The following is a 133,487-nucleotide window of genomic DNA, read 5'->3' on the forward strand; positions in this document are numbered from 1 at the left end:
AAGCAAACACAAAGTGATATAAGTAAGTGCTAAGAGACAAGTAACCACAAGTAGAGAGTTAGGGTTAGGGATAACCGCAACTCCGGGAGACGAAGATGTATGCCGATGTTCACTTCCTTATAGGGAAGCAACATCACCGTTAGAGAGGTGGATGTTACCACGAAGGCACACCAACGCCACGAAGGCTCACCCTATTCTCCCTTTGAGAAAACACCACGGAGGCGTTTCTCAACCACTAGTGGTAGACCTTGGGGTGGTCTCCAAACCCTCACAAACTTTTCCGGGGGTAATCACAAAGGTCGATTCCTCTCCGAAAGACTCCTGCCGCCAAGGAGTCTCCAACCTCCAAGAGTAACAAGAACGATGGGGAAAAGCTCAAGACTTGCTCAAATCACGAATTCCTTTGGTGCAAAGAAGGAGAAGGAGTGGATCTATCACTTGATCGGAGAACTTATCTCAAATGCTCTCAAATCCCTTGGGGGTCTAAGATTTGGTGTGGAGGAGTGAGAGAGAGAGAGAGAGTGAAATGTGTTCTAGGGTTTGTTCAAAGTGAGTGGTCAGCCCTCTCCCATGGGGAAGAAGGGCTATATATAGTGTGAGAAAAAATATGGTCGTTGCAGTGTAAGTAAATAAGCAGGCCGGACATCCGGGCAAGGGGCCGGACATCTGGCCTGGCAAGCTACAAGGAACAGAGTTGAAACAGAACAGACAACAGAGGGGCTGGACATCTGGGGGCCAAGCCCGGACATCCAGCGCAACAGGAAGGCCCGGACATCCGGCAGACAGCCGGACATCCGGCGTGATTATGAACTAGTAACAGAACCTCAGCTGTTCCATGGTTAGCATAGGCCAGACATTCGGCGTATCAGGAAGTCCCGGACATCCGCGGAGAGCCCGGACATCCGGCGTGGAACAAGAAACCTTCTGGATATGAAGGAGGGCAAGCCCAGACATCCCGCGCAAGAGCCAGATATCCGGGGAGCAGCCCGGACATCCGGCATGAGGCCCAGACATCTGGCACTCCCAGAGGCAGAATAAACCAAAGAGGTGTGATAGATCAAATGAGACAAGTAGAAGAGATATCATGGCAAGAGCAAGTCTTTCACCGACCCTATTTATCCCCTCTTAATAATGCGGGATCCTATACTCAAGAAAACAAATGTGAAATCAATTTTTATGCTCCATCCTTGAGTAAAATCACTTGTAAGCTCTTGATCCACACACATCGATGAACCGGGAACTAATACCTGAGATTTACTTGACAACCATTGTTAGTCCCCTACATGTATATTGTCATCAACATCAAAACATGATGTAAGGGCATGATTGCTCTTTCAATCTCCCCCTTTTTGTTTGTGGATGACAACCATACATGTAGTATGATAGATGCAATAAATAATCTTAGCATTGACAATCATGAGAGCAAAAGTACAGAATAAGTTTATGATTCTATTTGCTTTTAGCTCCCCCTCAATGTGTGCATGGAATGACTATGTTAAGAGGTACAATACAATCTCCATAAGGTAGCATATGTAGCTAGATATAAATGTGAGAGACATGCACATATGAAACCACAATAAAGACTTAAAAACATTTCATAACCACAAGATAGTCCAAGATAATATCATAGTCTCACATGATCAAGTACCGAACTAGGTAGCAACATAACAAGTTCGAATAGTAGTTAACACGAATAGACAACATAACATAGCATGACCTAAGATTACTGCAGGGATACTACTTCTCCCCCTTTGATGGCAACAAGTAAAAAGGGACGAAGAACTAAACGGACTCAATCACTCCTAGCGGATGTCATCATCATCATCAAAGAACTCGGGGTACTCGACACGAGATGGAAAGCCGAAGGTGGACGAGGATGGAGCCGCGGAAAGAGGATCATCATCGCTGACGGGACTCGCATGGTCACGGAGGCGTTGTTTGAGCTGATTCTTGGAGATGACAAGGCGCTTCTGAACATCATGATTCTGCTGACAGCTGAAAGTGATTGCCTTCATGATAGCAGACTGAGCCTTGCCCAAGAATGATGCAAGACGGCCACGAGGAGCGGTCGAGGAAGATGGAGCAGAGGAACCAGTTGGCGGATTCCCACTAGCAGACCTCCTAGACTGAGTAGGAGCAGCAGTCTGGGCACTAGCCACCACACGCATGTGAGGAGGAGGCGTCCAAATAGAGTGCACAACAGTCTTAACCACCTCAAAGGGAGCAGTGTGATCAATCAGTGCCTGAATAAATGGAGCATGAGGAAACTGGCGCGACTGTATGAAGCTGCAAAGACGAATCATGCCAAATGAAATGGGCTGAGTCCAAGGGCAGAGTGGGTTCGTCAAGCATTCGAACCATCAAGTCAATACAGTAGTTGCGAGCCCTTGAGCGATCTCCCTTCTTAGGATAGAGGGTGCGAAGCACACACTAATAAAGGATGAAGTAAGGAGCACGGAAGATGGATACCTCATTGAGAGGATATCCACGTTCCTCTTCAGTGAGCAGAGAGGTAGGCTTCACCAGAGGCAAGCAAGCATCAATCCCTTTGGGCTTATACTCTGGATCCATACTGTGAATGCAATGTCCAACTCCAGAGAGGCCCAAAATCTGAACAAACCGATCATAGGTGATACTCAGTGTAGTGTCATCGGTCATCCATGTGAGAGTGTTGTCCGGACCAAAGAAACAGGTGGCATAGAACTGAAGAATGGCAGCTTCATTCCAATCACACCTGAAGGTCATAGCAGGACCTAGGGTCATATCATCAATGATCTTGACCGGATTGTTAGGAAACATGGCCGGATGGTCGCGTAGGAATTGGAGATCCACGTATTTGTGAGGAGCAAGACCTCGACCATGAACAAAACTAGAGTAGAGATCCTGCTGCATACGAGTCTGGAACCGAGGATCCTCGGCATCAGCCACCATCTCATATTGATTGACATCCCGACAAAACACAAGATATTGACCTGCCCCCACAGTAGTGAAGTCGTGAGTGGGGCGATCCCCGCTGTCAGGAAGCTCCATGGAGATGTGACGGCCATGGACAACGGGCCCACGAACTTGAGGCACCGGCGCCCTCCTAGTACCAGGCTTGGACTGTCCAACGGAATGTCTTGGTGCACTGACATCCTCTTCCTCCCCAACATAGTCTGCATCATCTGGATCCGAGGCCGACGGACTAGTGGATGGTGCCCGCTTCTTCTTCTTGGTGGTGGTCTTCTTCTTCTTAGGCCGAGCATGCTCATCGGAGTCGGCTGAGCCTTGCTGGCGAACAACCCGGGAAGAAGGCTCGGGCCGATTGGGACCGCAGTTCTTGGTTCACGCCATGAGGAACTCCGGCGGTCACTCCCACAAGACACCGGTCCCTCCCAAGGGATTCACACCACAACCCAAGAAATGGATTGGATAGAATCATAGATCGGGAGGAGGAGAAGATGTGAGCAGGAGATCGGGGCCGGAGCTCGGAGGAGAGGGCCGGGGCAGCACCGGAGTGACGGCCCGGCGGCGGTGGCTATGAGGCAGGATGTGGAGAGGAAGGAAAGAAGTGAGGAACTGCCCCCACATCCCACGCCCCTCCCCAGTTATTTGTGGCTGCGGGCGACGGGCCGGACATCCGGGGCAAGGCCCGGATATCCGGCGAGCGGAAGTCAGAGAACAGAAGAAGCAGCGCCAATGGGCCGGACATCCGGGTACAAGCCCGGATATCCGGCGTGAGGAAGTCAGGCAGCATGGGTTCAGGGCCCGGATGTCCGGCCACTAGAAGTGGTTGATGATCGTTTTGAGTGGCCCAGGGCCCGGATGTCCGGCGGGGGAGCCGGATGTCCGGCCACTGGACAGAACAGCAGGGCAAGGGAGAGATGTGAAGGGGGGCAACAAGTATAATTTGATATAGACTCCGCCAAGGAGTTTTTAGAGATTAATAGGGGTGAAAACCTGAGAAATCTAAGGCCATACTAAGATGTACTAACAACCAAAATTTATTAAGCAAAGAGAGGTCCATACAAGCATTGTACAAGCGGTGACTGAGGTCACCATGTTTGAGCATATGGAACATAGTACCGCAAAGATGTAGGCTTTGAGCACATGGTCACAACTCCATCATGTTAAAGTACCCTAGTTCGAAAACTAAGATAACTTTGAGAGTGTTTGTTCTATTTATGCATTATGTAAGGTGAGAGTACTCATGAATTGAATGTCTCCCCCTAAATATATGCCTACATCAAGACAAGACATTAAGTTTATGCATGAATGGGTACTAGATTTCACATAATGTTGTCAAGCTCCAAGATACCAAGTTCACGCCCAAGTTGACAAAACCTTGCTTCGTCCAATGGCTTGGTGAAAATATCTGCAAGTTGCTTATCTGTGCCAACATGAGCAATGTCAATATCACCCTTCTCCACATGATCTCGCAAGAAGTGATACCTAATATCAATATGCTTGGTGCGGGTATGATCTTTGGGATTCTCGGCAATATTGATGGCACTTTCATTATCACATAGAAGAGGCACATGTCTATAGGTGATACCGTAATCCTTCAAAGTTTGCCTCATCCATAGTAATTGAGTTGCACAACTGGCGCTTGCAATGTATTCAGCTTCTGCGGTAGAGAGGGCAATGCAATTTTGTTTCTTTGAGGACCAACTTACCAAGGAGCGTCCAAGAAACCGACATGCACCGGAGGTGGACTTACGATCCACTTTATCTCTGGCCCAATCCGCATCCGAGTACCCAATGAGATCAAACTTAGCATCCTTGGGGTACCATAGACCCAACTTTGGGGTGTGAACAAGGTATCTAAGAATATGCTTAACCGCCTTATGATGACTTTCCCTAGGGAAAGCTTGAAATCTAGCACACATGCATACACTAAACATGATGTCTGGTCTAGATGCACAAAGATAAAGCAATGAACCAATCATAGAGCGGTAAATAGATGGGTCGAACGGAATACCATTTGTGTCTTCAGTGAGCGCAATTATGGTTGGCATAGGTGTCTTACATGGACTAGCACCAGACATGCCAAACTTCTCTAGGATATCCTTGAGGTATTTTTCTTGGGACAAGAAAATTCCTTCTTGAAATTGTTGAATTTGAAATCCGAGGAAGAACTTCAAATCCGCATTGAGTGACATTTCAAAATTCTTGGTCATGAACGCCGCAAACTTCTTGCACAAATGAATGTTAGGAGAACCAAAAATGATATCATCTACATAGATTTGGCATAAGATCAAGTCACCCTTGTCCCTCTTAGAAAAAAGAGTGGGATCGATCACCCCTCTCACAAAACCATCATCGAGTAAAAACTTCTTAAGATGATCATACCAAGCACGAGGTGCTTGTTTGAGGCCATACAAAGCCTTATGAAGTTTATACACATAGTCTTTGTGATCGGGATCAACAAACCCAGGTGGTTGTGATACATATACTTCTTCTTGTAGAGGACCGTTAAGGAAAGCACTCTTCACATCCATTTGATGTAATGTAAAGAGATAATATCATCGGTAGTCATAGAACTTGCGCTTGATGTTTAGTTTGGTGCTAAAACTTCAAAAATACGGATTTGTGGTTATTCAACTTGCATTCTCGTGCAAATACGGTGCTTCCTCTTGTACCCAACCATATGGAATGCCCACATGACGTGCCAGGCTGGCGAAGGTCCACCTGTCAGTGGCTGGGGTGCAGAAGACGTTGGGTGACCCTTGCACAATTTTTTGCTGAAAACATCCTCGCAATTTATTTAACTACGCACAAAAGACATCAAATGTAACGGAAAAAGGGCTTAGGCAGGTGGGGTTTGAACCCACGACCTGCTAATTAAACACTCAAACGTACATCCATCCCATCAGTGCAAGTTGACGCTGAAATATACAACGAAAATTTGTTTATTTATTTACACTGAAGTTTGTCCAGGCCTACTCAGATAAATAGGCCCACATGTCTACCAGGGTAATTTAGGGGTAGGACACAAGTCAGTGAGATACTAACATTGGGTTAGCCTAATCAACACAGTTCCTACCTGTCAGTGGGTTAACCATCGGGCGTATGGATAATTTTGCAGAAAAAAAGGGTGCAAATAGATTGGACCTCCCAACCTCAGGAATGGAACAGCAGGAGCTAACCACTACACCATGTACTATCTCTGTAAAGAGAAACACTGAATTTTATATTTTGACCACGACAACTACTGGTATTCAGTTTTTTTTTCCGGACCAAATTTCTGTTAACCAGTCGGTCACCTAAAATTTTGGTGGTCCCCTGAAAATTTGTGATCGCCCATTTTTTTCAATTTAAACGATAGAAACTATGTCAAATATAATATCTTTCGTCCGCATACAATATCAGAACGACGCAGTTAGCTTAGTGGTAGGGTCTACGGTTCTATTCCGGTATTGTGAAATACTCCCTCCGTTCCAAAATACTTGTCGTGGTTTGTACTAAAACCACGACAAGTATTTTGAAACAGAGGGAGTATATATTTGTAGGTTGTTCATGCTCATTTAGAAGAAAAAAATGTTCTTGGTGCTGCAACAATGAATTGAACTTGCAATCTTCTATAAGAGAGTAGTCGAGCGGACCACTGTAATAGGAAGCACTTACTTAAATTGTTTGTTAAAATAAATATATTTAGACATTAAAAATATTTGAATTCAAAATTTGTTTCAAAATTTTGGGCGAAAAAACTGGAATTGCCGAGATATTTTGAAACCCGAATTTTCCGGTCCCTTCGATAAGAAAAAGGGAACTGAAAAATCTTGCTCCTGGAAAAGTTTCATACATTATGGGTTGAACATTATACATTTTGACGCGGTCATTTGGAATTTCATTTGGAAAAAATTTGGCAAAAAAGGTGAGATTTTTCGAAAAATGGTTTTCTGCCGAACCCGGGAAAAAAGGAATCTAGAAAAACCTACGTCAAATATATAACCAAGTGTATCTCTCTATAGGCATGAATGTGTAGTTGGTGCAGTGGTTGGCTAGCGCATGCGTGTATATGAGGTTAGGAGTTTGAATCCTTGCGCACTCTTTTTATTCTCATTTCCCCGGCCGCTTCATGCTGACAAGTGGAACCCACACATGTTATTCAGCAACTTTTTCTTAATTAAATATAAAATGAGCAGTGCTTCTGCAGAAAAAAACACGTGTTGCCCGATCTGTTCCGGTCACTGACAATGGGTCACAGCCATGCGGGCATGCCCAAGCGCGAGATTCATCTGAATACGAGCGAAGTGACCGTATTTGCACTAGAACGCAAGTTGAATGACCATAAATCCGTATTTTCAAAGATTTAGCACCAAACTGAACATCGAGCGCAAATTCAATGACTCGCGGTGATATTACCTCTAATGTAAAACCATTGAAGCAGCATAAGCAAGTAAGATGCAAATGGATTCAAGACGGGCAACGGGGGCAAAATTCTCACCAAAGTCCAAACCTTCAACTTGTGAGTACCCTTGTGCCGCTAACCTTGCCTTGTTGCGGATGATTACACCATTCTCATCTTGCTTGTTCTTGAAAATCCAATTTGTTCCAATGACGTTGTGTTTCGTAGTTGGCCCCTTGACTAATGACCACACTTGGTTGCGCTCAAAGCTGTTCAACTCTTCTTGCATAGCAACGAGCCAATCATTGTCCATTAATGCCTCTTGTACCTTGAGAGGCTCAACATTAGACACAAACGAGAAGTGAGCATAAAAGTTGGTCAATTGTTTACGAGTGACTCTACCTTACGATATGCCGGTGAGAATTTTGTCAACATCAACACGATCGGCCACTCAAGGCATGATGGAGGTTAAGGTTTCGCGAGGTTCAATTTCATGTCCGTCATCCACGTCCTCAACATATGGATCATTAATGTGTGGTGGAAGATCTTCTTCTTCATCTTGCATTTGTTGAGGTTCATTGTCCATGATTGCACTTTCTTGTTCTTTCCCTTGAGGATGATCTTGTTCTTGATGATTATCATGGAGAGGAACTTGATCATCGTCTTGTACTTGGACTACGGGGATTGGTTGAGTAATAGGAGCTTGTGGTGGTACGGGCGCTGAAGTAGTTTGATGATGTGTGAAGCTTCCATCTTCTTCTTCATCATCATGAGGTTCTTGTTCCATTGGAAGAAGTGCACCAACGCCCATGGTCAAGATATCTTGAGAAGAATCTTCTTCACCTACATCACTTAGATCAACTTTCTCCCCATGGGAGCCATTAAATTCATCAAACACCACGTCACAAGTTTCTACAACACATCCATTGGATTTTTTGTAGACTCTATAGGCGTGAGAGTTTGATCCATATCCAACAAATATGCCCTCAATGGTTTTAGATTGAAATTTTCCTAACCGCTCTCTTTTGTTGAGGATGAAGCATTTGCACCCAAATACACGAAAGTACTTGACATTTGGCTTGTTCTCGGTTAGGAGCTCATATGGAGTCTTTTCCAATATAGTGCGGAGGAAGAGCCGGTTTGATGCATGGCATGCGGTGTTGACAGCTTCGGCCCAAAAACTATGTGGTGACTTGTATTCATCCAACATGGACCTTGCCATCTCCACAAGTGTGCGGTTCTTCCTTTCTGCCACACCATTTTGTTGGGGAGTGTATGGAGCTGAATATTGATGCTCGATCCCTTCATCACTAAGAAATTCTTCCAAGGTGTAGTTCTTGAACTCAGAGCCATTATCACTTCTTATTGCTAAGATTTCTTTGTCAAACTTGCGTTGAGCTTCTTGGCATCCTTTGACTTGAGGAAGAAGACCCATGTATATCTTGAGTAATCGTCAACAATGACAAGCCCATACTTTTTCCCACCAAGACTATCCCATGAAGGAGGCCCAAAAAGATCCACATGAAGGAGCTCCAAGGGTCTTGAAGTAGACACAATATTCTTGGGTGGGTGCTTTGATTGATGTTGCTTCCCGGCTATGCATGCACTACACACACGATCTTTCTCAAAAGAGACATTTGTTAGTCCAAGGATGTGATTACCCTTTAAGAGATCTTGAAGATTTCTCATGCCGACATGGGCTAGCCGGCGATGCCATAGCCACCCCTTGTCGGCCTTGGCCATTAGAAAAGTTTCATGGAATGTGTTCTCTTTCGAGAAACCAACCGTGTAAAGGTTGCCATCCAACTCTCCAACAAAAGCCACTTCGAGAGTATCTCTCTTAAAGACTTTCACATCCGTTAGTCCAAATAGTGTATCATAACCAACAGAAGCCAATTGGCGAACAGAAAGCAAATGATATTTAAGGGATTGGACAAGCATGCCATTTGCAAGAGACATGTCATTTGTGATAGCCACCTTACCCAACCCGAGTACCTGTCCTTTTGATCCTCCACCAAACATAATGCTCATAAATGGTTGAATAGCTTCCATGAAATCGTAGAGCAATTTGCTATCTCCGGTCATATGATTGGTACATCCACTATCAATCACCCATTTTACTCCACCAGAGAAGGCAACCTACACACAATTATTACTTGGTTAGAGGCACCCATTTTGCAATGGGACCTCTCAAGTTAGTCACAAGGGTCTTAGGGACCCAAATAGCATAAAACCGAAATGCATTTCGAGGACCAACAAACTTTGCATAAACTTCTCCATCCTTAGTCTTACGAAGTACATAGGATGGAGGCATGAACTCTTTTGGCTTGTTGAGAGTGGGCATGCCCCTTGTGGCCTTCCCACTAACAACCTTACCTTTCTCCTTGTGCCCTTATCGTACAAAAGTTTCTTTTAGAGGGGTGGTGCACTTTTGAGAGGACGTCTTCTTCTTGCTTGTGCTTGGGTCAAACCTAAGTCCCTCTTTGGCAAACACTTCATTGTGTTGGCTCAACACCTCATTAAGGTTCTTTTGCCCTTGAGCACATGTCATGAGCCCTTTCTCAATTTGAGCCTTGAGAAAATGATTCTCCTCAAGAATAGATGCTAGATCACTACTAGAGTTAGTAGTACAAGCATCAACATTGATAATAGGAGAAGAGTAAGCCTTGGCTAGAGTTTGAAGATAAGTAAGCTTGAGTGTCTCAAAACTCTTTTTAAGAAGGGTGAGCTCTTCTTCCTTAGTCTTGAGGGACACGGATAGGAGCTCACAATCCTTAGAGACAGAAGCATTAGACTTCTCAAGCTTACTTTTATCATTCATCAACTCTTCGCAAGAGTCAATAGCCTTTTTCAAGGAGGCAAGATCTTTAGTATGAACATCAATGTTTGCACCATTTTTAAGCATAGTTCATCATTTCGTGCTTCCTCATATTGGACTTTCCGCTCAAGGATTTCATATTTTTCCTTTTCCTCGGTTACGAGGGTTTCGAGTTCCTTAATGAAAATGGTGTGCTTACTCACCATCTCCATAAGCATACGAAACATAGTGAGCTTCTTTCCTTTAAGGGATCACATGAACTTATTTAGTTTAGCAAGCATAGGATCATTTATATCATCATCCTCATAACTATCCTCCGCATCAAGATACTCATCACTAGGAGTAGGAGGAGTGAAAAGAGGAGGGTTTGATCGTGGGGTTACCTTGACCTTGTCAGGAGAGTGTTGGTCCTCTCCATCTTCTACCACGGCCTTTGCCGTGAGGCGCTTGTGAGCGTTGCCCTAGTAGTCCTTCATGTAGTTGTAGGTGACAACATCACCACTCTTGTTGACTAGCCTCAATGTGTTTTGAGAATCTTGAGCAACTCCGGCAACACCACTAACATCATCCGGATCGGATTCTTCTTGAGCAACCATTGCTTTCCCATCTCTATTCTTGAGCTTGGAGTTCAAAGGATTTGGCAACTTCTTCTTGGGAAAGGTCTTGGGAAACCTTGGTTTATCCTCTCTCTTCTCATAAGGGCACTCATTGGAGAAGTGGTTGGTTTCTTCACAGTTGTAGCATTTTCTTACTTTCTTCTTTTGAAATCTTCCCTTGAATTTTCCCGCGCTAAACTTCTTGACAAAGAGAGCCATGTCTTCATATGAAGGGCCCTCATCGGATTCAACCTCATCACCATCTTCATCATCATCTTCTTCTTCTTCTTCTTCTTCACTTTGCTCATATTCACATACATGCTTGGCCTTCAATGCAAGATTGATCTTTGATGTTGGAGTACCATGCATGGCAAGATGTTTTGTAGCATTTGCCTTCGACTCTTCAAATAGTTGGAAAGTGGATATGATGTCATCTGTAGTCATTTCCTTGAAGGCATGGTGTTGTCTTATGTCCCACACCATTTGATGGTGATATGGGGAAAGAGCATGAAGCAACTTGTCCACAAGGAACCGCTTAGTCATGTTGAATCCATCTTGTGTCTTGTCACACTCACATGACTCAATGTCAGCGGTGAGAGTCATGAGACGCTCAAGGAGTTGATTGGGAGTTTCACCTTTCTCCATACAAAAGTTTTGCAATTTCCCCTTGGCAATTTCATATTGAGCACTCCGGAGGGTGGAGGTACCGGTCTTGGATCTTATAATACTTTCCCATAGTTCCTTGGCACTTGTGATGTGTATGAAAGGTCTCCTTTTCTTTTCAACCATACCTCTCCTTATACACATGGTTGCAGTGTCATTGAGATTCTTGTCATAAATTTCTCTTGGTGTAGGATTCTTTGGATCAACCACATGGTAACCATACTCCAAGATCTCCAGCATCTCATCATTTCCATATCAAAGATGATCCCGCATAGCAACTCTCCACAAGGCAAAATCGGAAGTGGCATCAAGTAAAGGAGGTTTGCCTTGAGGGTTATATTTCGGTTTCTCAACTTGGGGTCTTGCATAAAGCCAAGGAACACTGGAGTGTTCATTGCTAGGAGGTTGTTGACCAAGTGACGGAGTAGGCACAGTTGGCCTCAAAGCCGCACCACCCGAAAGTGGTGCAAGCACCGTGGGCAACGTGGCTATTCTCATTTGGACCAAGGCCTCAAGAGAAGCATCATGCTCCTCTTTTTGCTTAGCAAGGGCCCGTTCCAAATCCTCAGAAGTAAAGGACTTGACTTCTAACGAAGCGTCGCCTTTATCCTTCAGATCCGCAACACAGGGAGTCCCATCGGGGTTCATCTCGCTCTAGGGCGGTTAAGCCACAAGAATAGAGCATGAGGCTCTGATATCAATTGAAAGGACCGAGATGGACCTAGAGGGGGGTGAATAGGTACAACTATAAATTTTAATTGTTACTTAGCAATTTTTAGGAAATAATGCGGAATATGAAAGTGAGCCTAACAATTGCAAGTGAAGTACTAAGTGCTAAGCAAGAACACAAGTAGTAAGCAAGCAAACACAAAGTGATATAAGTAAGTGCTAAGAGACAAGTAACCACAAGCAGAGAGTTAGGGTTAGGGATAACCGCAACTCCGGGAGACGAGGATGTATGCTGATGTTCACTTCCTTGGAGGGAAGCAACGTCACCGTTAGAGAGGTGGATGTTACCACGAAGGCACACCAACGCCACGAAGGATCACCCTATTCTCCCTTTGAGACAACACCATGGAGGCGTTTCTCAATCACTAGTGGTAGACCTAGGGGTGGTCTCCAAACCCTCACAAACTTTTCGGGGGGTAATCACAAAGGTCGATTCCTCTCCAAAAGACTCCTGCCGCCTAGGAGTCTCCAACCTCCAAAAGGAACAAGAACGATGGGGAAAAGCTCAAGACTTGCTCAAATCACGAATTCCTTTGGTGCAAAGAAGGATAAGGAGTGGATCTATCACTTGATCAGAGAACTTCTCTCAAATGCTCTCAAATCCCTTGGGGATATAAGATTTGGTGTGGAGGAGTGAGAGAGAGAGTGAAATGTGTTCTAGGGTTTGTTCAAAGTGAGTGGTCAGCCCTCTCCCGTGGGGAAGAAGGGCTATATATAGTGTGAGAACAAATATGGCCGTTGCAGTGTAAGTAAATGAGCAGGTCGGACATCCGGGCAAGGGGCCGGACATCCGGCCTGGCAAGCTACAAGGAACAGAGTTGAAACAGAACAGACAACAGAGGGGCCGGACATCCGGGGGCCAAGCCCGGACATCCGGCGCAACAGGAAGGCCCGGACATCCGGCAGACAGCCGGACATCCGGCGCGATTATGAACTAGTAACAGAACCTCAGTTGTTCCACGGTTAGCAGAGGCCGGACATCCGAGAGAGGGCCCGGACATCCGGGAGAGGGCCCGGACATCCGGCGTATCAAGAAGTCCCGGACATCCGGGGAGAGCCCAGACATCCGGCGTGGAACCAGAAACCTTCTGGATATGAAGGAGGGTAAGCCCGGACATCCGGCGCAAGAGCCGGATATTCGAGGAGCAGCCCGGACATCTGGCATGAGGCCCGGACATCCGGCACTCCCAGAGGCAGAATAAACCAAAGAGGTGTGATAGATCAAACGAGTCAAGTAGAAGAGATGTCATGGCAAGAGCAAGTCTTTTACTGACCCTAGCGATCCCCTCTTAATAGTGCGGGATCCTATACTCAAGAAAACAAATGTGAAATCAATTTTTATGCTCCATCCTTGAGTAAAATCACTTGTAAGCTCTTGATCCACACACATCGATGAACCGGGAACTAATACCTGAGATTTACTTGACAACCATTGTTAGTCCCCTACATATATATTGTCATCAACATCAAAACATGATGTAAGGGCATGATTGCTCTTTCACTCATTTGATGATGAACTAGTCAGCTGGGAGACCATCTGAGGCGGGTCTGCAACAAGTGAAGTAATGGGTCTCTTGAAACTGTCACGGGGAATCCAGTTTTGATGCCATATGTTGGTGGTTTCACCATTCCCAATTCTCCTGGTAACTCCCTACGTTAAGATGTCCCACCATCAAGTATCGCCCTCCATATCTGGGAAGGATGCGTCCCCAGCTCCGCCTCTAGCAATGTACTGCTTGGATAGTAAACAACTTTCAGAATTTTGCCAATCAAGGACCTTTCCTCTATCAACAGCCTCCATGCCTGGCGAGCAAGAAGAGCTAAGTTGAAAATTTCCATGTCATGAAAACCAAGGCCTCCAAGATGTTTTGGCTGGGTCACGATATCCCATGCTACCCAGGTTGGTTTCCTCCTTCCCTGCTTACTGCCCCACCAGAACTACCGAATGATGGAAGTTATGCTCTCGCAAAGTCCCCTTGGCAATCTGAAACATGACATAGAGAAAACCGGAATTGCTTGGGCAACCAATTTAATCAAAACCTCTTTACCTGCTGCAGATAAAAGCTTTTCCATCCATCCTTTTATTTGCTCCCAAACACGGTCTCTCAAGTATTTGAAAATGCCATTCTTCGAGTGACCCACATCCGTAGTCATGCCTAGATACCTTTCACTCAATGATTCGTTGTGGACTTGCAAGGTATTCTTGACCGCCTCTCTCAGTGTCTCGGGACAACCCTTGCTGAAGAATATGGATGACTTGTCGTGATTTATCCTTTGCCCAGATGCACCACAATAAGTATCAAGTAGGTGTGACACCACTCCAGATCCCTCTACGCTCGCCTTGAAAAGCAACGGGTTGTCATCTGCAAACAGAAGGTGGTTAACAGCGAGCGTCGTCGGAGCCACCTTGATGCCTACAAACGATGACGAAGAACTGGATTTGAGGAGGCATGAAAGGCCCTCTGCTGCAATCAAGAATAAGTAGGGGCAGATTGGGTCTCCCTGCCGAATACCTCTCGTTGTCTGAAAGATTCAAGTTTCTCACCATTGAAAAGCACCGAGAAACTTACCAATGAAACCATACTCATCACAGTGTTTATCCATTGACCTGCAAAACCAAGCTTTGCCATGATGGCTCTCAAGTATCACCACTCCAACCTGTCATAGGCCTTCATCATGTCGATATTTAATGCACAAAAGGAATTATCTTTTGACCTAGATCTCTTCATGAAATGTAGACACTCATAGGCACATATGATGTTGTCAGTTATCAACCTTCCTGGAACGAAGGCTGACTGTTCCTCCGAGATTATGTCAGGTAAAATAATTTTCAATTTGTTTGCTATCACCTTTGAGGCTATCTTGTATAAAACATTGCAAAGACTTATTGGCCGGAACTGGGATAATACCGTTGGGCTTGTTACCTTGGGGATTAATACCAAAACCGTGTCATTGATGCACTCCGGGCTTTCTTCTCCTCGTACTATCCTCAAAACAATATTCGTGACTTCGTCTCTGCATATGTCCCAATGGCGCTGATAAAAATGAGCTGGAAAACCGTCAGGGCCCGGCGCTTTTGTAGGGAACATCTCGAACAAGTCATTTTTCACTTCGTCCTTAGTGTATGGAGTCCACAAAGCTGTGTTCATTTCGTCAGTTACCTTCTGAGGTACATGCTGTAAAACAGCCCCCATGTCCTGTACCCCCTCGGATGAGTATAAGGTTTGATAAAAATCATTGGCCATAGCCTTCAACTCCGCAGGGTCAGCTATCACCGCGCCAAGGGAATTCTGTAGAGCCTTTATCATGTTTTCTTCCTCCGTATAGTAGCTCGTAGATGGAAAAATCTGGTGTTCCTGTCACCGGCCGACAACCATTCAACTCTGGCCCGTTGGTGCCACATGATTTCCTCTCGGTGGTCCATCTCAATCAACCTTTCATTGACTTTTAGTTCCACATGGGTTGGCCCTGTCCTCGCTGGATCACTCCTGAGCTCTTCTAGCAAACTCTTCAGATGCTTTATTTCTTTCCGAACACTGCCAAAGGTATCCCTGCTCCATCTATTCAATCCCTTAGATAGGTTGTCCAATTTTTGTTGCATCTCTTTCTACAGATAAACACAGTTGTCCAGAGCACCAGCCGGTTGTGAGCTGGTGTTTGAACCCTTAATGCGATTCCCACATCAATTCGTATTTGAAAGGTCGTTGCATAAGCACCTCATCCGCACCTCCAAAATCAATTAACAAGGGTGAGTGGTTTGAAGTAGACCCTGTAAGGTGTGAAACAGATGCCGAAGGGAACTTGGCCATCCATGCAGCATAACTAATGCTCTGTCTAGTCTGCATCTTGTGTAGCTTCCCCCTGAAACTTTCTTCTCAAAAATCCAAAAATTAACCTTGAAGCCCAAGTCTAGCAACATGCAAATATGTGTGGTGTCTCGAAAAGCCTGTATTTGGGCGTTACTACGTTGCCCCACCCCCTCATGTTCTTCCAGACATAACACTTACTTGAAATCGCCCATGCACAGCCATGGGAGAGTACTCAAAGTGCTGATGTTCTTCAACACTGTCCAAGTATGATGCCTCAAGTGCGTCTGTGCCTCACCATAAACACATGTTAACCTCCATTTATCATTGTTACTTTCCTCCACCGAAACATCAAGATGATAACAAGAGTAACCAAGAATCTCTACTTTTATTGAATTATTCCAAAAAAGACCGATACCACCACTTCGACCTTGACTACTAACAACATATGAATTATCAAAACCCTAAGTACCTGCCAATGCTTCTACCCTAGACCCATCTATCTGTGTTTCAACTATGCATAGTAGGGTAGGGAAAAATTTCTTCGCGAAGTCGCGAAGCTCTCGAACTGTCGCGGCTTTGCCAGCACCGCGACAGTTCCAGCAGAAGGCACTCATTGGCCTCTGCGGCGCCCATCGTTCGGGCCTGCCAACTTTAGATCTCCTTTCGCTTGCACGCTGTTTTTTGCCGGGATGTTCTTCTCTGCTTCCACTATCACCTTCGCCCTTTTTGGGTCCTGTTTGCCGCTCGGGCTAGGAGGAACCTCAGGAGAAGGTAGTGCCAATTGACTAGTCCGTTCGGTGTTAACTGAATCTGCCACTGGTAGCCCAAGATCTTCTCCATGCCTCAGATCATCCTCATAGCCATCATGGCGCGAGCTTTCTGGCGCTTCCCTTCCGCGGCCTCCGCCACGTCCTCTTCTACGTCCCCCTCTTCGGCCGCGCCCGTTCCCAGGTCCACACCCGGTCCGCATTGTCCAAGATGCTCGCAGGTCCTTGAAGATCAATGCTGACGGTGGATGAATTCATGTACCGTGTTCCTTGAAAAGGTGACCCAGCATACCACATACCGCACACCAATCAGGGAGCTTCTCATACTTGACCCGATAGATGTGGCGCTTTCCATCACGTATCATTGATACTTCTGTCGGTGTCAATACCGGCCGATCTCGGGTAGGGGGTCCCGAACTGTGCATCTGAGGATCAAAGGTAACAGGAAGCGGGGGACACGATGTTTACCCAGGTTCGGGCCCTCTTAATGGAGGTAATACCCTACTTTCTGCTTGATTGACTTTGATGAGTATAGGGGTTACAAGAGTTGATCTACCTCGAGATCATAATGGCTGAACCCTAGATGTCTAGCCTGTATGATTGTGATTGCCTCTACGGACTAAACCCTCCAGTTTATATAGACACCAGAGGGGCCTAGGGTTGTACAGAGTCGGTTTACAAAGAAAGGAATCTTCACATCTGAACGCCAAGCTTGCCATCCACGCAAAGGAGAGTCCCAACCGGACACGGGAGATGGCCTTCTTTCTTGTATCTTCACGACCCATCAGTCCCGCCCATGTCACATAGCCCGGACGCCCGGAGACCCCCTAATCCAGGACTCCCTCAGTAGCCCCTGAACCAGGCTTCAGTGACGATGTGTCCGGCGCGTAAATTGTCTTCGGCATTGCAAGGCGGGTTCCTCCTCCGAATACCCCAAAGCAGTTGAACAGAAGAACTGTATCCGGCTCTGTATAATAGTTACAACCCTGAACCACAAGGGCAAAATACTTAAACAAAATAAGCCATGTCTACTGACAGCTCTTTTTGGCGAGACGCTACGCCCAGCCTTATTATTATTTTGAACCGTTTTTTAGCCTCCCGCTTCGCGTTTCGAGGCGCGGTCTTCATTGACACGTCTTGTCAAAGCAGAGATCGTGTCCCCTTATTGCGGGATTCTCATCAATACGGGTTTGGGTAATCCAACTGTGCCATTCGCATGGCCCCTTGGGAACAGGAAAGTTTTAAGGCCTGTGGGGGGGTGCTTGACATTCACCGCCTTTATAAGAGGATAAGGATCCATCTTTTTACCCCCACGCCTTTCTCCTTCCTCAGCCCTTCCATCCTCGAGCTCCAGCGCTCAAGTCCCAATCTTTCCCATCGCCACCAAATACTCCAGCCATGTCCGGATTCGGCTCGCAAGGCAAGTGGATGGCCTCCTCCATGACGGAGAAGGACATCAAGGAACTCCGGGAGGCGAGGTACTTGACGGCGGAAATCAGACACAGACTCCCTGCCAAAGAGCAAGTTATCCCCACTCAAGAGCCCGGTGAGAGGGTTGTGTTCCTCCCTCACTTTCTCCGCGTACTAGGGTTTCCCCTACATCCCTTTGTCCGAGGTCTCATGTTCTATTACGGGCTAGATTTTCACGATCTGGCCCCGAACCCCTTCCTCCACATCTCGGCGTTTATCGTCGTGTGTGAGGCATTCTTCCGCATCCCTCCACACTTCGGCCTGTGGCTTGAGATTTTCAATGTGAAGCCGAAGGTGGTCGACGGGCAACACGCGGATTGTGGCGGTTCCATGGTGAGCAAGCTTCCCAAAGTTATCTGGCCCAAAGAGCCCTTTGCGGAGACCATCAAGATATGGCAGTAGGAGTGGTTTCATATCACTGAACCCCGCGGCACCAAGTGGGCGGCTGCCCCTGCATTTAGATCCGGACCCCTGCTGCAGCTTGCGTCATGGACCAACAAGGGTCTGTACTAGGGATCATCCGACGAGGTGCTGATGCTGAAAAAGCGCATCAAAAGTATCATAGAGAAGGACACCAGCCTCACTGATGTGATCCAGGTGATGCTCATCCGCCGGTCCCTTCCCTGCCAACGACGGCCTCTCCGCATGTGGGAGTTCAATCCGGAAGGGCCACGGACCCTGAAGCAATTCTTCGGCACGACGCATGGAAAGATCTGGAAGCTACTTTTCAAGACTCAAAAGTCGTGGCCCAGGACGTCCGAGGACATCGGCCTCGGCTGCAATCATCCAGCCTCCCCAGTAAGTGCTTTATTTCTGAACATAACATACTTCATTAATCAAAAGAGGGGGGCACTAAGAATTCCATCCTGTAAAACAGGGCTGGACAAAGAAGGCGGAGCGGATCAGATGTCCAGCTCCATTGCCCGAAAACCCAGCAGATCCTCTTCTAATCAGGATGCTGGTCCCGGCGCCCTATCAGGCGCCTGAGAAAAAGGTCAAGAAGAAGAACAAGGAAGCCAAAGATGGTCTCCGCCGCAAAGGTACTTCGAACGCGATGTTTGGAGATACCAAAACTCACTCCTCCAAGGAGGATGAAGTCGAAGAGGAGGAGGAGGCCGACAGCAACCTTTCTCCGAAGGGGAAGAAGAAGAAAAGGGCGGCCTCGGAAGATCCAGAGGTGGAGGCGCCCAAAAGGGGAAAAATATCCCTCTCAGACGGCTTGGATTCGGTCGTCGAGGCCATCCCCGAGTGGCGCCCCAGGCCGAAGCCCCTTGCCAAATCGTAAGTATCCGAAGATGCCGTACATAAGTCCAGTCTTGATGATTATGGTATTAACGTTTTGTATGGTGTAGTCCGGCCCGCGATCTTCCCCAACAATCATCGGAGGGGAACTCTTTGGATCTGAGGACGATGGAGAGTGAATCACATTCACGAGCCTCCCCGCCTATCGCCACGGACGACACCGAGGTGTTGTCCCGAAGGGCCTCTCCGGGGCACGGGGTGGTACGGGAAGCCACCAAAATGGCACCAGAGGGTAACACCTCGGCTGCCGAAAACACGGGGGGAACAATCCCCTCAAAGGCTGACGGCGGGGGCCTAGACCAGTCTGGCCCCCAGCCAAACACTATTCCGAAAACCCAAGTGGCTCCGGAGTCGAATAAGCGACCCCCCTCAAGGGAGGGGGGAGTGCCAACTCCCGCGGCAACCTCCACTAATCCGGAGGTGCCGAACACATTGATGGAGGCACTACAACGTGCTTCCATCGTGGAGGAGCACCGCACCCTAATGGATGTGGTGATTGAAAAGGTTCAGTCCGCCAAGAGCGGGCTGAACGAGGCCTTCACTAGCCTGGTAACAGGCTTCGAGGTATGCAATGTAATATTCCTGACCGCTTTTCATATGAAAAAGATGCCTGTGTATAGATAGTAGCCCCTGAGACTCTGATCGTCCCTTTTTTTGAAAAAGGGGCGGACAGAGGATCAATAATTTTCGCAGGAGATAACATACTTTGATATGTTGAAATGTAGGCTTCACTATTAGGGGTGACCGCCCAGGCCGCCGAAGTATGCGAACTTAAACGTAAGTTGGGGATGGCCGATGAGGATCTCGTCTGCATCAAGAGATTTGATGAGGCGCAAGGTATGTTTTAGAACATTCCGTTCATGCCTATATTAATATGCAGATCTTGAGTCAAAGCTCATGCGCTGCTATGTGTATGATTGCAGGCAGCGCGGCTGCGGTTGAGGCCCTTAGGGGCGAACTTACCCAGGCCAAGGAGCAGGCAAGGGTGAACAAGGTGGCCGATGATAAAGCGGCCGAGGACTTGAAGTCCAAGCAGGTTGTCCGCTGCCAATACGAGGAGCAGGTAACCGAAGTGGAGCAGACGCTCAAGGACGCCGCTGACAAGTGCAAGTCCCTAGAGAAGAAGAGTAAAGCCCAGGCGACCGATCTTGCCAAGGCCCTTAAAGAGGCCGAGGAGGCGCGGGCCGAATGCCAAGCGGCGCGTGAGGAGATTAAGCAGGTCAGACAAATAGCGGCTGGTAAGCCCTTTCTCTTACAGAGTAAATTCGGCAATCAGACGTATGTTTTACTCACGCGACTGTGGAGTGCTCCAGACGCCTTTGCGGATCTTCCGAAGAGCGCCGCCGACGCCGCACAGTTCTTCCGGGCCCAGGAGGGGCACGCGACGGAGAAGCTATTCTGGTCCCAGTTCGTGGCGCGGGAGCGCCCCGCGCAACTGAATGACCAGATGGCGCAGTGGGCCGAGCTGCATAGGATGTCCGGATTAGCCATGAGGGACGTCATAGTCCGGCTGTGGCCAACTGAACCCGTTCCGAGCAGCTATTTTGGCCTAGTGCAGCAACTTGTTCATGCACTGCCCCGTATTGACGCGGTCAAGCGGTCGTCATGTATAGAAGGTGCGCGGGTGGCCTTTGCCCGTGTCAAGATGCACTGGGCCAAAATGAAGGCCACCATCATGGCCGTTGAAGGTCCGCCTGGAGGCAAGGACCACCGTACGCCGGAGCGCTATTTTGAAGACGTCCTGGAGGTGCCCGCTTGATAGAGGGCCAGTGCTCAAAGGCCATCATGTTCGAGTGAATGTGTCCGAATTGCCCGGATGTTTGTATAACCCAAAGCTTTGTAATATATTTATGTTGTTTGTCTTTAAAGTGTTTTTCCTCCTGTGCGACCGTTTGTATCCCTGAGAGTTTGCCAGTCGTCAGCTTCAGCCCCCACGTAGATACTACGGGGGTGTTCGGAATAGCACATGACCACACGTTAACCCAACGTCTTGGTCCATAAAGGAGGTGTCAGTGCAGTGAACCAGGCACTCGGACTATATGGCTTTACCACTCTCACTTAGCCATAGGAGTTTGACAATGGGGTTGTAAGGTAGCCCCTGGTGCGTATGCGGCTATCCGAACTTGGGTGCCTTATGCGTGTGACTGGAAGATAACCAGTCCTTCGTGTAATGCGGAAGAAATCGCTAGAGATTTAGTAAGTCGCCGAATTGCTGATCAGCTCTCGCCACATCATGACAGTCAGTTTTCGGCTTTCTCTACTGAGGTGACTGACCGGATGAACCAGAAGCACAATCGCAGTAGTTCTCCCTTTACTACCTTAGCCGAACATGCGGAACGTAAGGTGGTAATCACAGGAGCCGGACAACCCAACTATTGACCAAAGACATGATTCAGAGCCGATGCATATAATGCCATATTCGGGACGCCGAAGTACGCTATAAAGGTGTTCGGACATTTTATTTTCGAAAATGTATGCGGCTGAATAAAGCCCATGGCGATTTAAGTCGTACCAAAGTATACACGCCAATCTGATGTAAAGGGGGAAAACAGATTAAGAAATAAGCCGATACCGAACAAGGTTGGGCGAAACTGTTTCCATTATAGTCTGATTGATACGTCAAAACATAGTTTTACAGAGGATGCGATAAGCATCTGGGCTATTTTACATGCCGGGCACAAAGGAAAGTTGTATATAGGTCCTAAGAAGGAAAGATGATCTTGAAGATCCTTTGGACACTCTGCCGCACGTCTGCGCCGCTTTGCACCTTGGTGTATGATCCTTTGAGAGGATCAACAATTGAGTTTTCATAAGGGGCCTAGACAGGGGTCCTTGTTATCACTAGAAGGCGATGTGGGTTGTAAAGAACCTAAAAAAGAAAAACAAGAAGAAAAAGATGGAAGAATATAAAGGTTAGGATAGGGTTGAGTTGTGCCATGGACCGTGTTTTCCGTATGCCTCCGTCCTTGCCCATGGTATCTTTAGTGCGTAGTTATGTACGTGCGGTACGTATGCCGCCTTCCAGCTGGGGTTTTGACGGAGGCCGGCTTGCTAATCTAGCTCTGGACGAGACGGACTGTCGTTCTGTGGGGCAGACCGGACTCGTTTGATAGTGTCCGGGGGCTTGACTGTTGGAGTAGTATTCGGCTTGATAAGGCCGCCCTTTGCTTCGGCTGCGAGAGCCGCGGTATGCTCCTCGATACGGAGGGAGCGCTCCATGTTTCCATTAACTGTAATAACGTCGCGAGGTCCAGGCATTTTGACCTTTAAGTAAGCGTGGTGCGGGAGCGCATTGAAGCGGGCGAAGGCGGTTCTCCCCAACAATGTGTGATAGCCACTGCGGAAAGGGGCGATATCAAAGATCAGGTCTTCGCTACGGAAATTATCCGGCGAACTGAAGACCAACTCCAGCTTTATGGACCCTGTGCAACAGGCCTCTACGCCGGGTATTACTCCTTTAAAGGTAGTTTTCATGGGCTTGATTCTTGATGAATCGATACCCATCTTGCGGACGGTGTCCTGATAAAGCAGATTAAGGCTGCTACCGCCGTCCATGAGGACGTGCATGAGATGGAATCCGTCGATAATTGGGTCGAGGACCAATGCTGCCGAACCTCCATGACGGATACTGGGTGGATGGTCTCTGCGATCGAAAGTGATCGGACAGGCTGACCATGGGTTGAATTTTGGGGCGACTGGCTCTATTGCATAGACGTCCCTAAGTGCACGCTTGCGCTCCCTTTTGGGGATATGTGTAGCATATGTCATATTCACCGTTTTTATCTCGGGGGTAAATTTCTTCTGTCCCCTTGTGTTCGGTGGGCGAGGCGCTTCATCATCGTCCTCGCTGGGTGGCCCCTTCCCCTTATGTTCAGTGTTTAGCTTGCCGGCCTGTTTAAAGACCCAACAATTCCTGTTGGTATGATTGGCAGGCTTGTTAGGGGTGCCATGAATCTGGCAAGGCCGATCGAGTATTCTGTCCAAACTAGATGGATCATCCTTGTTTCCTTTGAATGGCTTCTTCTGCTGACCGGGTTTAGAGCCACTGAATCCGGCGTTGACCGTTGTGTCTTCGGTATCTTCTTTATTGCTTCGACGCTTGTGTTTGTTGCGTCATGGCTTGCCATTGCCATCCCTGGCTTCGGAGGTGCCACGGTCGGTGGTGCTATTGCTTCTACGAGCTAGCCAGCTATCTTCTCCCACGCAAAAGCGGGTCATAAGTGCGGTAAGGGCTGCCATGGACTTCGACTTTTCTTGGCCGAGGTGTCGGGCGAGCCACTCATCTCGGACGCTGTGTTTAAAGGCCGCGAGGGCTTCGGCGTCCGGACAATCCACAATTTGGTTCTTTTTAATTAAGAACATGGTCCAGAGTTTCCGGGCTGATTCTCCGGGTTGCTGGACTATGTGTCTAAGGTCATCGGCGTCTGGAGGCCGAACATAGGTTCCTTGGAAGTTGTCTCTAAAGGCATCCTCCAAGTCTTCCCAGCTGCCAATAGAGTTTTCTGGGAGGATGTTTAACCAGTGTCGTGCTGGTCCCTTTAATTTTAGCGGGAGGTATTTGATGGCATGGAGATCATCACCACGGGCCATGTGGATATGGAGAAGAAAATCTTTGATCCATACTGCAGGATCTGTCGTACCATCGCATGATTCAATGTTCACGGGTTTAAACCCTTCTGGGAACTGGTGCTCCATCACCTCATTAGTGAAGCATAAGGGGTGTGCGGCGCCTCTGTATCGGGCGATGTCGCGGCGCAGTTTGGATGAAGTATGCGGTTTTCGGCCCGGGTGAGGTTGTGTCTGTCGCGCCAGGCCTGATGGCCATCCTCTCGCATTGGAGCACGCCCCCTTGATCCATAGATTGATCTTGTCTGACCGGCTCTATTGTCCAGGTCATTGCGTAGGTCATATGTATAGCCCGGGGCCGCGACCTCCTTGCCTCAACGGCGGGGTGGCACGGGCTGGTGTTCGGCGTAAGTAGCCGGTCTGTCCCGTCCACGTGGTGGTCGGTTAGGTTCGCCAGTGGGTTTATACTTTGGCGGCATTGGCTCAAAGGCCTCGCCGTTAAATTATGGTAGCAGCTTGCGCTTCGGGTAGCTCTTGGTTGGGCGTTCGAGGCCATATTCCTCGGCTGCCAGGACTTTAGTCCATCTATCATTGAGCGTATCCTGTTCGGCTTGGAGTTGCTGCTACTTCTTTTTTAGGCTTTTCGCAGTGGCGATTAGCCGGCGCTGAAAGCGCTCTTGTTCGAGGGGTTCCTCTGGCACGATGAAGTCTTCGTCGCCGAGGCTCACATCCTCTTCGGAGATCGGTAGGTAGTTACTATCCTCCGAGTCCTCGTTCTCGACCGGATCGTCGGGGTTAACTTGACCATCCTCCCAATCATCCTGTTTGGATGTTGGCTCGACAAGGGCTTAGGGGTCTTCGGCATTCTCCAGAGTGTTATTGTCTCCGGTGCCGGTATTGTTGTCTTTTTCGCGACGCGATTTTGAGCGGCGCCGCTGATGTCGACGCTTTGGAGGTGCTTCAGCAGGCTTGTCCTCAACCGGATCCTTCTTGCCGTCGTCGTCGTCCTCTTTGGGTGTGTCCACCATATACACGTCATATGTGGAGGTGGCCGTCCAACGTCCGGTAAACGGCGGGTCTGTTGGGGTAGTAATTTCAAAAAAATCCTACGCACACGCAAGATCATGGTGATGCATAGCAACGAGAGGGGAGAGTGTCGTCTACGTACCCTCGTAGACCGTAAGCAGAAGCGTTATAACAACGCGGTTGATGTAGTCGTACGTCTTCACGGTCGACCGATCCTCAGCACCGAACGTACGGCACCTCCGCGTTTAGTACACGTTCAGCTCGATGACGTCCCGCGAACTCACGATCCAGTAGAGCTTCCGGGAAGAGCTTCGTCAACACGACGGCGTGGTGACGGTGTTGATGAAGCTACCGACGCAAGGCTTCACCTAAGCACCGCTACGATATGACCGAGGTGGATTATGGTGGAGGGGGCACCGCACACGGCTAAAAGATCAATGATCAATTGTTGTGTCACCAAGGGGTGCCTCCCTCCCCGTATATAAAGGAGTGGAGGAGGGGGAGGGGCCGGCCCCCTATGGCGCGCCCCATGAGGAGTCCTACTCCCACCGGGAGTAGGACTACCCCCTTCCAAGTAGGAGTAGGAGAGGAGAGGGAAGGGAGAGAGGAAGAGAAGGAAAGGGGGGCGCTGCCCCCCCCCCTCCTTGTTCAATTCGGACTAGAGGGGGAGGGGGCGCGCGGCTGCCCTGGCCGCCCCTCCTCTTCTCCCACTAGGGCCCAATAGGACCAATAAACTCCCCGGGGGGTTCCGGTAACCCCCCGGTACTCCGGTATATGTCCGACACCTCCCGAAACACTTCCGGTGTCCGAACATAGTCGTCCAATATATCGATCTTTACGTCTCGACCATTTCGAGACTCCTCGTCATGTCCGTGATCATATCCAGGACTCCGAACTACCTTCGGTACATCAAAACACAAAAACTCATAATACCGATCATCACAGAACTTTAAGCGTGCGGACCCTACGGGTTCGAGAACTATGTAGACATGACCGAGACATGTCTCCGGTCAATAACCAATAGCGGAACCTGGATGCTCATATTGGTTCCTACATATTCTACGAAGATCTTTATCGGTCCAACCGCATAACAACATACGTTGTTCCCTTTGTCATCGGTATGTTACTTGCCCGAGATTCGATCGTCGGTATCTCAATACCTAGCTCAATCTCGTTACCGGCAAGTCTCTTTACTCATTTCGTAATGCATCATCCCGCAACTAACTCATTAGTCACATTGCTTGCAAGGCTTATTGTGATGTGCATTACCGAGAGGGCCCAGAGATACCTCTCCGACAATCGGAGTGACAAATCCTAATCTCGATCTATGCCAACTCAACAAACACCATCGGAGACACTTGTAGAGCACCTTTATAATCACCCAGTTACGTTGTGACATTTGGTAGCACACAAAGTGTTCTTCCGGTATTTGGGAGTTGCATAATCTCATAGTCACAGGAACATGTATAAGTCATGGAGAAAGCAATAGCAGTAAACTAAACGATCAAGTGCTAAGCTAACGGAATGGGTCAAATCAATCACATCATTCTCCTAATTATGTGATCCCGTTAATCAAATGACAACTCATGTCCATGGCTAGGAAACTTAACCATCTTTGATTAACGAGCTAGTCAAGTAGAGGCATACTAGTGACACTATGTTTGTCTATGTATTCACACATGTATTATGTTTCCGGTTAATACAATTCTAGCATGAATAATAAACATTTATCATGATATGAGGAAATAAATAATAACTTTATTATTGCTTCTAAGGCATATTTCCTTCAGTCTCCCACTTGCACTAGAGCCAATAATCTAGAGTACACAGTAATGATTCTAACACCCATGGAGTCTTGGTGTTGATCATGGTTTGCTCATGGAAGAGGCTTAGTCAACGGGTCTGCAACATTCAGATCCGTATGTATCTTGCAAATCTCTATGTCTCCCACCTGGACTTGATCCCGGATGGAATTGAAGCGTCTCTTGATGTGCTTGGTTCTCTTGTGAAATCTAGATTCCTTTGCCAAGGCAATTGCACCAGTATTGTCACAAAAGATTTTCATTGGACCCGATGCACTAGGTATGACACCTAGATTGGATATGAACTCCTTCATCCAGACTCCTTCATTTGCTGCTTCCGAAGCAGCTATGTACTCTGCTTCACATGTAGATCCCGCCACGACGCTTTGTTTAGAACTGCACCAACTGACAGCTCCACCGTTCAATATAAACACGTATCCGGTTTGCGATTTAGAATCGTCCGGATCAGTGTCAAAGCTTGCATCGACGTAACCATTTACGACGAGCTCTTTGTCACCTCCATAAACGAGAAACATATCCTTAGTCCTCTTTAGGTACTTCGGGATGTTCTTGACCGCTGTCCAGTGATCCATTCCTGGATTACTTTGGTACCTCCCTGCTAAACTAATAGCAAGGCACACATCAGGTCTGGTACACAGCATTGCATACATGATAGAGCCTATGGCTGAAGCATAGGGAACACTTTTCATTTTCTCTCTATCTTCTGCAGTGATCGGGCATTGAGTCTGACTCAACTTCACACCTTGTAACACAGGCAAGAACCCTTTCTTTGCTTGACCCATTTTGAAATTTTTCAAAACTTTGTCAAGGTATGTGCTCTGTGAAAGTCCAATTAAGCGTCTTGATCTATCTCTATAGATCTTGATGCCCAATATATAAGCAGCTTCACCGAGGTCTTTCATTGAAAAACTCTTATTCAAGTATCCTTTTATGCTATCCAGAAATTCTATATCATTTCCAATCAACAGTATGTCATCCACATATAATATTAGAAATGCTACAGAGCTCCCACTCACTTTCTTGTAAATACAGGCTTCTCCAAAAGTCTGTATAAAACCATATGTTTTGATCACACTATCAAAACGTTTATTCCAACTCCGAGAGGCTTGCACCAGTCCATAAATGGATCGCTGGAGCTTGCACACTTTGTTAGCTCCCTTTGGATCGACAAAACCTTCTGGTTGCATCATATAGAACTCTTCTTCCAGAAATCCATTCAGGAATGCAGTTTTGACATCCATTTGCCAAATTTCATAATCATAAAATCGTACGAGCACATCCTCTGTCACCCCCACCGCGCTTACGGCTCTATACCCCAACCCAACTTGCTCTGGCCCTGGGTCCTCCCGCATCCGCAGCAATTGCTAACATGATTCGGACAGACTTAAGCATCGCTACAGGTGAGAAAGTCTCATCGTAGTCAACTCCTTGAACTTGTCGAAAACCTTTCGCAACAAGTCGAGCTTTGTAGACAGTAACATTACCGTCAGCGTCAGTCTTCTTCTTCAAGATCCATTTATTCTCTATGGCTTGCCGATCATCGGGCAAGTCAACCAAAGTCCACACTTTGTTCTCATACATGGATCCCATCTCAGATTTCATGGCCTCAAGCCATTTTGCGGAATCTGGGCTCACCATCGCTTCTTCATAGTTCGTAGGTTCGCCTTGGTCAAGTAACATGACCTCCAGAATAGGATTACCGTACCACTCTGGTGCAGATCTTACTCTGCTTGACCTACGAGGTTCGGTAGTAACTTGATCTGAAGTTTCATGATCAACATCATTAGCTTCCTCACTAATTGGTGTAGGTGTCACATAAACCGGTTTCTGTGATGAAATACTTTCCAATAAGGGAGCAGGTACAGTTACCCCATCAAGTTCTACTTTCCTCCCACTCACTTCTTTCGAGAGAAACTCCTTCTCTAGAAAGGATCCATTTTTAGCAACAAATGTCTTGCCTTCGGATCTGTGATAGAAGGTGTACCCAACAGTTTCCTTTGGGTATCCTATGAAGACACATTTCTCCGGTTTGGGTTCGAGCTTATCAGGTTGAATCTTTTTCACATAAGCATCGCAGCCCCAAACTTTAAGAAACGATAACTTTGGTTTCTTGCCAAACCATAGTTCATAAGGCGTCGTCTCAACGGATTTCGATGGTGCCCTATTTAACGTGAATGCAGCCGTCTCTAAAGCATAACCCCAAAACGATAGCGGTAAATCAGTAAGAGACATCATAGATCGCACCATATCTAGTAAAGTACGATTACGACGTTCAGACACACCATTACGCTGTGGTGTTCCGGGTGGCGTGAGTTTTGAAACTATTTCGCATTGTTTTAAATGTAAACCAAACTCGTAACTCAAATATTCTCCTCCATGATCAGATCGTAGAAACTTTATTTTCTTGTTACGATGATTTTCCACTTCACTCTGAAATTCTTTGAACTTTTCAAATGTTTCAGACTTATGTTTCATTAAATAGATATACCCATATCTGCTCAAATCGTCTGTGAAGGTGAGAAAATAACGATACCCGCCGCGAGCTTCAATATTCATCGGACCACATACATTAGTATGTATGATTTCCAATTAATCTGTTGCTCGCTCCATTGTTCCGGAGAACGGCGTTTTAGTCATCTTGCCCATGAGGCATGGTTTGCAAGTACCAAGTGATTCATAATCAAGTGATTCCAGAAGTCCATCAGTATGGAGTTTCTTCATGCGCTTTACACCAATATGACCTAAACGGCAGTGCCACAAATAAGTTGCACTATCATTATCAACTCTGCATCTTTTGGCTTCAACATTATGAATATGTGTATTACTACTATCGAGATTCAATACAAATAGACCACTCTTCAAGGGTGCATGACCATAAAAGATATTACTCATATAAATAGAACAACCATTATTCTCAGATTTAAATGAATAACCGTCTCGCATCAAACAAGATCCAGATATAATGTTCATGCTTAACGCTGGCACCAAATAACAATTATTCAGGTCTAAAACTAATCCCGAAGGTAGATGTAGAGGTAGCGTGCCGACGGCGATCACATCGACTTTGGAACCATTTCCCACGCGCATCGTCACCTCGTCCTTAGCCAGTCTTCGCTTAATCCGTAGTCCCTGTTTCGAGTTGCAAATATTAGCAACAGAACCAGTATCAAATACCCAGGTGCTACTGCGAGCTCTAGTAAGGTACACATCAATAACATGTATATCACATATACCTTTGTTCACCTTGCCATCCTTCTTATCCGCCAAATACTTGGGGCAGTTCCGCTTCCAGTGACCAGTCCTTTGCAGTAGAAGCACTCAGTCTCAGGCTTAGGTCCAGACTTGGGTTTCTTCTCTTGAGCAGCAACTTGTTTGCTGTTCTTCTTGAAGTTCCCCTTCTTCTTCCCTTTACCCTTTTTCTTGAAACTAGTGGTCTTGTTGACCATCAACACTTGATGCTCCTTTTTGATTTCTACCTCCGCAGCCTTTAGCATTGCGAAGAGCTCGGGAATCGTCTTATCCATCCCTTGCATATTATAGTTCATCACGAAGCTCTTGTAGCTTGGTGGCAGTGATTGAAGAATTCTGTCAATGACACTATCATCCGGAAGATTAACTCCCAGTTGAATCAAGTGATTGTTATACCCAGACATTTTGAGTATATGTTCACTGACAGAACTATTCTCCTACATCTTGCAGCTATAGAACTTATTGGAGGCTTCGTATCTCTCAATCCGGGCATTTGCTTGAAATATTAACTTCAACTCCTGGAACATCTCATATGCTCCATGATGTTCAAAACGTTGTTGAAGTCCCGGTTCTAAGCCGTAAAGCATGGCACACTGAACTATCGAGTAGTCATCAGCTTTGCTCTGCCAGGCGTTCTTAACGTCGTCAGTTGCATCTGCAGCAGGCCTGGCACCCAGCGGTGCTTCTAGGACTTAATTCTTCTGTGCAGCAATGAGGATAATCCTCAAGTTATGGACCCAGTCCGTGTAATTTCTACCATCATCTTTCAACTTTGCTTTCTCAAGGAACGCATTAAAATTCAACAGAACAACAGCACGGGCCATCTATCTACAATAACATAGACAAGCAAAATACTATCAGGTACTAAGTTCATGATAAATTTAAGTTCAGTTAATCATATTACTTAAGAACTCCCACTTAGATAGACATCCCTCTAATCATCTAAGTGATCACGTGATCCATATCAACTAAACCATAACCGATCATCACGTGAGATGGAGTAGTTTTCAATGGTGAACATCACTATGTTGATCATATCTACTATATGATTCACGCTTGACCTTTCGGTCTCAGTGTTCTGAGGCCATATCTGCATATGCTAGGCTCGTCAAGTTTAACCCGAGTATTCTGCGTGTGCAAAACTGTCTTGCACCCGTTGTAGATGAACGTTGAGCTTATCACACCCGATCATCACGTGGTGTCTCGGCACGACAAACTTTGGCAACGGTGCATACTCAGGGAGAACACTTTTACCTTGAAATTTAGTGAGAGATCATCTTATAATGCTACCATCAAACAAAGCAGAATAAGATGCATAAAGGATAAACATCACATGCAATCAATATAAGTGATATGATATGGCCATCATCATCTTGTGCCTTTGATCTCCATCTCCAAAGCACCGTCATGATCACCATCGTCACCGGCGCGACACCTTGATCTCCATCAAAGCATCGTTCTCGTCTCGCCAATTATTGCTTCTACGACTATTGCTACCGCTTAGTGATAAAGTAAAGCAATTACAGGGCGATTGCATTGCATACTATAAAGCGACAACCATATGGCTCCTGCCAGTTGCCGATAACTCTGTTCCAAAACATGATCATCTCATACAATAAATATAGAATCATGCCTTGACCATATCACATCACAACATGCCCTGCAAAAACAAGTTAGACGTCCTCTACTTTGTTGTTGCAAGTTTTACGTGGCTGCTACGGGCTGAGCAAGAACCGTTCTTACCTACGCATCAAAACCACAACGATAGTTCGTCAAGTTAGTGTTATTTTAACCTTCTGAAGGACCGTGCGTAGTCACACTCGGTTCAACTAAACTTGGAGAAACTAACACCCGCCAGCCACCTGTGTGCGAAGCACGTTGGTAGAACCAGTCTCGCGTAAGCGTACGCGTAATGTCGGTCTGGGCCGCTTCATCCAACAATACCGCCGAACCAAAGTATGACATGCTGGTAAGCAGTATGACTTGTATCGCCCACAACTCACTTGTGTTCTACTCGTGCATATAACATCTACGCATAAACCTGGCTCGGATGCCACTGTTGGGGAACGTAGTAATTTCAAAAAAATTCCTACGCAGACGCAAGATCATGGTGATGCATAGCAACGAGAGGGGAGAGTGTCGTCTACGTACCCTCGTAGACCGTAAGCGGAAGCGTTATAACAACGCGGTTGATGTAGTCGTACGTCTTCACGGTCGACCGATCCTCAGCACCGAACGTACGGCACCTCCGCGTTCAGTACACGTTCAGCTCGATGACGTCCCGCGAACTCACGATCTAGTAGAGCTTCCGGGAAGAGCTTCGTCAACACGACGGCGTGGTGACGGTGTTGATGAAGCTACCGACGCAGGGCTTCACCTAAGCACCGCTACGATATGACCGAGGTGGATTATGGTGGAGGGGGCACCGCACACGGCTAAAAGATCAATGATCAATTGTTGTGTCACCAAGGGGTGCCTCCCTCCCCGTATATAAAGGAGTGGAGGAGGGGGAGGGGCCGGCCCCCTATGGCGCGCCCCATGAGGAGTCCTACTCCCACCGGGAGTAGGACTCCCCCCTTCCAAGTAGGAGTAGGAGAGGAGAGGGAAGGGAGAGAGGAAGAGAAGGAAAGGGGGGCGCTGCCCCCCCCCCTCCTTGTTCAATTCGGACTAGAGGGGGAGGGGGCGCGCGGCTGCCCTGGCCGCCCCTCCTCTTCTCCCACTAGGGCCCAATAGGACCAATAAACTCCCCGGGGGGTTCCGGTAACCCCCCGGTACTCCGGTATATGTCCGACACCTCCCGAAACACTTCCGGTGTCCGAACATAGTCGTCAAATATATCGATCTTTACGTCTCGACCATTTCGAGACTCCTCGTCATGTCCATGATCATATCCGGGACTCCGAACTACCTTCGGTACATCAAAACACAAAAACTCATAATACCGATCATCACAGAACTTTAAGCGTGCGGACCCTACGGGTTCGAGAACTATGTAGACATGACCGAGACATGTCTCCGGTCAATAACCAATAGCGAAACCTGGATGCTCATATTGGTTCCTACATATTCTACGAAGATCTTTATCGGTCAAACCGCATAACAACATACGTTGTTCCCTTTGTCATCGGTATGTTACTTGCCCGAGATTCGATCGTCGGTATCTCAATACCTAGCTCAATCTCGTTACCGGCAAGTCTCTTTACTCATTCTGTAATGCATCATCCTGCAACTAACTCATTAGTCACATTTCTTGCAAGGCTTATTGTGATGTGCATTACCGAGAGGGCCCAGAGATACCTCTCCGACAATCGGAGTGACAAATCCTAATCTCGATCTATGCCAACTCAACAAACACCATCGGAGACACCTGTAGAGCACCTTTATAATCACCCAGTTACATTGTGACGTTTGGTAGCACACAAAGTGTTCTTCCGGTATTCGGGAGTTGCATAATCTCATAGTCATAGGAACATGTATAAGTCATGGAGAAAGCAATAGCAGTAAACTAAACGATCAAATGCTAAGCTAACGGAATGGGTCAAGTCAATCACATCATTCTCCTAATGATGTGATCCCGTTAATCAAATGACAACTCATGTCCATGGCTAGGAAACTTAACCATCTTTGATTAACGGGCTAGTCAAGTAGAGGCATACTAGTGATACTATGTTTGTCTATGTATTATGTATTATGTCTTCGGTTAATACAATTCTAGCATGAATAATAAACATTTATCATGATATGAGGAAATAAATAATAACTTTATTATTGCCTCTAGGGCATATTTCCTTCAGGGTCTTGGCCGTGTTTGTCTCCAGCATCGTCGTCCATGCCGTCGATGTCTTCCGAGGTGTAGTCCAGCATGTCGGTTAAATCTTCGACAGTGGCTATGAAGTGGGTGGTGGGTGGGACGTAAAATTCCCCGCTCTCAGCCCCTAGTCCGGGCTGGGCGTAGTTCTGAAGTGATTACTCTGAAATGGCGAGGGATCGCATTAAGTCCAGAGCCTCGTTTAAGAGCGAGGTTTGGACGTGGAGGCGAGAGTCCGCAGGGCTGGCCAGAGTGAGAGCTTCCTGGCTATGCCTTTTTGACGCGGACCTCGAGAGTTCGGATATGGAGTCCGGTGGCGAGTCCCGCCTTTTAATGATAGGGGGAACCTGGACTGTTTCCAAGTTCGCCGTGGACACGATCGTCTCCGGATCCTCGATAATGCGGTTTGTAGCGGAGAGTTCGGTGGGCTCCAGACTCCCATCTTCGGACCTGGTAGTTTGCTCTGGATCTAGGGCCAGAGCCGTGGTCGGGGCCGTAAACCCTTCAAAGATCAAGTCTCCTCGGATATCAGCGACATAGTTTAGGTTCCCGAAACTGATCTGATGACCAGGGGCGTAGCTATCGATCTTCTCAAGGTGGCCAATCGAGTTGGCATGCAGTGAGAAGCCGTCGAATACAAAATTTGGCCGGGGGGGAGTCTCCCCCGACACAGCATCATTGTAGATGATCGATCGAGCCATCAAACCTTCTGTTGGCAGCATAGGGGAACTCTCAATGAAAGCACCAATGTTGGTGTCAAAACCGGCCGATCCAGGGTAGGGGTCCCGAACTGTGCGTCTGAGGATCGAAGGTAACAGGAGGCGGGGGACACGATGTTTACCCAGGTTCGGGCCCTCTTAATGGAGATAATACCCTACTTCCAGCTTGATTGACTTTGATGAGTATAGGGGTTACAAGAGTTGATCTACCTCGAGATCGTAATGGCTAAACCCTAGATGTCTAGCATGTATGATTGTGATTGCCTCTACGGACTAAACCCTCCAGTTTATATAGACACCGGAGGGGCCTAGGGTTGTACAGAGTCGGTTTAGAGAGAAAGGAATCTTCACATCCGAACGCCAAGCTTGCCATCCACGCAAAGGAGAGTCCCAACCGGACACGGGGGATGGCCTTCTATCTTGTATCTTCACAGCCCATCAGTCCGGCCCATGTCACATAGCCTGGACGCCCGGAGACCCCCTAATCCAGGACTCCCTCAACTGCATTCTTCAAAGGCTTCAAAACGTTGATTCGTATCCAGACACGATAAAAATTTCCTGTGAAATCCTGCGATGGTGGTTCAGCAAAGAGAACCTCTCCAATCTTTGTCGCAAGAGCCGACACTAGATGTGCAAACAGGTCTGGAACGTCATGGATTTGAGCCCAGATTTCAATAGTGTCAAGCTGGACTATGGAGGGTTTTACAAGTCCATCATACGGCTTTATGATCACCGCATCACCCCTAAAGTGCCAAGTGCCGTCCTGGGTGACTCTCTCCCAATCTCCTAAGCAAGAGAATTGGGCGGTGTAAAGGTTGTCCTCCAATGGCTTGAATTTTACTTCCTGGGCAAGATCCCATGTCGCCCGCATGTTCTTGAAGAACCAAAATGGACTATATGTTTTGCTTGAGTGAACCCTAATCAGGGCAACCCATCGTGCGGCCTCCAGCAGAACCTCTTTCTCATCAAAAACAACGTCGTCCAGGTCATCCTCCGTCAGTCCCAGCTCTTGCATCAGCTTTTCCACGTCCTCGGCCTCCGCTTGATCCGCCATCGCACACCCCGAAGCCTTGTTGGATGACATCCTGAACCCTAGTCCGATGAAACCGATCAGACCCTCCTGATGAAACCCTAACCCTCCCCCGTCCCAACCTCTCCAGTGCGGGCGCACGGGCCAGGGAAGGCGCTACGGAGGTAGGGGAAAACGATCTCGACGGTGCCGGGAGAAAACAAAACCCTAACGAGTGGGAAGTCTGGTGAACTGAGTTAGGCGCATCTGTCTCTGTTCATCCTCAGACGATCTACATGGGCCGGCCTATTAGGCCTATTTTCTTTCTTCCGCAACGGGCGCTACGCGTGGTTTTATTTGGGACAAACGTAGCTAGTTTTTTTTCTTTGTTTTTCTGTTGGATTTTCGTTCAGTTTTCCTACTGTTTTATTATTTCGTTTTCGAATTTTTTACTTTTCGTTCTTAATTTTATTTATTACTTTTTTATTTTTTAAATGCATTATTTCTCATGAAATTTCTCAAATTTGCAATCATCTTTAAATTTTGAATCTAATTCAAATACATGAAATTTTTATATTTCCTTTTTAAAATCATGATTTTTTTTCTTTGAAATTCAATGGATTTTTTTGAAATTGGTAAACTCTTTTTCCCAAATTCATGAAAAATATCAAATCTATGAGTTTTTTTTAAATTCGTGAAAAAATTAAATTCCCGAACATTTTTTCAATTCGTGAACACTTCTTTGAATATGTGGACATTTTTTTAGTCCCCAATTTTTTTGTATTTCCTGTATATTTTCAAATTCGTTAATATTTTAAATTTCTCAAACATTTTTGAAAACATTGATTTAAAAAATTACTAATAAAATTAAAACCGACGATTTTCTACGTGGACAACAAACCAGCCCTTGCAAATAACAAGCAAGAAAAATAAGTGAGTGGGCGAGCGGCCGAGCAAGCCTGGCGAAGGAGAGATCTGGAAGATCAGTGGGTCGTCCCGATCCAGCGGCGCGTGAGCGCTGGTTCTTCAATAGCCGCTATGGGTCTGTTTGGATTCCAGCCAACAGCCGCCATGCCAAAACATTGGATGTGGATGATGACCAAATATTTGGCACGACCAGGCTGCATGGGCATCTCCAGTTCATTTTGTTGCCAACTCTTGGTCTTGACCAGGGCGTGGGCGGTTGGATGCTGTGCCAAAGTTTTGGCTGGCCCACGATTTGGTAGGGCTGGCTAGGGCAGCATCCAAACAGCTCCTATATGCGCCAATTCGAAGGTCTCGTTGCGAGACAAAAGGACCGCCTGACTCATGTAGATTTTTGCATCTTCACTCTTTTGCATCATGGCTGATGTTGTAGAATTTTTCTCGCAATGAAAGATGTTTTCGCTGCAGCATTGCTGTTTTTGTCGTCGTTGTTGCATAAAATCGTCTCAGCAGCAACAACCTCTATCCCACGTGGCGCTTGTCATCTCTCCTCTTCCTCCGTCGCGTCGCCTCTGGGATTGCAACCGCCATGTGACGGTGCATGACAAGCACGGCCCGTCCTTTATTTTGAACACAGTACAGACATAAGCGCTCATATATACGTGCATACACTCACCCCTATGAACACACGCACGCACACCCTACCCCTATGAGCACCTCCGAGAGACTGAGCTGGCATATCATTTTGAGATTTTAAGAGATCACCGTAGGCGCCTACGGTGATCTCTTAAAACGTCTCCTCCCACTAAACACGCATCACCGAAAATCCTGAAATAAATCCAAGATAAATAAGAGCACCAGAACTTGAATCCTGGTGGGCTGGGGATATCATTGTCCACCTAACCGTCCAACCATATGTTGGTTCGCAGCACGCCCCGTCCTTGCATCTCCATGTTGGTGCCCTGGTCTTGCAATGCAGCTTGCTGTGTGTTATGCGCAAAGGTCGTCTCACCCAATTCACAACATAGTGGGGTGTCGTTCTTGAGCATGGGATCTGAGGTGGGTGTCAATTGGGGGGGGGGGGGGGGGGGGGGTCGAGACAAGTACGAGGAAGAAGATTCCAGATCCGTCCAGGGAAGGAGAGGAGGAAAAACTGACGTGCAAGGGCCCACAACACATGTTGCACGCACATTTCCAAAAAATAATTTACTTAATATTTTTAAAGTGTTCATCATTCATTTAAAATATATTTACGTAGTGTAAAAATTTTGTTCGCGCTAATTTCTAGAATGTTCTTATGGTTCAAAAACAATTTTGAAATTTTAAAAATGTTCATGTGTTTTTTAAATAGTCCTCTCATTTATTTTTTTAAATAGTACAATATAAAAAATGACACATAATTTCAAAAACTCTTTATTGCCAAAAAATGTATGTGACATTTAAAGAAAATATTTATGTGTTTCAAAAAATGTTTATCACATTTTAAAATTGTTATGAAATATAAACAAATGTGCGTATAATTTTATAAAAATGTTTCATATCATCAAAATATTCACACTCTACATATGTTCATGACATTTTTAAATATTTATACAATGTCAAAAAAAATTGCGTAATTAAAAAAATGGTAAGCCTGTATACGAAAATGTTCAGCATGTATTTGAAGAAAAAGCCCACATGTATTTGAAAAATGAAGAAAAGGGGAAAACAGAAATTAGAAAAAAAAATCAAAAAATCATTAAAAACTGATATAAAACACATCGAAACAAAGAAAATAAAAAAGCTGATGGAAACTTCTAATACCGGATCCATAAAAACTTCCCAAAACTGCTTAGAGAAGTTTCCAAGAATACATAAATGGGCTGGTCCGCTTGCCCACACGCCAAAGGCCGGGCGCGCTTCTGTGTCGCAAAGAGCGAGCTCTATTGCCTGTTCCCCACATTAGGAAAGGAAAGGATGGTTGCAGCTAGGGTTATATTTAGATCAACTAAGGATTCTACGGCATAGGCGACGACAAGTTTTTCAGAGAACGACCAACCTTTATCCAGTAATGTTTAAAGGAATACACATATAGCAAGGGGGGTTACACAGCGAGATATGTCGACATGAAGCTAGAGAAGTCGCAGCCCTGGCCGACCTGTGTACCTCAGCATCCACATCTCAAGGGCAAAAGTGGAGAGGGCCCTTATTATTAAGTCAAGAATAACCAATAGATGTGGCATAGCTAACCATTTACAACAAGGATACATTAAAATGTTGTCAGAATTTCTTTCTGTTGCTACCTACATAGAACCAACTGTTATATTATTATTATTACACTTGATCAGCTATAAGTTAACAGCTTGGTACAAACAATGTTAGGCAGCTGCAGACAGGGCTGGACTAATCACATCTCGATGTCCTCCAAATCTGGCAGAGGGAAACGAAGTATAGCTGCTATTCCTGTCAACTGCGCCAATTCTGTTCAAACATATCAGGAGAGAAAAATGCAATCTCAGAATGCAGGAAATGTGCAGAAAATTGATTTGTAATAAAGAAATTCCTTATTGCTTCAACTTTTTTGCCATAGCATCAACTATAACTGTATTTAGTTAATTTTAAATTCTCCTTGCACATTTCCAACAGTGTGACACTTTATTGCATCTCAATATTTTTCTTTGATTGTAGTGTGAAATGAGCAATTATGAACAAGGTGTGCGAGTTCAAAATAGTGGCAGTATACTCACGGTCGCCGGAGACATGCATCGAAGAAAATATGTGCACTGTACCACCATATTTCTTGACTGACTCAACCAAGTTCACATACTTTCTCCTGCTAGCGATGTCCGTGTTCCTACAAGGGCAAGCAGAAGGAGAATAAATAAACAGCAAGACTGTACAGGCAAATTGCAACTCATGAACTTCTGCTTCAATTTTCAGGTCATATTAGATGCATAGGAAGCGCATGTACATACAGATATTCGGCTTGAAGCCACTCATCAAATATGGGAACCTCCCTTGCTAATGCCCAGACTAACAAAAGTGAATTATTGATATGCCCAGACTAACAAAATGAACTATTGAAAGGGCAGCCTGCTATTTTTTCTTGCAGAAAATTTTCGATTCCATTCCTATGTGTAAATAGCCTAATATGGATTCACAATCAATAGCATCTTCAAAATCAAGAGTAGTGATCAGCAACCAGCTCATGTTGCAAACGTATTTCAGCTGAACAAAGCAGGCTACATAGAGCAATAACTTGACCTAAGTTTCTGCTCGTGACCTTTCAAAAATAAAGTTTGTAGTACTCACTAGTTAGAACACATAGTAGTAGTCGCTACAATAATTCTCTTGGTATCAAGTGCTCGTTCATGCCATGATGAACAGTAAGGAGTGGAAATTAATATATACCGAACCAATATTTCAGAATTTGCAAAACGCAAGTATTTCATTAACCTAATGTTTCCTGGTGAGCCACACCATTCGTCCATAGCAGGTAGGCAAGCAAGCTTAACTAACCTACCACAATGGCCACATTGCACAGTTTTGTTGCATCGAGACTTCTTTGTCAAGTTTTTTGTGGCTGTAGTTTTCCACTTGTTCTAATACCAAACCAACCACATTTTTCAAACAGAACATATGCACAAGAAATAACAGTATAATCAATTCCATAAACATGACTTATACCGAAACAAAGTATCTGTCATCAGAAGAGTTTGTATTGCAAGACGTTCATGTGCGACCTCAACGTGCTTAGGTCCATAACACGCTCGGGCTGAGTCCTGCAATTAAGCAGCAAACATTTAAGTCTAATCAGATATACTTGAACTAAGCAGAATCAATGGCTGGAAGTCATAAACACATAAAATCAGTACTGTAACTGTTCTTCTGATACAAGTGTGTATGTATATGTATACATGGTCAACATCTAAGCAATAGCAACATATTAGATAAGTTAAATAGTACTCCCTCCGTTCCTAAATATAAGTCTTTTTGGAGATTCACATACGGATGTATATAGACATTTTAGAATGTAGATTCACTCATTTTGCTCCGTATGTAGTCCGCATTGGAATCTCTAAAAAGACTTATATTTAGGAACGGAGGGAGTACTGAACATGTCAAAAGCCATCAGTTACAAGTTTGCTTGTTCAAGAGGCTTACATTAGTAAGCATAGCGAAGAATTCCTTCAAAGCTTGCACCTGCAAATTACAATAGAAATACAAGAAAAGATCTGAGCAGCTGCACTTATAATCTGTTTTGAAAGTGTCTGGCATGTGTAGCTAATCAAGATATGGAATTTTTTCAGAGGAATCATACATGTAAGTTACAGGATATATTGACAACAGGGAGTTCTAAATCAGACTTACCTCCTGTGCCGCTTTTGTATCTTTTATCAGTGACATCACACCTGGGGTGTCCAAAACTTCCTTCAAACTATGCCTATACCAAATAACCAATAATCAACAGCAACATTAGGATCAAAGAAAACAGAGAGCAAAGAGAAAATAGAGGACCAGGAAATACATAAACCAACCACTCATTTAGCAAATATATAGCTCAGTAGAGAATTAGAGTATTCCAGAATGACCATACAACTGGTCACAGGCAAATGAACCACTTGTATCAGCCGGATAGACATGTTAGTAGTACCACATCAAGCAAGTTTCCAACAGATTATTCAGAATTTTAGAAGCAGAACCTAAATCTCCAAGTATTACCCTGTTCTAGCTTAAATAAAAGGGGAAAGATAGACGGCCAAAACAGGTCGAGGAGTACACAGAATCAATTGAATGAGAAAATATAGAACTCACTTGTAGCCTGAAGGTGCATGTGCAAGAATAATGCGTGATTTGTTCTCAATTATTACTCTCAAGTCTCGCCGTGCAGCTTCAAGATGCATGTAATCACGAAACTGATCCTGTAATTAAGATAAAAAGAGAAGAAAAAAGAATAGGAATTGATATTATTTTCATGATGAAGATATGGAGGGTTTAACTTATGCAAGTAGCAATAGATGAACCAAAATGGAAGTAGACAGCAGCACATGTTTCAAGTTGGAAACAAGTGTAGATGGCAAAAGCAACATGCAATGATGCAATTGACTATATTGCCAGGTGCAGCCAAAACCATGATAATTTGACCATACTACACTGATACATAAATTTTAAACTGTATGTACTCAGAAAACTCCCTACTTACCCATTAAAACAGGACAACGAGTGACGGTAAACTATACGTGGACGGTGGATGTTAGTACAGTACTTACACACTCAAGTTGGTAACAAAATTAGGGAATGGAAACATCAGGCTTTGGGTAGTCCCTCGAGACATGGAATATAGCTGCAGAACATATTGTTTATAAGGCGTCCCGTCTTGCATGCTTAAGCGGCGCTTCGGAGCCAAGGTGCCCTGGCAGCGCCTTACAACTATGCCCGCTTTAGGTGCTAAGGCATCAGGGTGGTTGGTGCTTGCCTGAGGTCGCGTTACCACCTTATAAACAATGAATCAGTGCTGACATATGATACGACCAGAGCAACATATAAGCCCGAGACCTTTTTCGTGAAGCATGGTTTATTTTACTATTTGATAGGTTATTAACATTAACTGACTGGTTTCTATTTTGCCTATCAAGATCGACTCAGAAATTGATTTAACATCACATGACAGATATATTTATCGTTCTTCAAAAAACATTGTTTAAGATGTTTTCACAGGCTGGTGACCCTTATAAAGAAAGTATTATAATAATATATATTTTTCCTCTAGGTATGTGATTACCTTAGTAAAACCTGGGCTTGCAATTACAACACACTGGACCACTTCGAAATCAATGTGCTTCAGCAAGGCCTGCAGACAAGCAATGTAATGTGTTGCAAAAAAAAATCATTTATAAACATTCTCATTTCTTGTGAACTTTGAACAGATTATTATGTGCTTACCTGCAAAACATGCTCAAAGAACTTCTTGAGAGCCTGCATAGGAAAAAAAAGGCTGCCAACTCAGTAGCAAATAGATAAGACAAAGGAAATCCACATTATCTTATAGGATAGTTAACGTACCGACTCGTAACCAGCAATGGCAGGTCCATGTTTCCTAGGAATCGAGGTTTCAACACGTGACCTTGTTGCTGTTATGCTGTTTAAAACAGTCATGGCTAGTAAGTTGAATGAAAAGGCAGAAACAACTAAAGCCAATCAAGGACTAGGGAAGCAATAGTAAGAACATGCCAGAATCTATATGACCACTGGATGTTCATATTTAGGGGAGACCATAGACAAATCTGTTGTTCCTGTGTAACTGCACAGGGTGTGTGAATATTGAATGAAAATACTCATGAAACTTCAGTTTGGTGTTAGCACTATCTGACATTCTAGTTCAAAATCGGTACCATCACAAGATTATTCTTTTCCATTACATATTTAATAGTTATGGATTCTTGTCCAACATCGTCTGAGATGGTTTCAACTCTAGCCTACCCCAACCTTGTTTGGAACTGAGGCTTTGTTGTTGTTGTTGGATTTGTCCCTGGAAATACCCACCCCCCCCCCCCCCCCCCCACCACCACCACACACACACTCACAAAATGAAAAATCAACTTTTAAGGTAATGGTCGCTTGGATAATAGAACCTCATCAAAAGGGTGCAAAGGTCAATGTAACTTCATGAGGTATGCTTATCATGAGAGAATCAGACAAGCTTAGTGTAAGGTTATTCTATGAAATAATCATATTTAGCATGACTTGCATGGGATCTAATTATTTAAAGCAATTCAAGAAGAGAAAACAATGAAATATTATGTTCAGCGAGTGAAAAATGTTTTTGGGTACCTTCTCCCAATAAGGAATAAGTGAGCAAGTCCTTCTTGCATGAGAATAACTGCTAGATCAGCACTTGCAGTAGGATCTGAAGAGGTTTAGGTGCACACAATTAAAATACTGTCTTTTTTCTTTTGTGAAGCAGTAGCAGTGAAGCAGATAATGATAAAGGCTGTAATATCTGTCGAAGATAAATCACATACCACATGCTTGTTGGATGGTATCAAGTGCTAACCAATCCCAATATTCCTACACAAGTAGAAAGAGTACCATTTAGATTTTCAGAGCCATATCCAAAATTAAAACTGATTCCAAGTTTAAGCCAAGGGTACTTATCATCAATTGTAAACCAATATGGTAGTCCACAGAGTAAACAGATACAATAGCTTAAAATAATTTTTGGGCATACCTTTCGTAGAACAAAAGGTCTCTTCAGCTCAAGTTCTAAAGTATGAAACTGGCCAATCTTCACGTGATCATTCTCAGTAATATTTTTGCCACGGACGCGCAAAACGTTCCCCTCCTTGTCATAATCTACAGACTATGCCAAAGATAAAGAATCGTGTCATTATCAAATTAGAAAAGCATGTAATTTGTTTTTTATAGCATTGGAAAGAACAATAAACAAAACAAAGAAAAGCGATGTATAAGGTGTTAATTCCTAGGCATGGTGCCTTATTACCTCTGCTCAATGTATTTTCGAGTTCTCAAGTGATGATGCTTCATTAGGTGCTCATTATACAACTCTTTTTTTTTGCAAGGAAAGCGCTACATTATTATTCTAACGCAGTGGCAGCAACATGCATATAAGACCTACACAATTGCATCCCTTCTCTAATTTTCAGGTCACGTATCACTTGAGCCTTTCCAGTACATATCCGACAGATATGATCTAGAATCAGTAATAACTCTAAGCTTTTGCAGCCAGTATGCTAATCCCCTACCGCTTTCCATCTGTGATGTCATAAAGTACGCGGTCATAACGACGATGATGCCTGATGTTGGAAGCCAAAATGGTTACAGCTAGAACCATTAAACAAAGCCACTCGATGCAAATAGACAAATGGTATCACCTCAACTACAATTTCCAACTTTAGCTTCACGCGCTCCGCATCACGTCCTCCAGAAGCAGAATCTCTCAGAACTTTCCTGAAAACGAACAGAAGAAGGCGATCAATTTCGAGGGAGATTCCATGGTATACTGGGTAACTGGAAGGCCCTTGAACAAAGGCTTGAACTTATCACAACTATACTACAATGAAGGAGAAAATCACTTATCACACGAATGGTCTACAATCCCCCAGAACCACAGCCAAGAGCTGAGAAATACCCATCATAGCCAGCTCGACCTTATTTTTCTTTCTTCACCTGGCAAACCATGCCTCCCATGCAGGAACCTACCCTAACTCTGCTTGCACTTGCAATGGTCGACCGAGATCCATAAGAGTACTTCAAAACTAGCAATCAGAAAGTGCTAAACCGGGGAGAGCAAATTACATATGGCGGCTGCAGCATCCACCAGAGGACTCGGTTACTAACCACTAGCATAGAGCACATGAGCTGAACCAAAAAGTAAAACAAGAACCATGATGCAAAAGGAGAACTCACCGGACAGTGACGGCCTGGAGGCTGTCCCCGACGGCGATGAGATTGTACGCGTGCCACAGGTCGTCCTCCTCCTCCGGCAGCAGCTGCGCAACCACATGAACGAGCTAGTCAGCAGCCGCACCCACAGAATCCAACCGGGGGCCAGCCCGGGCCGCTCCTCAAACAGAGCGCGCCGCGAGGGATGGGGCGGGGGAGGGGAGAGGGGGAGGAAGAGGGGACCTTGGCGGAGCCGGGCCCGTTTCGGGCGAGATTGCGGTGGACGAGCTTCATCGCGGCAGCCGCCGGAATCCGAGCCGCAAGGATTTTCGCTAGGCTTGCTGTCGGGGACGGCGGCGAGTGGAGGAGAGGGGATTCGCGGCGGCGAGGGTAATTAACCTGCTCTCTTTTTTTCCGCCTCGGTTTACCTTTCCGGGGAATCCTCGTGATTCCGTGTGCTACACCGCTTGGGCCTTGGGCGGCACGAGGGAAGATACGGCCCGGCCCGTGACTGTAAGGCCTGCCTACACGACGCAGCCCAACAAGCCGAGAGAACAGCACAGACCCCCTCTCTCTCCCCCTGGTCGCCGTGTCGCTCGCATCTCCGCACGCACCGCCGTCGCCGCCCGTGCTCCCTTCTCCCCCCTCCCCCCCGCCGACGGCTATCTGTTACTCCGGTCATCTCGCCCCGCCGAGGAAGGAAGGGCATGGCTCTGCGAGCGGCCGCCGCGAGGCTGGCGTCCTCCAGCCTCCGCCGCCGCCACGGCCACCTCCTGCCGGCGGCCGCCAGCGCCAGCCACACGGCCTTCCTCCACTCCCACGCCACCAGCTTCGGTACGCCCCCCGCCCCCCTTCCTCGTCGCCCGCTCTCTCGTGGCCTGCTTGCTGCTCACGGTCTCGTTCCGCGTCAGGATTCAAGCAGGTGCGCGAGGACGAGAAGAGCAAGCTGGTCGGCAACGTGTTCAGCAGCGTCGCCTCCAGCTACGACGTCATGAACGACCTCATGAGCGCTGGGCTGCACCGGCTCTGGAAGGACAGGTTGGTTAGTGGAGCTCAGTCCATTACCCCCTATGGGGATTCGTTGTTCTTACCGGATTCCTCTGACTTCTTTTCCAGGCTGATCTCAAAGCTGAATCCTTTTCCTGGGATGAAGCACCTCGACGTGGCCGGTGGGACAGGTAAAATAATACTCCTAGTTAATAGGGGTGTCCTTCTAGCACTATACCCTCATTCAGAATATAAGATGGGAATCATCAGATTGACGCAATTAGGACAACATAGACAGTCAAAAACGAATTTAGTGGAATCAGATGTCTTGGTACGGTGGCTCTCCCAAATGGCAGGTTCTGGGATGGCTTACCTTACACAAACTTCATACTGATTACTCAGCATTGTTCCCATGTCCATCCTTTCCCTAACATAAGGGTTATGCATTTCCTGTTGCTAATGGTACCTCTATGTTAGTCTGTGAGAGACTCCTCGTTTGTTCTCTGTTGTAATTTCTGTACTAATGTTGATCGTTAACAACAATAAATATTTAAATTTCTGTTCTGCCTCCATGTGGAAATGCAAGATTTATTGTCCATATTTCCTCTCCAAATTGGCAAATAGAGGAGCACATATATTATCTACGAAGTGATGCATTTAAGTAAGGACCTCTTCTTTGTTCTAAAAATTATGTGATGCTCAGCTTATCATAGCCTTGTTCTAGATTGATTGTACAGTGTACACCTTGTCTTCCTGTTGCTACTGTATCTTTTTATTTATGAATGACTTCCTTTTGACATGTTATGCTGCTAAGGAGTTTCTGCACCAATATATTGCCAATTCTCTTGAACACTCGTTATGAAATGTGAAATAATGTACCTGGCATTTCTTCTATGCCAACACCAGGGGATGTTGCGTTCCGTGTAGTCGAAAGAATTAAGAGTGTGAGCCACAGAGCTACGCAGGGTACTCTTACTGATATGGAAGAAGACACTCACATTTATGTTTGTGACATTAATCCAAATATGCTAGAAGTTGGAAAGAAGCGCGCTGCTGAAAAAGGTTGTGGTTCATGAAACTCATTTCACCATGCCACCTTAATTTCAAATGTTGTTCTGTTGTCCGACAGTTTATTCTTATTTCAGGCTACAATGAAGAGCAGTGCCTTAGTTGGGTACAGGGAGATGCAGAAGCTCTTTCTTTTGAGGATGGGTCTATGGATGGCTATACTATTGCATTCGGGATCAGAAATGTTACACACATTGAGAAAGCTCTATCGGAAGCTTACAGGTGGGCCACGCAAGAATCCTGAACCAACTAACAAATCTTACCCCAGTCTCATTTTTAATCTCCTGAAGTTTCTACTATGCTGGAAATTAGATGCATCCATCTGTTCACATATTTGTATTTGATTTTGATTTTTCAAACTTATAAACGGTTGGCAAGTTTTGATTGAATGTTGTTTTCGAGGAGATTTCTCGCTGTAGGATTTGCTGCGTGTCTTATGAAATCCGACTAGTTTCTGTTCTTTGCATCTAATCAGTTTCAGATGGATTTGTGTGTTTCAGAGTTCTAAAGAAAGGAGGAAGGTTCCTATGCTTGGAGTTGAGTCATGTAGATGTTCCAGTTTTTAAAGACATGTAAGTTTTCTTTGGTCAAGCAAGTATGCCAGCATTAATGTCTTGAACATTCTGTTATTAAAATTAAACAAGCAGATGCCGCTCCTACAATTAATTGTCAGCAACTGCACTGTTCGTTTTCAGCATTTGCACTAGGCACTGCAACAAAGTTATAATCTATTAGCAACCAATGTGGCTATGTGTTAAACATCGGCTGAACTTGCCCTAAGTAGGCTCATGTTTCTTGTTGTCGTTTATTTTGTACAAATAGAAATGACCCTTTTTTGTTTATTGCTTCAATGATAGTGTTGTCTCATCCTTCCCAAAAGAATATCTTCCCAGTGCTTTTGTGGAAAGTAATGTTAATGTTGTGTTCTACTGTTTCGATTATTTCTCTCTGAACTTTTGGAAGTTCACTATCCATTTTTTCCTCCAGTTACGACATCTATTCATTTTCTGTGATTCCGGCTGTGGGAGAGCTAGTTGCTGGTGATAGGCAGTCGTACCAATACTTGGTCGAGAGCATTCGTCGGTTTCCAAAACAGGTGAAGATCGGCATTTCTAAAGCATTTCCTGTTACTGAGCTGATTGGTTTCTTCGAAACTTCTTGCTTTTTAGTGATTTCTACCATATGTCAAACCTCTAGAATATCTAGGAGTAATTAGTACCTTGTAAAACAGTATTGACATTGACTGTTCCTGTCACAGCAAAAGATATAAAGCTGAAGGATGCAAGATTACAACACTTTCCAAGCATTTCATGTGTCTGTATATGTTCCGCATGTCTGCTGATCAAACTACTTTTACTTTCCAGGAAAAGTTTGCTCAGATGATCCAGGAAGCTGGATTTGAGGCGGTCGAATATGAAAATCTGGTGGGCGGTGTAGTTGCCATTCACTCTGGAGTGAAACTGTAGTGTATGTCAAATAGCAGCACGGCCGACAGACGCTTCCGTGGGCGATGGTGGATCTGAATCAGGCATTTGGGGCTAACAATTTACCATTTTCTTTGTTTAAAAAAATCATGTAACTATTATTCCTGTTTATGTAATTCAAAATAAGGACAGACAATGATCTGGAGAAAGGTCTTGTTTTTTTTCACAATTTGGTCTCTACTATATATATATAGTTTGTGCAAGCAATCCCTGTTTCTTCAGTTTGTGCTATACCTTGCATCTCCATATCTTTGAACTTGCTTTCGAGTAAATTTGTCATGTGGAGGAGAGCAAAGATCACACAACACCAAAATGTAGGGAGGAAATCACTGCTAAAAATCCTGACACATAAATATGTACGGAAATAGAAAAAAAAGATAAGATGTGTCTTTCCATTGATCTCAGATACCCCAGAAAACAAAATACGGAGTAGCTTTGATTCAATCATACATAGCTTGGAGCATTTCAAAAAAAGAATCTCATCTACTATAATTGATTTCTCCCTGTTGGTGTTACCATCAGCACCATGGCCATTGAGCATCCCTCCAGACGCACCACCTCGCCCCGATGCTCCCTCCGCCATCTTTGTAATCCTGATGGTTTGAGTTTTCTGCTGTTTCATAGGTTGTTGCTGTGCCGCTTCTTCCAATGCTCTCTCTCAGTTTCTGATGCAGGAAGCTGCAGGAGGAACGGATCTCAAGGTCGCGCTTCAGAGCTTCGGACCTGTAGCTCCCGCTCAGGTACCTCGGATGGTCTAGGAATCTCACATTCTTCAACCAAAGCCTGAAGGCCTGAAGAGGAGCAGAGGAACACCAACAAAGATTACATGAGCTTGCTTAACCTCAAAAGGCGTAAACTATGTCCAGTAACAATCGACTGACTAAAGCATTTTAAAGAGATAAATCAAAGCTATGCTGAATAGACAATTCATTCTAACCCTACTTAAGATCAAGGGCCACAAATGCATGTATGCAAGCAAAATGCACTGTGAAACATAGAGAAAAATGTTAGTTCAGGATATGAAACAAGCTATCTCCTAATTTTAGTGACAGCCAGAACTATCTAGATTTATGATGCTCCAAGCAACAACAAGCATACTCTTCAAGGGTGCATCTGCCAAGTTACTTGGACCATCTTGGTGTAGAGTAGTACAGCCGTTACAAATTTACAACTACCAGTTATTTGATCATAGTTCTAGCTCAAGTATTAAAGACATCCTGTGCCCTGCAACTTCAAAATCTGAGACAAAAGATATGAAAAACCATGTTTGCTTCAACCTCCTTTTCAAATTAAGGAGCTCCCCGCCCCCAATTTAATCTCGCAATGAAACTGATAACACAGTCAGGATGTTTACCTGAACTTTTGTAACAATATAGCAATTCCCAACATCAGCTATTTCTTGAGCAATGCTTACTTGCTTAGTACGATTTCCAGAAGAAAAGTCTTCTGAACTTTTAACAGCTCATGTAACTGAATTCTGTGTTTGAAGTGTGCGCATCATGTCAATTTTGTGATTTTAAGTTCACTCATCCTGTCGTAAAGGACAACTAATAATGGATTGCACGCAGATGACCGTTGAAAAATAATGCCAACATGGTCTTCCGCAATGAGCCAAGTCACTGACTGCGCTGTCACAGCTTCTCTCTGACAAGATAGATGAATGGAAAGTGTCTGGTCTGAAGGGGGGCAAACTGTTGCTACAGCCCTAATGTTTCGGTTTTCTCCCCTAAATCAACCCCGGCGCCAACGTCCTGAGCTAAGACGTGTTTTGATGGAACCACCATAGTTTCCCCACCTCTAGTTTAGTCTGCTAGTTCATGTATAGCTTTTCTTCTTTATACTTTCCATTTGTACCATGTACTAACCTTGTGTACTTTTCCCCTCAGTTAACGGGAATGAAAAGCAGCACTGCTGCATTTCATAAAAAAAACATAATTTTTAAACAAAAATACAATCATAGAGATCATAAAAATAGTATATTCCACAGTTTACCCCTTGAGTTGTGAAGTCTTTTAGCCCATTTAAAAAATCTTGCCACAATTTACCCTTGGTTGTGTCCATGTGATGGCATTTACCCTACTTTATTATTTTCTCCAAATTGACAAGGTGGACCCATATGTCAGGATGATGTCGCAGCTAACTTGGTGGACAACTCAGACCTGTATTCATTAAAGACAATATTTGACACGGCGCAGGGGCAGCACAATGCGGCCAGCTGCACCTATTTGACAAAATTTGACACCATTTCATAAAATTTGATGAGACTTAACATAATCGTTACATCTCCAACGAATACCTATCCTAAGGTCCCACCTTGTCAAGTTTGTGTGAATAACTAAACGGGTTAAAGCTGTCAAAAGGTCTGAAGTAACGGATAAAATGCAGCAAGATTATGTAAATGGGATAACAGCTGTCACAAAGTCTCAACTATGGGGTGAAAATTGGAATATACTCTTAAAAACTTCGATGCTTTTTCCAATATTTTTAATGCCAGAGATGTCGTAGATCAAAAGAAAACTCTTAACTAATCTCTACTATCTACACATATCAGTCCAGTTGGTCAACCAAGAAAGATAATTCAAGAATCAAATGATCAACATAGGAAAGAAAAGTAACCAGCAAGTTGATCTTAAAATATCTGAAGGACTGTCTATGAGGATATCGTTATATATGAGAATGTAACCATAAACATAAGCATGGTACCAGAACAGGAGCATTGAACATAGGAAAGTTACCTCCCAGTATATCCCTGCGGCAACCTTATGAGGCATCAGCCAGAAGAATGTTGCTAGCTTAACCGAGTCATTTGTGTGGCCAACTAACTTGGCATCCAAAGCTGCAGTAAAATAGTTCCCAAGTGTAGGATGCTGAACCGCAATAGCAACGTACAGATTATTGCCTGGGGCATCAGCACGAATACTCCAATTGCCAAGCATATCCTAGAGGTCATGCAACAAAAAGGAAAGCCACTAAGAGTATGTAATGGACTAATGGTGGTGGATCGGATATAACAAGTCCAAATTACGAGAAATTAGACCAAGTAGACAATTTGCATAGTAAAGACCATTAGGTGTGAGCCATCAGAAAAATATTATGCAATGAGCACCGTATGCAACAGGATCAGAACACTTCCATATTCTATAAGATAATATACTGAATCTTGGCCAAGGCCATACCATGAAGGGGCTGACATGTAAAGGCTTTGCAACGAGATCAGAACCCGGTTGGAAGGTAAACATCACCTTCTCCCCCCAGGGAGTATTTGTGACCTGAAACCAATAGTAAAATATTAGACAGTCAACAATGTAATGACCCTTGCAAAAAAGAAAAAAAGAAAAAAACAATGTAATGAACTATTAACTACTGGAGTAGTAGAAACCAATCAACGTGGAATCCAACACAGAGGAGGGCAGAGGCCTCACTTCAGCAATGCACATCTTGAGGTGTTCATCTTGTTCTTGCGCCGCTGCGTCATAGCAGTAGTAGACGCTGAGTGGGTTCTGTTCGTACCCCACGCTCTTGGGTACCGTCAGGAGACGCCTTCATCAAACGAAGAACTGGCTCACCTCGGTGCAAATAATGAGGAAAATTTACACACACACACACACACAAGAAATCCATTGCAACACAAATATGTTTTGCAGACAACAAGCAATCTGATTTTGCAATAGATTACTGCAAGAAGTGGTGTGAGTACGAAACTTGTCAGGGAGTTGAAAAATGGGGCTTACACGGGTCCGGAGGTGGAGGCGATGCGGCGGGCGTCGGCGGCGGAGAGGTAGCCGGAGAGGGGGAGGAGGTCGAGGTCCACGAGGGCGTAGCGCACGGCGTACTCGAAGGCGTGCCCCGCCGGCCGCCGGCGCGAGTGCCGGACGCGGCCCTCGTAGAGCCGCGTGGCGCCGGCGCCGCCACCACCTCGAGCGGAACGGCGAGCGAAGGGGAGGCGGAGGAGGAGCAGCAGGGAGAGCAGGGTGGAGGTGAGGAGGGTGGTGGCCAGGGACGCCAGCAGGTAGAGCGCCTCCATTGGCGGGTGCGGCGCTGCTGCTTCGATCTCCGCAACTTGTTTTTGACAAGGGAAAAATTCAGGATTTATCAGCAGCAGCAGCAGCAGCTGAAAACCATGTCTGAAATTGGTTCAGTTGCCTGTTTTCAATGTCAGGTTTCAGTTGGTGGATTGATGCTGGCCACAAGACAAGAGGGCATTTTGGGTTGGGTTCTTGTGCTGTTGTGGACTAGCGTTTGCGGTGGACAGTGCCTACACGTAGGTAGATGGGGATTTATATTTTTCGTCCAATCATCTGGCACAAATGGAGACTGAATACAGGTTTGTTTGACCAAGGCCAGAATACAAATGTAGTAGCACTCATATTTATAAGTAGTATCCATCTGTTTGAAATTCAGCAGCCAGTCGGATCAGTGTAAGATAAGAAGTGAAATGCAACAGTTAAGTTTAGTTCAGTACCCAGAAACATCTATACTACTTACAACAACAGTACAGTACAGTTTCGAACTGTTTCTTCACTGATACATCATCATTTGCAGATTATATATACAAGATGACAGCAGGAAAGAGTCCACTAATAGTAACAACATACACGAATATGAAACAAGGCTTTTTTGCAGACTACGAGAGCTTTCATTCTGGAGGCAGAGTTTTAAGCATGTAAAATCTGACTGCTCGAAGGCGTGAGATCGCTGAACGCCCTGGGAACCTCCACATCCTGCCAACGAACCAAGTAGTCACAAGAACCGCCGCCGCCGTTGCCAGCCGATTGCTTCTTGACATGGCCGATCACCACATGGAGGCCACGGCCCACGACGACGATCTTGCTCTCCAGGCAGCTCACGGACAGAGGCTTCATGATCCGCTCAGGCATGGGAGGCCCGTCGACAGGATCCCAGGAATCCGTCTCCGGATCGTAGACCTTCACCTTCATCCTCTCGTACTCTGAGATGACGAACAGGCGTCCGTCGATGACCACGCTCTGCCCCGTCCACCCCTCGCGCATCCCGGCCGGCATCGCCTCCCAGCGGTCGGCCTTGGGATCGTACACCTGCCCTCTCGGCGAGGAGAAGAAGGGCCACGCGCAGCCTTCGGTGACGTAGAGCCTGCCGCCGATGACGGCGGAGTCCGAGGAGGCCATGTTGGCGCCCATGCTGGCGACCGGCTGCCAGACGCCGTTCACCGGATCAAGAACCTCCGCCGAGTCCAGCTCGAACTGGTCCGTGCTGTATCCCCCGGCGACGTACACGCGGCCGTCGATGACGCCGCCGGCGAAGAAGGAGCGCGCCGAGAGCATCCGGGCCATGACGGTCCAGCGGTTCTTGTAAACGTCGTACCTGAGCACGAGGTGCAGCGGACAGTCCATGTCGGAGACCAGCCCGCCGCAGACGAGCAGGGCGCCGTCGCCGGGGACGGCGATGCAGCCGAAGCCGCGGGGGCAGGCCCGGTCCCGGCAGGGCATGCCGGGGATGGCGTGCCAGGCCAGGCGGTCGAGGTCCAGCACCTTCCACTGTATCTTGCCCGTGCAGCGGTGGAAGGCGAGCGTGAAGAGCCAGGGCGAGCGGAGGCCCATGGCCCTGCGGTGCGTGAAGAAGCGCGCCTTGTCGGCCAGGAGGTGGCGCCAGCGGCGGCACACCAGCCTGCAGGCGCCGTGGGCCTCCACTGGCAGCCGGAGCAGGCAGTTGAGCGCCGCGTCGTCCGGGAGGCCCGGGATGAGGGGCGTCTCCCATGGAGGTTGAGATTGCTCCGGCTGGGAGGACGGTGATGAGGTGGTGCCGGCGGTGAGCCGGAACTTGGGCGTCAGCTTCATGTGCGAATCGCCCAGCTTCTGGACTGGAGAGTGGTGGGACGAGACTCGAACCCGGCGCATGCCCGTCTGCAATCTTGGTTCTGATTGCACAAGGAAAAATCCCCAAAAATTTTGCGCCCTGCTGCCAACCTGATGCGGACAAAGGAAATCAATCCGTCGCTTGAGAATTCATTCGTTCTAGTAGAGGAACTGATTGCCACTCAAAAGAACAACTGATACAATTCGCAGTCAGTCTCAGCTAAATACAGTACACACCAAGAAAGAAGAAACCAGTACCTAAGTTGCAATTCTTGGAAGAACATGTGAATCACGAAGATACTTCCACGAGAAACACAAGGAAAATAAGGCACTAACCTGAATTGCTTGCTGATACAACAGAACCGATGATGCCTGCTACAAGGAGGAGAGGAGAGCCTTCTCTTCTCCTGCCTCTCTTTCGTTCCTGCTGCCTGCCTGTGCCTGGTGGTGTGGTGTGTCTGGTTCAAGGAGGAGACGTCTGCTTGCTTGCTTGCTTGCTTGCTTTCTAGCCGATACCCATCTTGCTTGCAAAAATCTCCTTTCAGCCACAGAACAGAACAGAGGCACCGTCGAACCCAAACAAAAACAGAGGGTCGGGTCAGCAAAGCGGCTGAGCTGAACCTTTCCCCGTCTTCTCTTGTGCACTTTCAACACCTTGTTCGGCGACCGGGTCCCACCATCTGCTGCACCTACCTCCTCTTTCTTTTTCTTTGTAATAAGTACAGTATATGCTTCACATTGTAGTTGAGCAAAGAAATACGTAAGGCCTAACCGTATTTTGTTTTATTATTGTGTATGTGTTTTCTCCCTGTATCTGTATGCATGTTCGATGATGCAATTCTCTTTGTTTTGCTCCAGTGACAGTGAGGGGCTCCAGCTGAAAACCCGAGCTGGTGCCGGCCACAGGTGTCCATCATACATATCGTGTACAGTGGTAGACAGATATTGCACCTAGAATCTTTGGGGTGTTAGGTGAGGTGTTTTTCCTTGAGTGTTAGGTGAGGAGGGGGGTTGGTGAGCCACACGAATCAATCGTTATCCAACCAACCAACTGACACCGCTTTGATTGGAGGAACGACCAAGTGAAATGGAGCTGTTCCATCCTGTAATTAGCCGTTTGGAATTAGATGGGACATCAAACGGTGTCTTTCATCACAGATGAGACTAAAATAAATATGGCTCGAATAACCTAGTGCATACACTATGACAAAGAATTTCATTACCTTTACTCAAAGAAAAAAGAGTATCATTACCTTGGGACAGTTAGAGTTACTGCCGCCGTTTACCGGGGCACAAATTACAGCTAGTCAACAAGGAGCCAGGGTTTTGAACTCGAGGCTTTAGAGAAAATACATCCTACAATCGGGTGTAACTAGCCCCGCCCTGACATCCCTTCGATCGTACTCATGGATGGGTTTTGATTAAGTGTGTGGCTGAGGCTTAGTCGTCTGAGACTTAACCATGTCTCAGTCGGCTAACGTCACGTGTGTTCCCCTGTGCTGGGTTGTATTAACCGTCGTGGGCTTTAGTCGTGGTCTCTGATGTCTTTGTTTTTGGTCTTTTAGTTGGTTGGGCTTGACTGTTTTGGCTGGGCTTATCCCTGATTGTACCTTTCAGCACTTTTCCCTTTTTATTTGATAAAAATGATACGGGTTTGCTAAGTCTGAAGAGGCTAGCTGTTAAGTTGACATAACCAAAATGGGCGTCCTGTTTTGCTAACTAGGAGTCTAGGAGGAGTCTGATGTTGCATTGTGTTAACTGAACAGTATTCAGATGTTACTGGCTAGCTACAAGGAGTGCACAAAAGTCTGAAGAGAAAACTAACTAGGACAGGTCAAAGAAAACGGAATAAAACCTTTTCATGTGAGTATGAACCAGCTCATTGAACATCCACGAAAAAAAATTGTTGAACTAAAAACTTGTGGCGTTAAAAATGGCTGAAAAAGTTACTCAAAAGAATTTCTTGGTCACATTCTCTTGGCAACTTGAAAAAAGGTACAACACAAAAGGCTCTGTGTATGCACACCCTGTTTAAAAATTTCAGGCATAAACAATGTATATTCACTACAAAAAATGTTTTATCCCTAAATGTTATAACCTCCTATAAAGCAGTTGCCGAACAGTTCTCCTATATTCGCAAAAAACAAATTATGCTGTAGCCATAAAAGAAGGTTTTCAACAAAAATGATGTCAGAGAACTGACCACCACTGTGCAAACTGCGGCAAATTTGACAATTTTGACCTCTGGACGAAATCAATTCACAGAATGAACTGTCCGTGAAACTATTTCACGCCGATGACCTTTTTGTGTAGCGCCCGCCACGCAGGCGCCACACCCTACGGTGCAGCGCCTAGCTCTGGGGCGTTGCACGCCAGTCCACCGTGGCAGCCCCTGGGCCCGCACCCAGCAGTGCAGCGCCTCCGAGCTACGCGCCACACATGTAACGTGCAGCGCCTCCGTGCTAGGCGCTACACATTTAAAGTGCAGCGCCTAGCGCGTAGGCGCTGCACTGTGACTTATCCAGCCACTTGGCTGCCCCCCCCCCCCCACTCTCCCCGCACCACACACTCCAACCCGAGCTTTGGCCCCTCTCCCACTCTCTCCCCCTCTCAAATCCTCTCCCAAATCTTGCAAATTTGAAGAATTTGTCCGTGGATTTCGAAGTCAAACCCTCCCTCAAGGTAATCTTCTCCGATCCCCTTGTTTTGATCCAAGTAATGTTATCAAATTGCTCATTTGTTGCTAGTTTGGGGAAACCCTAGTTTTGTTTGGATCTAGAGATTTGCATGGAGATGTGAGATGTTTGTTTGCCAATTTCCTATGATTAGGCTCTGTTAGTATGTTAGGGTTATTCTTATGGGTGTTCTTATGTTGGTGCTAGGGTTAGGTTTAGGGCTAGGGTTAGGGTTAGGGTTGTTGTTTGATGGAAGCAATGTTAGTACTCATGGAAGCAATGTTACCTTGTGTTCTTTGAATGCTTATAGGGATGGGAAGAACATGTGTGTTTGTTCATCATGGGGACAAACACGCCTTCTTGAAAGGCAATATTGAACCGGACCCGGATGAGCTTGACATGGTGTTTGATAGTAGCCCTAGCTATGCGGAGCTCTTGCAACAAGTGAGGAAAGATTTGAATTGGATGGACCCTAGTGATATCGTTGAGTTGGAGGGAAGGCATAATGTTGGTTTTGGAATGCACATCCGTTGGAAGACAATGTGTGTCAACTCGGAGCAATGTTGGGTTGCATACAAGGAGACGGTGGCCGAATCACTAGACAAGGCTCTTGAATTATTTGCAACGAAGAAGGTTGATTCAAGTTTGCATTTGGACTTGAATCGGAACCCCTCCCCTTTGGTTGCTAGTAGCCCCCCACCCTTGAAGCGAGATGAAATTGTTGAACCTCTTTTGACCCAAGAAGTGAGGCCAACATTGAGCCCGTTTACAAACAACCAAGATGAAGCTTTGCAAGAGGACAATGATGAGTATGCGGACGATGACAATGAAGTTGATCTCCATGACAACAATGTGGGTGATCTCGACAAATATCATTTGCAAGAGACAATGGACCATTCCATCCCTTTTTCCCGTGCATATGCATCGGACTCGGATGACGATGGTCCCGATGAACAAGTTGATGCGGAGGGGTTCACGGTGAAGGAGGCCGAAGCTTTCGAGAAGGTATTCGGTCGGGATCATCGGACTACATTGTTCAAGGATGTTAGTCTCGCGGATGAAGTCGTGGTAGATGGTGGCCAATGTGTATCTCTTGGGGTTAGGCCAAGCTCTCACCGTGATTTGGGAGACGACAAGAACCGGATTGCTAAAGGGTCTAACTTCGAAACCCTGTTGGAATTGAAGATGTGGCTCGACAACTACTTGGTTACGCATTATCGTCCACACAAGGTGGTGAACTGATAATCCCCAAGTGGAGGGAATCATCGTAGCAATTTCCAAAGGTGGAAGTGATAAGTATGGAGTGTCGAACCCACAAGGAGCTAAAGGTAAGATCAATATTCTCTCAAGCCCTATCTGCCACTGATACGACTCTACGTGCACCGAACGTTTGCTTCCAACTAGAAACGAGAAATAAAACTACGTTGTAGGTATGAAGAGGATAACTTTGCATGATATCGGAGAGCTAAAATATAAAAGTAGGTGATGTTATCATAAAGTTAGAATATATTACTAAATATTATAAATAGCGAGTGTGGAATAATGGTGGATCGGTGTGCGGAATTGTCCTAGGCAACCGTTGACAAGACCGGTGATCACTATTGCAGTTTCATATGAGGGAGAGGCATAAGCTAACATACTTTCTCTACTTGGATCATATGCACTTATGATTGGAACTCTAGCAAGCATCCGCAACTACTAAAGATCATTAAGGTAAAACTCAACCATAGCATTAAAGCATCAAGTCCTCTTTATTCCCATACGCAACAACCCCCTTACTCGGGTTTGTGTTTCAGTCACTCACCAACCCACTATAAGCGAATCATGAATGTATTGCAACACCCTACAGCGGGAACCCCTCACGCTTGCGCGACACGGAGGGCACCATAGTACAGCATCAAAGTAAAACATACAACTCATACCAATCTAGATCATCAATCAACCCAAAGACAAAAGATATCTACTCAAAACATCATAGGATGGCAACACATCATTGGATCATAATATGTGGCATAAAGCACCATGTTCAAGTAGGGATTACAGCGGGGTGCGGGAGAGTGGACCGCGTAAAAGAGATGAGGATGGTGATGTTGATGAAGACGATCACCGCAGCGATGATTCCCCTCTCAATGGCACTCCGCTGCCACCAAGAGAGAGGAGGAGAAGTTCTCCCCCTTGTGCTTCCTCCTCCATGGCCTCCCCCTAGATGGGGAAAGGTTCTCCCTCTGATCCTTGGCCTTAATGGCGATGATGGCCTCTCCGGGATACTCCTCCATGGCCACCGGTGATGATGACCCCCTCCGGCAGGGTGCCGGAGAGGGCCTAGATTGATTTCTCGTGGCTACAGAGGCTTCTGGCGGCGGAACTCCCGATCTAGGTTAATTTTTTGAGGTTTCTGTATTTATAGGAATTTTTGGCGTCTGTCTCACGTCAAGGAGGTGCCCGAGCTGTCCACGAGGCAGGCCCACGCGCCCAGGGGGTGGGCGCGCCCCCCACCCTCGTGGGCAGCTCGGGACTCTTCTGGCCCAACTCCGATGCTCTGTGGTCTTCTTTTGGTCCATAAAAAATCATCAAAAATTTGCACGTAAATTGGACTCCGTTTGGTATTCCTTTTTTGCAAAACTTAAAAGCAAGGAGAAAACAGAAACTGGCACTGGGCTCTAGGTTAATAGGTTAGTCCCAAAAATCATATAAAATAGCACATAAATGCATATAAAACATCTAAGATGGATAATATAATAGCATGAATACTTCATAAAATATAGATACGTTGGAGACGTATCATGAACTCGGACGTCAATGTGCGCTACTCGGATCTAGGCAACAAAGAGGTCGGCAACTAGGACTTACAAGAGGCCGTGGTGGTGGTAGAGCTCGTGGTGGTGGTCTAGGCCGTGGTGGTGGTAGAGCTCGTGGTGGCCGTGGTGATGGTTTTGGCCGTGGTGATGGTCTAGGCATTGGTGGTGGTCTTGGCCTTGGTGGTGGACTTGGTCGTGGTGATGGACAAGGGCAAGTTCGTTATAGAGCAATGTTTGGATACCTCGATGGACCATTTTCGTATGTTCCTCACTAACTATAATGTTTCATATGTTCTTGTGTTTCATATGTTCTTGTTTTAGATGTGCTTCCATTTGTTCTTATTGTCCTTACTAACCATTATGTTTCACTCATTGTAGGTATGGCGGCTTCCCAACCCAACAAACCAACAATGAAGGAGGATGGCGAAGATGAGATGGCGGGATGGTGGGAGAAGGCTGTGAAGAAGCTTAGAGAGGAGGATGCAGCCAAGCTAAAGAAGAAGGAAGAGGAGCTTGAGAAGAAGAGGAAGGAAATAGAGAGAGCGTCAAATGCGATGCGCGCTAGGGAGCAAGCGTTGGTGAGGAAATGTGAGGAGGCACAGAAGAAGCGTCAAAAGGATTTTGAAGAAAGAACCATGAAGCTTTGGGCAATTGCAGCTGAAAAAAAGGGAGAATCAGATATTCATGGAGAGGGTGGTTAAGGAGGCTCACCTCATAAGGAAAAGGGAGGAGGAAGATGAAGAAGAGAGGAAGAATAAGAAGGGAAAGGAGCCTTGCTCTACGCAATAGAGCTATGTCATCCTCTAAACAATGCTCTTCGATTTGGTTGTGAACTACTATGTGTCATGAACTACTATGTCTCCTCCTCGATTTGGTTGTGAACTACTATGTGTCCTGTGAACTACTATGTCTCCTCCTCGATTTGGTTGTAAGAACTTCTATGTGTCATGAACTACTATGTCTCCTCCTCGATTTGGTTGTAAGAACTACTATGTGTCGTGAAGTACTATGTGTTAAGAACTACTATGTGTCGTGAAGTACTTTGTGCATATGTTGTCTTCACAGTTGTTTGCTTGCTATGTATCAATCCTACTTCACATCATCGTACTATGTCTGCATATGCTAAAAAATTCACTAAGTCCAAGTGCAACGCCTAGCTCGTGGGCGTTACACTGTACAGTGTGGCGCCTGCAAGCTAGGCGCCACATCAACACTTAGCGAAATTTTGGACAAAGCTGGAGCAACAGAGAGCAACAAAAGGCAAGGCAAGTTACAGACTTGTGTGGCACCTAGCCTGCAGGCACCACACTATACAGTGCAGCGCCTAGCTCGTGGGTGTTGCACTGTACAGTGTGGCGCCTCCAAGCTGGGCGTTGCATAAGTCTGTAACTATCCAGAGAGCAACAGAAGCTTTCCAAGTTACAGACTTGTGCGGCGCCTAGCTTGGAGGCGCCACACCGTACAATGCAACGCCCAAGAGCTAGGCGTTGCACTGTACAGTGTGGCGCCTGCAAGCTAGGCAAGTTACAGACATGTGTGGCGCCTAGCTTGCAGGCGCCACACTGTACAGTGCAACGCCCGCGAGCTAGGCGCTGCACTATGAGCTAAGACATACAATCAATTCAAGTTCAACATTTCCTAGAGTGACCATCACGACAAGTTCAACATTACTAAGAGCTTCAAGTTCAACATTACCACCAACATAGAGTGACCATCACGACAAGTTCAACATAGAGTGACCATCACGACAAGTTCAACATTACCACCAACATAGAGTTCAACATAGAGCTACCACCAACATAGAGCTACCATTACAAATAAAGGACGATGACTAGTTCCTTGAGCGCTTTTTGGCTGCTCCCCCCTCCTGTTGGCTATCTTCTTCGCCTTCCTAGGAAGAGCAACCCGCTCCGGCTCCGGTTCCTCCACGTCATCCACATCGTCAGCCACATAGTCATCCAAAGCGCCATCCGCGAGGTGCCGACTGTCCTTTTGCCTCTTTGGGTGAAGTCTTCAGGAGTGTATTTGTTGATTCCCTTCCTAGGCTTTAACTCGTATGCAGACCGAAATTGGTAGGTCCCCAAGGTCATATCATCAGCAACCTATTACAAAAACAAAAGATATGGAAAGACCGTGTGTGAGGATATAGTTAGCAATGCATCAACAATTGGATATATGCTCATGACATACCTCTTGGGTGACCACACCCACATCCTCATCCTCCAAAGGATCACCATGGCCCTGGCCCGAAGTGGGATCTGATGGTGTCGCCGACCTAGACCGTTCTGGTGATACATACTCGGGGTCACGACAACCGAAAAGGTTTGATAGCCACCTTAACTTTTGGCCCTGGCGCTGCAACATGTACAAGTGAATGAGAAATCGAACGTAGCAACACTTTGAAGGAGATGTGAACCTTAATGAATGCTCGAAGTGCACCTTCCCTATCGCTTTTGCCAGCCGGGGTTGTTTCCAGAATAGTCTCGATCTCATCAGCTGCTTTCTTGATCTGGGCACACTATGAACAGAAACGGTATCAAAGTGTTAGGCAAGCGAAGATGTGAATAGTGCGAATGGAAAAGCAAAAAGGGCAAATACCACAAAGTTCATCATTGGAGCTGAAGGGATCACTGAGTTGCCTTTCCTGAGTAATGCGTTGTACTGGTGCTGGGCTACCTCATCAAAAACGGTGGGTTCTTCCAAAATCTCCTCAGCATACGCCAGCTTGCATACCTTCACACGGGTACTTGCAAGAAACCATGTGAGATAGTTGTTGAACACGATCGGGCAGTGCTCACGAAGCTGGGCTCGTTTTCTAGCCCTAGCTTGCTCCACACAAAGCACGAACTGTACGACATACTTCCTGTGATGCTTGGCCCAATCCTTGATCTTCCGCTGCTTTTTCCTATCCAACCTGCAAGTTAGAAACAGAATATTAGCACCATCGAAACCGCCGACAAGCCGCTAAGTGCTCAAGGTTAATTATATCTTATGCGTGTAGCAACTTGTCCGTGTCCTCCTACTCCGGCGGGTGTGGCTAGAACAAACTAAACTGGCGGAACACCCGATGTGGCAGGTGAAGCTCAACCGCCCAGTTGCATATTAGTGGGCACCGCATATGCCAGAGATCCCTATCCCTAGTGCACATCGGATTCAGCCTGAACTCTATAGGGTTAACAAAACTCTCTCCTTTTTCATACGACTCCCATTCCACCTGCAAAATGGGATAGAATGCAAAATTGATATCGAGTTACGATAGAAGCATGATAATCACTTATGCAACGTCGATTCACCCGCTCAGGCGTGATCGCGTCCAGCTCGCTCTTGTACAACTTGTACATGTCCGAGGGGTCATCCGTCGTCTCATTTAACACATCCCACTTGTGAACCCAAGTGGGGAGCCGTAGTCGGTCGTCTTTGTCGTCCCAATCCTCGTACTTCATGGTCTTCGGTCATCCAACCGGCAAACGCTCCCAGCCCCATATGGAAAGTGCGAGCAGACAACCACCAATACCTCCAGATTGCCTACAATAGGCTTCGTCCAACTGCACATAAAAGAGAACATGGTTGAATTAACAACAAGAGCGCATTGATAATGTATCAATGAAGTGAAAAGGAAACAACTTCATACCTGTCGATACAAGTAAGCCAGTGTCGCCGAACCCCAACTCCATTTGCTATCGAAGACGGTCAACGCCTTCAGCCACATCCATGGAGCATTCTTGCCTATGCCATCAGCAAATGTAGTCCTGGATATCACGTACCACATGTAGACACGAGCATATGTCTTGACCATGTCCTCATTAGCATCCTCAGGGCAAGTACCAAAGTGCAATGTAATCCACGTGAAAGGAGCACCGGCTGCGACTCTTTTCTTCTTCTTGTCTTCTACTTCTGGTTCCCGAGGCTCCGGAGGAACCATACCGATAAGGGCATGCATCTGCGCGCGCCACCCATTAGAATTGGTGTTCATACATAAAGGGTTCCCATCGATTGGAAGACCGGTGATCATAGCAATATCCTGAAGCGTCGCGGTCATCTCCCCGGTCCGAAGATGGAAAGTGTGTGTCTCCGGCCTCCAATGATCAATAAGCGCGGTGAGTGCTGCAGCATTGTTGGGTGGCGTCGACCGGCTGACCAACTGAATGAAAGGGAGAAGTCATGTCTCCCTTACATACGGTGTGTACCGCTCATCATAGCGCATCCACCCAAGGGTGACCCCGTGAGACCGAAGCTTCAGAGGTGCAAGCTCCTACAAATAAACAAACAAACAAATCATTACATATGGGGCATTTGTGTTTGAAATAAACACGAAATTCATAACACCGGCAACTTTCATTATTACCCGCTGCTCCACCGACATAGCGTACGACCGGTGTTGTTTGTCCCAGTGATCATCGAGAAGCCAAACCATCCTAACAATTTGAAAAAAAAACTTTCTTGTCAACACTATTATCTTTTGAATACAAATAAACTAAAGTACGGCTACTAGATGCAAAATTCAAAGCATATGTATCCAGAGCATTCTTGTCAATACAAATATAATTTCAACACAAATAAACTAAACTAGGCCTACTTCATGCAAGATTTAATACAAATCTCTTTTCCATATAAAATAACATGTCAACCTATGTATCGAAACCATATATTTTCAATAAAATATACTAAACTAGGGTTGCTAAATTAGGTACATGCAAGTTTATAATACATGCAACATTCAAATCAAATCAAATCAAACAATGGTTCCTCAAAATCTTCAAAATGGCATACATTATATGGATAGAAAGAAGGGGGTCGGAGGAGGGTACCTTCTAGGATGGATTGGTGAAGGAATTCACGGATCAAATCGTCAGATCTGATGGATTTGGGAGAGGGGATTGAGAGGGGGAGTGGAGAGGGCCGCCGCCGCGGCTTCTTCTGTTCTGTTCTGTAACTGCTGCAATGGGGTGGGTGGGGAGGAGAGGGCCGCCGCGGCTGGATCTAAGTCACAGTGCAGCGCCCGACGGCTGGGCGCTGCACATTACATGTGTGGCGCCTAGCTTAGAGGCACTGCACTGCTGGGTGCGGGGCCCAGGGCTGCCACGGTGGACTGGCGTGCAACACCCCTGAGCTAGGCGTTGCACCGTAGGGTGTGGCGCCTGCGTGGCGGGCGCTACACAAAAAGGTCAGAGACGTGAAATAGTTTCACGGGCAGTTCATTCTATGAATTGATTTCATCCCAAGGTTAAAATTGTCAAATTTGCCGCAAACTGCTACTGAAGTAGTTTACACAAGAGTTACTGGTAAAATCCAAAAGTTACAGGCAAGGAAGAGCAGTTTTTTATAGTACCAGTGATCACAGTCAGGAAAAAGGATACATGAGGATGAGGGGGGTGAGTAGGGTACTGAAGAACCGTGCACTTCTACTCGTCTCTTTAAAAGTTATTGCAGGCTTTACCACCCTGTACCATGTGTGTATCAGTGTACGCACAAGTACAAGTCTGAGGCTGAGCCATTTGCTCCTTTTAGTAGGTGGTAGGTACAATATAGAAAGTCTACACCCTCAATTGGGTTGTGAGTGATGAACCTCTCCTCTGGTGCACACCTCCCTAGCAATCAGCTCATAAAGCAAAGGGAAACAACCCACTGCTCACTGCTGGTTTGATCTCCAACAATCTCAGCAAGTACAGGGGGGTGATACATCAAAACATAATACCCCAGGCGTTTGCCTTGCCAAATTGCTGCTACTACTCTAACCTGAAAAGTGAAAACATTTAGAGCAGAGAAAGGGTTTACAGAAAACATCAGAGCAACGCTCCCGCCCAGTGATTGTCCCGTCTTACTGAACACAAGTCAGACTTTCCAGTACTATGTAGGATGACCCTCTCCTAAGTGCTAACAAGCAGGGACTGGCCTGGACATTCGCAGAACAACAACAACAACAAAAATCTATCCCTAATAATAACACACGGATTGACTTTGTCGGCTTCACCGTCACAATACGCTTCTTTCCGTAATTTTACGCTTTCAGTTTAAATTTAAAACATATTCGAGGTGGTACTAAATTTCCCGTAATTTTCGTCCGTCCGTCTAGCAAAATTTCCGTATGCAGGTTTTTTTAGGGTCAAGCATAGCTTGTATATTACTGGTGCCCGGGCAAATCACCCAAAGCACATGCAGCCACATTGGCTGGAACATCCGACTCCCACTCCACAGAGTGGTTTACATCACATAAACGGCCAAGCTTGGCAAGCTCATCGGCTACAGAGTTTACATGTCTCTTACAGAACATAATTTCATGGTGTGAAAACCACAGCTTGAGTTGAAGCTTTGTATCTTCGATGATTGCTGAGTATGCCGAGGAATCTACCTTCCCCAAGTCCATGGCTTCCGCTAGCAATTGGCAGTCCGTCTCGAAGATCACTCGTAGCATACCCATGTCCGCAGCAAAGGAGACGGCATCGGCCATTGCATGAACCTCGGCCGCAAAGGCATCAGCAACGAATTCCTTTCTGCCAGCTCTTGCGCCCAGGATCGTGCCGGCCGCATCTCTCGCCACCACACCCCATCCAGCATGTGTCTCGTCTGGCATGTGCGACCCGTCGATGTTGAGTTTGATCTTGTCATTCGGTGGGGGTATCCACACGCAGATTTCTCTGGAGCAGCCCCTGCTTGTGCATAGACCTGGTAATATTCCAAGGCGCTGCTCCTCGTTCTCCTCGCCACGTCCGCGGACGTCTCCGGCATCTCTCCTTCCCTCACCTTATTCCGGTTGCTCCACCACAGTCACCAGAAGGTAAGAATTAGGATGCGCTTTTTCTCATCTAACCCCCATAGAAAATCCAACATCACATGCACAGACGTGATACGTTCCAGCTCCATTCTTTCCTTCTCCAGCGAAAGGTCCCTCCAGACTTCCTTGACTGCCTTGCATTTGACGAACAAGTGCGCCCCTGTCCTCCTCCCACTTCCACAAAATAAGCACGTTTTATCCTCAACTTGCACACCTCTTCTCACAAGGTTAGTTCGTAAAGCCAGAGACTCATGCTTTATGCGTCATGCAAACATCTGGATATTCCTTGGGCAGGGTAGCTTCCACAACCTCTTCCATGAATCATCATGACAGTTGTCGAGGTTCCCAGGTAGGCCCGTGCTACTGCCCGCATTGCCATCACGCTCGTTCTTCTCCAACTGAACATGCAGTTTGTATGCACTCTTGATTGTGTGATTTCCTTTTGCTTCGAATTGCCAGGCAATAAAATCATCAACTCCTTCGCGAAGAGGGATTTGCAGGATAGAGGCTGCATCAACTGGCCAAAAGGTATCTCGGACGAGTTGCTCATCCCAACTCCCCGTTATTGGGCTAATGAGGTCAGAAACAAACTCAAGCAGGCTGGCCCCCCTCGGAGTTAAAACCTTTTGTGACCACGGCCTAGGAAGCCACAGATCAGACCAGAACCGCACCTGTGTGCCCTCCCCAATACGCCAAATGTACCCCTCCTTAAACAGATCCAACCCATGAAGGAGACTTCTCCATGAATAAGAGATCCCATCCTTTGCCACGGCATCTAGAACATGAGTGTTTGGAAAAAATATCGGGCCTTCAGGATTTGAGCGCAAAGGGACTCCGGGTTTTGGATCAAACGCCAAATCTGCTGGGAGAGCATAGCCCTCCTTGAGCTTAATTCTTGGCAGAAACTGCGCAAGTCCCCCTTGAGCTTTTGACCGTGTCAATTTTTCCCAGCTGATCCAGTGAAGCGTGTTTTCCTTCTCTTGCTGGCTCCACCAATACTTTCCCATAAGCGAGCTTAATTCTTGGCAGAATGACTTAGTCAGATAGAAGCACGACATAGCAAAGGTTGGGATGGCCTGCGCAACTGCTTTCACCAGGGTCTCCTTCCCTACTTTCGCTATGAGCCGCTCCTGCCATCCATAAACCTTCCCTGCCATTGAGCCTTTGACATAAGCGAAGGCTTTCTTCTTTGATTTACCCACATGGACCGGGAGGCCAAGATACTTTTCATTCCAATTCTCGCTCTGAATGTGTATGGTCTGTTTCACCAATTCTCGTGTCTCCGCTAGCGTGTTCGGACTGAACATTACAGCCGATTTCTCTGTGTTGATGCATTGTCCCGAGCATTGCTCATACAGGTCAAGAACTCCTCGCAGCGCTGCCACTTCCTCACTGCTCGCCTTAAGTAACAACATGGAGTCGTCTGCAAAGAGAAGATGAGACACAGCCAGTGCATTGGAACAAATTTTCACCCCACTTATGAGGCCCCTCCTTGGGGCGTCGTGAAGAAGTGCCGAGAGCCCCTCCGCACAAATGACAAAGAGATATGGTGATATAGGGTCGCCTGTCTCAAGCCACATGAAGGGCTGAATTGTTGTGATAATGCACCGTTTACGTTGATCTGATATTTAACCGAGGAGACGCACTTCATAATGAGATCCACCCAGCACTGTTTGAATCCCAATTTACCCAACATAGCTTCCAAGAAACTCCACTCAACTCGATCATAGGCCTTACTCATATCAGCCTTAACTGCAGCAAAGTCCTCCTTTCCTTTCTTCCGTCCCAATAGGAAGTGTGAGAGCTCATACGCAATGAGAACGTTATCCGTAATCAGCCTACCCGGCACAAATGCACTTTGGTTATCTGATATTATATCGGGTAGAATGATCTTCAAGCGGTTGGCTATGACTTTAGAGACGAGCTTGTAAATCACATTGCACAAGCTGATTGGGCGGAGATCCTTGATTCTGGACGGGGTCCTAACCTTGGGGATTAGCACGACTATGGTCTCATTCCAGCCCTCTGGGATAGGGCCGCCATTTAGGACTGCCAGGACCTCATCCACCACTCTATCCCCCATAAAGAGCCAATGCTTTTTATATAGGATGGATGGCATCCCATCCGGACCCGGCGCCTTCAAGTCTCCAATGTGATCGAGAGCGGCTTTCACCTCCTCCCGGGTGAACTCTGCATCCAGGACAGCATGCATGGGTGTGGTGATGCGTGGCTCAACCTTGTCAATGAGTTCATGCAGTCGGTTTCCCGTACGAGAAGTGAAGAGATCCTGAAAGTAAGAGCAAATATAGTTAGTTAACTCCTCTCCCTCCTTCACCACCGACCCATCCTCCTTCTTCAGCTCCTTCACTCTATTCATCTTCCTTCTAGCCGAGGCAAAGGCCATGAAATAACGAGTGTTTCTGTTCCCATCCTTCAACCATGACACTCGGGAGCGTTGTTTTTCTTTCGTGTTCTTCTTCTCTTCAAGATCATTAACCACACATCTCAGTCTCGCCTCTTCTGCAATTTTCTCTTCTGACACCGGGCACCGCATGCATCTCTCCAGATCCTTACGAGCTTTCTTCAATCTTCCTTCGATCTCCCCCACGACTTCTTTCTGCCAAGAGACCATCGAGCCCGCACTAGTACAAAACAGGGCTTTCGTCACAGGGCAATATTCACATTAGTCCCGGTTCAGTCACGAACCGGGACTAATGTGAGCATTGGTCCCGGTTCGTGCGGCTAAGGCATTAGTCCCGGTTCACCTGGGCCCTTTAGTCCCGGTTGGTGCCACGAACCGGGACTAAAGGGTGTGATGCCCATTAGTACCGGTTGGTGGCACCAACCGGGACTAAAGGTCTACTAAAGGTTAGACCTTTAGTCCCGGTTGGTGCCACCAACCGGTACTAATGGGCTTTGAGGCATTAGTACCGGTTCATGGCACGAACCGGTACTAAAGGGCCCATTTTCAAACTCTACCCCCCCCCCCCCCCGACCGCCTTTTCAGTTTTAGAAAAAACAAAAGAAAATGATGGAAATGTCAAAAAAATAAAATAAAATAAGTTTCCCATGTGATATGTGGTCTAGTTGTTGGGAAAATTAACAAATATGAATTTCGACTTTATTTGCAAAATCTCTCTGGAATTTCTTAAAATGGGCATAACTTTTGCATACGAACTCGGATGAAAAAGTTTTTTATATGAAAAATCATCTACTCGAAAAGTTACATCCGAATTTAACCGGGGGAACCCCGTTAAACATTTTCAAAATCCTCAAAAACCTAACAGAAAAAAAGTTACGGGACTTTTAAGATCTGGAGGGGCAAAAAAATTCAAAAAATTTCAAATTGTGGTCAAACTGTGGTCAAACAATGGTCAAACTAATTATTCTAGAATATTAGTGTTACTAAATAATTATTTCAGTTTTTTTGAATTTTGGTCAAATCTGGTCAAACAGTGGTCAAACAATGGTCAAACTAATTATTCCAGAAATATTAGTGTTACTAAATAATTATTGTTTTTTAAAACAATAGTTTCAAACTCAAACAGTGAAATGTGTCACTTCATGCTCAAGCTAAATTCCTGAGGGTTAATAGAATTGACATCTTACTATTGTCAGGAAAACAACAAGTGCAGACTTGGAAATGAGGGAGAATAGAACCCGGAAGTTAAGCGTGCTCAGGCTGGAGTAGTGAGAGGATGGGTGACCGTCCGGGAAGTTAGATGATTTGGGATGATGAGGGGTGATTAGAGATTAGAGGATAAATTGAGCAGTGATGAGGGGTGGAGATTGGTAACAAGGTGGAGCTCCACGTGGCCGCGGCCTTTAGTCCCGGTTCATGTAAGAACCGGGACTAAAGGGGGGAGGCATTAGTAACGACCCTTTAGTCCCGGTTCAAAAACCGGGACTAAAGGCCCTTACCAACTGGGACAAAAGCCTCCTTTTCTACTAGTGTCGCGACGTTTTTCATAGCAGCGCTAACCCCACCTTGACCTCCATACAACCCCGCCTCCCATGCCTCCCCTATCACTTCCGAACAACCTTCCTCTTGCAACCACCACGCTTCAAACTGGAAGGTTCTCCCTTCATTCCGAACCCCAGGTCTAGCACCAGAAGTTTGAATGATGACTGGCCGATGATCTGAATGCCTTGGGTATCCGTTTATGACGGAGAAATCAGGGGACACCTCGCACCAGTATGCATTCGCCGTAGCTCTGTCCAACCTTTCCCGAATATAAGTGTTGAGATCCCTGCTATGGTTCCGCCACGTGAACTTATCTCCAATGTAACCAATGTCCGTCAGCTCACAAGAGTCAAGGGCCTCCCTAAAATCGTCCATACACCTTTGGGTTCTGGCCGCTCCTCCTTCCTTCTCATCACACGACAGAATCTCGTTGAAATCTCCTACACACAGCCACAGCCTTCCCCGTTGGTGATGTTGCCCTAGCAGCTTCAACGCCCTCCACGTCTCTTTCTTCCTCCCCGCCTCGGACTCCCCGTATACTCCAGTTAGTCTCCACACCATACCCCCCTCCTCCGTTACATCAACATCCACATGCCTTCTCCCATACGAACGCAGCGTGACATCCACACCCCTCCTCCAGAACAGAGCCACCCCCCGGCTTCTACCTTCAGGATTCCACGCGTTCATTTGCGTTAGCCCTAGCAGCCACCGAAATCTATCCAACTCCTAATTCACTGACAATTTTGTCTCCGCAAGGAACAGTATGTCGGGCTCCTCTCTCCTCCCCAACTCGAGGAGGCTACGAACTGCCGGGCCGTTCCCGAGCCCCCGGCAGTTCCAGCTTATGATTTTCATTGCTCTCGGCAGGGCTGCTGCTGCAGCCCGGCCGATATAGTGTTTGCTCCGTCTGGTGCTACCACGCTACTTTCAGCCTCCTTCATCTCTGTCTCCATAACCCTCCCCTTTTTACCACCATCCAGCTCCTCCTCTTCGGGCCTCCCCCTCTTCTCCCCCAACACCTTCTCCCCACGCACATTAACATCGCCACCCTTATCCGTCCGGCGAACCTTCTTATAGGTTTTCTGCTTATGCCCACTTGCCTCCTTTGCATGCTCCTTGGCTTCCCCGTACTACGTGCAGGGTCCACGACCATCCTTTCCTCATCAGCCGAAGCAACGTGCACCTCTTTTTCCTTCACCACAAGCACGCCTCCTTTCTGCTTCTCCGTCTGTGCCTCCCTCTACTCCAAGATCAACTTGTGCTGCGATCCAGTATTGTCCCGTCTCGAGCCCTTCTTGGAAGAGCTGTTAACTTCCTCCCCCGTTTCGACCTTCCGGCCAGCTCCAGCACTGTCCCGAGAATCATCCTTACGTCATGACAAGCTATCACTTCCACTACCACTCCTACCATTTGACCTATTGAACCCCAAGCTCTTGCTCCCACTTCCCCGCCTACCACCCTTCCCCCATCCTTCACTGTCCTGATTATTCCTCTTGTAGCCCATATCAGCTTTAAGCCACCGACCGAACTGGGCCTTCTCTCCTTTCTTGAGCTTAGTGGCACAGTCCTTTTCACAATGTCCAATTATACCACACGTATAACAGAAGTCCGGGAGGAACTCGTATTCAAAACGGCACCAACCACTCCCTGCCTCCTCTCCTTCACCTGCCCCGTCCACCCGCTCCTCCTCCTCCAATGTGAATCCTCTCATTAGCGGCTTGTCTATCCTCATTCTTACTTTCACCCTCAAATACTTCCCTATGGCAGAACCATCTGCATTGGTGTCGGCGTCCACATATTGTCCAATGATATCACCAATCTCCTCGGCTGCCTCCGCTGTCATCATCCCGAGAGGCAGGTTGAATACTCGCACCCAGATCGGGACACTGTTAAACACATAGTCCTCCATCCTTCTACTGGGAACAAAATCCTCCACAACCACCAAATCCTTGTCAAACATCCAGGGACCATCATCTAATGCTTTCCTCTTCCCGGATTCCTGGAAGAACGTGAACACGAACTTGTTGTCTCCCGCTTCTTTGCAATCGATACCCTTGATGGGGCACCACACACAACCCAGCGAAAGGCAGATCACATCGGGATGCGCGAGCCGCTCCGACAAAATCTTCCCCACCGCATGCATCCCCACACTCTTCCCCTTCTCCTTCGCCGAGATCTTGATCTTGACCCCTTCTTCTCCTCCTCCGACAGCCCCAAACCCTTCATCATCCCTGCGACCCCCTCCATCTCCCCCGCCTCCACCGCCGCCGCCTAGGTCAGTGTTTTACGACTACGTGCCCTAGGAACACGCAGAAGGCTTATGGTGGATGGGACTAGGGCACTCATAGGTGTGGAATCGATCGCAAGACCGGAAGAACGACGGGAATACGCAGACTGGATCGCTAGATCGGGTCGGAAAAACCCTAACCCAGTCGCCCCCACGATCGTCGGATGAAGAAACGGAAACCGCCACCTATAGGGGCGGACTCTGCCTTTTTTTTAGAATCTCACAAAGCTTTATTACTGAATCAGAATATTCATAGGTACAAAGAGAAGGTCGCCGGGCTGGCCTAGCCAGGTGTGACGGCCAAACCCTAAAGATAAAGCATGCTTTGCGAGATTATGGGCCTCCGTGTTGGAGGTCCTATACTCATGATTAAACGAACATGAAATGAAGGTAGTTGCTCTGGCCTTGATCTCTTGGACAATGGCACCAAAGTCTGCTGAGCTTCCTTGCATGATCGCATCTACCACCACCTTACAATCCGAGGCCACCAGTATTTGGTTGATGTAGAGATCATCTGAAAGTGCCAGTGCCTCCCGTACAGCTAGTGCTTCTAGCACCTGGGGGTTGCGGAGTCCCCTGAGAACGAGGGCCGAAGCTCCCATGAACAAACCCCTCGCATCCCTGCAAACCACACCGACCGCGCCAAACATGCCCGAGCGGGACACGGCAGCGTCCACATTGAGCTTGAAGTGGTCTGTGGGTGGCGGAATCCACCTACGTGGTCGTGGTACTGCTGTCCCCTGGGTGTTCTCCTTCTTCTTCAAGAACTCTATGTCTGACAAGTAAGGTTTGATGAAGTTGTCAGTGGCAAATGGAGTCTGAAAGATCTCCTCATGTATAGCTTTCCGCCGTGCACTCCAGATAACCCACAAAGTAACGATCATCAACGAAAATTGCTCCGTTGGAAGAGACTCATTCATAGCAAAGAGCCATAGCCTTGCGTCTGGTTCCGATGTTGCCAACATGTGCTCGACCAGCTCGGCCTCTGACAGTGCCCACACGCACCGAGACACATTACAATCCAGCAAGGAATGTCACCAGCTGTCCTGCCCTCCACAGAGTGGGCAAGCACTCGTAGTGGCCATGTGATGATGGCTTAGAACATCGCCCGTGGGGAGCGAGTGTTGCGCCAATCGCCAAGTGAGGGGCGGACTCTGCCTACTCTGTCTTGCATGCTGACGCGTTGCCACTTGGGCTTCAGCCCATCCGTCAGTCCTCTCCTCTGCATCTTGGCCCACAAATCTTGTAAAAATAATTGCACCGGTTAAGATCGAACTCCGAACCTTATGACCTGCCGGTGTTTGTGCAAAAAGGAGAAGATTCTGGTTATAGATAGTCCCACGTCGCCTTCTTGTACTCCATCTCACCAGTTTAAATATGTTTATGAGTTGAAGACAACAAGCGGCGTTGAAAGAGTTGGTCAAAGAAGGAATCCATGGGAGAAAGACCCTAAATGTTGGCCTAATTAAACATGACGCAGAGTCGAGTCCGGTGCAGGAGATGCCATGCCGCCCGGGGTGGCGACATTGTTGGGTGGAGGGAGGAGCTGCTGCTCCCTGTTCAAGAGAAAGGGTGAGGAAAGAGACCAGACCGGGGGCAGAAGAAGGGCGGGAGGAGCTGGCTCACCGCGGCGGCGGGGTCGTGCTGCTGCTGCAGATCGGCGAGGCCACTCGTGGTCGGTCGAGCTCCTGCAAGGATGGCCGCATCAGGGGAGGCAGAAGAGGAGGGAGATACATCTGCTGACTGGTCATGGCTTCTAGGAGCAAGGGCTGCTCCTCTGCTGACTCTAATCCAGCTCCCACGCAACTTGTGAGGAAGGCTACGCTGGGCGTCGGCCGCCTCGCACTACACACGCGTCTACTGATTGGGGGTCCCACACGACCGCCTAGGCCTCTCCCCAACTTATCTCTACTGGTCCAGTAGTTTCTTATTCACACGCGATCTCTCCTCTCATGCACCCCTGTTTTAAATCACCGATGCCGGATAAAAAAACGAGATAAAAAACGAGGTTGTTATTAGATCATCCACGAGAGCAAACCAGTTCACGGAAGGCAATGCATTGGGTGTTATTGCCCTTCTGAAATTGTATTACATACATGCTGGATGTCAAAACGTTCAGTATAAACTGTACTTTGCTTGCATACTGAAACTAATTATCATGCTGCAATAATTAAAATATAGAATCCCAAGTCCCAGCAAATTAACATGCCAGTGGTTGGCGGAGTGGGCGAGCCGGCTGCAGCGACGAGCGCGTGGTTGGCGGAGTGGGCGGCTACAGGGAGAGCGATCAGACGGTTACCGACTCGTTTTACTTTTTTTTTCCTCCCTACAACCACATGGCTCCTAAGGTTGGCCATAGAGATACCATGACGGTGTCAACTGTAACTAAAATGTGATTACAGATTGTGCATAGTAATATATTTGTATCGCCTTTGGCATTAATATGCACTAGTTTATTGAATTACTTTTTTATCCTGTTGCATCGCATCGCACGGGCCATTTTCCTAGTACAGTAAAAAAGAACACGTAGATGTCCGCTGATTTGGGCGTCAGTTAACAGGAGGTCTGTTGAGCACTTGAGCTCTTCCGCACAAAATAATCAAAATTCAGAGGGGCGTCAGTTGCAAAATCACAGCGCATGAGTTTGGTGGAACCACACACGCAATAGCAATTTCGGGAGGGAACGTCAGTTTGCCTCATACCAAGTCGTTTCGAGCATGAGCGCTGATCCACGTTTTAGCAAAGAATCTGGGTTTCTGTAGCGGTGTAGGTGACTTACCAGCTCCGCAGGACGCGAAGAAGCTGGAGCCGTGCCGCCCTCGCCGTGGATCTCGACGCCGACGACTTGCGTCGCAGTCGCCCTCGAGCTTCCCGCGCGCCCCCGTGATTCGGATTCTCCTACTCTCTTCCTCTCCCTCTCTGTTTCAAAACAGTGGCATCTGGCACGCCTGGTTGGGGGAGAACGCTAGAAGGGATAGAAAATGGGGCCGCATTCCAGTGATAGGAATAAAAACAAATATGAAAAATCCAAAGTTAAAAAGAAGGAAAGGGGTAAATGGTAACAACAAGTAATTCAAAAGTGAAACGGTTCTTTGTGCCTGAACTGACCATAAGGCCAGCACCGAGTTTGGACGACGGTCGTTGGTGTATTTGCCGGCAAACGGGCGACGGGTAGATCCGAACGGCTAGAGGCGGAGTCAATACCTGCATGCGGCCTGGGGGCGTTGTCGGGGCTGTGGGGACCGGTACCCAGCCAGTCCATGGCACGGCGCGGTCTCCGGCGGCCAGGGTGAGCTCAAATCCGGCCGTTGAATGAGATGAAATCTGGCGGCCGAGGTTGGACAAGTCGGGGCATCGAGGAAAGGGGACCGCGACAAGGTGAGGGGGCGCGCTCGCGGCCGTGCTGGACAACACACGGTCGAGAAAAATGGCGGCGGCTAGGGATGAGAGGGGAGTGGCATGGGGGGTGCAGCTGGAGGGATGGATGGAATAGAAAAAGGGCCGCATGTGTCCTCAACAGTCGGGCCATGGGAGGACATGGGCACACGCCAGCGCAGTCCGTGCGTGTCCGTTCGGCCACAAACACGGCCCAAAGTTGGCAAAGCGAACTGAAAACAGACAATTGTCTGTTTGCTCCCGTGTGTTGGGTGTCCGTTTCTGTCCGCTTATCCCCAAACAGACACAGGCGGACCATTTGGGATCGTGCGTTCGAGTTGGCCTAAGTGTTCAATAAAAAGATAAAAGGAAAAAAAATCAAATTAGGATGTTGTTTTCAACTTAAAAATAAATTTAGAAAAATGAGAGAAGTGAGAATTACTATTATTAACTATACTGACATGTCAAAATTTAATGTATATGAAAAATGTATAAATGATTTTTATGTATTTCCCTAAGCGGATCTCATCTTTACAAGGTTACTTTTAAAAAAATGTTGCCTTTTATGTATATAAAAGAAAATGGAAGACATCCTTGTTTCCGTCCTCCGCAACCGCAGTACACGAACATAGCACGCATAAATCTCACAGCCCCTTGCAGTACCCCTTGCAGTTGTGTGTGTATGCGCGCGTTGGCGAGTGCTGTTGGAGTCGGGCACTAAGCAATGTTTGATATACAACCTCAAAAAGTTTCATCTTCTAATTCAACTTACATTAATAGAAACAAAAAAGACAAAATCGAATGTGAATAGTGTCAAAGTAGTGTAGTTGGAGTTGACCGGTTCTCGACACATTTGGTCGATTGTTTGCATAGGGCAACGGAGGTCACGTGTGCCGTTCGTTCAGAGGGCTTAAGTTTGAGTAATACAAATAGTATCCCACAAAAAAAGTTTTGACTGGTTTCTTGCGGGAATGTTTGGATGGTAGCCCTAGGTTGCGAAGCCAAATAATTGGCGTTGCTGGAGTGATTGAGCATTGCTTGGGTTGGAGCCCATCATTTGGCATTCACAGGATTTTCAATTCAATTTGACAAGATAGCGAGATGTGGGTGGCGAAAACTTTGTCATTTTTAATGGCATGACTTGTTTGTCTTAGCATATTGACTATGGTGTACTGCAAAAGGAGCCCCTGCCTGATTCTAGTCTCCGCTTACATGGTTAATGTTGTACCAACATTTATACTTCTATTTCTATTGTAATATACATACAGTTAACTAGTACGTAGTTTTGAGAAAAGACAAATGAAAGATTCTTGAGCTATGCTAGCCCGATGGGGGAAAGGCACGAAACGCGGCGTGCCATACATGCCAGGCGCCATGGAGATTGGTTGAGGCATGGTGATGGCGTGCGTATGTACAGTACAACAATACCATAGTAAAACCCAGCCAAAAGTACAACCTAGTAGCAGGAACCGAACAAATTTTGTAAGTACTCCTACAAGTGAACAGTTTCTAAAGTGCTAGCTAGCCAATGGAAGTACATGTACAACAACAAACAATGGTCGGTGTGTGGCGGTGTGGCCTACGATACGAGCTAGGAGCCGAGCCTCTTTTGGACGACGCCCTGGACGCAGCCGACGAATGCGAAGGTCCCGACGGCGAAGCAGGCGACGCTGAATGCCTGGAGCGCGACCCACGTCGGCGTCCATGCCCGGACACGGCGCTGCACGCAGTACATCTCGACGGGGAGGTAGATGATGAGCGGCCAGAAGATGAGCGCGCCGAGCAGGCCCAGCACCTCGTTGAAGTAGGGGAACACCACGGCCAGCGCCGTGGTGCTGGCCACGTACGCCGTCCGGAAGCAGACCCGCTGCAGGTTCAGCCCGTAGCGCGGCAGGCCCGGCACGAGCCTCACTGCGTAGGTCCGGCACACGAAGGCGCTGTCCGGGCACCTCGCCGCCAGCCAGCGGTCCCAGACGGTGAAGATCTGCTGGCTGAAGAACTGGTAGCCGCCGAGGATGTGGAGCACGATGCAGGCGTTGGCGAAGTCGACGAGCCAGTAGGGCTCGTAGAAGCCGAAGCCGGTGAGCAGGTTCCCCGGCGCGGCGTCGCCGAAGGCCGCGTAGCCGAAGCAGCCCACGCAGAGGTAGAAGAAGGTGGTGGCGAGCATCGCGATCACGTTCCCCTTCCTCAGCGTCTCCCCCTCCGGCGGCGACGACCGCAGCGTGTCCTGTATCTCCAGCAGCACGATGGAGTACGGGTACGCGAACGCGATGTCGCCGATGGCCTGGGACACCCGCCACACCTTCTGCATCGGGGTGTGCATCGGCACGCCGGCGACGCTCCCTCGGACCACGCCGTCGCCTGAGCAGCAGAGTTTGAGTTTCAGTGTCAGATTCAGACTTGAGAGCATAAAAAACAGGTTATTAACTGAATTATTCTGTCTGATGTACTGTATATACCTATGGTCTTGGAGAGGCCGAGGCCGAGGCCAATGGTGGAGTAGGTGAAGGACATGACGGCCGCGACGACGGAGAGCCACGCCATGCTGTGGAAGTTGGGGATGAAGGAGAGCACCAGCTGCGCGACGCCGAAGAGCAGCATGAAGAGGTGCTGCTCGCGGTCGTCCGAGGTGCAGCGGGCGGCGCCGCGCCCGTGGTCGTGGTAGCAGTTGGCCTTCTTGATCGCGCTGCCGGCCACCGCGATCGATTCCATCAGCAACGACGAGGAAGGAAGGAAAGAAGGAACAAATCGATCGAGCTCTGGTTTGTGCAGTGTTTACCCGAGGCAGGTGGCGGTGGTGATGGTGTAGGCGACGCCGATCCCGTAGAGGTAGAGGTACTGGAGGGAGCCGCAGACGTAGGCGTGCTTCCTGCCGAGGAGCGCCCGGACGGCGCCCATGTAGGTGTAGTTCCGCCGCGTCTTGTCCCCCTCGGACGACGGCAAGTCCGAGCCACCGGGGGCGGCGGGGGCGGGGGACCGGTAGCAGTGGGAGAGCAGGACGGCGGAGACGTAGGTGACGGCGGCGAAGCAGACCATGGCGACGGGGCCGGCCACCCAGCCGAGCTGCGCGACGCTCCAGGAGAGCGCCAGCACGCCGGCCCCGATGACGCCGGTGATGATGTGCGCCACGCACGTCCACAGGTTCCCCGTGCGGGCGACGCGGCCGTCGTCGTCGAGCACGGGCGCGGCGTCGAGGTCGAGGGGCTGGCCGCCGCGGTGCGACGACGGCGCCATTGCTGTTGACGGCGTCGATCCGGGGGACTCGGGAGTCCACACAGGGGAGTCGAGAGAGTTGACCAATCTGACGAGATGCGTGGTGATATACTCCAAACTAGCCGGTGTACGTACGTGGCGTCACCTGATTGGTCCGTGGTTCAGAGTTGAAAATACCGGCGGGATAGAGCCGCGTCCTTCCTGCTCAGAGTCTTTGGACCTCTCCAACGGCCGGTCATTTTCTTCTCCCGTCTTCTTGTGGAAGATGCGGCAAAGCCCAACAACCGCACAACAGCCTGTACCAAATGGCCGATATATATACCAAGGACGATCATATGCACGTCACATCTTAGAGATTTCTGGGATCATCGGATAAAATTTGCCAGATTTATAGGGGAGATGATGAGAGATGGGGCGTGTCCTGGTGTACTAAATATCCACGGTCATATTTGTCAAAAAAAAAACACGGTCATTTTATCGGATTTGCAGCTGAATGAAATTTACAATGCATGGTGCTTATATTTTTTTATGACATATAACTGTTAGCGTCCCAGGCCCAGCTCCCAACCTCGGGCATATGTTCGGACGTTTCCGGTGCGCATCGGACACACCACTACAAGCAAAGAGCCCACTACATCCCAGAAGACTAGCCTGAAAGGAGTGTGGCACTCCTCCTTATAAGGTGGTCCTAGCCCCCTCCAATATCCGAGGTGGGACTAAAGTCACTGGCAACGCCCAATGGCCAGCGTCTCTGACAATAACACATATACTGTTAATTAATTTTTGAAAAATAAGGACGGCGTGTAAAAGAGAACAGAGAGAATAATGAATATCCATGGTCTTTGGAGTTTCTGCAGGTCCTCATCGGTGTTGTTTTCTCCGGGGCGGCCGGCGGCGTATCCTAATCTGCATCGATGATTTCCCGTCTGTTGCTTCTATTCCACAAGCTCTTGTGTTTCAAAAAGTTTGCTCCCTTGAGGCTGAGGCATGGAGGTGGCATCGAGTTATGCTCACGAGTCACAAGGCGTCGCCGGTGGATGCACGAGTCTGTATAAGTGTGCTTGTAAAGACCTGCATTGTTTGTTTGTTTTTTGCGGGGGAAAGACCTGCGATAGTTAATGTATGGCCTTGGGCCCTTTCGTAGAAAGAATATCCGTGGTCGTACCGGTTGACATATCTATAGTTCTGCCCGCAAAAAAGACGAAATATCTATAGTTCAAATGCAAAGGGCGCATATCTCGTAACAAACCCCTGCAAACTATGCTATCCGTCCATGAAAGCTACGGTTTCACAGGAATCTCATATAGATGTTTTGGTACATTTTCAAACCTTTTTTCAAGAAAAAACAACAAGATTTTAAACAAGTGTGTGTTTCCGGTTAACAAAATCGGAGCGCCTAAATTTATTTACTTTTTGCGAGCGTTTTTATCTCTTTATCAGAAAAATTTAAGCAGTCCAAGCATATTTTTGATAAACTTTTATGTTGCTCCAGTCCAGAGTCAAAGACAGACGTACAGGCTCACTGCAGTAGCTCGGAGTTGACTGTGACTGAATACTGAGCATGGGAGAAGAAAAATGATCTGGATGGATAGCTGGTGCTGCATTATTATTGCCACTTGATGATGAGTACCGAGTGGGTGGGTGATCTGGACAAGCTCGATCTGGGGAGAAGCTTTGTCTCGTCCGTCTCAAAGCCGGCTTGGTTTACGCGCAAAACGCCACGCCCGTGTCTTCTCGCTCGACAGACAGGGGTGGTCGTTTTCTCTTTCTTTACAGAAGAGAAGATCAGGGGAGCCCAACCACCAGTGCACACTGCACAGGCTGTAGCGATCCTACACTTGTTCGATGGCGTGCACGTCGCATTCACGTCACGCCAAGCCAAACCTAACCAACTTGACAGATACTTCTGGTTTATTCGATTTATAGTGTTCGGTTCGGTATTTCCATTGCCAGTTGTTTGGTGTTCAGGTGTATCATCAGTTTTCATCCTACATAAACCCAACTGAGTATATACACTCCAATTGACCTCATTTTTCTCTAACTTCCCTACATTGTTTTCCCCTCAAGAAAATCTCCTACTTTGTTGGCCCATGTAGGCATCCACACGTGTCGGCATGTAATCCATCGATCACCGCAGGAGCGCCATGTTCATGTGTGAATAGCCCAAACACAGCCCCGCCACGGTTGATTCACTAGCAGCCTCATAGCCTCCTAGCTGTGCCGCGGCCCGCTTCAGCCACCCACCTCCCGCCGATGGCCACTCCGGTTACGGCAGCCACATCCTCTCCGCGCTGAACACCACGTCGCCTTCTCTGGAAGTTGGCTCATCTGGTCATGCTGAGGCTGTTGGTGTGTTTCTACTTTTCTAAGGTACAACAATGCACCTATGTTCCAGAGAACCAGGTGGTGATCAAGGCCTTGAAATCTCACCGAAACCAAAACAACCCTAGAAGCCAGAATTACATCTTGACATTAAGGTGCCTTTGAAATGCAACCACGATGTTCAGAGAAGCCTCAGGTATGGCAGATATTTGCAAAAGTATCACATAAAATAAATTTAATATAAGAGATGCTTTATTCATGATAATTAGAGGAAGGTAAATTACATGTGTAACATGATACATCACTTTTCTTGGAAGGACGAGGTAGAGCAGTGGTAGACATCGTGTACACTAGAAATAAAACCGCATTTTGAAGTCAACATGCATGGTAGGATCCTACAGGCTGATGGCGGTTACAGAATCATTACTTGAAATATGCTGCTAATTTCTTCACCGCAATATGCAGTTATGACTTATTTTGCCTGCTCACTTCAAGGTTTAGATACTTGTTTTCTTCTCTGCCAGGACATCATCCCTGTATTAACAAAACAAACAAAACACACATTACGACCTCAATTTGAAAAAGGATTCACAGCATGCAGTTTAGACAGATAAAGGAGGATGTCATTCTCACCGTAGGAGTTCCCTCAACTGTTCAATGTGGATACCAAGTTCTTTCTGCTTACATATTAGTGTCTCTAGGGTCTGAACGTGCAAAGAAAATATCACTCAGCTGATGCTTAGGCTGCAATTTCCTAATTATTAAGTGTCTTTTCTCACCTCCTTGGTCTGAGCAGCACAGTCTTCAAGCTCTTGTATCTTCCCTGAGATCTGTTCATTGGCTTGTTTCTGATGAATATTTTCACTCATCTGATTAGCAACCTGTTCCATGCAGATTTACAACAATTAGTAACTGGAGAATTCTCATTTCATGGGGAGTAGTTAGGCTATGAGGCAAAACCACTCATTCGGAAGACATACAAGTAATATCTGCTAATCTGAACTCCCAAAGTGCAACTGTACGACTGGTTCACAGTAAAACCATAGCAGAAACCTTTTGAGATTTTTTTTTTACTTTCTGTGCTATGTGCTATCAGATGCGCCGTTCCAGTTTTTAAATGGAAATATACAAGGACAGAAGCATAATTTCAGTAACAGTATCAAGACCTGATTATCCTCTAACAACAACATGCCAAGAGTACGTTTCCTACCACATGTGGAGTCTACATGTCTTGCTGAAGGCTCCTGCAAAGGAAGTGTCAGAAATCCATAACGCATTCTTTGCAAGAGAAAGGAGGGAGAAAACGAGAGAAGAAAGAAGTATGTTTCTTCTATTCTGATGTGACACTTGGTGATGAAATTGAGGTGGGAGGGCAAAAGGAAGATGAAATGAGTAGATACAATGAAGGTGTGACACTTCTATTTTTCTCCAATAGATATTTCTTTTGATGGGAAAGGTCCCTATGTTATGTAGTAATAATATTTCTGAAAATCAGCCACTGAAGAAGAAAGGAAACCTCAATGGAGAGATGAGGAGGGGCCAATCCAGGAAAGGAAGCTCACAGGTATGAGATTGTGTTTCTTTTTATTATGCAGAATGCCCGTGTGTTGCTATGAAACTAATTTAAAAAAAATCATGTATAGATTCATGGCCACACAAAAATGACTTGGAATTTAAAGAACAGGGCAACTTAGAAAAAGTAAGACTAAAAATAACCATACGGCATACTCCCAAGAGTATTATGCAAATCCAAGATGGTAGAAATTGTCGAGACTCGAGAGATTGCCCAACCAGTTATGAAGTTACTTTGCTGGAGGTGAGGAGGTGGCATGGAAGAATGTCCATCGCCGCCACCAACTCAAATATTTATGGGAGTGATATACTAAAATAGGGCAGTAGATATACTAAATCAAGATTAAAACTTGAACAACCATGAAGTATCTAGTCCATAACACTTGAAATTGAGAAGTATAATACCAACACATGAATGGCCACTGACCAAACAACACTATTTTAGCCTCCTACTGGGCAATCCAAGGATAGATTTCACTCAGCCAAAGCTAAAGTTGCAAACAACAATACTAACAAAATAGCCTGCTTGCAGTTATAGAGTCATCTTATTGAAAGATTTCCCACTTCTCCAAAAAACTTCCTAGTTACAAATATACTCCCAACAATTAGTTCAGCTCCCCAGCAACTTTTGAACAAACTTTAAAAGAAGCATCATACCTCACCTTAGAAGCACGGATAATTCCAGCATCAGTCCAAGGTCCTTTATCTTGGAGCAAGCACCCTCCAGTTGCAGAACAAGAACATGTTCCACCCAAAAATTCAGGTAAATTGCTGCAGGAAAGAGCAAACGGTCATTCTCCTAACAATGTAAAAGTAGCTTATAACTTGATGCACTTTACCTTGGCTCAACAGCTTCTAGTACGGTGCTGAGGTAATTGGTCCCCAAAACCTTACAAGTAGCATTTGAGTAAGCACAGTATTCAGTGATTCAATCTTTTGTCCAAGAACAATAATTGGCACGGAAAGAAAACATGCGCTACCTGAATCTTTTTTAAAGTTCTTGCCTCCATAAATGCTTTTAGTACTCTCCACAATGCTCTAAATCCAGAACCAGCGTTGATTATGTAAAGTTGATGTAATGTCTGTATCATAAATCAAGGCCATATGAATATATTGTTGAAACTATTTTCTGCTGAGATTGGAAGCAAGAAATCTAGAACTAGTTTTGTTTCCGAACAATAGGATATTAGCCATAACTGGCTTTTTTTTTATGAAGTTCCATAATTTCCCAGCAAAAGAAATTCCTAGGTGCTAATAAATGATAGCAGAACTTAATGGAAAATAAAATAAAATAGAAAGTCATTCCTAACACACTCTCAAGGTATTTTATTAACCATCTGCGACATAAAATAAATAAATAAAGATAAATAAAAATCTAGACTATCGGATTAGACAATAATTTAAGTAGCACGCTGTGTCGGCGTTATAGCTCCGCTATAGTGTTTGGAGGGGCCTCACGCAAAACGCATCGTGTACAACTTAGCGTTATTTAGCACGCCATAGAGTCAATCTAGCTCTAAACGTTCAATGCTATAGCCTGCTATTTAAAACTATGGATTAAACATAGCAGGGATGAAGCTATCTATGTCTGAAATACTCTTTAGAAAACTGCACCTTTACGCTCATGATGGTATGGGTTGCCTAAATTTGAATTTCCTACATTTCATACAATGGCAAATAGTCTAGCTCTTATTTATTTTTACTCTATTGTTATCAGATAAGTTCCATATTGTCTCCAAACGGGAAACGCATGAAAAGGAAGTAAATAGGAGCTCGGGCCTGATGGTACGATTGAAAAGTACAAGGCTAGGCTTGTGGCAAGGGTTATACCGAGAAAGAAGGTGAATATTTCTTTGGCACTTACTCACCATTCGAGTGTTACTCTCGTTGGGGGCCTCGCATGGTCTTCTCGCCCATCAAATGGACGTCAGTAAGGAAGGAAAGGTGTGCAAGTTATTGAAACCTTTGTATGGCCCGATACAAGCGCCTAAGCAATGGCATAAGTTTGACAAAACTTAACATCTGTCGGCTTTGTTGTTAATGAAGCTGACAAGTGTGTATACTATTGCCATGGTGGCGGAGGAGTTATGTCATACTGATATTTGGAACCAACCTCAAAGTCATTGAGGAGGTTAAGGCTTTTCTATCTCATAACTTTGAGATGAAAGATCTTGGTGTGCTGATGTTATCTTGAACTTCAAGCTATTGAGAGATAATGAGGGTGGGATTACACTTCTGTAATTCCACTATGTTGAGAACATTCTGAGTCACTTTGGTTATTCAGATTACAAATCTTCTCCAACACCATCTGGTCCTAGTGTGCAAATTCGAAAGTTCGAAGGCACAACTATAGATCAGTTGGGATACTCAAGTGATTGGTTCACTTATGCACCTAGCTTGCGCTACGAGGCCTGACATCGCGTTTGCTGTGAGCAAACTAAGCCGGTTTGTTTCCAATCCAAAAGATGTATATTTGTGTGTTGTTGAAAGAGTGATGTGCTATCTAAAAGGTACTATGAGTAATGGAATACACTATACTGGATACCCGATGGTACTCGAAGGGTATAGTGACGTGAATCTGATTTCTAATACCAATGAGATGAAGGCCACAAGTGGATATGTGTTTACAGTTGGTGGCGCTATGGAACGGGCTGTCAACAAGCTGGTGGTGGACATCTTGGAGCCTAAGCTTGACCCCAAGGCAGTGGCTGTCCTCGACACGGCCTGGATCCTCATCTCCGGGCTCCCCGACATTGCGAGATCCGAGCGGGTCATTCGCAACGTGTCCCGCATCCTCGGCAAGGTGGTCGTGGTGGATGAGGTCAAGGTCAAATCCCTGGACTCCTCCAAGCTCCAGGCCACGGTGCGGATTTTCTTCAACGACCAAGGCTTCGACCTCAAGATTGCACCTGAGCCACCTAACCATGTGGGTCGCCCGAGAAACTTGGATGATGGTTACTTTGGGGCGGCCCAAGTGGCGATGATGACTACCACGGGCGGCACCACCGCCGCTCGTGCCACGACGACCCTGATGACGATGACGAGCTCTCGGAGCGCAACCGCTCCCCCTCACGCGACCCTCCGGACCCTGCCCCGGGCGGACTCGTGTCGTGCAGCCCTTCCTCCTGATTGGGCTCCTGACCACTACCCGCTGGCCTCCGACTCCGCTCCAGTGGACCCCCCTCCTACTTCTGCCGGCGGGGGATCCCCGGGGACCTCGGCCTCTGAGAGCGACACCTCCAGCGTGGGGCTTCCGGTGTTCCCCCCCCCCCCCCACCGAGGCCTGGCCCACATCGACGCCTCCCTCACCAAGACCCCCCACGATGAGGACACCCTGCCGCGCCCTGCCTCCGGTGTCGAGGCTGCTCCGCCCGAGCTCTTGGGGCCGCCGCCTACTATAGGCCCGCTCGATCCGGGGCCGCTGAGCACGGCCGGGATGCGGCCTGCGTATCTGCTGGTTCAGTTTTCCCCAGTGGTGCTTCCTCACCCATGCAGCCGCGGCCGAGCACCATGCTCACGCTGCTGCCAATGATGATGTGCATGGACTCCGTCACCGACCGTCCTCCGTCCATGGCGACCCCGTCCTCCGCCTTGGCTGGGTTTGTGGTGGCAGCTTCGGTGGTGACCACCCCGGTGGCCCCCCAACCCCTCCCACCACGGACGGCAACCTACTTTAGGAGGGCCAGGTCTGCTTCGACTCCAGTGACTGTCTCCTCCCGCAATGCTCGGATCGACGTGGCCAGACCGGTGGGCAGCCCGGCTTCGTCCATCCCCAAGCGGGCGGAGATCTGGGCGGCTGTCTGGAACCACGAGTCAGGTACTCCAGACCTCCCAGCTAGTTCTTCAAACTGCTCCTTTTCTGCACTCGAGGCGGTTCCGCTCGGCCACCTAGCAAAGGTCGCGGAGGAATCGGCGATCGTCTTCAGGGGGGAGGTGGGTCCCCCCTTAGTTCAGATTGAGGCTCTCTGCTCGCGCGAAATCTTAGATGGGAAGCTGGCCGAGTCCCGCCCGCTTGCGGCGGGCACCCATCCTTGAGACCCCAGTCCCCACCCCAAACCCTGCGGCCATGGTGGAGATCCATGGCCGCACCCGCTCCCGCACCTGCGGCCATGTCAGCGCATAGTGCCTCCGTTGTCCTGGGGTCTAGCAGGCCCCCGATGGCCCCTTGACGTGGACACTATTCTAGAACATCCGCGGTTTCGGCCAAGATGGCCGCCGCCAACTCATCGAGTACATGCGCGATGAACGAATTGACATTGTGGCCATCCAAGAAACCATGTGCACGGATTTCACCCTCCAGGAGCTGGAACGGCTGAGCACCCTCCTCTTTGCATGGCACCGAGTCCCCTCTAGTGGGAATGCCGGCCATTCAGGTGGCATCCTTTTAGGCGTAAAGGGTGGCACCTTCGAGGTGGGCGGCATGGACCGAGGCGAGTTCTATGTGAGCATGGAGGTTTTCGAGCGGGCTCTCAACTTAAAATGGGAGATCGTCATAGTCTATGGCCCTGCAGACCACCGTCATTCAGGGGCCTTCCTCGACGAGCTCAGGACGAAGGTCTCGGCGGCCCAACTACCCGTGGTAGTTGGAGGTGGCTTCAACCTCATCCGCTCGGCCGCGGACAAGAACAACGATCTAGTTAACTACCCCTGGATGCAGATGTTCAACGACTGCATTGCAGATCTCGGTCTCCGAGAATTAGATAGGGTTGGTGCCAGGTTCACCTGGAAAACCGGCAGGCGGACCCAACGCGGTCCGTCCTGGATCGCGTGTTCTTATCCCCCGAGTGGGAGCTTCACTGTCCCCTCGCTTCCCTTCGCGTAGTCACTAGGATTGGGTCCGACCACGTTCTTCTTCTCCTTTCCTCAGAGAATGAACGCCCACCCCCACCCCCACGCTTCCACTTCGAGACCTTCTGGCTCAACCAGGACGGGTTCCTCAAGGCCGTCCGGGACAGGTGGATTGCGGTTCGGGGCGACCCTCACCGGTCCCTCTCAGCCATCGACTCATGGCATTTCTACGCCAAACGGGCTCGCTAGTTTATGAAGGGGTGGGGTGGAAACCTCGGTCGGAACCTGCGGGATCGCAAGAAAGCCCTCCTCTCCTCCATCCAGGAGTTGGACCTCCGAGCTGACACTTCGGGCCTGTCTCCTGACGAGTGGTTGCTCCAATATGATCTTGAAGACCAGCTCATGGTAATCTACACCGATGAGGAGGCTTATTGGCGCATGCGTGGTACCCAAAGATGGGTCCTCCAGGGGGACGCCAATACGGCATATTTCCAGCCAACGGCCGGAGACGTTGTAACACCATCCTTCTCCTGTGAGACGGTGATAACCTCCTCCAGTGCCCGGCCGACATTCGGTCGCACGTCGACAGCTTTTATAAAGCATTTTTCTCCCCTACGGGAGGGGTGGCCCTGGCCCCTGATATTTTGGCCGCCCGCCAGCGTGTCTTGGATATCGAGAACGCTGCCCTCACGGCCCCCTTTTCCAAGGAGGTGTTGATGGCCATTAAAGGCATGAATCTGGCGTCTGCGACGGGGCCCTATGGTCTCCCGGTTAAGCTCTTTCAGGTCTTCTGGAATGTCGTCAAGCCTGAAGTGATGGCACTCTTTGAGGAGTTCTATGTGGGTTCCATAGAGCTAGCCCAGCTCAACTACGGGATCATCACTCTCATCCCCAAGGTGCCTGGCGCCTCAGACATCCGCCAATTCCGCCCAATCACGGTGATCAATGTGACCTCGCATACTGGCAAAGGGGTACGCCAATAGGGTGACCTCGCTAGCCGACCACATCACCCATCCCAACCAGTCGGCCTTCATCCAAGGCCGGTATATTCTGGATGGGGTGTTGGTGTTCCATGAGGTCCTTTATGAGGTCCGCTCCAAACAAATGAAGGCGGTCTTCATGAAGATTGACTTCCATAAAGCTTATGACACGGTCCACTAGCCCTTCCTTCGGGAAGTATTGCTTCGTAAGGGTTTCGATGATCGTTGGGTCACCCGTGTCATGCAGATGATCTCTTGCGGACGTACCGCGGTGAACATTAATGGGGAGATCGGCCCCTTCTTCCCCACACTCTGTGCGGTCAGATAGGGCAACCCCTTCTCCCCCTTTCTGTTCAATATGGTGGTCGATGCCCTCGCTACCATCCTAGACAAGGCCAAGGCCGCGGGACACATCTGCGGGGTGGTGCCGCATCTTATGGGAGGGGGCGGGATCTCCCTCCTGCAGTACGCCGATGACATCATTATCATGGTGGAAGGGCCCGCGGCTGGCATCGCAAATGTGAAATTCTTGTTCTTTTGCTTTTAGCAAATGTCGGGCCTCACGATCAACTTCGACAAGAGTGAAGTGATGGTACTGGGATACTCGCCTTCCGAGTGCTAGAGCATTGCCGACCGTCTCAATTGCCAGCTGGGCTCCTGCCCGACGTCCTACCTTGGGATCCCCATTAGTGACTCACGGCTCTCTGTGGCGGATCTTTGCCCCTTGATGAGTAAGCTACAACACCGCCTTGAACCGTGGCAGGGCCGGTGGTTGTCCAAGGCGGCCCGGACTGTGCTCATCAATTCTTCACCCTCCAGCTTGCTCCTGTTCATCATGAGCTTCGATAGCCGCCACGAGATCGCCAAGTATCAGGCGCAGTTCTACTGGGCTGGCGATGGCGACAAGCAGAAATACCATATGGTAAGTTGGCCTGATATTTGCAAGCCCCGCGACCAGGGCGACTTGGGATCATGTCGTCCAAACGCATGAACATTGCCCTGTTGACTCGTTGGTTGTGGCGGATTCCGGATGGGGAGGGTGGCCTTTGGCTTGACACCATCCGGAACAAATATCTCCGTGGTCAACCCCTCGCCTTTTTCAGCGGTCTGGCGACTCGCAGTTCTGGCAGTCCATCATCCAACTGCTCCCGGTACTTCGCATCGAGACCTCCATCACGGTTGGATCGGGTGCGTCTACCTTGTTCTGGTTTAACAGATGGGTTGGGGATCGCCCCTTTGCCGCCCGATTCCCGAACTTGTTCGCCATCGCGGTCGAACCTAGGATCTCCGTCGAGATGGTCCTTATTGACTTGGGGCGTCTCACGTTCCAGAGGCCATTTGGGCCCGCGGAACTGGCCGCCTGGGAGGACCTCCTTGAGTGCATCGCGTTGCAGCCTCAGGACACGGATCAATCGAGTGATCACGTCTCCTAGCATTTGGAGCCCTCGGGACGGTTCTCCACCAAATCCCTATGCCGGGCCACTGCGGCTACCCCTACCCCCGCCCCCTAGTTGAGATCTGGACAATTAAACTACCTTTGAAGATTTGGATATTCCTCTGGCAATGGATCCAGGGCCGAGCACCCTCGGGCGTGGAGGTGCTCAAGCGAAAGGGTCCTGGAGATGGGCTCTGCCCCCTATGTGGGACGGAGGACTCGAATCACATTTTCTTCACGTGTGTCTCGGCACAATTCCTTTGGAGTTGCTTCCGTGAAGTGGTTGGTGGACGTTGGTGCCACAACAACTTCCCCGACCTCTTTGAGGAAATCCAGGCCTCCCCTCAGCGTGTTCGCCACATTAGGTGGCTGGGCATCGGGGTTCTCGCCTGGACGCCGTGGACCGTCCGTAATAAGCTTGTGATCCAGCGTGTGCCTCTTCGACATGCTATTGACGCGGTTTTCAAAATGTGTGGATATTTACAGCTTTGGCGGCCGCTTAGCCGTCCTCGGGATCAAAACGCCATCAACATTATCATTGCAGATCTTCGCACGATGGCTCTCCGCTTCCTCCCCCACCCCCTAGCTGGTTTAGCCCTTCATGGCCCCTGCTACCACCTTTTTCGGTTTTTTTATTAAGGGCTTGTTGAGTTGTGCCCTCAGCAGTACCCTTTCGCACTTTGTTTGCCTGTTGCTACCTTTGCGTGCATGTGCGGTGTGAACTTTGTTTGACCTTGTGGCTCTGGTGGTTTGCTTTATACTCCCTCCGTTCCTTTATATAAGGTGTATTTGTTTTCTGATAAAATTCCAGAGTATAAGGTGCATTCCTTTTAGTTCCTCATAATTCCCTTGTTAGCCCTCCAGAAAAAGGAAAGTATCTGTCTCCTGATTGTCTGTATCTCTCCTTGTAGCAAAAGAAGGAAACTATATCTATGTCGATTGCATGTATCTCTTACTTTCCTGGACTAACAGATTTACTTGCCACTAACCAATAAATTTGCCAAGGGTAATTTCATTCTAACACGTCTATAATTGTGTGCCTTGGTCACCGTGCCGAAAATAATACACCTTAGATAAGGGAACGGAGGGAGTATATAAAGTGTGGCGAAAGCGTTTTTCTGTATGGAAGTCTTGCAAGCAAACCATCTTAACGAATTCAACGATGGAAGCAGAACTCACAACATTAGAAAAATCTTTCACTGAAGCAGAATGGCTTCGAGAGCTTTTGTTGGACTTGCTAGTGGTTGACAAGCCAATTTCGACTATCCTCATGAACTGTGACAATCATACAAGGCTTGTCAAAGCAAGCAGTTCAAAGGACAACATGTAATCCAGAAAGCATATAAGAAGAAGATTGAAATCTATCGGCCATTTAAGAAACTCCGAAGTAACAGAGTTGGATTTTATATCAAGTCGGCTAAGAATCTGGCAGACCCCTTCACAAAAGCTTTGTCGTGTGTTGTGATAGAAAATGCATCGTGGGAGATGGGTATGAGACCCACATGAGTTGCCATGGTGGTAACCCAACCAATGTGATCAGAGATCCCGTGAAGTAGGACCTTCGAAAACAAATTACTAGTTAACTGGAGGAGAGTAACTTTACTAACCCACTCCATTCGAGATTGACAACCCTAACAAATTGTATGGCGGTTAACTTTCATCTTAATGTGTTCCGAGGCTTGTATAAGCAAGATGCTATCCTACAAGACAATCTTTGGAAGAATAGACCTATATAAGCCCGACTGCTCATCACAGTCTATGGGATAGGGTAATCTTCAGTAAGCTCATGAATAGGCCAGGAGTGTGACTAATATGCTCCACACGCGGTGTTAGCCTTCGGCTGCCTAGTACCAGTAAGACAATTAGTGAAACTTCTTTATGCCAAACTGACAATTCAAAGCATAGTCTGTTGTTCAGTTGCGGAGAAGTGTAGTTCTTTGCTCTAGGAGGATGTTCAACCTTACGGTCTCCACTGGAAATGCCGGTATATCAAACAGTGTTTGGAACAAAGAACACCACAATAGACCTCCAAGATCTGGTGGGGGATTGTTGAATTATAAATGGGCTTTAGGCCCATACAAACAATAATTCCTGTAAAATCTCAAAGGCTAATGTGGGTTGTCATGACATGGTGGGAAGTTTAGTACCACCCTGGTCTTGGAGGAGAGGTGAGACGAACATATAAGGGATTCTCTTCCACATGCTATTGGAGCGGATTCTCTTCCACATGCTATTGGAGCTTGAGAAGAGGAGTGGTACACGCGTGCTCCTCCGCCGCCGCGCGCGGCTCATGTTCCGTGAACGAGCCAAGCCGAGCTCAAACCTATGTCATGTGTGCGCTTTATATTTGCCGGCCAGGAACAAATAATTAATTGTGAGTCATTAACAGACGTATTACGTAACAACCACATCTGAACCGTCGGATCGTGGGCCTAGCCCCACGTCTCCCTACCCGATCGCATATATATTGGGGGCCGTGGCAACCCTAGCCATCACCTTATCAGATTGCATCTACTTTGCCTCCTAGCGCATAACCCACCGTCGTTACTCTCGCTACTACTGCTTTCGGCAATTCCATCCCATTGACCGCGTGCATGGCTGTGTGGGAGAGCAGGCCTCCAAAACCCCGCCTTTTGTGATCCTGCACTGGGAGAAGGGTGATTAATTTTTGAGGAGCGTCTCGGGGCGACTGCTGGGTGCTCGATGTTGTTCCTCTTCGTCCTCTACTTCGACTACGTCCTCGACCTCCACAAAATCGTCATGGGTGAAAACTCCGAAGCCACGAAGAAGGCGCCGAGGATGCTGCCACCGCCACCGCCACGTCTTTGACCTGGGAACTGCAGATGCATATCAACCTAAGGGTTCCAGTTCCATGGAAAGGCACACCGCGAAATTGGTCGGTGCTACCATCTGTGGCGACGACCTTGTGACACGAAGATGCTTACATGAAGGGCTGGTTGACTGCATCATGTACCTCGCCATGGAATACCATGGGACTACTGTTCTCACTGATGACATGCCACTGGGCCTGATGAAGCTGAAGATGAAGAAGGCGACGGCTAGGATGTCGAGGATAATGACAAGAGAGACATAGATGACGAGACGAAGGAGAAGGCCAGCTACTCACAGACACAAGGTTCATCGCGTCGCCAACATCCACCGTATCAAAATCACCTTGAAAAGAACCATAGGGTTTAAAGCAAACGGTTTAGAAGTTGTTATGGTCGTGGGTGCACAAGGCAGCAGGAGATAGGCCTATTAGTGAAGGCATTTGATAGGTTATGTTAAAGATATGAAGATTAAGAAAAGGAATAAATAAGTGATAAATATCCTTGTTGGATGCTGTTGGCTCAATAGGAAAGAGTCCAGTTAAATTAGCAAGGATTCAATTGAATAGGAAGGTAGAGTTATGGTTTGGCCTTGAGTTCGAAACTTTGAATTGAGCTTTTAGATCGAGCAATGAAATCCCAAAGCCTAACAGATCACTTCCACGTCAGGAACAACCCCTGCTGCAGCTATTGAGGGCGAGTGCCTGATCCCTGGTCTTCAGACCATTATTTTATCCAAGCTATTATAGGCCAAGGTCCACAACAAAATATTTTTTTAGATAAATGATTTTGAACTTCGGGATTCTAGTCTTAGAGGGAACACAGTCAAGAGTCTAACATGGACATTTTCAAACTAGATTAGATTACCTCTGGGTAGTAATTGCTGTCAATCTTCTGAATTTCAATGAACATCTCTCGTGCAGCTTTTGAAAAATTGTTCATGCCCTGAAATAACAGGAGTATCCAAATGAATATGCTGGTACATAGTAAAATAGCTTCATCATGTGCTACTGCTAGTACTAAAAACTAATAGCTTAGACATATGATAGTTTCATGAATGTACATTGCTGTTGCAGCCAAAAGTTCCTAATGTAGATAAAACTTGACAAAGGAACGGCCTTAAGAATGAACCAAGTTACATGACAACAAAAACAAATTGAGTACCTGCTTCCAAGACAAAAGCTTGGCCTCAGTATCAGGCAATGAAGAAATGATCAAACAGTTATGCAACTACCCTCTTCAATGAAACAATGGAATTAATGTATAGCGCTGAGAAGAAGATTTCACAGACAGCAACGCACCAATCCTTTCACATCTAATATGGCTGTTGTAGACGATATGTGCTTCTTTGCGGCAAGAGAACATGCAGGATATCTCAAAGATAAAGTTTTCTCCTGTTCTGATATATGATATTTTATATATCGATCAATACTAGTCACTTGCATGAGCTTACTGAGATCCACTGAGCCAATCCGTTCAATGTATAGTGGCCTTCCAAATCTGTCAACTCCATGAAATCCATGAGGATAGCATCGTTTTAATGCGTCAAATTCCTCAAATTTAAAATCCTGTAACATAGAAACACCATTTTCCCTTAATATTTCAACCAGATAACAATAATACTGTGGAACTAGAAATGTAGAAGGATACAAGACAATTACGAGACTCTTTGGACAAATTACAAACAGGAGTGTTTACAAATGACAGCCATGGCATACCTTTGCAATGGTATCAACAGCACAATCCTCACGCCATTTCAGCATATTCAAGAACATCTCTTTTGCCTTTATTATGTTGAATCCTCGCATTCTCAGAAAGCTACATGATGAAGATAGCAATCAGATCAAGTCCAACTTCAACACAAAATAAGAGTACGTCTGACCTCCTAACTGTTGAGGTGTAAAATATCTCCCAGTTATTTAGATGGGTAATTTTGGTGATGTAACTATGTATAGAAGTATACAACATAGTTTCTGGATAATGGATAAGACTTAGATACCGTAGTAGGACATGATGGTCATCAAACTTCTCTGGGAGCTGGTTGCTCGCAAGAAGTGACTCCCTCAAGGCTTGCACAGACTGCTCTTCCTTCGGGTCATGAATACCATTGGCAATAATACTCTGAGAAATTTTGATCTTGCTGTTCCTTCTAAGTAATTGCTCAATAGATCTGAAGCTCATCTTTGATATGGTGCTGTTTTTGTTATCCACTTGCAGGATGTGCCAGTAAGCTTCAAGTGGAAATGTGGTAAATTAGTTCTGACGCTGTGGTATTGAACCCTTCGTAAAAAGAAGGCAGGCCATTAAAAGCAGGTTTGACTCCATTACGTTCGCTTGGCATTGCACTTTTTTTTATTTGATCCAACAATGTAAGCAAGCATACACAAAGCAGAAAGGAAAGAGAGTTTTAACTGTGCAAGTCCATGGGGAAACAGTATGGTAGTTGTGGTCATTAGTATTCCGTGTAAAAAAAAATCCAGTAATACCATCAACATCCCCAATTTAAATTTTAGAGTTTAATCTTTTATAAGTTAAGAAAAGTAGCATCTTCAAGACCACCTATCCTATGTAGCATAATATACTATTGCGAATTTCTGGCATCACCAAGAAAAGAAGATGAGGAAGGTATTCAATTGACCATCATGTTTGCCGTAATTTGATTGGCCAACAGTAACCTATTGCCAAATATAGCTAGATACTTGTGATTTATTTTCTGTTCACGGATGATGCTTTCCTTTATACAATATTAACCTGGCCCACGCAGAAGAAGGAAGAACTCAAGCACTTCTGCACGGTCCAACTGACGCACATCAGTGCAGCTACAATTTAAGGCGGGACTGCAAGAAAATTAAGAAAGAGAAAATGAAATAGTCACTGGTGCAATAGGTCCACAGCATCGTGTATGTACTACTAACCGTGCGCAATTCCGCTAATTTCAAAATGCATCTCATGTAGTCATGTATGCACAAGCATAAGGAATTTGCACTTCTGCAATCTCAAGAACCAACATAGCACGACTGGGGCAGGATCTTACCTAAGGTTGAAGCTCGGGGATGCAGCCAATTATTTCACGAATAAACCAGGAGTCCCCTCCGTCCTGGACTTGGAAGATATAAAATGGGGGCTGGGTCTCCCGGGCGTGGCATTACGTCGAACGCCTGGTGGGCATGCGGGTGCCAGGCGGAAGGGAAAGAATGCTTCCGCGGGCGGCAATAAGAGGAATCGGGCGTCTCCCTCATGGACACGGCGCCGGAGAAGCGACGTGAAGCAGCCGCACACTCCTCCTCGGCCAGGCCCATCACGTGCGACTGCCGACTGCTTCGCTCCGAGTGCGCGGAGAATCCATTGCCGTCGCTCGGAAGGTCTTAACGCCTTCCCGCGTTACTGACATGTGGGGGTGGTGTGTCTCACCCGTTGCAGCAAACCAGGCGCCTCGCGTCGCTCGCTATATGGGTCTGGCCCATCTAGCCGTGTTTGGTTCGTCTTTTTCTAATCAGCACGAAAATGTAATGTGCGATTTTTTCTAATTAAACAACACAGGTCGCTTAATTAATAATTACGCGTCTAGTTTTCACAGCATTTTTACGATTTTTTTGTTTTCAACCGTTTTTTGAGAAAACATCACAAGATCAAGAAATGTTCACGACTATGAAATAAATTGGAAATTTAAAAAATTCAAAAACAATGTTCACAAACTCGAAAAAAGCAGTACATGAATTCAAACTTGTTCATGAAATTCAAAAAGCAAATCATGAAAACAAAAAAATGTGCATGAATTAAAAAATGTCTGCCAATTTGAAAAACCATGAAATTAAAATGTTCATGGATTTTTTTACATATTTCATAACGTCCATGAATTTGAATAATGTTCAAAAAATGAAAAGAAGTTCAAAATTGAATAAAATTGATGAAGTTTGTGAAATTCAAAATTATTATGAATTAAAAATAATTCATGAAATTTAAATGTGAATTTTAATAATAAAAATGAAAAGAAAAGGAAGAAAATTTAGAAGGAAAAAGGAAAAGGAGGAAAGATAATCGATCAAAAAACAAAGAACAACCAAAAAACTTGAAGAAAAAGATAGATAGAAAAAAACATAAGCAGGTCAGTAGTGGAGACCTTAGGGAAAAGATGAAGAAGAAAAGGAAACAATTAGCCCAAAATCTAAAAATAGGATCGAAGAAGCGAGAGAGAAAAGATAGGATCGAAGAAGAAAAGGAAACAATTAGGCCAAAATCTAAAAAGTGGTCGCGCGCTAAACAGACAGAACGAGCGGCCGAACGAGAGCCGCTCGATCTCGTCCCGATCGACGGCGCGCCGTGTCCAGGTGTCCCCTGGTCGGGTGGTGGGGCCGCGCCGCTCAGACCCGCGCGTGGACCGGTCGCCTGGTCCGATTGCGCCGTGCCGTGCGAGATAAACCGCCCGTGGGACCCACATGTCATTGAGGATTAGGCGGTTCTCCAGCGTTTTAGCCGTCGTGCATAGTGGGCGGCGGTTTCGAATTTTGTGCCATTACCCCGTCCACCCCCACCTCTCGCCGCCCATTCCTCCTCTTTCCCCCTTTGCTTTCGCCGTTGGTTGGTGCTCGGAGGCGGTTCCAAATCCGCCGGGTTGTGGTCGACGGCGGGGCGCGCCACGAGGGTCGTCGTCCGCGGCAGCACAGGTACTGCTCCTACGCGTGCTCCTCGTCTTCGTCCCTGCTTGTTTCTCCACTCGCCCGCCCTCCTTTTTCTGGTGAGGTCGCTCGTTTTCCGGTGAGGTCGCGGTCGTTGTCAGGGAGGTCGAGGTAGAGGTCGAAGTCGAGGTCGGGGTTAGGGAGGTCGAACTCATTTTCCGGCGAGGTTGAGGTCACCCCCGCGGACGAGTTCATTTGGGAAACCGCCGGATTGGCAGGGGTGGGTTAGGGTTGTGCTCATCCCGTCGTTTTTGTGTTGCAGTAGGGGGTGAGCTCGTGCATATACGTACGGTATGAGTGGTTCAGGGAGGATGAGTGGTTCGCGGCGATAGAGCCTCGTCTGTGGATTGAAGCCTCGCGGTGGATCTGGTGTTTTTGATGAGTGTTTTTCCCCGCGGTGTGCAACTCTGTTGCCCCTTGCGTGCAAATTAGGAGCAGTAGTAGACAATTTTTTAGATAATATAGCCAATCTGCCAGCCTTGTGGTGGTTCTCCTGGGTTATGTGTTTTCTCCTCTTGTTTGCAATTAGGGACCATTACCTGTGCAAATTAGTACCTATGCTTGCCAATTTCCTAATATTCTCTATCCAAGCTGTCAGCCTTTGTGATTGATCTGGTGGTCTGTGTGTTTTCGCGCTGCTATGTGCAACTAGGAACCCTTGTTTGTGCAGTTTAGAACCAATGCTTGCCAATTTTTTGCATTATAGTGTACCCAATCTGCCAGCCTTGTGGTGGATGTGGTGGTCTACCTGTTTTTATTCGGCTGTGTGGAAATAGAGATCATCACTTGTGCAAATTAGTACCAATGGTTGACAATTGTCCAATATAGTCTACTGATTTTTCTGCCAGCCTTTGTGCTGGATCTGGTTGTTCGTGTGTTTTTCTCCTGCTGTGTGCAACTGGGGCCTCTTGATTGTGCAAATTAGTATCAATGCTTACCAATTTTTCAATATGGTCTACCCGAATCTGCAGTCTTTGTTGTGGATGTGGTTGTTCATGTGTTTTCACCTGATGTGTGCAAATAGGGACCCTTATTTGTGCAAATCAGTACCAATGCTTGCCAATTTCCAATATATTATACCCAATTGTTTTGCTGAATATATTTTCCTGTTGGCTATGCATTTTTTGTTTGTCCCAGTTGCACAAGTTATCATAATGAGCTTGTTGCCTTTAGTTAACTATTTTCTGCCTAGTTATTACTTTCCACAGTTAAACTTAGTTGGCTTATATGCTGTCCAGTTTGCACAAGGTTGACTGCCTAGTTGGTTGCATCACTGTAGTTGTTGGTTGTCCACACGTTTTATAGTTGGTTGTCCACATGTTTTCTGCAGATCAAAGCAACCTTCTATGATTTCTCTAGTTTGTTTCCGCATCTTCTAACTATGTTTTCTTTTGTTGTATTTCCTCCCGCAGGGCAAAAATGGTTATAATAGGAGGAGATGCGGATGGCAATGAAGAAGATGTATTTTTTCACTTTTTCTGTGTTTTTGAGTTGTTTTCAACTTATGCATGTATGCTAATGTCCTTTTTTTCATTTTTTTTGGTTGCTTAATCAGCGTTCTGGAAGTCAGTCGCTTTGCCGGAACTCGAAGCGTCCTGCTAATCGCCAGCCACGACCTGCGCAGAGTGTTGAGCAGGGAGAGGATGTTGAGGTAAGTGGCATGCTGATGACACAAGCCCATTTTTCGGTTTTGTTTGGGTCATATAACATTTTTTTGTTTTTTCCCATGCTCATGTTTTTCATTTTTTCTTAGGATGCTGATCAGTTCCGTGTTGTAAAGCGGACTAGACGTGCAACACTTGGAAAGGGAGCTGAGTCATCTTCTAGAGTAAGTAAATTCTCGAATATAAGTGTTTCTCGCTTTTCAGACGCTGATGAAATTATGCAGCAGTTCGCACCACTATTTTTGTTTTTAGTTTGTCAATAACAACCTTTTCAGTTGACATCTCTAGTCATCTTGATCTAAATACAGTTGACATTAGTTGGCATTAGTTGGCATCTTGTAGTTGACAAGTTGGCATCTTTTATAGTTGACATCACTGGTCAATTTTTTGTGCAGGCAGCAGTTGCTGGAGGAGCTGTCGCATCTTCCGCGGGAGATGCTGAGGTATGTGGTTTTTTTTGTGTGTTTATGAGCTATTGAACAGTTCCTTGCAAACCTTTTTTTAGTTGCTGTTATCTTGTTGCAATATCATTTCTTATTGTTGCACATCCGCTAGAACTTTTTGTAGTTGCCAGGTCTCGTATTTTTTCTTAGTTTTTTTGAAGGTTGCACACTGGCAGTCTTGCAGTTGTCCTCCTGAGCTTTATTAGTTGCACAAATAGATCATATTAGTTGGCATGATCCATTTTATGAATATATAGCTTATTCCAATACTGATCCAAATGATGATTGCTAGTTTTTTTTCATTCTTGTTTTTTCTCTTGTGTTTAATGTTTCCTTAATGTTTTTATCTTCTCATCAACAGGCCAGCAGTAAAGGAGTTGAGGTGGCTGCAGGGGAAGATGTGGAGCGACCATCACAAGGGGGCAGGATAAGGGCATCATCATCGCGGTTTGCAAATTTCAACGCCTCTCTAACCCCACTACAGAAGTCAGAGCTAGTTTCGAGGTTGGTCGGGGGGCTATTGAACTTATCAGACACACTTCTAGCGGACCTCACTAAGTTCCTGGTGCAGTCCTACCAGCCACAGACCTCTGAAATGGTTTTCCCAGGAAGGGGAAGGAGGCGTGTCGATGCTGACAGTGTTCAGAGGGTATTTGATCTCCCAAACAGGGGTCAAAAAGTCAGATATTTAGTTGACAAGGATGCCACTAGGAGATTCAGACAGGCTTTCAACATAACTGGAAATTCTCATCCCCAGATCACTACATGGCTCAAGATGATTCAGGATATGGCTGGAAGAACGGATGACACATTCTTTATGGCTTGGCTTGCGGTTGCCTTCAACACTTTTCTAGCACCAACCACGGCCTTGAAGCTCAGCCCAAAGTGTTACGGACTTGTGCTAGATCATCAAATGCTCAAGAACACAAACATCTGCCTCTTTGTAGCAGAACACATTAATGAAGCTTTCCGGAACATGGACCAGGAGAAGCAAACTGTCTGCTGCTGCTTGTATCACTTGATGGTTAGTGAAAACGACCACTTCCATCTGTTCTTGTTCTTCTGTGCAGTTATAGTTTGCTGAAATACTCATAACAATAACTGAACTTGGCTTTTCTTTTGTTGGGTCTGGTGCAGATACTATACCTTGATGCGCTCGTACATGACATCCCAGTAAGCAACTGCGTGATACGATCGAATGCATGGGATAGTACTCTAATTGCCAAGGTGATCAAGAAGGATACTATCTCTCCTGGTGTGTTCGGCAAATTACAAGTGAGTTCTCTTTGTTTTTTCCAACAATGTCTTCTTTTTATGTTCTTTTGATGTCTGGTCACTTTTTTGGAAATTGCACAAAAAACTGTCATCAGTTGGCACAACAATGCATGTAGTTGCACAGCTTGTAGCTTTAAGATTGGCATCTGCACACATGTTCATTTTAAATTGGCACACTGAAAGGATCGATATAGTTGACTAGAGGGGGGGTGAATAGGAAACTAACAATTTTTAGCTTTTCTTTACCAATTTAAACTTTGCATCAAAGTAGGTTGTCTAGATATGCAACTAGGTGAGCAACCTATATGATGCAACTACAATAAGCACACAAGCAAGCAAGAGATATAGCACAAATAAGCTTGCACAAGTAAAGGCACGAGATAACCAAGAGTGGAGCCGGTGAAGACGAGGATGTGTTACCGAAGTTCCTTCCCTTTGAGGGGAAGTACGTCTCCGTTGGAGAGGTGTGGAGGCACAATGCTCCCCAAGAAGCCACTAGGGCCACCGTATTCTCCTCACGCCCTCACACAATGCGAGATGCCGTGATTCCACTATTGGTGCCCTTGGAGGCGGCGACCGAACCTTTACAAACAAGGTTGGGGCAATCTCCACAACTTAATTGGAGGCTCCCAACAACACCACGAAGCTTCACCACAATGGACTATGGCTCCGCGGTGACCTCAACCGTCTAGGGTGCTCAAACACCCAAGAGTAACAAGATCGGCAAGGGATTAGTGGGGGGAATCAAATTTCTCTTGGTGTAAGTGTAGATCGGGGCCTTCTCAACCACTCCCGAGCAAATCAACAAGTTTGATTGGCTAGGGAGTGAGATCGGACGAAAATGGAGCTTGGAGCAACAATGGAGCTTAGGGTTGGAAGAGGTGGTCAACTAGAGGAAGAAGACACCCCTTTTATAGTCGAGAACTAAATCCAACCGTTATCCACCTAACCAGCCCGCGACTCGCGGTACTACCGCCCCTGACAAGCGGTACTACCGCACAGCCACACGGTACTACCGCGGGTGACCACGGTACTACCGCTGCTACGGCAGGAACTAGGTCAAGCTTGAAGCACAGAGGCTGAGAGCAGTACTACCGCTCCCCCTTGCGGTACTACCGCAAGGCAGGAATGGCCTAGCCCGGGAAAGTCGCGGATGAATAAAAATACATCCGTGCCTACTTCCACTGAAAATCAAACGATGCAAAAATCCGACACGGTACTACAGCTGGAGGAGCGGTACTACCGCGTGGCGGCTGAGCCAGGCCGCGCGCGGATGTAAAAAATTACATCCGCCCCTACTACCGCAATGCAGCGGCACTTGGCCTGGGGGCCACGGTACTACAGCTCCAGAGGAGCGGTACTACCGTGGGCTCCTGCGGTACTACCGCGCCGAGGTCCGGTACTACCGCAGGTGCCTGCGGTACTACCGCTCTAGGGAGCAGTACTACCGCAAGCCCAATATCAGCAACCAAGACATAATGCATAGAGGATAAGCGGAGGATGCTCCAAAGCGCAGGGGGAAAGGTGGTGACAAGGAAGAAAACGTGCACGTGATGATTCCACCCAAACCTTTCCGAAGCGGACCCCCTCTTGATAGTACGGCTTTCCTATGACTCAATTCCACCGAAAAGAAACGTAAAAAGAACGCCGTCTTCGATAGTCTTCGAGGGGCACCAAACCGTCTTGTGCCTAGCGATGAAACGTTTGAGAAACTCAAGGCACACGATTAGTCCGCAAAAGCATTGTCATCAATCACCAAAACACCTTAGGGATAAATATGCCCTTACAATCTCCCCCTTTTTGGTGGATTGATGACAATACGGGATTTGCACAAAGGAAAAGAATATTGAGAAAACGGAAACCCCTCCTCTCTAAAATATAGACGGGCTCCCCCTAGATGTGTGCAATCTAGATGGGTGCTTTGGACTGCACGGCACACATACTAGGATCAACACTCCCCCTATATTTTATAGACAAGGCATATCTTGCAATAGTAAGGCTAACACTAGACAAGATAGCAAACAAGAGCATAACATAAGTAGCACAATTATATCATAAGCTCACTAAGATAGGATAGAGTGCATATGTCTTACACCATATGAAGGATAAGTCTCAAAGGCGCAAACCAAACCAAAGCACACGAGGTTCAAACGATAAAGCAAACACACGCAAGCACGCAAATCCCTACACTCTCTCCCCCTTTGGCATCGAGACGCCAAAAAGGCAGAGAGGACACCTACACACAAGGGGTGGCTCAGGCAGAGAAATCGCTCCAACTCTCCCCGCCAGACTCGGCGGCGGGGACAGTCTCCTCGATGTCCTCCTCAGAATCAGTCCACTTGTAGCCTTGCTTCGCCATCCATTCAGCCTCCGGGGTGATGTGCCTCTTTGACCCGCTGGATTCTGCCTCACCAAAGACCTTCATGATCCTCTTGTCACGGCGGCGACTCTCCTTGGAAGCAACGTGAGTCCTGTACTGCCCCTTTGCCTGCATGCAGAACAGAGTCTTCATCTTGTCCTTCAGCTTCTTGGCCCATGAGGGCTCAGAGGAACGATGGGTAAACCTAGCAGCATGATCCTCAGCAACATCCTCTGCCTCAGCCTCCTCCTCATCAACAGCCCTCCTAGCAGCAGACGCCTCAGCACGAGTAGTAGTGTTGGCCCACTTGGGCTTGACACGGAGACTGATGGACTCATGCCGAATCCAGTCTGGAGCAAGGAACTCATCACCTGGGAACAACTTCTCCCAAGTCTTGGAGATCAACAGAAACAGGTACGGTCCATAGATAGGTACCTTGCGGTTGAACACCGCGAACCGAAGCTCACACCACATGATGTGTGAGACATCAAGTGGTTGAGTCTGAGACACACGTGCCTCCTCGCACAGGAGCATCATATCCACCAGATAGGCATGCACCTTGTCCTTGTCGCCAATGCGAGGAAACAGAGAGTTGCAGAAGATGCGATACATGATGTCCAGAAATGGGTTCAGCACCCACGTCGACTTGCCATTGGGAAGCACCTTCTCAACATAATACTGCTGGAGCTTGTTCTTGCTTGCAGACTCAGGGTTGGCATGAGGGCGAACACCTACGAGTGTGGTGAGCCCGTCATCAGGAACCTGTAGCAGATCCATGAAATCCTTCCAGGTAGCAGTCAACTGACGGCCATTGGTCATCCAGGTCATCCTCCGCTCCTCCCCAGGGTGAAAGTGAACTGAGGCAAAGAACTAATAGATAAGCTCAGGGTCATAGTCCAGGTGGAAGGAGATCACATGTTCAATACCAAACTGCTCCACCAAATCCAGAGCCTCTCCAAAGTACTCACGATGATTGTCCTTCCTCATGTGATTCATGTCAATCCACTTGACATCCACATAGGTGTTTTGCTTGGCCTTGATCACATCCAGATAAATGAGAGTCTGCTGCTTGGTCCAAAACAAATCATTGCCTCTGAAGATAGCACGGGCATTCACATATGGGTTGATCTGTCTCTGAGGGATAAACTCAGAAAGTGGAATCTCGTCCATGCCCTTGGCGGGTTCCTTGTACTTGCTAGCGGAGGACTTGACATTGCGCTTGGGGGCACTAGAGCCCTCTGGAGCTTCATCTTGATTGTGCAGTCGCTTGGAGCCAGTGTCACGACTGGGATTGGAACGGCGAGCAGGGGCACCGGAGCCACCACCTAAGACACAAAGCAAACGCACACACAAAGAGCGAGAAGAATCAATGCAAAGACCTTAGCAAGACAAGGGAAACAAGTAGAAAGCATACGTGGTAATTGCCAAGAAGAAGATTGGACAACAACGGTAGTACTGCCAGGTCGCGCGGTACGTAGTACCGCGTGAAGACACGGTAGTACCGGAGCTCGGAGCGGTAGTAGGATCTTAGTACCGTAGCACGTGCGGTAGTACCGCGCCTGACGGGCGGTAGTACCAGACAAGCGGTAGTACCACACCGGAGGGGCGGTAGTACCGCGCGGCGTCAGATCCGAACCACTTTGAATCTGAGAATAACCGTGAAAACGCGGCGGTACTACGGTTGATCAAATCTACCACGGGACAACATATCAAGTATAATTTCTACGCAACACTACTCTCCTACATCCTACTCTTGCATAGACTTGGCCTAAAATCTCAAGAACACATGCATCTCCCCAAAAACCTAGAGGCAAAAGAACAACCAAGAGAGAGAGGGATTTGGGGAGAAACCTTGTTCCATGGCAAGAGGAAGTGGTGGGGAACGATCCCACCGGTTGGAATCCGAGGAGAGTGCCCGGAGACGGAGATCCGGCGAGGTTCTCCGGCGCCGTTCTTGAGCAGGAGAGAGAGAGGCGGCGGGAAGAGATACGAACGAATGGGTATGGGGAGTTGGAACTCCCCCTGCCCAGGTCTTAACCCCACGCGCACTCGTCAGCACGGTAGTACCGCGCCTCATCGCGGTAGTACCGCTCGGGCGGAAGTACCACACCGGAGTGGTAGTACCGCTCTCCCAGGCGGCAGTTAAAAATTACTGCCGCGCTAGGTGCGGTAGTACCGTGCACTCCACACGCGGTAGTACCGTGGCTGGCCGCGGTAGTACCACGAGCTCAAGAAGATGCACGTTTCAAACACAAGAAAAAGAGGTCTTCGCACGGAATCTTCAAGCCAACAAGACACCACAAGAACACGCTCAACACGAAGAGAGAAAGGCAAAAGACAACAAGAAACAACCTCGAGACACAACCTCTCCAAAGAGAGGGCGGTGGCCGGAGCCACTTATGTTTGAGTCATTTGGTATGGCACCGCGAAGAATTATCCTTCGGCCCATGACCAAAACTCGTCTTTGAAGCACAAGTACCATCAAAAATGGCTAATGTGATAGAGTTGATCAATTTATGCATAATGGGGGGAGGGAGAGTTCATTGAGAGAACAACACTCCCCCTATGTTCATGCCTACATCTAAACAAGACAACAAGTTGAGTATGGTGGGGTGTGCAAGGGTTCAAGCAACATTGCTCGAATCAATGATATTTAGCTCATGCCTTAACTCGCGAAATCTTGCTTCATCCAATGGCTTCGTGAAAATATCTGCAAGGTTATCATGCGTGTTGACGTAGTTGAGCTCGATCTCCCCTCGCCTAATGTGATCCCGGATGAAGTGATACCGAATCTCAATATGCTTCGTCTTGAAGTGTTGCACCGGGTTGAGAGAAATCTTGATGGAACTTTCATTGTCACACCAAAGAGGCACTTTGTCACAAATGACACCGTAATCCTTTAAAGTTTGCCTCATCCATAAGAGTTGTGCACAATAACTACCGGCCGCCACATAATCCGCTTCGATGGACGAGAGAGACACACAACTTTGCTTTTTAGAAGACCAACTTACCAAAGAGCAACCAAGGAATTGGCACCCTCCGGAAGTGGACTTCCTATCCACTTTGTCTCCCGCCCAATCGGAGTCCGAATACCCTACAAGCTTGAAGTTTGCTCCTCTTGGGTACCATAGGCCAAAGTTTGGGGTATGAGCCAAATATCGAAAGATTCGCTTGACCGCCACAAAGTGGCTTTCCTTAGGTGCGGCTTGAAACCGTGCACAAATTCCCACACTCAACATGATATCCGGTCTAGATGCACAAAGGTAAAGCAAGGATCCAATCATGGAACGATATACCTTTTGATCCACGGCTTTACCATTGGGATCAATGTCAAGTTGGCACTTGGTGGGCATTGGAGTGGAAGCCAGCTTGACATCACTTAGCTTGAATCTCTTGAGCATGTCTTGAGTGTATTTGGCTTGGTTGATGAAGGTTCCTTCTCTTCTTTGCTTCACTTCGAAACTGTGAAATAACTTCAACTCTCCCATGGAAGACATCTTGAACTTTGAGGTCATGAGTGCGGCAAATTCCTCATTGAAAGCTTTGTTAGGGGAACCAAAGATAATGTCATCAACATATAGTTGGCACACAAACAACTCCCCTTTGACCTTCTTAGTAAAAAGAGTGGGGTCGGTTAGCTCAACTTCAAACCCACGATCTTGTAACAACTCGGTAAGGTGGTCATACCACGCACGTGGGGCTTGTTTAAGGCCATAGAGTGCCTTATCGAGTTGATACACATGATCGGGAAAATAGGGATCCTCGAACCCGGGGGGTTGCTTGACATAAACCAACTCATTAATAGGACCATTAAGAAAAGCACTCTTCACATCCATTTGTTGCAACTTAAAGTTGTGATGAGAAGCATAAGCAATCAACAAACGAATGGATTCAAGGCGAGCAATGGGAGCAAAGGTTTCACCGTAGTCGATACCCTCGATTTGGGAGTAGCCTTGCGCCACCAATCATGCCTTGTTGCGAATGATGGTCCCATGAGCATCTTGCTTGTTCTTGAATATCCACTTGGTTCCAATGACGTTGTGATTCCCCGTTGGCCTTGGCACTAATCTCCACACCTTGTTGTACTCGAAGTTGTTGAGTTCTTCATGCATGGCATTAAGCCAATCCGGATCTTCGAGTGCTTCATATACCTTTTGGGGTTCAACACAAGAGACAAACGCGTGATGTTCACAATAGTTTGCCAATTGTCTACGAGTGCTTACCCCCTTTTGAATGCTTCCAAGCACATTCTTCATGAGATGACCCTTGGTGGAGAGCTTGGATGCAATCTTGGCGGCACGACGCTCCAATTCCTCCTCGGTGGTGAGTTGAGGAGCGGTCACTTGATCATCTTGAGCGCCGTCTTGAGCTTGTTCTTGATCTTGAACTTGCTCGGAGGAGAGAACTTGACCTTGGGAATCACTTGGTGTGTCAACACCGTCTTGAGCATGATCTTGCCCTTGGTCTTGTTCATGAGGTTGAGGGCCTTCACTTTGTTCTTCAGAAGCGTGTGGGCCTTGGGTTGATGATGGCTCCACTTGAGTGGAGCATTGTCCTTCTCCTTCGGCCACAAGGGGTTCCTCAATGGGTAGGATAAAACCAACACCCATTCTTCTTATGGCTTGAGGAGGAATTTCATCACCTACATCACAAGTGCCACTTTGCTCCACTTGGGAGCCGTTATTCTCATCAAACTCCACGTTACACGTCTCCTAAATAAGTCCCGTGGATTTATTGAGGACACGATAAGCATGAGAGTTTGTAGCATAACCAACAAATATGCCCTCATAAGCTCTAGCCTCAAATTTAGACAACCGAACACCTTTCTTGAGAATGAAACACTTACACCCGAACACCTGAAAGTACTTGAGGTTGGGCTTGTTACCGGTAAGTATCTCATATGGAGTGTTGTTCAAGCCCTTGCGGAGGTAGAGCCGATTGGATGCATGACACGCGGTGTTGATGGCTTTGGCCCAAAAGTTGTATGGAGACTTGAACTCCGCCATCATGGTCCTTGCCGCATCCATCAACGTCCGGTTCTTCCTCTCCGCAACACCATTTTGTTGAGGGGTGTAAGGTGCGGAATATTGATGCTTGATCCCCTCATCACTAAGAAACTCATCCAAGGTGTAGTTCTTGAACTCGGTGCCGTTGTCACTTCTTATTGTCAAGATCTTTGCATTGTGTTGACGTTGGGCTTCATTTGCAAAGTCAATGACGGTTTGTCAGGTCGCGCTCTTCCTCTTGAAGAAATACACCCAAGTGTATCTTGAATAGTCATCCACAATCACCAAGCAATACTTCCTACCCCCAAGACTATCAAAGGATGGAGGCCCAAAGAGATCCAAATGAAGGAGCTCCAAAGGCCTCTTCGAGTAAATGATAGTCTTGGGAGGGTGAGCCTTCTCATGCAGCTTTCCTTCGATACAAGCACTGCAAGCACGATTTTTAGCAAAACTAACATTCATTAGTCCACGGACATGGTCCCCCTTGATAAGACTTTGCAAAGATCTCATATTGACATGGGCTAACCGGCGATGCCAAAGCCATCCCACGTCAACTTTAGCCATTAGGCATGTCGCGGTCTTAGTGGGTCACTCCGAAAAGTTAATCACATATAGAACATTCTCGACATGCCCAACAAAGGCTACTTTAAGAGTCTTGCTCCACAAGAGGGCCACAGTATCAATATCAAAGAAAGTGGCAAAGCCCATGATTGCAGTTGACGAACGGAAAGTAAATTGTATGCAAGGGACTCAACAAGCATGACCTTCTCGATCGTGAGATCATGAGAAATGACAACCTTGCCGAGTCCCAATACCTTAGAAGACGAGGCATCACCCCACTCGACATTGGTGGGCATAGATGGAATCTTGTGCACGTCCATCACCAAGTCCTTGCTTCCGGTCATATGATTTGTAGCTCCACTATCGAGCAACCATGATCCCCCACCGGAAGCAAACACCTACAAGAGATCAATGCTTGGTTTTAGGTACCCATTTTGTAATGGGTCCTTTGATGTTAGTAAAAAGGGTCTTAGGAACCCAAATAGACCATTCAATATACTCATGAGGAGAACCAACAAATTCGGCATAAACATGCCCATCACTAGCACGGCATAACACATAAGAAGGATTAAAGTCGCCAGCTTTGTTGGGAGGGGTGGCATTGCCCTTCTTGACACCGCCACCCTTCGCATTGTTCTTCTTCTCCTTGGAAGCACCCTCTCCCTCCTTCACAAAAGTTTGCTTGAGAGGAGGAGGTCGTTTGGTCTTGTCATTCTTCTTCTTGTTCTTGGGCTTGGGTGCGAACCCAATCCCCTCCTTGGCCACAACTTCCTTTTGATTACTCGAAAGGTCGTTGAGGTTCTTCTCACCTTGTATGCATGACACAAGGTCTTTCTCAAGTTGCTCCTTCAACTTAGCATTCTCCTCAACAAGATGCACATGCTCACAACAAGGGTTAGTAGCATTTGCATTATCAATTAACACCATATGAGGAAAGGTGGCTTTCTCCTTGGTTAGCTTCACTTGGAGTTGATCATGAGACTCCTTGAGGCTAGCATGAACACCCTTGATACGTCCATTTTGCATCATGCTTTTATATCGGTATTTATTGCATTATGGGCTGTTATTACACATTATGTCACAATACTTATGCCTATTCTCTCTTATTTTACAAGGTTTACATAAGGAGGGAGAATGCCGGCAGCTGGAATTCTGGGCTGGAAAAGGAGCAAATATTGAAGACCTATTCTGCACAACTCCAAAAGTCCTGAAACTCCACGAAATTTATTTTTGGAAATAATAAAAAATATTGAGCGGAAGAAGTACGTCAGAGGGGCCCCACCTGGCCACGAGGGTGGGGGGCGCGCCCTACCCCCTGGGCGCGCCCCCTGCCTCGTGGGCCCCCTGTTGGCTCTACGGTGGCCATCTTCTGCTATATGAAGTCTTTCATCGAGGAAAAAATCATAAGCAACCTTTCGGGACGAGACTCCGCCGCCACGAGGCGGAACCTTGGCGGAACCAATCTAGGGCTCCGGCAGAGCTGTTCTGCCGGGGACACTTCCCTCCGGGAGGGGGAAATCATCGCCATAGTCATCACCAACGCTCCTCTCATCGGGAGAGGGCAATCTCCATCAACATCTTCACCAGCACCATCTCCTCTCAAAACCCTAGTTCATCTCTTGTATGGTTAGGTTTACCTTAATACTTCTTTTGTAGTTGTGGATGCTTGCAATAGGGGTTAATCATAAGTTGGATGTCTGTCCAAGTAAGTACATCACCCAAGCACCGGTCCACCCACATATCAAATTATCAAAGTACCAAACGCGAATCATATGAACGTGATGAAAACTAGCTTGACGATAATTCCCATGTGTCCTCGGGAGCGCTTTTCTCTATATAAGAGTTTGTCCAGGCTTGTCCTTTGCTACAAAAAGGATTGGGCCACCTTGCTGCACTTTATTTACTTTTTTTACTTGTTGCTCATTACAAATTATTCTATCACAAAACTATCTGTTACCACTTATTTCAGTACTTGCAGAGAGTACCTTGCTGAAAACCGCTTATCATTTCCTTCTGCTCCTCGTTGGGTTCGACACTCTTACTTATCGAAAGGACTACGATAGATCCCCTATACTTGTGGGTCATCAAGACTCTTTTCTGGTGCCGTTGCCGGGGAGTGAAGCGCCTTTGGTAGGTGGAATTTGGTAAGGAAAATTTATATAGTGTGCTGAAATTTACTGTCACTTGTTACTATGGAAAGTAATCCTCTGAGGGGCTTGTTCGGGGTATCTTCACCCCGACCAGTAGAGCAAAGAGTTGCTCCTCAACCTACTGAACCTACTGAAAATGAAAATGAAAATGAAAATGTCCACTTTGAGATTCCTTCGGGTATGTTAGAAAAACTGCTAGCTAATCCTTTTGTAGGAGATGGATCAAAGCATCCTGATGAGCACCTAATATATGTGGATGAAGTTTGTGGATTATTTAAGCTTGCAGGTATACCCGATGATGTTGTTAAGAGGAAGGTCTTCCCTTTATCTTTGAAGGGAGATGCATCGACATGGTATAGGCTATGTGATGATACGGGGTCATGGAACTATAAACGATTGAAATTGGAATTTCATCAGAAATTTTATCCTATGCATCTTGTTCATCGTGATCGCAATTATATATATAATTTTTGGACTCGCGAAGGAGAAAGCATCGCTCAAGCTTGGGGGAGGCTTAAATCAATGTTATATTCATGCCCCAATCATGAGCTCTCAAGAGAAATAATTCTTCAAAGTTTTTATGTTCGGCTTTCTCGTAATAATTAATCCATGCTCGATACTTCTTGTGCTGGATCTTTTATGATGAAGACTATTGAATTCAAATGGAATTTATTGGATAGAATTAAACGCAACTCTGAAGATTGGGATCTCGACGAAGGTAAGGAGTCAGGTATGACACCTAAGTTTGATTGTGTTAAATCTTTTATGGATACCGATGTTTTCCGTAAATTTAGCACTAAATATGGACTTGACTCTGAATAGTAGCTTCATTCTGTGAATCTTTTGCTACTTATGTTGATCTCCCCAAGGAGAAGTGGTTTAAATATCATCCTCCCATAGAAGCAAAAGTAGCTGCACCTACTAAAGTTGAATAAAAGACTATCACTTCTAATGATCCTGTTGTTCCTACTTCTTATGTTGAGAAACCACCTTTCCCTGTTAGGATAAAGGATCATGCTAAAGCTTCAACTGTGGTTCGTAAAAGCAATATTAGAACTTATACACCTTCTGAGCAAGTTAAAGTTGAACCTAATATTGCTATTGTTAAAGATCTCTTGGCTGATAATATTGATGGGCATGTTATTTATTTCTGCGGTGAAACTGCTAGAATTGACAAACCTTGTGCTAAAGATAAACATAGACCTGTGGTAGGCATGCCTGTTATTTCTGTTAAAATAGGAGATCATTGTTATCATGGCTTGTGTGATATGGGTGCTAGTGCTAGTGCTATACCTCATGACTTATACAAAGAAATTATGCATGAAATTGCACCTGCTGAGATAGAAGGTATTGATGTTACCATCAAACTTGCTAATAGAGATACAATATCACCCATTGGAATTGTTAGAGATGTTGAAGTCTTGTGTGGGAAAACTAAATATCCTGCTGATTTTCTTGTTCTTGGTTCCCCACAAGATAGCTTTTGTCCCATTATATTTGGTAGACCCTTCTTGAACACTGTCAATGCTAGGATAGACTGCGAAAATGATGTTGTTACTATAGGCTTGGGTGATATGTCTCATGATTTTAATTTCTCTAAATTTAGTAGACAACACCGTGAAGAAGAACTGCCTAGTAAGGATGAAATTATTGTTCTTGCTTCTATTGCCGTACCTCCTAGTGATCCTTTAGAACAATATTTGCTAGACCATGAAAATGATATATTTATGAATGAAAGAAGGGAAATAGATGAAGTATTCTTTAAATAGGAACCTATCCTGAAGCACAATTTGCCTGTTGAAATCCTAGGGGATCCTCCTCCACCCAAGGGTGATCCCGTGTTTGAGCTCAAACCTTTACCTGATACTCTCAAATATGCTTATCTTGATGAGAAAAAGATATATCCTGTTATTATTAGTGCTAACCTTTCAGAGCATGAAGAAGAGATACTATTGAAAACTCTGAAGAAGCACCGTGCTACTATTGGATATACTCTTGATGATCTTAAGGGCATTAGTCCCACTCTATGTCAACATAAAATAAATTTGGAAGAAGATGCCAAACCAGTTCGTGATCATCAACGAAGGCTGAATCCTAAGATGAAAGAAGTGGTAAGAAAAGAAATACTAAAGCTCCTTGAGGCAGGTATAATTTATCCCGTTGCTGATAGTCAGTGGGTAAGTCCTGTCCATTGCGTTCCTAAGAAGGGAGGTATTACCGTCGTTCCTAATGATAAAGATGAATTGATTCCGCAAAGAATTATTACAGGTTATAGGATGGTAATTGATTTCCGCAAATTAAATAAAGCTACTATGAAAGATCATTACCCCTTACCTTTTATCGATCAAATGCTAGAAAGACTATCCAAACATACACATTTTTGCTTTCTAGATGGTTATTCTGGTTTCTCTCAAATACCTGTGTCAGCCAACGATCAATCTAAAACTAATTTTACTTGCCCTTTTGGTACTTTTGCTTATAGACGTATGCCTTTTGGTTTATGTAATGCACCTGCTACCTTTCAAAGATGCATGATGGCTATATTCTCTGACTTTTGTGAAAAGATTTGTGAGGTTTTCATGGACGATTTCTCCGTTTATGGATCCTCTTTTAATGATTGCTTGAGCAACCTTGATCGAGTTTTGCAGAGATGTGAAGAAACTAATCTTGTTTTGAATTGGGAAAAGTGCCACTTTATGGTTAATGAAGGTATTGTCTTGGGGCATAAGGTTTCTGAAAGAGGTATTGAAGTTGATAAAGCCAAGGTTGATGCTATTGAAAAGATGCCATGTCCCAAGGACATCAAAGGTATAAGAAGTTTCCTTGGTCTCACGCCAGATTTTATAGGAGGGTCATTAAGGACTTCTCAAAAATTTCTCGGCCTCTGACTAATTTATTACAAAAAGATATACCATTTGTCTTTGATGATAATTGTGTAGAAGCATTTGAAATACTTAAGAAAGCATTGATCTCTGCACCTATTGTTCAGCCACCTGATTGGAATTTACCCTTTGAAATTATGTGTGATGCTAGTGATTGTGCCGTAGGTGCTATTCTAGGGCAAAGAGTTGATAAGAAATTAAATGTTATTCAGTATGCTAGTAAAACTCTAGACAATGCTCAAAGAAATTATGCTACTACTGAAAAAGAATTCTTAGCAGTTGTATTTGCTTGTGATAAGTTTAGACCTTATATTGTTGATTCTAAAGTAACTATCCACACGGATCATGCTGCTATTAAATATCTTATGGAAAAGAAAGATGCTAAACCTAGACTTATTAGATGGGTTCTCTTGCTACAAGAATTTGATTTGCATATTGTTGATAGAAAGGGAGCTGAGAACCCCGTTGCAGACAACTTGTCTAGGTTAGGAAATGTTCTTGATGACCCACTACCTATTGATGATAGCTTTCCTGATGAGCAATTGAATGTTATAAATGCCTCTCGCAGTACTCCGTGGTATGCTGATTATGCTAATTATATCGTGGCTAAATTTATACCACCTAGTTTCACATACCAACAAAAGAAAAAGTTCTTCTATGATTTGCGACATTACTTTTGGGATGACCCACATCTTTATAAAGAAGGAGTAGATGGTGTTATTAGACGTTGTGTACCTGAGCATGAACAGGAACAGATCCTACGCAAGTGTCACTCCGAGGCTTATGGAGGGCACCACGCTGGAGATAGAACTGAACATAAGGTATTGCAGTCTGGTTTTTATTGGCCTACTCTCTTCAAGGATGCCCATAAGTTTGTCTTATCTTGTGATGAATGCCAAAGAACAGGTAATATTAGTAGACGTCAAGAAATGCCTATGAATTATTCACTCGTTATTGAACCATTTGATGTTTGGGGCTTTGATTATATTGGACCTTTTCCTGCCTCTAATGGTTACACACATATTTTAGTTGCTGTTGATTACGTTACTAAGTGGGTAGAAGCTATTCCAACTAGTAGTGTTGATCATAAAACTTCTATTAAAATGCTTAAAGAAGTTATTTTCCCGAGGTTTGGAGTCCCTAGATATTTAATGATTGATGGTGGTTCACACTTTATTCATGGTGATTTCCGTAAAATGCTTGCAAGTATGATGTTAACCATAGAATTGCATCTCCTTATCACCCGCAGTCTAGTGGTCAAGTAGAATTGAGTAATAGAGAGCTCAAATTAATTTTGCAAAAGACTGTTAATAGATCTAGGAAGAATTGGTCCAAGAAACTTGATGATGCATTATGGGCCTACAGAACTGCATATAAAAACCCTATGGGTATGTCTCCATATAAAATGGTTTATGGAAAAGCATGCCACTTACCTCTCGAACTAGAACATAAGGCTTATTGGGCTATTAAAGAGCTCAACTATGATTTCAAACTTGCCGGTGAGAAAAGGTTATTTGACATTAGCTCACTTGATGAATGGAGAACCCAAGCTTATGAGAATGCCAAGTTATTTAAAGAAAAAGTTAAAAGATGGCATGACAAAAGGATACAAAAGCGTGAGTTTAATGTAGGTGATTATGTATTGCTATACAACTCTCGTTTAAGATTTTTTGCAGGAAAACTTCTCTCTAAATGGGAAGGCCCTTACGTTATCGAGGAGGTCTATCGTTCCGGTGCCATAAAAATCAACAACTTCGTAGGCACAAATCCGAAGGTGGTGAACGATCAAAGAATTAAACACTATATCTCATGTAATCCTATAAATATTGAAACCAATGTTATTGAAACCGTAACCCCGGAGGAATACATAAGGGACACTTTCCGGAATGTTTCAGACTCCGAAAAGGAATAGGTATGTGGTACGGTAAGTAAACCGACTCCAAAACAGTTTTTATGGCAATATTTCTCCGTTTTGGAATATTTAGAAAAATAGAAAAATAAAAAGCAGTCCGGGAAGGACACGAGTGCTCCACGAGGGTGGAGGGCGCGCCCTACCCTACTGGGTGCTCCCCCTACCTCGTGGGCACCTCGTGTGCTCTCCGGACTCCGTTTTCTTGCACGATACGTATTTTGGTCGGTAAAAATTCATTATATAATCTCCCGAAGGTTTTGACTCCTGTATCACGCAATTGTCCTCTGTTCTTGTTTTGAGCTGTTTTTTGTCAGGGTTGTCAAAGCCAGGCATCATGTCGCCCCCCTCCTCCAACAATGGTGACAACGATGCTTGGCTAATGAAGATAGAGCTGAAGAAGGAAGAACCCATGGAGATCAACAAGGATGAAGGAATCAAGAAGGCCACGGAGGACCAAGCTCCTGAAGACAACCTTCAATTTGATCACAATCTTCTTACCCCAACTGAGATCGAAGCTTTCAAGATGATTGAGTTATCTCGTATTCAAAACAAGTATCTCACCCGTGAAAATATTTTGTTGAAGGAGCATATTGTCGCACTCAAGGGCATTATCCGCAAGTTGGAGGATCTCTTACGCTCGATGTGCGATTACCCGTCATCAACAACTCCACCCTCTTCACCAGCAAAGGAGACATAATCACATGGGTATGGGCACTCCCCTTGGCAACTGCCAAGCTTGGGGGAGGTGCCCCGGTATCGTATCACAACCACATCTCCTATCTTTACCGTTTTTCTTAGTTCGATCCTATTAGTAGTATCTTGATCTAGTAGAATAAAGTTTATGGCATGATCTAGTTTTGAGTTTTGCTTTATGATCTCTCTATGTAATCGAGTCTGTGAGCTATATAATAAAGATTAGTGTTGAGTCAAGGGCTTGATTATTTTGCCATGATCTTGAGTGAATAAAAGAAAAGAATAAAAAGAAACAAAGAGATCATATTGATCTTATCGAGAGTAATGACTTCACATAGAAAGAGTATGATGATTAAAAAGTGTTGGGAGTTGGCAAACATAGCTTTGGTCATCGTTGCAATTAATAGGAAGTAATAAAGAAAGAGAGGTTTCACATATAAATATACTATCTTGGACATCTTTTATGATTGGGAGCACTCATTAAAATATGACATGCTAAAGAGTTGATGTTGGACAAGGAAGACAACGTAATGGGTTATGTTTTCTTATATCTGAGATAAAGTATATTGTCATGGATCATCCAACATGTTGAGCTTGCCTTTCCCCCTCATGCTAGCCAAATTCTTTGCACCAAGTAGAGATACTACTTGTGCTTCCAAAAACCCTTAAACCAGTTTTGCCATGAGAGTCCACCATATCTACCTATGGATTGAGTAAGATCCTTCAAGTAAGTTGTCATCGGTGCAAGCAATAAAAATTGCTCTCTAAATATGTATGATTGATTGGTGTGGAGGAAATAAGCTTTATACGATCTTGTGATGTGGAAGAAATAAAAGCGACGGACTGCATAATAAAGGTTCATATCACAAGTGGCAATATAAAGTGACGTTCTTTCGCATTAAGATTTTGTGCATCCAACCCTGAAAGCGCATGGCAACCTCTGCTTCCCTCTGCGAAGGGCCTATCTTTTATTATTATCTTCTACCTTATGCAAGAGTCATGGTGATCTTCACCTTTCCTTTTTACATTTTATCCTTTGGCAAGCACAGGGTGTTGGAAAGATCCTGATACATATATCTAATTGGATATGGGTTAGCATGAATTATTATTGTTGACATTACCCTTGAGGTAAAAGGTTGGGAGGCGAAACTATAAGCCCCTATCTTTCTCTGTGTCCGATTAAAACTCCGTAACCACAAGTATTGCGTGAGTGTTAGCAATTATGAAAGACTAAATGATAGTTGAGTATGTGGACTTGCTAGAAAGCTCTGACATAGACTCTTTCTGATGTTATGATAAATTGCAATTGCTTCAATGACTGAGATTATAGTTTGTTAGTTCTCAATAAAGTTTCTGATTCATACTTGGCATTGTGAATAGATTATTACTTGAGCATAAGAAATCATATGACAATATCCATTTATGTTGCTGTTATGAGAATAATCATGATGCCCTCATGTCCGTATTTTATTTTATCGACACCTCTACCTCTAAACATGTGGACATATTTATCGTTATCGGCTTCCGCTTGAGGACAAGCGAGGTCTAAGCTTGGGGGAGTTGATACGTCCATTTTGCATCATGCTTTTATATCGATATTTATTGCATTGTGGGCTGTTATTACACATTATGTCACAATACTTATGCCTATTCTCTCTTATTTTACAAGGTTTACATAAGGAGGGAGAATGCCGGCAGCTGGAATTCTGGGCTGGAAAAGGAGCAAATATTAGAGACCTATTCTGCACAACTCCAAAAGTCCTGAAACTCCACGAAAGTTATTTTTGGAAATAATAAAAAATATTGAGCGGAAGAAGTATGTTAGAGGGGGCCCCACCTGGCCACGAGGGTGGGGGCGCGCCCTACCCCCTGGGCGCGCCCCCTGCCTCGTGGGCCCCCTGTTGGATCTCCGGTGGCCATCTTCTGCTATATGAAGTCTTTCGTCGAGGAAAAATCATAAGCAACCTTTCGGGACGAGACTCCGCCGCCACGAGGCGGAACCTTGGCGGAACCAATCTAGGGCTCCGGCAGAGCTGTTCTGCCGGGGACACTTCCCTCCGGGAGGGGGAAATCATCGCCATCGTCATCACCAACGCTCCTCTCATCGGGAGAGGGCAATCTCCATCAACATCTTCACCAGCACCATCTCCTCTCAAAACCCTAGTTCATCTCTTGTATCCAATTCTTGTCTCCAAGTCCGGGATTGGTACTAGTAGGTTGCTAGTAGTGTTGATTACTCCTTGTAGTTGATGCTAGTTGGTTTATTTGGTGGAAGATCATATGTTCAGATCCTATATGCATATTAATACCCCTCTGATTATGAACATGAATATGCTTTGTGAGTAGTTACGTTTGTTCCTGAGGACATGGGAGAAGTCTTGCTATTAGTAGTCATGTGAATTTGGTATTCGTTCGATATTTTGATGAGATGTATGTTGTCTATCCTCTAGTGGTGTTATGTGAACGTCGACTACATAACACTTCACCATTATTTGGGCCTAGAGGAAGGCATTGGGAAGTAATAAGTAGATGATGGGTTGCTAGAGTGACAGAAGCTTAAACCCTAGTTTATGCGTTGCTTCGTAAGGGGCTGATTTGGATCCATATGTTTCATGCTATGGTTAGGTTTACCTTAATACTTTTGTTGTAGTTGCGGATGCTTGCAATAGAGGTTAATCATAAGTGGGATGCTTGTTCAAGTAAGAACAGCAGCCAAGCACCGGTCCACCCACATATCAAATTATCAAAGTACCGAACGCGAATCATATGAACGTGATGAAAACTAGCTTGACAATAATTCCCATGTGTCCTCGGGAGCGCTTTTCTGTATATAAGAGTTTGTCCAAGCTTGTCCTTTGCTACAAAAAGGATTGGGCCACCTTGCTGCACTTTATTTACTTTTGTTACTTGTTGCTCGTTACAAATTATTCTATCACAAAACTATCTGTTACCACTTATTTCAGTACTTGTAGAGAGTACCTTGCTGAAAACCGCTTATCATTTCCTTCTGCTCCTCGTTGAGTTCGACACTGTTACTTATCGAAAGGACTATGATAGATCCCCTATACTTGTGGGTCATCAACCCTTCAAGACTTTGTGAGCCTTGTCAAGAATGTCAAACTCCTCTTTGAGTCTAGCAAGATCAACCCCAAGCTTTGCCTTCTCGGAGTTTAGCACATGAGAAACAACAAGAGCATGATCAAGATCTTTCTTTAACTTAGCATCATCATCGTTGTGTGACTCCTCAAGAGCCAAACGAAGACCACGCTCTTCGTCAAGAGCATTGGAAAGATCCGAAATCTCATCGGCATAGTCACGACTATGCCCCTCCATCTTAGAGATGGTATCTTCGTGAGCCTCGATCATGTCATTGGCTTCACCAAGTTGTTCCAAGAGAGCAACGAAGTGCTTCTTGGATTTACCCTTGAGTTTACCCATAAAGGTCTCAAACTCATTCTCCTCCACATTTGTCCCCTCATGTTCATCAATGCTATCCGTCGAAGAAGGATGATTAATGATGGTAGTTTTAATGTTGGGGGTTACCTTGTTGGTGGCTTTATCCATGAGGCACTTGGCGGTATACCTGGCCATACCTCGGGCGGGCCGGGCTTCGGACCGGGCCTAGCCAAGCCCGACACAAAAAACCCAGGCCTGAGCTCGGCCCTGCCCGGTCGTTGGGCCTGTTTTCTGGGCCCGAACATGTAAAAGCCCGCCGGGCTTCGGGCAGGCCCGGCCTGTCCTTCAGGAAAACGCAAAAACGATGGGCCCGGGATAGGCCCGGTCTTCGGGCTCAAAATCTAGGCCTGAGCCCGGCCCGGGAGCGGCGTCGGGCCGGGCCGGGTCGGGCTTTGTCGGGCCGGGCCGTTCGGGCCGGGCTGCCCATGGCCAGGGCTACTTGGCGGTGATGTTCTCATTGGGTGAGTCAAAGAGAGACACCCGTGGAGTCGTCGCAATGGCAACGGAGGCCATGGCAACCGACTCACCATCTTCATCATCGTCATCATCCTCATTGTACTCTTCTTGTACCACCAATGCCTTGGGAGGAGTCTTCTTGGTCAAGTTGCTCTTGTTGGGGAACGACTTGGCCTTGTCCTTTCGGATGAGCTTGCCACCATTGTCTTCCCTCTTCTCATAAGGGCACTCCGCAACAAAGTGGCTCACATTGCCACAATTGAAGCAAGTCCTCACTCGTTGCTTGCCCTTTGCGCCACTTGAATTGTTCTTGTTGAAGTTTGACCTTGAGTTCTTCTTGCTCCAAAATTGCCTTGAAGCAAGAGCCATGTGTTCATGATAGGCATACTTCGTATCTTCGAGGTTGCTCTCCTCTTCTTCCTCTTCATCCTCTTCCTCCATACTAACCTTGGCCTTTAGAGCAAGGTTGGGCTTCTTTACTCTTTGAGAGTGAAGAACCGCATTGTCGGCGGTCTTGTCCAAGATGCTCATAGCAACGAACTCATCCAACACTTCACTTGAGGACAAGGTGTGGAAGTCCGGCCTTTGACGAATGACGGAGGACATGGCTTTGTGGTAGGGCATCATTGCCTTGAGGAATTTGCGCTTGATCCAATTGTCATCAGTGTCCTTACTTCCATGATCTCAGAGAGAGACCGCGAGTTTGGTTACTCTCCGATAAAGCTAACGAGGTTCTTCATCTTCTCTCATTGCAAACTCATCGGCTTCATCTTGCACCACTTCATAGTTGGAGCGTTGAATGCTTGCGCTTCCCCGATAGAGGGAAACCACTTGGTGCCAAGCATCTTTGGCCATGTGACGCCCCCGTTTTGACCGTACACTAATCATGCACGCAAATGTGTACGATCAAGATCAGGGACTCACGGGAAGATATCACAACACAACTCTACAACATAAATAAGTCATACAAGCATCATAATACAAGCCAGGGGCCTCGAGGGCTCGAATACAAGTGCTCGATCATAGACGAGTCAGCGGAAGCAACAATATCTGAGTACAGACATAAGTTAAACAAGTTTGCCTTAAGAAGGCTAGCACAAACTGGGATACAGATCGAAAGAGGCGCAAGCCTCCTGCCTGGGATCCTCCTAAACTACTTCTGGTCGTCGTCAGCAGGCTGCACGTAGTAGTAGGCACCTCCGGTGTAGTAGGAGTCGTCGTCGACGGTGGCGTCTGGCTCCTGGGCTCCAGCATCTGGTTGCGACAACCAGGTAGAAAGGAAAGGGGGAAAAGAGGGAGAAAGCAACCGTGAGTACTCATCCAAAGTACTCGCAAGCAAGGAGCTACACTACATATGCATGGGTATATGTGTAAAGGGCCATATCGGTGGACTGAACTGCAGAATGCCAGAATAAGAGGGGGATAGCTAATCCTGCCAAAGACTACGCTTCAGGCCACCTCCATCTTGCAGCATGTAGAAGAGAGTAGATGGTAAGTTCACCAAGTAGCATCGCATAGCATAATCCTACCCGACGATCCCCTCCTCGTCGCCCTGTTAGAGAGCGATCACCGGGTTATATCTGGCACTTGGAAGGGTGTGTTTTATTAAATTTCCGGTTCTAGTTGTCATAAGGTCAAGGTACAACTCCGGGTCGTCCTTTTACCGAGGGGACACGGCTATTCGAATAGATAAACTTCCCTGCAGGGGTGCACCACATAACCCAACACGCTTGATCCCATTTGGCCGGACACACTTTCCTGGGTCATGCCCGGCCTCGGAAGATCAACACGTCGCAGCCCCACCTAGGCTCAACAGAGAGGTCAGCACACCGGTCTAAATCCTATGCGCGCAGGGGTCTGGGCCCATCGCCCATTGCACACCTGCACGTTGCGAGGGCGGCCGGAAGCAGACCTAGCCTAGCAGGCGTTCCAGTCCAATCCGGCGCGCGCCGCTCCGTCGCTGACGTCAAAAAGAGCTTCGGCTGATACCACGACGTCGAGTGCCCATAACTGTTCCCGCGTAGTTGGTTAGTGCGTATAGACCAAATGGCCAGACTCAGATCAAATACCAAGAACTCGTTAAGCGTGTTATTTTTAAGTATCTGCGGACGCCGTCCAGGGCCAGGCCCACCTCTCTCCTAGGTGGTCTCAATCTGCCCTGTCACTCCGCCACAAAGTAACAATCGGGGGCCGTCAGGAACCCAGGCCCACCTCTACCGGGATGGAGCCACCTGTCCTTTCAGCCCCCTCATCAGAATCACTTGCGGGTACTCAACGAGCTGACCCAACTTTAGTCACCACATGTGTCATGTATATAAAGTATATAGTATATACTCGTGATGACCTCCCTAGTGATCACGGCCCAGTAGTATAGCATGGCCGACGGACAAGAGAGTAGGGCCACTGATGGAACACTAGCATCCTATTCTAAGCAGTAGGATAGCAGGTAAGGGTAACAACTGTAGCAACAATGACATGCTATGCAGCAGAATAGGATTAACCGAAAGCAGTAACATGCTACACTACTCTAATGCTAGCTGTATAGAGAATAATAGGCGATATCTGGTGATCAAGGGGGGGGGCTTGCCTGGAAGCTCTGGCAAGACGGACGGGCCGTCGTGGACGTAGTCGTACTCAGGGGCATTAGCGTCGGTCTTGAGGTCTACCGGAGAAGAAGAGGGGGAAGAAACAGTAAATATAATGCAAACAGATGCATGATGGTGCATGACAAAGCAAACAACGGTGCTAGGTGTGCCTAAACGCGGTAGGAGGTGATACCGGCGGGAAAGTATGAACCGGAGGGGGAAAGTTGCGTGTTTGCTATGCTAGGTATGTGTGGCGGACGAACGGGCTACGTATCTGGATTCATCTCGTCGTTCTGAGCAACTTTCATGTAGAAAGTATTTTCATCTGAGCTACGGTTTATTTTATATGATTTTCTAAAGTTTTATTGGTTTATGGAATTACTAAATTTATTATTAATTCGAAAATAAATTGAAAAAACTTTTTGTACTCATCTGCAGCTAGCTACAGAGCATGACAGGTGGGCCAGGAGGTGGCTGAGTCAATAGGTCACTTGTTGATTGTTGACTGGTCCAACAAGGGTCAAGGGACCCACCTGCCATTGGCTGGGTCATCCCAGTCAGCAGGTTGACCAATCAACTGGGTCCAGTGGGACCCAGCAGTCATTGACATAAATAAATAACCTATGTTTAATTAAACCATTTAGTTAAATAGTGGGGGTGGGGCCTACTGTCAGTGGCTAGACTAATTAATAATGTTTAATCTAACTGGGGGGTTATTTAGGGGATGTGCCCCATGTGTTAGTGGTTACTTGGATTAGTTTATCTGGTCTGTTAATTATGCCCGCGATTAATTAGGTGTGGGTCCCATTTGTCGGTGACTCGGAGCATAATTAGGAGCTGGGTTAAAGGCGCCATGTCAGCACCACCGGAGAAATACATCGGCGACCAAAACAGAGGCAGAGGGGCTCGGGACCTCGTCGGAAATCCGCCACACGCATCGGCTTGACACGCAGCTAGGTGCGTTCGGACGTCCGCGATAGCATGCGTCGAACGATGGTCGTGGCAGCAGCGGGGGTGGCCGAACATGGCCGGAAAAGCAACGGCAGCGGCGGCCGGAGTAAGGCAACGACAGCGACGCGGTAAGGCTCAAATATGAGGGTGAACATGAGGGGTTTGTCGTAGTAGCTCACCGCGAGCTTGCTGCGGGAGTCGAGGTAGTTGAAGGGCATCGATGGCGAGCAGCTCGACGGGGATCGGAGAAACGGCCAAGGTTGAAGAAGAGACGACGGCGACGACTTGGTGAAGTTCCTGCTCGCTGGCATTGGCGTGAAGGTCGAGGAGGTCGAGGGGCAGCCCCTCGAAGCGTCGGCCTGCTGAGGGAGGCCGGTGGCCATGGGGTTCACGGTGACGCGGCGTCGAGCGCGGTCGGGCGGTTGCGGGGAGAGGGAGCGGCGCGAGGTAGGAGAGAAGGAGGAGGCTAGGGTGGCCTCGGCTCGGAGCAGAGCAGTGGGGGAGGCGAGGCCATGGGGATCGGGCGCTGGCCTACCTGCCCTGTTGCTGGGGGTGTTCGGTGTGTGGCGGCGCTGGGAGGGAGACGAGGGAGACGTGGGGGGAAGTGGGGATCGTGGGATGGAGTTAGGTCACGGTGGGGGTTTGTAGGAGGGGAGATGGGCCGGCCTGGTGGGAGGCCAGCTGGGCTGATAGGCCCAATGAGGGGGGGGGTTGCATTTGTCATTTTTTAATTATCATTCTTATCTTTTTTATTTTTATTTTACTTATTTAACAGTTTATAGTTTTACAAAAAGTAAAACCCATTCCTAAATTAGAGTTGTAAATTCAACTGTTGTCACAAAAAGTTTGGGACAAAAATAAAGTGCCTTGTATTCTTTATTAATTAAAAAGCATTTAAGTTATTGTTTCAGTCACAATTTTATTTATTTTAGGGCATTCAAATGCTTTTAAAAATGTTGGTTTCTCCACCATTATTACTTAGGACTTATTTGCCATAGCTTGTACTTTTTAGTTTTGACTTTGAAAACTTTAAATGTTTACTTTGATTTAAATTTGAATTTGAACCGGCTTTGACTCGAGTGAGATTGGCAACAGTAATGATGGTGACATGGCAGCATTAGCAGGGGATTACTGTAGCTTAATTATTCGGGTGTCACAATTCTCCTCCACTACAAGAAATCTCGTCCCGAGATTTTAAGAGGCGGAGTAAGGCGAAATATCCGGTTACTAAATTCTAACGATTTTTCTCGATCTTAGTTGCTCTTCTCGAAGTCTTCTTGAAGAGGTCGATGCATTACATTGATGTCTTCATTTCTCTGCTTCGGGTCATCATGATGAAGTGGTCGTTCTTCCTTCCGAATCTTCATCGTACTTACGAAAAGGATAAGGGGTAGCTTCAAAAGGACAGACCTCTACAAGGTTGCTTATCTGGTAGATAATATTAGGGAAGGTGGCGGAAAGTAACTCTCGAGTTGAAACTTAAGAAATTATCGAGAGCAAAGTAAGAAGGTGCAGAATAGAAGTTTCAAGCGCATAGGCAATCATTCGTTGCCTGATACGAAATGTGAAATGGGTTCAGAGCAATGTGAATAAGTATTGTATCTGATACCAGAATAGATTACTAGGTAGGTGGCCGGTGAATTACATACGAAGTCAAGCTCGAGGAATAACTTTGGCAATAAAGTCTACAGGAGAGTTAGGTTTCGATCCTGTGGAACTGTGGGTTATGGGCCCACCATGTGGGTTAAAAGTAGAAAGGGGGCTGACATCTTGCACGGTCATGATAGTAAGGCATGCCAGAGGATAGCCTGCCAGTTATGTTGGCAACAACATTGGTACCAAGGGCGAGGGACGAAGAGAACCATTTTCCTGCTCGTTGAACGAGGCGGACCAATAGGCAAAGTTCTCATCCATCGGTGGCTATCGGAATGTTATCAACATAGTAACATGGTCTTGCTGACAGAATTGTACACCGAGGTGTTTACATAAGCAGGAGAATATTATTGCTTAGATCATATAGATCACAAGAAACGTTAACCAAACAATGGGAAGGAAAATGTGATTATTACATTAATCAGACCAATGGAAAGGCAAAGGTGTTTATACTCAACTATTAGAGTATATCTTTCCCAAAGAAAGGCAGAGCAAGATATTAAGGGTAGGGCTCCAAGTATGTAACCAATTAGGTAAGGGGAGAGGAATTTCATGACATTACCCAAACAACAGTGTTTGAATAAATGATAAAGAAACTTTAGCATTGTGCTTCAAATGCTCTTATTAAAATTCAGAGTACCACAGACATGCTATGAGATAGCATTGACATGGTCCTCAAGCAAAGGTCAGACTTCGGATACACGAAGGATCCATCAGGAACAACTTGTAGAATAAGTTTTACAATTTCCTCATGGAAGAATGGTAACCTTGTTTAAAAAGGAAACTATAACAATAGGTCCTCCGGCCAGGTGTGTTAAGCATGACATCACCTTACCGGTTCATATAAAGACCAATGTTATAACTCTTGGAAATACATCCCAACCATCATATCTGACTGAGATTTAGATCTTATTGATGTCAGGATACCTCAGACTCTAGATGCCTGAGAAGGAAGGGGTGCAACACAATTTGATGAGATGGCGTTGCAAGATTTTCGGGAAATGAACTATGGAAGCAAGTTCTGAATCATGAGTTCATCATTAAACCAAGGAAAGGATGAGGAGGTGGTTGATGGACTCAGCAACAATTCATCGAGAATTTCAGAGGATGGATTTCCACAATTATGTGAACAAGGAGATAACATTTGTCAGATCAGATGACATAATGAGGTATGCTCGAGGAAAACATCCACAATTAAACATTGGTTGAAAGGTGCACCCGAAATATGGGGTTAGGTAGCATGATCAATGTTAGAATGGTGGTTCAGCAACCGATAGGCTAAGAATGAATTATCGATCATTAACTTCAAAGCAATAGGGTTGCTAAAAGTGCAGAATCCAAACAACACCGTTCACTTGTGGGTACCCCGGTTGGAATCAACATGAGGACCAAGAAAGAATGGTGATGGTGAGAAGTATCATTATAGCAAGAATTCTTAAGTGGTGGAGCAATCCTCACAACATTCTTGACATCAAAGATGGTAATACTCCGCGGTAGAACATAACATAAGTTGGATAGCAAGGAACTCAAGGTACAACACAAAACAGGAACAAGTTTTGTGTTGGATGGAATGCAATAATGTTGTCGATGATAACCCAAATCATCGAGGGCAAAGGATGCTATTTCTCATCAAGAATTCAATAGATATCTTGGAAGACCTCAGAATGTTGATGACGATCACGACACATTTGTCAAGAGGTTTCGAGAAGATGTAACTGATCGGCGATGACATCAAGTCAACGGAATGATGAAACAAAAAGTTATTGGAACCATGGGTATGACACAAACTCGAAATCAAGCTTGCTGTTCAAGGACAAACGATATGACGAGGAAGATCGATTGTAAGATTAGCTCACCGTCGCAATTTGTGCTCCGGAAGAAGGACCCAGTAGCACAGTTAAAATTTAGCACGATAATGATATAGCCAATCAGGCTAGGAATGCCGTGATCGAGTACTACTCGCAAGTAAAGAAGATTACTAAGAGTTGTTTAATCGCGATGAGGACTCAATTTAGTTATCGGTGTACTCGAGTGACTAACCACTCAGAACCCAGGAAAAATTGAAATTGGTGAGAAAAATGTAGTACTTGATGAAGAACTCATAAGAAGATATGATGTTCCGTGATAACCTCGAGATACTAGGGGGTAATACTCGACGATAGATCAAAGTAGAGGTTGGACTGGGGTATTGCTCTATAGAAGACAAGTGCTTACACTTGCACGAGAAATGGTATTTAAAGGAGAACATGGTCGGAACCATGATTGCAAAAGGCCAGATCCCAGATATAAGATGAACTTATACCAAGGGAATAATTAATTTAAGAGAAGCTTTAATGATAAGATCTACATCGTGTCCATGGGCATGAACACAAAGTTCAAGGTCGACTCCCACTTCTCCAATGCATATCTTTTCATTTACTTCTCGCGTTCGATGAAGTTGTAGTGTTGAAATTTTATATGGAAAAATACCAGAAGAGTATGACTCGTGAAAACTTTCGAGTTCACACATATTAAGGAAGGCATAGGTTCAAGCCATCGGGGCTTCTTAGAACATATACCATGAACTTCAGAAGTAAATAACACAAGCTCAAAAGTAGAGCATGGTTGACAAAGCAGAAGATACAATTTACCAAAGGCATTATATACCCGTGGAAAGGCTCACAAGGTTATTGAATATGAATGACGATGTCGGATGAAATCCAACAATGGATCGGGCGATCCACAACGAAGCTGATGTGAGTATCAGTACTCAATCAAAGGAAGAAATAATGCAAGGGCGTCAGATTATAGAACATCTGAATAATTCAATGCTTAGATAACAAAGGAATTATGATTTCCAAAATGAAGGATCAGAAGCAGACGCTCTGATCAATGATGGATAAACTGAATAGAACCGATGCACAATCGATGACAAATAGTTTGGTCGAGAACCAGCTCATGTTCAAAATGACGTCTGAACCGGAAAGATAATTTAGAAGGGTCGATTGATGATTGTGTGCATTCGCACACATCTTGAATCAATAGGATCAAAATGATAGTGTCAAAAGATACTAATGAATATTGCTAGTGATATGGGAGCATCCATAATGTAAGCATACAAGTATTTGTAGAGCAATAGTTCGAAGAGGATGCTCAGAAGGTCGGATAGTATTTCAGAGTATCTTATGAAGCATACGGACAACTGGGGATGAACGGATACTCAATAAGTGCGAGGAATCTTCAATAGGGGTATTCATGTGGTAAAGAACTGCAAGGCAGTAAGCTTAAAGGATCTTCGGAACAACGGAGAGCAATTTAGGGCATCTTGTAATAACAAGAGCAACTAAGAATGAAGGTATGAACGACAATTGTAGGTAGTTATCCATAAGGGTATATCGGTGGTAGGGGATTGTAAAGTCGGTGGGCACAAGGGTCTCGGGAAAACCTCGGAGAGTATCTTCGGAATCTTCTGGTGCAGCAAGCGATCATCTGGAGTGAGGGGCTCTCCGGGAGAAAGTATTTACGAGAACCTACAGTTAGTCTTTTTAGCAAAATCATTTAACCCGAATAGGAGAGAGTTCAGAGTCCCAGAGTAAAGGTCGAGGAATAAAAGATCCTAATACCACCCAATGGCGACGTGGGCCCGTAAGCCACACAACCATGTTAGTAAAAGTTTTTCAATGACTAGACTCGACTTCGGCCAAGGAGTTGGAAAGGGGGATTCCTATAGGCAGTCGGCTCTGATACCAACTTGTGACGCCCCCGTTCTGACCGTACACTAATCATGCACGCAAATGTGTACGATCAAGATCAGGGACTCACGGGAAGATATCACAACACAACTCTACAATATAAATAAGTCATACAAGCATCATAATACAAGCCAGGGGCCTCGAGGGCTCGAATACAAGTGCTCGATCATAGACGAGTCAGCGGAAGCAACAATATCTGAGTACAGACATAAGTTAAACAAGTTTGCCTTAAGAAGGCTAGCACAAACTGGGATACAGATCGAAAGAGGCGCAGGCCTCCTGCCTGGGATCCCCCTAAACTACTTCTGGTCATCGTCAGCGGGCTGCACGTAGTAGTAGGCACCTCCGGTGTAGTAGGAGTCGTCGTCGACGGTGGCGTCTAGCTCCTGGGCTCCAGCATCTGGTTGCGACAACCAGGTAGAAAGGAAAGGGGGAAAAGAGGGATAAAGCAACCGTGAGTACTCATCCAAAGTACTCGCAAGCAAGGAGCTACACTACATATGCATGGGTATATGTGTAAAGGGCCATATCGGTGGACTGAACTGCAGAATGCCAGAATAAGAGGGGGATAGCTAATCCTGCCGAAGACTACGCTTCAGGCCACCTCCATCTTGCAGCATGTAGAAGAGAGTAGATGGTAAGTTCACCAAGTAGCATCGCATAGCATAATCCTACCCGGCGATCCCCTCCTCGTCGCCCTATTAGAGAGCGATCACCGGGTTATATCTGGCACTTGGAAGGGTGTGTTTTATTAAGTATCCGGTTCTAGTTGTCATAAGGTCAAGGTACAACTCCGGGTCGTCCTTTTACCGAGGGACACGGCTATTCGAATAGATAAACTTCCCTGCAGGGGTGCACCACATAACCCAACACGCTTGATCCCATTTGGCTGGACACACTTTCCTGGGTCATGCCCGGCCTCGGAAGATCAACACATCGCAGCCCCACCTAGGCTCAACAGAGAGGTCAACACGCCGGTCTAAATCCTATGCGCGCAGGGGTCTGGGCCCATCGCCCATTGCACACCTGCACGTTGCGAGGGGGGCCGGAAGCAGACCTAGCCTAGCAGGCGTTCCAGTCCAATCCGGCGCGCGCCGCTCCGTCGCTGACATCAAAAAGAGCTTCGGCTGATACCACGACGTCGAGTGCCCATAACTGTTCCCGCGTAGTTGGTTAGTGTGTATAGACCAAATGGCCAGACTCAAATCAAATACCAAGAACTCGTTAAGCGTGTTATTTTTAAGTATCCGCGGACGCCGACCAGGGCCAGGCCCACCTCTCTCCTAGGTGGTCTCAACCCGCCCTGTCGCTCCGCCACAAAGTAATAGTCGGGGGCCGTCAGGAACCCAGGCCCACCTCTATCGGGATGGAGCCACCTGTCCTTTCAGCCCCCTCATCAGAATCACTTGCGGGTACTCAACGAGCTGACCCGACTTTAGACACCACATGTGTCATGTATATAAAGTATATAGTATATACTCGTGATCACCTCCCTAGTGATCACGGCCTAGTAGTATAGCATGGCCGACGGACAAGAGAGTAGGGCCACTGATGGAACACTAGCATCCTATTCTAAGCAGTAGGATAGCAGGTAAGGGTAACAACTGTAGCAACAATGACATGCTATGCAGCAGAATAGGATTAACCGAAAGCAGTAACATGCTACACTACTCTAATGCTAGCTGTATAGAGAATAATAGGCGATATCTGGTGATCAAGGGGGGGCTTGCTTGGAAGCTCTGGCAAGAAGGACGGGCCGTCGTGGACATAGTCGTACTCAGGGGCATTAGCGTCGGTCTCGAGGTCTACCGGAGAAGAAGAGGGGGAAGAAACAGTAAATATAATGCAAACAGATGCATGACGGTGCATGACAAATCTAACAGCGGTGCTAGGTGTGCCCAAACGCGGTAGGAGGTGATACCGACGAAGGGGGAAACATCCGGGAAAGTATCCCCGGTGTTTCGCGTTTCGGACAAATGAACTGGAGGGGGAAAGTTGCGTGTTTGCTATGCTAGGTATGTGTGGCGGATGAACGGGCTGCGTATCCGGATTCGTCTCGTCGTTCTGAGCAACTTTCATGTAGAAAGTATTTTCATCTGAGCTACGGTTTATTTTATATGATTTTCTAAAGTTTTATTGGCTTTTGGAATTACTAAATTTATTATTAATTCGAAAATAAATTGAAAATACTTTTTGTACTCATTTGCAGCTAGCTACAGAGCATGACAGGTGGGCCAGGAGGTGGCTGAGTCAATAGGTCACTTGTTGATTGTTGACTGGTCAAACAAGGGTCAAGGGACCCACCTGCCATTGGCTGGGTCATCCCAGTCAGCAGGTTGACCAGTTAACTGGGTCCAGTGGGACCCAGCAGTCATTGACATAAATAAATAACCAATGTTTAATTAAACCATTTAGTTAAATAGTGGGGATGGGGCCTACTGTCAGTGGCTACACTAATTAATAGTGTTTAATCTAACTGGGGGGTTATTTAGGGGATGTGCCCCATGTGTTAGTGGTTACTTGGATTAGTTTATCTGGTCTGTTAATTATGCCCGCGATTAATTAGGTGTGGGTCCCATTTGTCGGTGACTCGGAGCATAATTAGGAGCTGGGTTAAAGGCGCCATGTCAGCACCACCGGAGAAATCCATCGGCGACCAAAACAGAGGCGGAGGGGCTCGGGACCTCGTCAGAAATCCGCCACACGCGTCGGCTTGACACGCAGCTAGGTGCGTTCGGACGTCCGCGACAGCATGCGTCGAACGATGGTCGTGGCAGCAGCGGGGGTGGCCGAACATGGCCGGAAAATCAACGGCAGCGGCGGCCGGAGTAAGGCAACGACAGCGACGCGGTAAGGCTCAAATCTGAGGGCGAACATGAGGGGTTTGTCGCAGTAGCTCACCGCGAGCTTGCTGCGGGGGTCGAGGTAGTTGAAAGGCGTCGATGGCGAGCGGCTCGACGGGGATCGGAGAGACGGCCAAGGTTGAAGAAGAGACGACGGCGACGACTTGGTGAAGTTCCTGCTCGCTGGCGTTGGCGTGAAGGTCGAGGGGCAGCCCCTCGAAGCGTCGGCCTGCTTAGGGAGGCCGGTGGCCATGGGGTTCACGGTGACGCGGCGTCGAGCGCGGTCGGGCGGTTGCGGGGAGAGGGAGCGGCGCGAGGTAGGAGAGAAGGAGGAGGCTAGGGTGGCCTCGGCTCGCAGCAGAGCAGTGGGGGAGGCGAGGCCATGGGGATCGGGCGCTGCCCTGCCTGCCCTGGTGCTGGGGGTGTTGGGTGTGTGGCGGCGCTGGGAGGGAGACGAGGGAGACGTGGGGGGAAGTGGGGATCGTGGGATGGGGTTTTGTCACGGTGGGGGTTTGTAGGAGGGGAGATGGGCCGGCCTGGTGGGAGGCCAGCTGGGCTGATAGGCCCAATGAGGGGGGGGTTGCATTTGTCTTTTTTGAATTATCATTCATATCTATTTTTTTTAATTTTATTTATTTAACAATTTATAGTTTTAAAAAAAGTAAAACCCATTCCTAAATTAGAGTTGTAAATTCAACTGTTGTCACAAAAAGTTTGGGACAAAAATAAAGTGCCTTGTATTCTTTATTAATTAAAAAGCATTTAAGTTATTGTTCAGTCGCAATTTTATTTATTTTAGGGCATTCAAATACTGTTAAAAAT

At 46.6% G+C, this 133,487-nt stretch overlaps 6 protein-coding genes across 9 annotated transcripts; 1 reads left to right on the plus strand and 5 right to left on the minus strand.

Moving 5' to 3' along the window:
- Window positions 1-38,764: 38,764 nt before the first annotated feature.
- On the minus strand, window positions 38,765-45,454 carry LOC123054835 (protein PELOTA 1). The gene is made up of 15 exons (XM_044478695.1): window positions 45,234-45,454; window positions 45,015-45,097; window positions 44,480-44,555; window positions 43,816-43,947; window positions 43,610-43,655; window positions 43,419-43,494; window positions 42,651-42,726; window positions 42,531-42,563; window positions 42,370-42,438; window positions 41,403-41,509; window positions 40,959-41,031; window positions 40,752-40,790; window positions 40,275-40,369; window positions 39,335-39,441; window positions 38,765-39,068 (listed from the first exon to the last, which is right to left on the minus strand). The coding sequence occupies exons 1-15, from the start codon at window positions 45,282-45,284 to the stop codon at window positions 38,995-38,997; spliced, it is 1,137 nt and encodes a 378-aa protein (XP_044334630.1). The 5' UTR covers window positions 45,285-45,454; the 3' UTR covers window positions 38,765-38,994.
- Window positions 45,455-45,549: 95 nt separating this feature from the next.
- Window positions 45,550-48,698, plus strand: LOC123054837 (2-methoxy-6-polyprenyl-1,4-benzoquinol methylase, mitochondrial). The gene is made up of 8 exons (XM_044478698.1): window positions 45,550-45,824; window positions 45,902-46,028; window positions 46,107-46,168; window positions 46,884-47,039; window positions 47,123-47,267; window positions 47,546-47,617; window positions 48,033-48,141; window positions 48,410-48,698. The coding sequence occupies exons 1-8, from the start codon at window positions 45,698-45,700 to the stop codon at window positions 48,509-48,511; spliced, it is 900 nt and encodes a 299-aa protein (XP_044334633.1). The 5' UTR covers window positions 45,550-45,697; the 3' UTR covers window positions 48,512-48,698.
- A 144-nt stretch (window positions 48,699-48,842) lies between these two features.
- On the minus strand, window positions 48,843-52,764 carry LOC123054836 (uncharacterized). The gene is made up of 5 exons (XM_044478696.1): window positions 52,261-52,764; window positions 51,952-52,069; window positions 51,706-51,798; window positions 51,265-51,468; window positions 48,843-49,320 (listed from the first exon to the last, which is right to left on the minus strand). Exons 1-5 carry the CDS (start codon window positions 52,551-52,553, stop codon window positions 49,048-49,050), a joined length of 981 nt encoding a protein of 326 aa, XP_044334631.1. The 5' UTR covers window positions 52,554-52,764; the 3' UTR covers window positions 48,843-49,047.
- A 184-nt stretch (window positions 52,765-52,948) lies between these two features.
- LOC123054834 (F-box/kelch-repeat protein At1g30090) lies at window positions 52,949-55,188 on the minus strand. Its single transcript, XM_044478694.1, has 2 exons — window positions 54,697-55,188; window positions 52,949-54,471 (listed from the first exon to the last, which is right to left on the minus strand). The coding sequence occupies exon 2, from the start codon at window positions 54,400-54,402 to the stop codon at window positions 53,185-53,187; it is 1,218 nt and encodes a 405-aa protein (XP_044334629.1). The 5' UTR covers window positions 54,403-54,471; window positions 54,697-55,188; the 3' UTR covers window positions 52,949-53,184.
- Window positions 55,189-77,643: 22,455 nt separating this feature from the next.
- On the minus strand, window positions 77,644-79,740 carry LOC123054838 (probable amino acid permease 7). The gene is made up of 4 exons (XM_044478699.1): window positions 79,584-79,740; window positions 79,011-79,548; window positions 78,691-78,917; window positions 77,644-78,592 (listed from the first exon to the last, which is right to left on the minus strand). The coding sequence occupies exons 2-4, from the start codon at window positions 79,463-79,465 to the stop codon at window positions 77,823-77,825; spliced, it is 1,452 nt and encodes a 483-aa protein (XP_044334634.1). The 5' UTR covers window positions 79,466-79,548; window positions 79,584-79,740; the 3' UTR covers window positions 77,644-77,822.
- A 2,256-nt stretch (window positions 79,741-81,996) lies between these two features.
- LOC123054839 (phosphatidylinositol/phosphatidylcholine transfer protein SFH11) lies at window positions 81,997-96,776 on the minus strand. 4 transcript variants are annotated; one of them, XM_044478702.1, is made up of 13 exons: window positions 96,404-96,776; window positions 96,121-96,206; window positions 95,369-95,600; window positions 95,088-95,187; window positions 94,671-94,937; window positions 94,237-94,314; window positions 84,319-84,420; window positions 84,178-84,227; window positions 84,001-84,109; window positions 82,933-83,010; window positions 82,546-82,647; window positions 82,400-82,470; window positions 81,997-82,300 (listed from the first exon to the last, which is right to left on the minus strand). In XM_044478702.1, the coding sequence occupies exons 3-13, from the start codon at window positions 95,548-95,550 to the stop codon at window positions 82,264-82,266; spliced, it is 1,176 nt and encodes a 391-aa protein (XP_044334637.1). In that variant the 5' UTR covers window positions 95,551-95,600; window positions 96,121-96,206; window positions 96,404-96,776; the 3' UTR covers window positions 81,997-82,263. The 4 variants fall into 4 exon arrangements, with proteins under 4 accessions (XP_044334637.1, XP_044334635.1, XP_044334636.1 ...); XM_044478700.1 differs by lacking the exon at window positions 96,121-96,206; XM_044478701.1 differs by lacking the exon at window positions 96,121-96,206 and having other exon boundaries at window positions 95,369-95,649.
- Window positions 96,777-133,487: the final 36,711 nt, after the last annotated feature.

The sequence above is a fragment of the Triticum aestivum genome, chromosome 2D (genome assembly GCF_018294505.1).
Source record: "Triticum aestivum cultivar Chinese Spring chromosome 2D, IWGSC CS RefSeq v2.1, whole genome shotgun sequence".
Lineage (NCBI taxonomy): Eukaryota > Viridiplantae > Streptophyta > Magnoliopsida > Poales > Poaceae > Triticum > Triticum aestivum.

Coding starts and splice junctions, on each gene's coding strand:
- LOC123054838 (XM_044478699.1), bottom strand. CDS start 79,465: ATGGCGCCGTCGTCGCACCGCGGCGGCCAGCCCCTCGACCTCGACGCC. Junction 78,918..79,010: donor ACCACCGCCACCTGCCTCGG/GTAAACACTGCA, acceptor GGTGGCCGGCAG/CGCGATCAAGAAGGCCAACT. Junction 78,593..78,690: donor CGGCCTCTCCAAGACCATAG/GTATATACAGTA, acceptor TCTGCTGCTCAG/GCGACGGCGTGGTCCGAGGG.
- LOC123054839 (XM_044478700.1), bottom strand. CDS start 95,550: ATGAGCTTCAGATCTATTGAGCAATTACTTAGAAGGAACAGCAAGATC. Junction 83,011..84,000: donor GAATTATCCGTGCTTCTAAG/GTGAGGTATGAT, acceptor CTTCCTTTGCAG/GAGCCTTCAGCAAGACATGT. Junction 82,471..82,545: donor GTGCTGCTCAGACCAAGGAG/GTGAGAAAAGAC, acceptor TTGCACGTTCAG/ACCCTAGAGACACTAATATG.
- LOC123054834 (XM_044478694.1), bottom strand. CDS start 54,402: ATGCGCCGGGTTCGAGTCTCGTCCCACCACTCTCCAGTCCAGAAGCTG.
- LOC123054835 (XM_044478695.1), bottom strand. CDS start 45,284: ATGAAGCTCGTCCACCGCAATCTCGCCCGAAACGGGCCCGGCTCCGCC. Junction 45,098..45,233: donor ACGGGCCCGGCTCCGCCAAG/GTCCCCTCTTCC, acceptor GTGGTTGCGCAG/CTGCTGCCGGAGGAGGAGGA. Junction 40,791..40,958: donor ATACAAAAGCGGCACAGGAG/GTAAGTCTGATT, acceptor TGTAATTTGCAG/GTGCAAGCTTTGAAGGAATT.
- LOC123054837 (XM_044478698.1), top strand. CDS start 45,698: ATGGCTCTGCGAGCGGCCGCCGCGAGGCTGGCGTCCTCCAGCCTCCGC. Junction 46,029..46,106: donor CACCGGCTCTGGAAGGACAG/GTTGGTTAGTGG, acceptor CTTCTTTTCCAG/GCTGATCTCAAAGCTGAATC. Junction 46,169..46,883: donor CGACGTGGCCGGTGGGACAG/GTAAAATAATAC, acceptor TGCCAACACCAG/GGGATGTTGCGTTCCGTGTA.
- LOC123054836 (XM_044478696.1), bottom strand. CDS start 52,553: ATGGAGGCGCTCTACCTGCTGGCGTCCCTGGCCACCACCCTCCTCACC. Junction 51,799..51,951: donor TCAAGATGTGCATTGCTGAA/GTGAGGCCTCTG, acceptor TATTGGTTTCAG/GTCACAAATACTCCCTGGGG. Junction 49,321..51,264: donor CCGCAGGGATATACTGGGAG/GTAACTTTCCTA, acceptor GCTCCTCTTCAG/GCCTTCAGGCTTTGGTTGAA.